This window comes from Mytilus edulis, chromosome 14, assembly GCF_963676685.1.
Source record: "Mytilus edulis chromosome 14, xbMytEdul2.2, whole genome shotgun sequence".
Lineage (NCBI taxonomy): Eukaryota > Metazoa > Mollusca > Bivalvia > Mytilida > Mytilidae > Mytilus > Mytilus edulis.
In genome coordinates, this window is record NC_092357.1 from 16,491,960 (window position 1) to 16,597,283 (window position 105,324).

At 32.3% G+C, this 105,324-nt stretch overlaps 2 protein-coding genes across 8 annotated transcripts; both read left to right on the forward strand.

The window, feature by feature from the left end:
• The first annotated feature begins 5,623 nt into the window (after nt 1-5,623).
• On the forward strand, nt 5,624-77,366 carry LOC139502865 (alpha-1,6-mannosylglycoprotein 6-beta-N-acetylglucosaminyltransferase A-like). 7 transcript variants are annotated; one of them, XM_071292498.1, is made up of 21 exons: nt 5,624-5,703; nt 27,889-28,066; nt 33,378-33,477; nt 36,897-37,067; nt 38,182-38,232; nt 40,902-40,984; nt 41,822-41,911; nt 46,085-46,162; nt 46,738-46,908; nt 47,146-47,212; nt 48,366-48,468; nt 56,565-56,699; nt 59,414-59,428; nt 62,711-62,844; nt 64,226-64,350; nt 65,749-65,766; nt 70,862-71,026; nt 72,576-72,722; nt 73,643-73,762; nt 74,815-74,998; nt 75,804-77,366. In XM_071292498.1, exons 2-21 carry the CDS (start codon nt 27,920-27,922, stop codon nt 76,061-76,063), a joined length of 2,364 nt encoding a protein of 787 aa, XP_071148599.1. In that variant the 5' UTR covers nt 5,624-5,703; nt 27,889-27,919; the 3' UTR covers nt 76,064-77,366. The 7 variants fall into 7 exon arrangements, with proteins under 7 accessions (XP_071148599.1, XP_071148601.1, XP_071148600.1 ...); XM_071292500.1 differs by lacking the exon at nt 65,749-65,766; XM_071292499.1 differs by lacking the exon at nt 59,414-59,428.
• A 15,044-nt stretch (nt 77,367-92,410) lies between these two features.
• On the forward strand, nt 92,411-97,595 carry LOC139502665 (integrase/recombinase xerD homolog). The gene is made up of 2 exons (XM_071292192.1): nt 92,411-92,699; nt 95,929-97,595. Exons 1-2 carry the CDS (start codon nt 92,651-92,653, stop codon nt 96,939-96,941), a joined length of 1,062 nt encoding a protein of 353 aa, XP_071148293.1. The 5' UTR covers nt 92,411-92,650; the 3' UTR covers nt 96,942-97,595.
• The last annotated feature ends 7,729 nt before the right edge of the window (nt 97,596-105,324 follow it).

Consider the following 105,324-nt stretch of genomic DNA (forward strand, 5'->3'; position numbering starts at 1 on the left):
TATCGTAACTATATCCCTTCTTAATAAGTCTATTTAAAGGTTTCGTTAGCTTCTGAGGTGAATACACTGACATTTTTGTGCTTTATAAAGACTATGTCCATAAGAAATTGGATGTGAAATACCTGAACGTATAAGAAGTCTGCATGTTGAGCTATATTTACGAATGATCTCCTTATACCGATGATAAAATTTAGTAAATATTTTGACTAGTTTGTGAAATCGAAAACCCTGATGTAATAATTTTTCAGTAATACATAAATTTCTCTCGTTAAAATCTAAAACATTGTTACATACACGAGTTAATCGTACAAGTTGAGATATATATAAACACACATAAGTACATTAAAAATCATGTATCTCAGCTCTTAAAAAACTGGAATCCTCATAACTGATACCACTGAAAAAAAATTAAAATCTTGAACGATCAATATCTATCAGTTTTTAAATAGAACCTAAAAAATGAAAATATATATATCGTATAAACCATACAAGATAAAGGACACAGCGAAAATCCATATATTTCACACCTAGCCATTTTTATATTTGGTAATACGAAAGTTCTAAAATAAAACATTCACAAAGCCATCGGCGAAATACACGAAAAATAACATACATGTGAAACTCAGCTACTTTCATTTATACAAATATTATCGGAAACCGACAATAATAACATTTAAACTGATTTGATTAATATGGATTATGCTAAGGCCAAATAATGACTTCTATATAAATGTTATTGGAAATCTTGGCAAACACTTATCTGAATACAAGCATTTTCTTTCAAACCGTAGATCTTGTCAGCATCCATGCACCGTCCGTCACATCCGGTTTTATACACGGTACTGTATTAGGCCATGTCTTGGTTTTGGTATTCATAAATGACCTGCCAGACAACTCGACCCATAGTAAGTTCATGCTATTAGCAGATGATAGCATAATATACAAATCGATCATATCCTAGAGTGGTTGTGTTAAACTCCAAGTATACATAGATCTAGACACAGGACTTAGTTCAAAGAGGTATTGCCTGAAGGCTTTCCACGGAGATAAATGTACTATGCTATCTGTCACCAAAAAGAAGCAACATATTCAGCACAGATACGTGTACATTTTAAATGGTCATACACGTACATCAGTAACATGAATTAAGTACCTTGGTATTACCATGGAAGTATTATATTGACGGTCAATATAATACTTCCATGGTATTACAATACAGTCAAACCTCAAATTGGACAAACATATAAATGACATAACATCCAAAAGTGACAAGTCAATCGGTTTCCTAAATCGAAATCTTACAACACACTTACATACAAAACCCCATTCATACAATTTAAAGCACTCGACTGACCTAAACTTGAATATCCTTGTTCTGTGTGATACCCTCACACAATCAAATCGGTATCCGTAATTAAGATGGGCTAACGAGGATCTGCTCGGTTTATCTACGACAGATATACGAAAACAAAAAGTTTTACAAATATGCTTACCACATTACTTTATCAGAATGTAGGCTACTTACAAGATAGGTAATATTGTAAAAGATATCATACCATCTTGTTTAAATTCCATCTCACAAACTTATGTTTACAAGCATACTCAAGAACCAGGGAAAAGAACAGGAAAAAAACTTATACTCATGCACATATAGGATATATATGTATATATCCTGTATAAATACATCTAAGGACTCATACCCACTATTTTTTTCCATACACACTCATTTTTCAATAGACACTCATATTTTCCATACACAATACTACAATGGATATACTTCCTGCGGTACTTGTTCATGCACCATTAGCAAATAATGTGCCAGGGTTAAGCATGTTTGAAAGTGTTCAATCCTCCCTTAAACCTGGGACAGCAGTGTAATTTGACGAATCTTGATAGCCATTTCCAAAAGCAGGGGGTTCCCAACCCTGAATAAAAGGGGATTATAACCATATGTCCCCATTTAAATGCAGTGATCGTTCAGTAGGGATGGAGTGGTGGTCCAACTCCCGGAATCCAACCCGTGGATCTGCTATCTGTGTTACAGCACCTGTATAATTCAGTTGCAATATGCAATTCACAACATCGGGAAGATGCACTAAAACAAAGGACACAAAGCACAAATCTGAAGAACGTCGCTGTTACTGAAACTGAGCAAGTGCAGTGCCAATTCCAACTAATAAATCATTTCCCCCACATTAAAGTATCAACCAGTACACATCTAACGAATTTAGTGAAAAGTCGTCATAAACCGTCCAACTTAGAAACACACGACCTAATGCAAAATATAAGTAAAAAGTATCTACCAGATTAGAATGATAAGTCACATGTGTCATGCACAAAGTTGACGGCAACTGTAAAATGCGCGTTTTAAAAAGTTTTATACAACCGTGTTTAAAATATTTCTGAATAAGAATAAGAATTTTTTTTATGAGAAAATGATGAATGCATGCCATTAAAATCCACATTACTAGTAAGGTAAATTAAAATTTAATCTATAAAGCAAAAATTACGGTGTAACTTGTAACATTAAATAAGCATAAATAAGAGTTTTTGACCTAAAACCTATACAAACTCAACATATTTTCCTGCATTTTCGTATAATAGAACTGTTCGTATTCGGACTCGGACATCACACTAAATTCATAGCAAAAAAAATCAAAAAGATCATGGTAGATAAGTCTCGAATGATCTTTGTTATGTGTAAGAAGTAGTAATTTGGAAGGACTAATAATCGAAATGGGAGAATCGGTAAGAAAAATATGTAATTGCAATCTTTTTATTTTCAAAATAACTTGGTATTCCAAATGTGCATAACCAGAGGTTTAAAATTATCTGCAAAATATGAATGATTCGATAGTCCAGACTGAACACCTGATTTTTTTAATGTCCAGCTATTATGTTACAATCTAAAGAAATGACGTTTTAACGCTATTTTCTGAAAGGGGTCCACGACATAGTCGCTAATCATTTCCATTTCTCTGCTCTGAGCACATATTTATCTATATTTCCAGAATGTGCATCAGCTGCACTTTTTTGTTCGAAAGAAAAAAGAAATATGTTGAACGTAAATATTTAAAGTTATGTGATAAACTAAGTGTCCAGTGTTTTTGTTACGCGCTTGTTTTCTGGGGGAAAACGCCGACGTCGTAAATGATTTTAGTACTTTGAAGACGTTACGTTTGTGGACTCAGCTTTGTGCACGCCGTCTAAGTATATGATACAATTTGATGACATGGAAACATCAAAGTCATTAATGTTCTTATTTTTCAAAACAAAAATGTTCATAGTCCTATAAAACCATTTTAAAAAGATTGAACTACTGTGTTAAATCTGAGACTACTATAACCTGTGACACATTTATAGTAGTCTCAGGTTAAGTTGATAACCTGACTTATAGAATAAGTTTATTCAAAGGATCAATTAGTATACATGGAATGGCACGGTCTAAATTTACGGGCTTTCTAAACATCTCGTTTGTGATAAAAATTCTACAGATGCCGGAGCATTCTTTCGGACCAAATCATTTATCATACTGTATATAAAAGAAATTGGTAAAGGTTTCAATTAATATGATTAACTAATGGTAAGAAGTAACTACAGACATAGCGGGCAAATCGTGAAATCACGATTTTACACAACTGTCAGAAGTGGCAAATGATCTGTTAACTTATGGTATCGTGGACATTTATACCACAACTTCATTTAATTTCAGCATATTGTTCATATTGTAAAGGTCTGTAAAGTAGGCGTATTTGTCAATTAAAGATTTTTTTAAAAGATTTTAATATATTATAAGAAAGCTATAGCTATATATGTAAAATGAGACTTTTTGATAAGTTTTCGTGATCTTAAAATTGAGCATAAAAGATAGATATAGTAAAAAAACAAATAGAAAGAACTCAGTGACTATGCCATGACTGTTTATCACATGGATTAAATTCTATTGAAGATGAGACCCATTTTACCATGTTTACAGTCCCGTTTATCTATATGTAGATGTAACGGTTTATTTCCTCCTTTGTGATATTTTATCCTGAGGATGATCTGTCCCAGTAATTTTTTTCCAGGCATGGTATTTCACAGGTTGATTTTTTTCCAGAGGAGTGAAAATCTATCTGTGTTATGCGGATAGTATGTACCGGTATATATTTGCCGTACTATATTTCACAGAACCGTGTGAAATACAGTCCCATTAACTACTATGTAAGTTATTCACAATCGATATATACCTGACTATAATTATAAAATGTTTCACAAAGGTAGACCAAATTTGCATAATTTATCAAAGGGAGGTAATTATGAGCAATTTATATTTTAAAGATATTAATATAATATATTTCTGAATCTATTTTATAGTGAAATTTTTCCTTGAATCTTATTTTTTATATATTCATTTATATAAAAAGATGACTTACAACTTGATTTGATAAGACAGATAACATTTCACAGGTAAAAACTATCCAGCTGTTAAACATGCTTTTGTTCCAATATATTGTTATGCTATGATTTATTTGATTTCCATATAATCAATAGCTACATCTCTGTCCCCAGACTATTTGCAGTGGCGGATCCAGAAATTTTCATAAGTGGGGGCCCACTGACTGACCTAAGAGGGGGCCCGCTCCAGTCACGCTTCAGTGATTCCCTATATAAGCAACCAATTTTTTTCCAAAAAGGGGGGGGGGGCCCGGTACCCCTGCCCCCCCCCCTAAATCCGCCTCTGATTTGAATAGTTAAATATATCATCATAATCAAATTCTTTTATTACTGTTAACAGTAGTAATGCAACTATATTTCTACCTTACTTTTAAATTTACATTTGTACTGAGATCTGAAAACAACTCACTCTTACATGTATTACACTAACCTTATTTAATCATGATATTATTTTCACAATTATGATCTTTGAAATTACTTCTGTTTTTCTTCCCTATGTTTCATGATCATTTTCTTTTTAAAAGGATGATATTGACTTGAATATTTCAGGAAATTTTTTCAAGGATAATTTGTAAATTTATTTACCATTATAATACATTTTTTTTAAATATAATTTCGCTTTTTTTCAAATACACTATTGTTATTTCATAGTATTTTAAGGGATAAGTTTTTTTCTAATAACTATAAGTTAACTACCCAGATAGAATTTCACGGCAAAGGAAAAAATATCCCAAGGAAATATTTTCCTCCGGATAAAAAAATAACAACAACTACTGTGACATTTTTTCCTCCGGATCAAATTTCACCCGGATATAATTTTGCTATTCCCCCCTTTTTTAATCAAATTTAGAATTAAAGGTATATAAAAACAACTGGGCAACTGAGTATAAAATCTTCGTTTGAAGAGGTTTTGGTAAAGAAACAAGAGACAAATTACAAGTTCTATGAAGAAACGAAACGAAAGCTATGGGCATTGCTTTTTTGTGCTTTACCAGAAAATTTAAACCGAATGGGATAAAATATTATCGATTCCGATTAGTTAATTCAAATGTACATTTTTACTCTAAAAATGGTATCTTTGATCCCATATTTATTAAAAACATTTGTGTATTTACTAGGAAATTGTATGCATATTATTAATTAAAAAATATCTACAAAAAAAAAAAAGGATTGTCGGAAATGAAATAATTTTAACCGGAAGTAAAATTATTCATGCTGAAAATTTTGACAACAGCAAATGGCAATGTTGACATACAGAAGCTTGTGGTAGGTATAATTTCTACATATAATGATTGCAGTAACAGGTTTAAAGATCTCAATATTTGAATCATTCGTACGTATAATAAACTTCCTTATTGATCAGCAAACGCTTATATGTAGGAAACCACATCAAAAACTTCGTCATGACGTCTAATGAAGGGTTATTTATTTTTTATTTTTTTCCTTTTTGAGTTTGTAAAACGTAAAAATAAAAACGTATACAAAAAAAGGCGTCATCCAAGAATAAAAATAGCACTCCAAGACCCAATTATGTGTACCAAGAAGTTGATATTCACTAATTTATTGGAGAGGAGAGAGTAAGTACTCTGTTTGATTTTAATTTAGATTTGTAACCAGGGCAGAGGGCCACCAGAGAGCATGATTCATCTTTGACAAACATCTTTGTCTCCACCGTGACCTGTGTTAACAGGCAGCATGTGTACTGACTGAGCTAAGGCCAAATAAAAAATATATGTCTGTTCCTGCTGCCAAGGCAAATAAATCCGGGTCGGTATGCATGGTAGTCCAAATAATTATGACGTCTGGCAAGGCTATTTTATTTTTTCTGGGACGCCTTCCTACGACGTCATAACACTGAAGCCATTTTTTACGTCTGGAGTTTGAGAGCAAATTTTGGGGGGGACTTTAACACCTAATTTTGACAAGAAAATAGCCTTGCCAGACGCCATAATTATTTGGACTATATGCATGGTATCATTGGTATGTCAGAATTTTTTTTTTTATTATTTTTGCACTCCCTGTCAGATTTGCAGTCAGTTAAATGTCATGTTTAATTAAGGGTCCTGTACCCCAAAATGATTTAATCTCTTTGATTGAATTATCCTTACAATGCCGACTTTTTTTAAACCTTAAAGTCATAAGAAGTGACCGGTTAAAAAAGTGTTCTTTCAATTCTTACACCAATACATCTGAAACTTAGTCTACTGTGCACGAATTTATCATTTTTTTCGTGTAAATTTCGTACAATCGTCAATTTTTTTTCAATAGGTCAGTGTTGTTATAAAGATATGGAAGGTAATTAAAGTTCGTGTTTTGAAGCCGAAGTTTAACGATTGTCACCTGTTTGTCATCAATCGACAAAAAATCAACAAAAAAGCATGGAAATTCAGCACGTGTTTAACATGTAAATTCAGATTTATAGTTCATTTTAAGGACATCCATGCGTATTGTACATGTGGTCACCTGATTTTTACGAGATGGGTCACACTGAGGTCACTTTGCATACGGAAAATATGTCGGGGGAATTGCTTCCTGGAATAAAAATAGCACTCCAAGACCTAATTATGTGTACCAAGAAGTTGGAAGGAAGCAATTCACATAAAGTAAACGTCTTCTAAATATGAATAAATTAAAGAATTTTCTTCAGAAAAAAGTATATGTACATAAGTTTTATAATGAAAACTATCCATTGAGTTATAAAAAAACATATGCATTATTTTTTTTGATTTAAGGTTTCTTATGACTTTAATTGTAGCACATTTGTGCTGGGAGCAGCCATTTTGAGTGTTGAGGCATAGTAAGATACGGATCTGGATCGGACCGGAAACGACTTTTTCTGAAATTGAATAAAAAGATTTAGGGTCGGGGGTTTTGAGTCTGGGTCAGTCAGGAACAGGATACAGACATATATTTTTTTTGGCCTAAAGAAGTACCTCATTAGCTCAATTGCTTGTGGCTGACTAAAGGGGTCTAATTTGGGGGGGTTCTGACCCCGGATCCCTCTTACTGTTTTGTCAGATTCCTGTATCCCACTTACACTATGTATGTAAGCAATTCTTATTTTAACATAATTTCTTGTGTCCCACTAGACTTCATTTTCCGTATTCACGGCACAATAATTTGTCGTGTCACGCTCAGACCCCAGTGAGACCCAGGACTAAGTGTCTACCATATTTACAAATTGAAAAGCTTATGTTTGTACTTGCTTTGCATATATACAATGTACCTACTCTAAATAAAGCTTTATATCTTATGTCTTAAGAATAGATGAATAGTAGAAGAAAATTATAAAAATATAGAGAAACCTACATGTACAATGATATATTGCAGCAACTAACTTGCTCTAATGTAACTGACTATTTCCATGAACAATTCATGTGATTTATTGGTGCTTATCTGGGTCATTAAAGTAAATTTGTATTTATAAAATAAAATGAGTTTACTAGTGTTTATGCTATGCAACAAATTTTGTCGTTTGATACACTAAATTGTAAAGAATAAATTCATAAGCATGTGGGGCCATATGATATGTCTAATTGTGATGGAAAAAGACCAAGAAAACAAAGAAAACTTTGAAATGAAGGTTTGAAAAATCCAAGAATGTAATTTCTATTCAAACCAACCTTGCTTTAAATCTTAGTCACCTGTCAGCAGACTCCACAAGGTACATGTACATGTATGTGTCATTCGTCAGATTATTAAAAAGAAAATTTTTTGCATATGAAGTAAATCATGAAGGCGGTACAGTGACCTATATATACAAATGTAACTGTTGATTTCTTTGTCTTTTGTTCTCTTGTGCAGAGTTGTCTCAATGGCAATTAAACCACATCTTCTTTATTATATGGTAAAAGAATAGTTATATACTTCTTCTTGCAGGATGCATAAAACAGGCATAATATTATATATATTCTGGCCAGCGAAAAGACAATTTAAGTCGCCAAAGAATTTTGAAAATCGTTAAAACTCTCTGGCCAACTGACTTCATAGCAAACTCAAATTGCTATTTAACAAATTGGTTTAAGCATGATAAAGAAGTCAAGTTCTAATTTACAAGTCACACAGGGAATAATTTAAACTATCTGACTAGGAAAACTGAGACTTTTCCAAAACGACTTTTTTCCATGTAAAACTGGTGACAATTAAAGATTTATAAGTAAAATACAGATACATAAAATATAAACAGGATTTTCTTTTTAATAAATTTACTTTTAAAAACTATCTTATGATGATAAACAAGATTATTTCCAAGTTTGGTATACGTAGAAATCAAGGATAGTTTAAGAAAGGTATTCAAATTTCAAAAACTTTAATCACAGAGTGAATATTTGTGGATGATGATGACGAAGGAATGTACATTGTAATGGCCAAGTTGTGAAATTTTGTCACATTTTCTCAGGAACTACAATTTTCATGAATTTTAAAGCTATCAGTAATTTGAATTCAATTTTCATATGTGCATGATGTGTGATCAATGTGTTTTTTCACATTGATCATGCATTAAACAATACTACCCACATTTTTTACTTACAATATTTATATAACAGGGTACATGTTCATGTAATAAGAATATTTAAAGGTGAAACCAGAGACTGTCAACAGTACTTAAGTCAGAAAATGAAATTTAATTGCTACATGTACATTACAGTATAGCTCAGGTGGATTTTGCAGTGGTCACCCAGTGCCGGTAGGCAAAATTTCTAGCTTGTCAACTCTGCCCACCCATAAGAGTGGACATGGCGTGATGCAATTTCTTGCTGAATCAAAAGACTTGCAGGTACAAATGTACAATCTATTGAACATGTTGAAAAAAGCAGATAAGCATTTGTAATAATATTTTTTACAAAAAAGAGATTATACATGTACATGTATACAACTGTAGCTAGAGTGGGCACGGGTTGGCTGTCCACTATTGGCAGTTAGGAAAAGCAAAATCCACTTGGGCTGTTGTGTACATTTTTGTACATGTGAACATATCATTTCAGTCCCCAAGACAAAATATGGAGCAAGGAAATAATATTTTAAAAGTTTTCATTATTTTAAACTTTTGTCACAAAAAGATGCTATTTGTGCATTTAGTTGATATAATATTTACAATTTTTATGCATCTTCAGAGTCTAGAAAGATTTTCTAGAGTCCTGGACTGATAGACTCGCCTTAATGAGAACCCTTGGGAGGGGGAGGGGTTTCATTATCATAGTTCAACCTGTTAATTTGCTGCTATCTCTTTTATTGTTAATTAACATGTACACTAAAGTAAATCAATGAGCAGACACTTTCAATCAATAATTGGTAGTTATTAAATACACTTTTGTAAAATGAAATATAAACATTTTCTTGAAAAATTTGTGGTATTGACTCTGAAAGGTATTTGGTTAAAATTTAAAGTTCTCATTTCAGTTTAAAAGACTTGATGAATATTTAAATAAACATAATGATTAAACTAAATATTGTTTTTACCATTAATTTATACGGTAAATCGTTATTAAATTGTTTCCTAAAATCAATAAATACCTCATCCATATTATTTAACGATATTCAAGTGGATATTATTTTTGGACACTATGTATAGATAATGTACAAAAACAATAATTGGTATTTATATATATATAACAATACTACATTTTTGTAATATATTAAAAGAAACAAGACACCGACCAGATTATAAAGTTGTATATGACATGTATGATAGGTTGCTTATTAAAACATTAAAAAATGTACACTTTCTGTTAGATTACTAGATTTCTAATTTCTATCAGTACATGTACAGGTATCTGTGTGACAACTATTTCCTGCACGTTAAAGACACCCTTGTAGATTTCAAAAAAGAGTAGGCTAATGCCGCTACAAGGCAGCACTCGCACCTGCAAAGTGGAAAGGGATTAATATAAGTTGCAAAACTTGTTTCCCAATCCACTATAAATAAATATGTTTAAACTAAACTATTTCCAGGTCATGCAGGCCTGTACCTAGGTCATGGTCTTGTGACTTTGAATTAATTAGCGATTTTCAATGTGAAGTTTTCCATGTTTTCTGCTTAAAATTAGTTTGATAGGAACTTCATGTGATATGGGATAGATCAATGATATTTTCTATAAAAGTGCTTCTCAGTCATGTCAGTTTGACAATCACTTTGACACCCTCACACTATATGATTTGATGCTGTCCATCAGATTGTCCTTTTCTGAAATTTCTGCTGACAGGCAAGGCATTTCTCTGTGTCAACAATTTATTTAAACAATGTTTACTCTTCTAGCAGTGTTGACAATTGTTGACTCAATCTATACATGTATGTGCATTTGTAAATACAAGGTAGTAGCACAGCATATATAGTTAGCACTAAAACGAGATCTAGCAATAAATTGACATTACTAAATTGGTTAGTCATGTTCATGATGTTAGTGAATTCCTTCTATGCATAGAAAAAAAACAAGACAATTTTTATGAGTAGACAAATATCACATACAATTCCATTACACCTAAAACAATGCAGATTTTTAAACAGATCTAGAGATATATAGAAGATGTATCATGATAATTGCCAATGAGACAACCCTTCACCAGAGAATCGGAGAACTAGACAAAATAGAAATAAAAACAACGTAGATTTAAACAGATCTCAAGATATATATAATTGCCAATAAACATGATAAAAGACTCGATCTTCACTAGAGAATCTATTTCATTTATTATTTAAGACTTTGACTTATTCATACTCTCAATACAGACACTTAATCAGGATATTACAATTGTATAATGTTATCTCAAATAAAATGATTTCTTCCAAAAATTCAATAATTGATGAAACCTTTTTCAATGTTTTTGTGAAAAAAGTTTAATCAGAACAAATATATCATAAAAAAAATGATTTCATTTCATCAAAAATTCAATAGTTCATGAAACCTTTTTTTGAATTTTTTTTTATTGGAACAAATATATCATAAACAATGATTTCATCAATAATTCAATAATTCATGAAACCTTTTTGTGAAAAACAGTTTAATTTGAACAAAAATAGAAATGCATTAACTGTCAGACACTGGAGATGACACTTTGTGTAGGTAGTTAGGCCAAATAAAATAGTATGTGTGGTTCCAGTTAAATGTACATCTGAAAAAAAGTAAGGCTAAGTATATTTTTAAGTAGGTGGGATTTTTTTTCATTTTATGTTTTTTTTTACATTGAGTCTATGGGCATAATAGGAGCAACATTCTGACTTTAACGGTGCTTAATGCAAAATGAAGACAAAATGTTAAGGACAGGCTATAATAATTACTAAGACTAAAAAGTAAGGTAGGTCTGGTAGGTAGGGTAACTAGGGTAACTAGAACTACACATGACATAATTTTTTTCGGCCTTAGTCTACCTGATATTTCTATGGATTTTCTAATTTGTAACTGTATCTCAATGATTTTGATGTTTTGTTAAGCAATGTTTTGTATAATAGCAGGTATATTTGTTCATTGATTTATATTGTTTCAAATAAGTGAAGTGTTATACAAATGTATTGGGAAGTGATTGTATATATATATCTTTGTATATGAAAATGAAATTGGATGATTAAATGATTAATTAACTTAAAGGAAGGGATTTAAAAAAACAATAGAAACCATTTTATTTTAAAAGATAACAATATCAATTTGAATTTGCCTTTGTGTTCATGTTTTTTTGCCCCTGTCATGGCGAAGAGGGACTAAAATTTTACCCTTGTCAGTCTGTACGGACATCCGTACGTATGTCCCAAAGTTAGTTTCCCATCACTACTTTAAGTTCAATGCCTCAACCAAATTTTATGAAACTAATACAAAATGCTTAAGTTACCACAATACACAAATCAAGTTTGTATTTCAGTTGCGTGACTATACATTTGTAACAGTTCTAGAGTTATGCCCCTTAAAAAATGAGAAAATTGTACCCTTAAGTAGTCCCTTTATGTTAATTATTTTAACCAATTGGACTACATGTAGAATTACAAAAAAGTTTAATTTCTATAAAAATACTGTACTTTAATATGTCACATCAATTTTACCTACATGTATAAACCTTATCCAAATGATCTTTGTATGAAAGAAAAAAAACTTATTTGTCCTTCATTTGCCTTTGAATCTTCATTATAGCTAAAACACTGTTTGTTAAAAATGTTTTAACTCCAGGGAACTGAAAGTACAATCAGACACATTTAATTACATTCTAATGCAATCTTTATGTAACATTACCTTTAGCTAAAACTGGCTGTCAAATCCACAATTTACATGCCTCAGGTCGCCATTTTGAATTACTGGAATTCACAAATGTTTGATTATTACAATATAATTGAGAATAACGCAAAATCTCAGTAACCTTAAAAATGTCATTTGAATAAGATTTCATCCAAATTTGACTTTATACAAGTAACAAAACAACCTTGAATTTGAATGTATTCATGTGCAAATGACATCATATGTATCCTGCCATGTTATTTTTCTGCCAAAATCATGAAGTTTCCCAGATTTTTTTTCACCATGGATCAATACAACTTTTCAAGCTCTTACATTTTATTAAAGGGGGTGGGGTTAGTACTAGAAGTGCTAATGTATTATGTACTGTATGTATGAAATTCAAAATGTACAACATTGTTTAAGACAAATTTAGATGCTATAAAAATAGTGTCGATGGCATGCATATATGATACATTTAGGTTTAAGGGGGCCCCGGTCTAAATCATTATTTTTTTATACGACCGCAAATTTTGAAAAAATTTTCGTCGTATATTGCTATCACGTTGGCGTCTGCGTCGTCGTCGTCGTCGTCGTCGTCGTCGTCGTCGTCGTCGTCGTCGTCGTCGTCGTCGTCCGGCGTCCAAATACTTTTAGTTTTCGCACTCTAACTTTAGTAAAAGTGAATGGAAATCTATGAAATTTTAACACAAGGTTTATGACAACAAAAGGAAGGTTGGTATTGATTTTGGGAGTTTTGGTCCCAACATTTTAGGAATTAGGGGCCAAAAAGGGCCCAAATAAGCATTTTCTTGGTTTTCGCACTATAACTTTAGTTTAAGTTAATAGAAATCTATGAAATTTTGACACAAGGTTTATGACCACAAAAGAACGGTTGGGATTGATTTTGGGAGTTTTGGTCTCAACAGTTTAGGAATTAGGGGCCAAAAAAGGGCCCAAATAAGCATTATTCTTGGTTTTCGCACAATAACATTAGTTTAAGTAAATAGAAATCAATGAAATTTAAACACAATGTTAATGACTACAAAAGGAAGGTTAGTATTGATTTTGGGAGTTTAGGTCCCAACAGTTTAGGAATTAGGGGCCAAAAAGGGACCCAAATAAGCATTTTTCTTGGTTTTCGCACCATAACGTTAGTATAAGTAAATAGAAATCTATGAAATTTAAACACAAGGTTTATGACCATAAAAGAAAGGTTGGGTTTGATTTTGGGAGTTTTGGTCCCAACATAATAAGGGGCCCAAAGGGTCCAAAATTAAACTTTTGTTTGATTTCATCAAAATTGAATAATTGGGGTTCTTTGATATGCTGAATCTAACTGTCATGACTGTGTATGTAGATTCTTAACTTTTGGTCCCGTTTTCAAATTGGTCTACATTAAGGTCCAAAGGGTCCAAAATTAAACTTAGTTTGATTTTGACAAAAAATGAATCAGTTAGGTTCTTTGATATGCTGAATCTAAAAATGTACTTAGATTCTTGATTATTGGCCCAGTTTTCAAGTTGGTCCAAATCGGGGTCCAAAATTAAACTTTGTTTGATTTCATCAAAAATTGAATAAATGGGGTTCTTTGATATTCCAAATCTAACTGTGTATGTAGATTCTTCATTTTTGGTCCTGTTTTCAAATTGGTCTACACTAAAGTCCAAAGGGTCCAAAATTAAACTTAGTCTGATTTTAACAAAAATTGAAATCTTGAAGTTCTTTGATATGCTGAATCCAAAAATGTACTTAGATTTTTTATTATGGGCCCAGTTTTCAAGTTGGTCCAAATCAGGATCTAAAATTATTATATTAAGTATTGTGTAATAGCAAGTCTTTTCAATTGCACAGTATTGCGCAATGGCAAGAAATATCTAATTGCACAATATTGTGAAATATCAAATTTTTTTTTAATTAGAGTTATCTTTCTTTGTCCAGAATAGTAAGCAAGAAATATCTAATTGCAAAATATTGTGCAATAGCAAGATTTTTTTTTAATTGGAGTTATCTTTCTTTGTCCAGAATCAACTTAAATCTTTGTTATATACAATATACAATGTATATTCACTTTTTACTACCAACTGATAAATTAAAATAATCTTTACCATTCAGTGATAACAAGCAGTTTTTTTACATCTTAATATTTTATGATGTATTTAAATGAGTAGTTATTGTTGCAAACTCCATTAGAAATTTTAATTGAGATTAGTTTTGGAATAAGGGAAAGGGGGATGTGATTAAAAAAATTGGGTTCAATTTTTCTCATTTGAAATTTCATAAATAAAAAAGAAAATTTCTTCAAACATTTTTTTGAGAGGATTAATATTCAACAGCATAGTGAATTGCTCTAAGAGAAACAAAAATTTTAAGTTCATTAGAACACATTCATTCTGTGTCAGAAACCTATGCTGTGTCAACTATTTAATCACAATCCAAATTTAGAGCTGAATCCAGCTTGAATGTTGTGTCCATACTTGCCCTAACCGTTCAGGGTTCAACCTCTGCGGTCGTATAAAGCTACGCCCTGCGGAGCATCTGGTTTAATATAGGATTTTGCTATGTTTTTCTATAAACTAACTTTATCTTATACTAGAAAAATGAAATAAAAAATGGGGTCACAGTTAATTTAAGCTCACAATCTGCCTCCGAAAGAAGCATACATTTATATTAATGTCCATTAATTTTTTCTGTTGAACTAATAGGAGAAATAGAGGTAATATTGAAATAAAAAAAATAACCTAATTACAGAAATGGACTAAATTTAACAATTATTATACGCCCCGTCAAAATTTTTGACGGGATGTATTATGGTATACAAATGTCCGGTGTCTGTCCGTCTGTCTGTCCAGCGTAAACATGTCGCACCATAACTTGAGAACGACTTATTCAAATTTCATGAAACTTAATATAGTTGTTTCTTATGAAGGTCAAATGATCTGTATACTTTTTGGTGAAAATAAGATTAAAACTTTTTGAGTTACGGCACTTTGTAATAAAAACAGGGGTGATTTTTTTTCACATGTCGCACTGTATCTCAAAAACGATTCTTGATTATGGCTTAATCTTTTAACACTTCTTAGTTATATTAATCTTAATATCTGTATACTTTTTGGTGATGATTCAAAATTTCATTTTTGAGTTATTGAGTATTTTGTAAAAAAAGGGGGGGGGGGTTTACATGTCGCGCCATATCTCAAAAACGATTTATGATTATTTCTTAAAACTTTACACATGTCTTTGTTATATTAATCTTAAGATCTGTATACTTTTCGGTGATGATTCAAAACTTCATTTTTGAGTTATTGAGTATTTTGTAAAATGGGGGGAGGGGTTTTTAACATGTTGTGCAGTATCTCAGAAAAAAATTCTGATTATTGCTTAAATCTTTACACACTTCTTTGTTATATTAATCTAAAGATCTGTATACTTTTTGGTGATGATTCAAATTTTATTTTTGAGTTATTGAGTATTTTGTAAAACAGGGGAGGTTTTTTTTACATGTCACACCCTATCTCAAAAATAATTTATGATTATTGCTTAAAACTTTACACACTTCTTTGTTGTATTAATCTTAAGATCTGTATACTTTTTAGTTTTGATTCAAAATTTTATTTTTATTGATATTTAGTTTTTTGTAAAAAAAAAACAGAGTGGGGGGTTTCACTTGTCCCACCGTGTCTCAAAAACAATATATGGTTATTGCTTAAAACTTTCTCAGAAACTATTTATGATTATTGCATAAAACTAACACACAAGACGCCAGGCGTATCATGCGCTCATGGCGCAGCTGTTTATTTAGTTTAAATGTACAGCTTATGGCTTATTTGAAAACATTAATAAAAAATATAGGTCACTGATGTGTTAAAGAAGATATTTTAATTTTAATGCAAAAAAATGGCATTTTTGCACCAAAGGGAGATAATTTGGAGCTTTTTCGATGATAAAAATATTTAACAAGAACTATCTTTAAAAAAGATATCCTACGTATTTAAATTTGAGTATATGTTTAAAACTATCATTTCGATAACCTTCAGAAGCACAAAGATACCATTTAAATAACGTTTTCCATGTTTGTGTTCAGTATTCTCGGTCCTTGTATCTTTCTGTTTACATTCACCAAAACCCAGCGAAAATCTCACATGGGTAGGTGCGTTCTAAAAGTCATGTACTTTCGTACAACAAAGTTTACATTAACAATTATATAATTGTCCCGAATAAACAGCTGTCATGGATGCAAAGAGCTTTTGGAGAAACAATTATTTTAATAAAAATATAAATCTTTGTAAGATCTAGTTCAAATATTTATAGTTTTTCACTTGCTTTCCATCACGATATATTAATTAACGAGACGTTTTTTCAAACACAACCAAATCACCCACCATGACAGCATTTTGTCCAATCACAGAAAGGATTTTCGAGCGTATACGTATTCTGTTGCCATAGTTAAAAATAAGCGTCCTTAAGTTCAAAGGGCACAAACAGAAACTATACCGACTACGTCGGAAAAAGTGATCTGGGGCCAAATCGAATCGATTTTGTTGGTTGATTTTTGTACCATGTCATAAAGTAATAACTAATACAAAATGTAATAGTGTAATAAATATAATTTGTAATGAAAAGACAAATGCTAAATATTTTGCTGAAATTTTTGTATCCGCGAGCTTCCTTAATTCACAAATACATAAAAAATTTACCTTTTTTTTTAAATTGTATACAATTTACAGTACTAATTTGGCATATATCTATAGAAATGCTTAAATGAAATTAATGAATCATTGGATACAGTAAGTAAAGTTCTTGAATAATATGATCAATTAGTATGAAGAGTTTAAATGTATAAATACACTAACACTAAATTATCAGTACAATTATGTTATCTTCTATAATTTATATTTATATAAGGAATAAATGTGTAACAGTGTTCCTTTGATTGTTGTGAAATTGGATTTATTTCTATACTCCAGATAGAAATAAACTTTCCTTCCCTGAGGTTTTACATTTATGACGTGTTATATTTATTTAATGTCTGGTTTTATACTTCTCTATTGATATATATATGTAAGTCATATATACATTTGTATTTGCTGTTTTCTGTTTCCTTAATTTGGCTTCAAATGTTTTTTTTCACAAGTATGGCTTTCTACTCAACTTTAAAAAAACATATGATAAAAAAATACCCTCTTTACATCTGTACCTACATACCCTTATAACTAGTTTTAATTGTAACTAGAACCACAAATACTACGATATTTGACCTTACATTAATTTGTACACATTTTTTCCCCAAAAGTACAATCATGTATGAGGCTAAAAATAATTGAGTTCCTGTCTCCATCATACATGTAGCTACATGTAAAATGTACCTACCCTTAATTTTTTTTGATCAACATGTTTTACTATTCACCTTTTAAGTCCAGTCATTTTGTTAGTACAATTCATGAAAGGCAACAACATTTCCTCATGTTATGTTTTTAAAATATGAAAATTATTTAAGGAAGAAATCATTTAATGATTTAACAGGGGCGGATCCAGCCATTTTAAAAAGGGGGGTTTCTAACCCAGGACAAAGGGGGGGTTCCAATTACATGTCCCCATTCAAATGCATTGATCGTCCAAAAAAAAGGGGGGTTCCAACCCATGGAACCCCCCCTCTGGATCCGCGCCTGTTTAACATCTTGTAACCTACCGTTACTTACATATTCCTACCCTGGGTTTTTTTTCTGTCTGGTTACAGGAAACAAATAAATACATGTATATATTTTTTTGGCCTTACATTAAAAAAAAGTTGATTCCAATGATATAGTGCATTTTGCTATTGTGAACAAATGTTGTAATCATTTATAATTAATACCTGGAATTAATTTGCACTTTGATGCTGATTGAGTTTATATTGATTTCTATGCATCAGTATCATTAAATATATAAAACTGTCTTCCTTGTAACATCGGTAGATTGATAAATTACATTGGACATTTCACAGGTAAAATTTTTTCCTATTTTCATGTTGTTATAAAATTGCTTTATTTAATAACAGTTTAAAATTATAAGGGTCTTGTTTTCAGAATTAGTATTAAATAGCAATTTTGTTTGAGGTGTTTTGATAAAGTAAAAGTCCTAAGACATGTTAGAGATAGTTATGTATTTGTCTTCTCTCAATATGTCCTAATTAGTGACTTTGATGCCACTACACATTATGCCACTTCAAGTTTTGCCACTGAACATTAGACAACAATACATTAACCTTATCTAGATCTGCATGATCTGGTACTTTCATCTGTCTGAGAAGTCATAATAATTTATATGAAAATAAGGAGAACTGGTTTGACTCCTACCGGTAATAAGACAACTATATATCCACAAAAGTTCAAGTGAAGGATGCAAGCAATGTACAGCCTTCTACAATGATGAAAACCTAACCCTTGCGAAAATAGTGCAGGATATCACAAGATTTCCCCAGGATATCTCAGGATAATCTTGAGAAAAATCACAGGGCAATCTTGAGATATCCTGATCCTGAGATCAGTCAGAGCTCAGACATAAACAAGTCGATTTTTGTTTTTGACTTAAAGAAGTCAAAACATGTATTTATCATAAAAATGTGTTTTCAATTTTAGACTTATCTAAGTCAGAAAATGACAGACTTGTTTAGGTCTATTTATGTTGATGAAAAAACTTAATTTCACTTGGTGGCCAAACTACACCACCTATGACAGCAAAAACCTGTCTGAGAGTTCACAAGGACTTGAGCTATCTATATTTAATTGTCTAATTGAACATCCTTCCTAAACACAGATGTTTTACCTCATTAAGTGTGGTTCCAGGTGGTTGCATTGTAAGGTTAATTAACATTATCTCCGATTTTTTAGACTCTCATTCATATTTTTCTTTAGAAGACAAAGCATTGACTTTCAATGTTGTCATTATTTGATTTAGATGCATGACCTCCTTATAAATATGCGTGGGTCTTGAAGTTAACCAATTTTGATCACTTATAGACTTGTAGGAGTTGATATTTGCAACTTTTTGATTCTGGTCAATTATTTCTTGCTTAACAATATTTGACTTATTAAAGTCGTATTTTGTCTTGCATTAAAGGGAGACAAATCATAAAACTTACAAATTTAGACCTCTATGAGTCAAAAGCAGATTCAGACTTATTTATGTCTGAGCTCTGACTGGAGATAGGGTCAAACATGGGACGGTATTGGAACAAGGATATTCCAGGGATCATCCAGGGACCATCCAGACCATAAATTTCCTAGTAGAAAATCCTGTGATAATCCTGTTCTCAGGATTCTCAGGTCCTGGTCTCAGGAAATTATCCTGATGTCAGGATTTACAGATTTGCTTGCATTGAGTTGGCCCTGGGATAATCCTGGTATATCCTGTAAATATCCTGAGAATGTCCTTAGTTCAGGACCAATAAATGTCTTACATTAATTCTATAAGAAATTACAAAATTTGAGTAAAGTCCTTTTTTTAATTTTTCTATTGCAAATATTTTCTTAAATTAGTTTAAATCCATATTCCTCATTCTAAGCAAGGGCGGATCCAGCCATTTCAAAAAGGGTGGTTCCCAACCCAGGATAAATGGGGGTCCAACTATATGTCCCTTTTCAAATGCAATGATTGTCCAAAAAAACAACAAGACCCCTCCCTTAAATACGCCACTGAATGACTGATAAGGTATGTTTGCCCTGGTACACAGGGGCTCGTTAGTGAGTCGCATGAGATCTTACTGTCAATCAGGCGGTATCTTATGTTTTTTTTTATGTAGGTTAGCGACCGCCATTGACTGTTTGAATTACATTACATGTAGTTAGGCAGCAACCACTTAATTTTTGTAGGGGGGGGTAATGGATTTTTTGGAAAATAAAGTTTGTTTCTTGTTTTTGGAGAAAAAAATAATTTGTTTTTGACCCTGAGAAAAAAATATGTTTGTTTCACCCTCAGCTGCAACTACATGTAATGCTAAAATTGAAAAAAATTGTTTTTTCGACCTGTTCGATACATTGTTTAAATGCAAAAAAAAGAAGGTTTTTCCGAAAAGCAGACTTGTTGGCCAATTTTATTAATGGCTGTTCATATTGTTAAATTACCAATAAAAATGGTACACTAGTGGCGTATCAAAGGGGGTTCACTTTTTTTAGAACATAAAGTATGAACCCCCCCCCTTTCAAAATGGCTGGATCCGCCCCTGTACCTACCCAATATTAAAAATTAAATTATGCGTCAGATATATAAAAGGATACATGTAAAGTTCTGCTTCTTTCTGTAATATGTTGCTGTCTGTTCTTCCAAGTAGTATTGCTGAATAAATAACTGAAATCTGCATGGAATCATTCAATCCCCTAAAAGTATCAAAAAATCCACAAAGAATCAATTGTTCTAAGACGTTTAAAAGCAGTACAATCAATAGAAATGTTGTTGCCTGTTTATACAGAACGTCGGAAGCTGTTAACCTAAGGAATCGAATTCATTTACAGCCCCCCCCCCCCCTTTTTTATCCCCTGAACTTTAAAAAGATAAAAAAAACTAGCTCAGGGTAGCCCACAGATTAATTATTTTTAGCCCACATACATAGTCCTATACAAAAAAAGTAGAAATTTAAGTAGCCCACACTAGATTTTAGGGGCCAATGGCCCGTGGACCACTGCTAATTTCATATTCTGCTAGCTACTTATTATTCACTAAAGAACCATTCACACAATTCAATATTTATAAAGTTTACGTATCTACCAGTTATACCCGTTATCATATGTGAAAACGATTATTCATTTTGTTTAATCACAGGAGGTTGAAATCCTATCAATGAGGGTCTATAAATATGTCAACTCGACTATCACAGTAGAGCTTCTCTCGTAGAGAGAAGAGAGAAGCTCTACTGTGATAGTCGAGTTGACATATTTATAGACCCTCATTGATAGGATTTCAACCTCCTGTGGTTTAATTTAGGTAAAAATTATTTTTCAAATATGCTTTCAGACTTTCTGATGTTGCTTTGCTCAAATAAAAACCAAAAAAGAATAATAGTTCTTCAATAAATTATATTTTATAATAATATACACATGTCTGTCATGTTAAATTAAATTTGTAATGCACTTATCTGAAATCTTTCTGTCTGGAAATGTCTTTTTCGGGTTTCCATCAGCGTAGTCTCCATTTTGGTGACGTATTAATCAAGAGTGCACTTACGCTCACATTGAGGTGACAATCTCGTCCCAAATTATATCGGCCAAAAGTTGATCCGTCACCGTACCGGTATTATGAAAATAAATCAAGGATGTCGCAAACAAATATTTTTTAATATGCAGTTTTTAATGAAGTATAATAAAAATAATCTTTAGTTTGAACGGAACATGGTACATGCGAATGAACAAGTGCCGAAGTGGAGTCACCATCTAGGACGGTATATTTAGGGCCGAACTGTTCAGACCTGTTCAGTACAATTACGAAAAACCGCGAGGTCCTACAATTTGTTTACATTTTGCATACGTTGAGAAATCTATCATTGCTGTTCATCTGATATTTTTTCTAAGTTATTTATATGCCGGACGACAATTAATAGAAAGGCACATATATAAACTTGGAGAAAATCAGAATTTACATCTGTAGGGAAAGCTAGGAAGAGTCAAAAGATACCAGTTACAAAAAAATGTACCACCGCCACCGGCACTGTAAGTTCAAAGTTCAAAGTTCTTTATTTTCCAATTAAGGGCCCCTCACGGGACATAATGAGGTTACAACTCTGATTCTAAACACACATATAATGAAGATAAAATTAAAATTTAGCTGTATGATAAATAAAACCAAACAACTCTGCATATCCGGCAATGACAAAATTATGTGTGTTTCGACACTTCCAAAATAGCTCGGAATGAACAGAACAGAACAGAACAGAACATATTTTATTTCCAATTAAGGGCCCACAAGGGGCATACAGAGCATACATGAATAAGGAAAAAGACTATTGATTTGCATAGATACATAGATACAAATGTGATTTATTATTGATGTCATTTAAATTATGATCTTAACCTGCTTAGGCTTAGTCCAAGATTACTCTGAAGTACAGACAACAGTGGCGGATCTAGAAATTTTCATAAGTGGGGGCCCACTGACTGCCTAAGAGGGGGCCCGCTTCGGTCATGCCTCAGTGATTCCCTAAATAATCAACCAAATTTTTCCCAGAAAAGGGGGTCCCTTGCCCCCTGGGCTCCCCCTTAATCCGCCTCTGGACAAGCTGGGGCATAGCCCCAACTTGTGGCCCGTCTTGCAAAACTGCCATTGGACATTAGAGTAATCCTCACTATGCCAGACAAGCTTTCTTGGACACCCTGCTGTTTTTATCACAAAAATCTCTGACTTTGAAATACTGTAAAACTGAAACTCGTAAGTCGTTATGCTTCCTGAACAGGGAGATCAGCAGTAACTGTGTAAATAAGTTAACTGTCAAAATATGTTTAATATTTTTAATTAACACCATAATTTGGGTATTTTAAAAATGTTTGACAAAATACTTTTTGTTTCTTCCCCCTATTCTATCACCCTTCACAAATCCTTGCCAAAAAAACTTATTTAATTAATAACAAACAACAGTTAATTTCAGTCCCAAAGATATTTTTTATTTGAATTTGTGATACAGATTATATTATTTCTTATTAAGTCCCAATACCAGGAATCATTAAGGACTTTATTTCAGTTTATTCATTCAGGAAGAAAGTGTAAAGTTTCTGAAAGTAGGATGAATGTTGAAGGAAAAGTCCTGACATATCCTGGTCTATATTATATTTATTTTTGAAAGTCTTGAGATATCCTGAGAATTCCCCTAGTTTACAGCTGCTTGATTTGAAAGTCCTGACATTTCCTGAAATTCTCCCATCAACTTTTTCCCTAAGAAAAGGGCTAAATGCTTTACAGGATATTTTCAGGATTTCCCAGGATAATCTTGAGATATCCTGGTTAAGAAAATTGTCAGGATTTATTTCTGCAAGGGATATGGTATACACTACTATAACAGGTCCCTGTCATAAAAAATATGAAACAATTCAATTGAGAAAACTAATGGCCTACACATAGGTTGTAACAAAACTATACCGAAAAACAAATATAACAGACATGAACCAACAACAATCACTGAAATACAGAGTCCTGACTTGGAACAGACACTTGAAGAATGTTTATATGTTGTTCATATACATGCAATGTGTATATATCCTCTTTCAGAAACAGCACATCAAGTGTGATGCCCATCATCCAACTTTTCTGTGGATTAATTTATAATCTGATTGAATATGCATGAAATATTTGCCACTGGATATTAAAAAAAATCAAAACCAATGACATATGATGATCAATAACTTAAAAATGGAAATTAGCATACACTCACTTAAATTTAGTACATGTACATGTACATATAGTTGATATTGCCTTTAGACATCATCCTGCACTCAGTTGCAGTGCTTTGCAATTTTAGATAAAGATCAGCAATTAAATTTTGTTCATAAATATTTAAGTTAATGACAAATGACATTGAATGACATTGTCAAAGCTTTTTGACCATATTGGATAACACATAAAGTTATAACCAACCATATTGTTTGAGTAACAAGCACCAGTTATATTTGTAAAATATCATTTTACATTTAATTGGAATGGCTACCGGTAAGTAAGTAATCAATTCTTCATTCAATTACGATCTATAATTTTATATAAATATACATGTTATATTTTTAACTATTATTGAAGGTAGGCTTAGCTTATTTAAGTATAATAATTTAACCTGTCCGTGTATACACATACATGTATATGTTTTAGCTAGGATTTAAGGACAGAGGGACACAGTGTAAAGATAGTTTTACACTAGTCATTTTTGGGGCCCTTTTATTTAAAGCTTGCTGTTTGGTGTGAGCCAAGTTTTCGTGTTAAAGACAATACTTTAACCTATAATGGTTTCCTTTTAAAAATTATGACTTGGATGGAGAGTTGTCTCATTGGCACTCATACCACCTGTTGTTATCATGGTTATATCTAGTGAAATCATCTTGATTTATTGAATTGAATTAATTTAATCCATTTTTGCTGGATTTATTGTTTTTTCAAGATGTATAAAGTTTTTTCAGTTGTTAACAATGGTTAAAATTAATTATTTTTTGCATAGAAAAGTATTTGTTTTCTTTCAATTAACTGCATACTGATCGATTGGGTCTAGAAAAAGTTTTAAAAAATGAGAGTGAGGCCTGTGGTTACAAAAAGTTAATCATGTAATTGCATTTTTGGGTTATTCCTTTTATCCCTTTCTACATCATATATGTAGATGTTCTTTGTATATTTTTTTTAGAAGCTATGTAATTTTAAATCACAGGTCTTCCTCATTTACAAAAAGATATGACATTACATTCAATGCTGTATATTACAAATTTACATTGTAGTGTTATAATTCAAACAAAAAAGCTTTAAAAAATTGATTTAAAGTTCATGGTGACATATAATGTGTTTATATAACTTTAAATAAAACAAAGTAAACAATTTGGTGGTTTGTACAAATATACAGAAGTCAGGAAATGGTTTTCTGAAAATAATGTGAAAATTTACACAGTATAAAGAATAGTTATTGTTAGTTAATTTACTTCCTTATAAGGAAGGTAAATGCATGTGTTGGTAATTGAAATTATTCGTGAAAATGATGCAAGGAAAACCCACATAACATGTAAGTATTAGCTAGGTCTGGATGGGATGTCCTTCAATACTTCTGTATACTTAAATTTTTGTATCCATTTCTCTCTATTCTTTAATTATATTTCATGATTAGCACCCAACTATTCTCTAGATCCATGAGATCTGTTCTCTATATTTTAGCACCCAACTATTCTCTAGATCCATGAGATTTGTTCTCTATATTTTAGCACCCAACTATTCTCTAGATCCATGAGATCTGTTCTCTATATTTTAGCACCCAACTATTCTCTAGATCCATGAGATCTGTTCTCTATATTTTAGCACCCAACTATTCTCTAGATCCATGAGATCTGTTCTCTATATTTTAGCACCCAACTATTCTCTAGATCCATGAGATCTGTTCTCTATATTTTAGCACCCAACTATTCTCTAGATCCATGAGATCTGTTCTCTATATTTTAGCACCCAACTATTCTCTAGATCCATGAGATCTGTTCTCTATATTTTAGCACCCAACTATTCTCTAGATCCATGAGATCTGTTCTCTATATTTTAGCACCCAATTATTCTCTAGATCCATGAGATCTGTTCTCTATATTTTAGCACCCAGCTATTCTCTAGATCCATGAGATCTGTTCTCTATATTTTAGCACCCAATTATTCTCTAGATCCATGAGATCTGTTCTCTATATTTTAGCACCCAACTATTCTCTAGATCCATGAGATCTGTTCTCTATATTTTAGCACCCAACTATTCTCTAGATCCATGAGATCTGTTCTCTATATTTTAGCACCCAACTATTCTCTAGATCCATGAGATCTGTTCTCTATATTTTAGCACCCAACTATTCTCTAGATCCATGAGATCTGTTCTCTATATTTTAGCACCCAATTATTCTCTAGATCCATGAGATCTGTTCTCTATATTTTAGCACCCAACTATTCTCTAGATCCATGAGATCTGTTCTCTATATTTTAGCACCCAACTATTCTCTAGATCCATGAGATCTGTTCTCTATATTTTAGCACCCAACTATTCTCTAGATCCATGAGATCTGTTCTCTATATTTTAGCACCCAACTATTCTCTAGATCCATGAGATCTGTTCTCTATATTTTAGCACCCAACTATTCTCTAGATCCATGAGATCTGTTCTCTATATTTTAGCACCCAATTATTCTCTAGATCCATGAGATCTGTTCTCTATATTTTAGCACCCAACTATTCTCTAGATCCATGAGATCTGTTCTCTATATTTTAGCACCCAACTATTCTCTAGATCCATGAGATCTGTTCTCTATATTTTAGCACCCAACTATTCTCTAGATCCATGAGATCTGTTCTCTATATTTTAGCACCCAACTATTCTCTAGATCCATGAGATCTGTTCTCTATATTTTAGCACCCAACTATTCTCTAGATCCATGAGATCTGTTCTCTATATTTTAGCACCCAATTATTCTCTAGATCCATGAGATCTGTTCTCTATATTTTAGCACCCAACTATTCTCTAGATCCATGAGATCTGTTCTCTATATTTTAGCACCCAACTATTCTCTAGATCCATGAGATCTGTTCTCTATATTTTAGCACCCAACTATTCTCTAGATCCATGAGATCTGTTCTCTATATTTTAGCACCCAACTATTCTCTAGATCCATGAGATCTGTTCTCTATATTTTAGCACCCAATTATTCTCTAGATCCATGAGATCTGTTCTCTATATTTTAGCACCCAACTATTCTCTAGATCCATGAGATCTGTTCTCTATATTTTAGCACCCAACTATTCTCTAGATCCATGAGATCTGTTCTCTATATTTTAGCACCCAACTATTCTCTAGATCCATGAGATCTGTTCTCTATATTTTAGCACCCAACTATTCTCTAGATCCATGAGATCTGTTCTCTATATTTTAGCACCCAACTATTCTCTAGATCCATGAGATCTGTTCTCTATATTTTAGCACCCAACTATTCTCTAGATCCATGAGATCTGTTCTCTATATTTTAGCACCCAACTATTCTCTAGATCCATGAGATCTGTTCTCTATATTTTAGCACCCAACTTTTCTCTAGGTCCATGAGATCTGTTCTCTATATTTTAGCACCCAACTATTCTCTAGATCCATGAGATCTGTTCTCTATATTTTAGCACCCAACTATTCTCTAGATCCATGAGATCTGTTCTCTATATTTTAGCACCCAACTTTTCTCTAGGTCCATGAGATCTGTTCTCTATATTTTAGCACCCAACTATTCTCTAGATCCATGAGATCTGTTCTCTATATTTTAGCACCCAACTATTCTCTAGATCCATGAGATCTGTTCTCTATATTTTAGCACCCAACTTTTCTCTAGGTCCATGAGATCTGTTCTCTATATTTTAGCACCCAACTATTCTCTAGATCCATGAGATCTGTTCTCTATATTTTAGCACCCAATTATTCTCCATTAAGTTTTTTGCTCTTTACTCTATTCTTTTTTTTTAATTCTTTTATAAGAGTATGGTTAAAACTGTTATGGACTTTGTTATAAAAATATTTTTTCGAATGATGTTTCTTTTCTATTTGCAGAAATCATGGTACGAAAGTTGGTAAAAGAATTATGGCTATAACGATATGGAGACTTTGTGGCCGAGCTCCAAATAGTCGCCAGCTGTTAGTAACAGCCTGTTTCCTGTTCTTATTCTGGTGTTTATCCCTATACAGAGTTACAACTATCAACCAGTCTAGAGAAAGTGATTTACTTAAGGTAACACGATACCGAATGACGTTACGCCACGAGTTATCGTTCCTGACGTTATCGAATAACGTTCACACATACAAGCCAATGCAGCAGGTTCTGCAATCACAAAGTGATTACATAATAAAGAAAAAATATTTTTGATAATCATAACTATGTGACATTTTTAACAGTTACTTTCTCTAGATGCAGAGTGCCGAGAGTTTTGATGCAATACGTAACGGTTAACTTTTCGACATAGATTGTTTTATCGTTTTCCGGCAATTCTTCTTCTCATTGTTAACCTTTAAAAATGTATTACTTTAAATTACTTTTACTTTTAATTCATATTCTGTTTCTTTAATATTTAAGCATCTGCACGATTTATCTATATATGTTTTTATGCAAAATAGACTGAGTTTTATCACTTTATTTTACTTTTAGTTTATTTTTGCAATAAAAACTTTTTCATGATGCACGCCGTATCCCAATGGAATTTTGTTTTGAAAATAGAAATCTTGTCTATAGAAACTTAGGATGATGTGTAAAAAAACGGGGAACTGTACAACTATTAATTGGTGTTAAAATGGTCGTCAAAAACACCGCTCGGGCAAAATAGAAAAAGGAAATTTATCTGGATGAGAATACGGATAGAATAAGGCAAAAAAGCACAATACAAACATACTTTGAAACTCATACAGAAAATAGTTTGTTAGTCTGGAATGTAGAAAAGTGGTTTAACTTGGTTATTTTGCCGAATAACATTTCCTGTGTTCCAAGTGTAAACATTCTCAATTGCTGTACAGAGTAAATCTGATATAGTTTCGGAAACATTTTAAAAATAAAGTGCTAGCTTAGTAATATTATAGACCAAGTCTACACAGGACAGACAGCAACATCAGAATGAGGCCTGAGAAAGTTACCGTAGGCTGAGAAATACATGGGAACTTGATTCGGCAAAAATTAAAAAAAAATAAAACCAGGTCCCGTTAGAGTCTGATTAAAGCCAGTCCCAAGTATCCACTTGCATCTATAAATATTTTTGTGTGATTTGAGTTGGAAATGATGTACATGTACAAGTTCGGAGACAAAATGACTGATAGATAATTAACATAGTTGCCTTTTTAGGTCATGGGTGGCATATTGCTCACATGATATACCCTCATTTTCCAGTGTCAGTCCAAATTTTCTCAACCATCTTCCCGGATCGCCTCTATTACAAAACCTATCTATTATTGTATTAAAGTTAACTTGTTCTTGTCCTGAACATGCATGACATATTTGCCACTGGACGTTTAAGCAACCAACAATCAATCCTACAATTTACACCCGTCACTTGAAACTTCAGTTGTTAAAATCTAAATCATTGCCTCTATTTTTTTCAAAGAAATCGACAAAGTTTACGAATATTTACGCAAAAAGAAATATCTACGTTTCCGCTTGCTAAGTATGGAAGTGGGGTAACATGAAACTTTATTTGTAAAAGTACAAGTACAAATAAAACAAAAAAATATATGGAACATGTCATTTGTACAAAGAATGATAAATAGAGACATGGGATTTGCAATTTATGAGATAGCAACATCTGGACATTTAACGACATCAAAACCAAAGACACCAAGCAAATTTTGACTAATGGTAATTGGACGAGCATCTTTTTATTTCTAATTTGTAAATTTAGTAAACGTTGGCCCCCTAAATTGGAAAGTATAATTATCACAGTAACATTTCAGTCTCCTAGTACATATGTGTTTTAGTCCTAAAACTTTTGTTCTTCTGGAGAAAATGTACTCGGAATTATTATAGAATGCTTTTTTTCTCCGCGTCCGTTCTACCGTCAATCCCGCACTTGGTGTATATAGGGTTTACAGTCTTTTTGCTTCAGGTTTAAATTATGTACCTGGTGTTACTACACATATTAAAAGTGCGCATATCGTCTGGATTTTCTTTATTTTTTGTTCATGACAGGTTGCTGGATTAGGCGTTTTGATAAAATATAAAAGGCACGCAGACTCCGGCTTACATCTCCTACATGTGGAATTTCAAGCTGAAAATTTTATATTTCGCATTTGTAGTTTGTCTCACTTATAAAGAATGCATATATGATCTCAAGATTTGTTTGTAAATAATTTTCCACAAATGACACTGTGAAATTTTGCATACAGTTTGCAAGGTTTGTCCGACTTGTTGAGCAGTCAACTCACACATTTACACCACGCTAAACCAATGTGTGTAGCAAGTCAAGAATATGACGGCTGTTTATCTATCATTCTTTTAATGTATTTGAGCTTATGATTTCGTCATTTGATAAGGGACTTTTAAGTTTTGAATTTTTTCTTGAGTTTTGTTATTTTATTTTTAGAATGTGCATTTTATCAGGATCATTATTTCCCCTCATAATATTCACAACTAACAGAATTTTAAACCTTTTTTGACTGGTGCATCAAATGTGTCTTTTATTAACAACTGTTTTCAAAATTGTATTGTATCGTCCCGAACATGCATGAACTATTTGCCACTGAACGTTAAAGAACCATCAAAAACCGATCAATTATAAAACTATAAAAACCGATCAATTATAAAACTGTTAACTGAATCAAATTTTTAAAGTACTCTATTTCTGCATGGATGAAGCAACGACACCACCATTGTCTTTTAAAAATGATGGAGTTAAAAACTCAGTAATTCAAATGAATCCCACGTGAAATTTTTCATGTTATTTTCACGTGAACTTTACAAAAATATGAAGGTATTTTTCATGATTTTAATTAAATTTTTTAATAATCTTATTTTGAAAATTTACGTGAATTCAACGTGTACCTGATTTATGCATGATTCACGTGGAACCAACCAGTTCAAGCAAGTTTCAAGTATATGCTCGTTATGAAAATCAGACGAGATTAATGTTAATTCATGTGAGTGAAATTTCCAGGTGCAGAACGAAATAAATTATATCAGCAGAATTGTGTATTTCATTACTAGGAAATTAACGAAACCCGACAGCGGAAATAAAAATGAAAATAAACACCATTCAGATCCCGACACATATTTTGTTTTCAATATCTCTGAGTAGTAATACCGTAACGTTACATTCTGTATTCAATAACGTCACACGTTTTCGGTCCAATTCTAATGGTATCAATCAACTTTGAAGCCATTTATCTCAAATACAAGGATGGTGACATATGAGTTTCTATACGTGTATGGATTCAGTATGCAATTCTGGATATTATGTTAGTTTTTTGTTTTTCTCCGTATATAAGAATATAGCCATCCATTGGAAAATCTAAAAAGTTAAGCCGAAAAAAAGGCATTTCCCCTATATACCTAGGTAAATTTGTCGCCAAAATTGACGTTTTCCTATGAAAATACCAAGAAAACAAAAATGGTGACCCCCATTTTTTATTACATATTCCGATGTAACTCAATTCAAAGAACACGTGTGCCAAAAAGTTTGGAAATCGGGAGATATGCCATTCGGTATCGTGTTACCTTAAGGTATGTGATTTATAATGTCTTAATGACCAACCCAAGCTTAGGATTTGATGTAAGGAGGTGGGGGAGCTCCTGGGAATTAAAATTAGTAAACTCTATTTTGACACAAAGTTGTCTGTGATTTTAGTATTACTAAATATATTATATTTAGGAAGGAAATGCATATGGTGTGCCTTCGAAATCTGCATCTGAAGACCACCTGCCCTCTATCGGCTCTAAGTTACAGTTTCTTTTCTTCTAAATGGTATCGATACACATGCATTTGTAAACCATTTTAATAAAAAGCTTTAAATTGATAAGGATGGCAAGTATTCCTGTCAGAGGTTGGTGCTTCTCTCTCAGGCCTCTATCTTATTTCATCAATAAAATTGAAAGCTGTGATATAGCTAAAAGTGCTGTCAGAAAGTTGAGATGGACAGATTGATTCTTATAGTGTTTTAATATCACTTTCATCAAGACTTTTGGCTATATATATGTATACCATGGTGGTCAGTGAATTAACCATGAGTGTCCTTTGGCAGGAAAACTAACCATCTTAGTGAATTGAGATAGGATGTAAAGCCCCAAGGTTCTAACTCACAACCTCAGGGTTGAAAGACTAGACAAATTAGCCACTGATTCCCATCTGAAAGTGGTGTTAAACATCAACATTCAGTTGTTATAAAAATTATCAGCTGATTAAATTGATGCAAAATGAAACAAGTTGGTTTACCAAGTTAAAATGATTTTGGTTTATTGAACCTATTACACTGAACCAATGATTTAGACCTAAAGATTAAAATAAGAATAAAAGATGTGGTATAATTCCCAATGAGATAACTCTCAATGGAGACCAAATTACTTTTACGGTAGATAAGAAGTTTTGAATGTATTTAATTGCTGATTTATAAATTTTAAATGATACCCTATACAGCTCTCAATCCTAAACAGCTAAGTCGAATGTGAAAATGAAGCATACCAACAACATGCTATAAAAGAAGACAATCAGACCAAAACTTGTTCACAATTTGGAATATTTAAGTGAATTATTTATTAATATATCTTATGATGGTTTATGGATAAATACAATATATTCATGTATTAACAAATATCTGCTATGAACAGTTTAAAGCTATATAGCACTCTAATGAATCTGTTATAAAATTCCTACCATCTGTTACGGTATTGCAGTAAAATATTTATCTTGTTTATTGGGATCAAATACACACAGGATAATTAACTCGGAGTACAAACATGTTTATACAGTTTAAAATTGCTTATGTTAGGGAATTTTTATATTGAAAGCTGTTTATGTAGATTGATTGACACCGAGTTATATGTCCTTATATATTACACATATATAGGTTACATGATACAGGCTTGCTATTTAGAGTGATATCACATCCAATAATTGTCCTTTGAAAAGCATGAAATATTTGCCACTATAAACAATAATCCAATAATGGTTTTGATCTCTTAAAGTAATTGTTTACTCTTTAAACATGTTAAAAGAGAGGCGAAAGATATTACTGGGATATCTCATAATTCAAAAAAACAACTGACAATGCCATGGCAAATAACCAAAAAAAAATAATGAAAAGATAAACAGAAGGACAGAAACCTAAATATAGAATACAAAAGGCAACACAAACCCCAACACAACAGGGGTTGATATCAGGTGATCCCGAAGGCAGATCCAGCTCCACATTTGGTACCTGTCATGTTTCTCATGTTATTTTATACCCTGTAGTCTTTAACCAAAACCAAATTTTCTTTACAATATTTGTGTATATCTCTACATCATGTTCATTGCAAAAGTTGAGAAAAGTTAGCAGTATACTGAATAGTTATTGTTGTTTACTTTTAGGCTGAAATCATTCGACTAAGTGAGAATTATGTGCGAGCACTCGCCAGGGAGAACTCTGACATTGTAGATGGTCCGTATGCTGGCAGATTTACAGCTTATGGTTTGTTAACTTATGCTTTGAAAATTAATAGATGAGGTTTGATTTCCAATATATGACAAATACTGTCATTTTTTTAGCTCACCTGGCCTAAAAGGCCAAGTGAGCTTTTCTCATCACTTGGCGTCCGGCGTCGGCGTCCGTCGTCGGCGTTAACTTTTACAAAAATCTTCTCCTCTGAAACTACTGGGCCAAATTAAACCAAACTTGGCCACAATCATCATTTGGGTATCTAGTTTAAAAAATGTGTCCGGTGACCCGGCCAACCATCCAAGATGGCCGCCATGGCTAAAAATAGAACATAGGGGTAAAATGCAGTTTTTGGCCTATAACTCAAAAACCAAAGCATTTAGAGCAAATCTGACATGGAGTAGAATTGTTAAACAGGTGAAGATCTATCTGCCCTGAAATTTTCAGATGAATTGGATAACCCGTTGTTGGGTTGCTGCCCCTGAATTAGTAATTTTAAGGAAATTTTGCTGTTTTTGGTTATTATCTTGAATATTATTATAGATAGAGATAAACAGTAAACAGCAATAATGTTCAGCAAAGTAAAATTTACAAATAAGTCAACATGACTGAAATGGTCAGTTGACCCCTTTAGGAGTTATTGCCCTTTATAGTCAATTTTTAACCATTTTTCGTAAATCTTAGTAATATTTTACAAAAATCTTCTCCTCTGAAACTTACTACTGGGCCAAATTAATCCAAACTTGGCCACAATCATTTTTTGGGTTAGTAGTTTGAAAAATGTGTCCGGTGACCCGGCCATCCAACCAAGATGGCTGCCATGGCTAAAAATAGAACATGGGGTAAAATCAGTTTTTGGCTTATAACTCAAAACCCAAAGCATTTAGAGCAAATCTGACATGGGGTAAAATTGTTTATCAGGTCAACATTTATCTGCTCTGAAATTTTTAGATGAATTGGACAACCCGTTGTTGGGTTGCTGACCCTGAATTGTTAGTTTTAAGGAAATTTTGCTGTTTTTGGTCATTATCTTGAATATTATTATTGAAAGAGATAAACTGTAAACAACAATAATGTTCAGCAAAGTAAGATTTACAAATAAGTCAACATGACAGAAATGGTCAATTGACCCCCTTAGGAGTTATTGTTCTTTATAGTAAATTTTTAACAATTTTCATAAAATTTGTAAATTTTTACTAACATTTTCCACTGAAACTAATGGTCCAAGTTCATTATAGATAGAGATAATTTTAAGCAGCAAGAATGTTCAGTAAAGTAGATGTACAAACACATCACCATCACCAAAACACAATTTTGTCATGAATCCATCTGCTTCCTTTAATATTCACATAGACCAAGGTGAGCGACACAGGCTCTTTAGAGCCTCTAGTTTAAATTTCTGGCATTTTCTGTGAAACCAATTTCCATGGATTTGGTGGATAATCTTGGGCCAAGAATTTAAATGTTCAACAAAGAAAAAGAAAAAATGCAGACTCCAACAAAACTACAAAAATACAAATTTCCTGCAATCCATGAAAGTTGGTATCCACTAGAATAAATGAATCCACACTATCCACTGAAGACCAAAGGATGAGGATGTTAAAAAGCGAAAGGTCATTGTACTGCCTTCAGCAATGAGTAAAACCTTAACTAGAATCATAGAGAAATGTATTGTGATTGCCAATGAGACAACTATTCAACAATTAGCAAAGAAAAATAGAATACTGTGGATTCATTTATTTTTGTGGGTATCAATTTTCGTGGATTGCTTAAAAAACTTGCATATTCATGAATACTTGATTTCGTGGTTTAGCCAATATCCGTATACAAAGCCTATTGAAAATATGACATTCGTTGAACATTTGAATTTGTGGTTCATCTGTACCCATGAAACCTAGGAAAATTGATATACAACGAATAATAATGAATCCATAGTACAGTTAAGGTTGTACCTTACACTACAGGGAGATAACTCTGTTAAGTCAGCTAAACGTTTTAATTACGTTGTGTTGTAAAGGGAATATTAAGCTTCTTGGTGATCTAAATAAATTGGTGTTTGTCAAACTGCTATATACCCAGTGTAATTTTTTCTGATAAAATGGTTGGTTCAAAATTTTTGAAAATTTTTACATTTTTGTTTAAGGGTCAAAGTCAATACTTTGTCAATTTTTTTTGAAAATTTAACGAGCCAAATTAATTTTAGTGAAAGTGTTGGGTACCACCTTAAGCAACTTAGTTATCTGAATATCACCAAATATTAGATTGAAGCTTATGGCATTATTTAAAACAATTATGATAGACAATAATCATAAACAACCACTAGCAATAAGGTTATGTTGTATGATTGCCAATGAAACATATGAATAACTATAAACCATAACAAAATGTAGAATAAATGAAAAAAGAACATCAGACTTCCAAATCTGTTAAAGATTTAGTCAACTCAAATTGATTATAGAAAAATTTAGAAGTTCTTAATAAAATCATGAAAATATAAGCATACTTAAATGATAAGTTCAAATCTAAACATGATCAGTTTTATTTTATGTGAATGTTTAAAGTTCATTATGTAGATGTTTTGTATGGCTAACAACAAATGTAATTCTATCAGCGTATAGTTAATAACCTTTTTTATTTACAAGATTTCTGTATAGTAGTTTTGAATTCGGTTTAGTAGTGAAAATATTTTAAATGAACAATTTTGATTATATACTTGACTGAATAACTTTAAAAAGTTCTCATGGTTTCTGGTTTTTAACAAGATTTTACTGTTATTGGAGTTTGTGTCTAAAGATGTTATTGAAAATATTGAATATAGATATTATGGGAAAACATATCCTGTTTATATTTACCCCTGGTAATAATCTGAATATTATGGTTGTTAAATAAGAAATAAACTGGTGTGTGAACTGAATGAAGAAAATTATACACTTGTTCTACATGTTCTATCTAAAATACATTTTAATCAAGTATTTTCTCGTAAGCAATCTTTGACACCACACTAACTTGCATTTCTGCATTGAGATTTAGAATTAGAGATTGACTTAATCCTCTTCGTTTCTTGTGGAACATAGAGCTGCTACAGTCGCTTTCCATCTTAAACTCTATTTTGGGCTATCCTTTTTGCTTCGCTCCAGGTATATCCAATTTCCTCCAGCTCCTTGTGTCTTGATCTTCTTCAGCTGTGAAATTAATGGTCTTCCCGGTCTCCGATGTCCTTGGGGGTTCCATTCTAATGCCTGTCTAGAGATGGTACCTACAGGTTTCCTCAAAGTGTGCCCACAAATAGAAAAATTGAACTTTACAGAAGCAGATTTTAATGATATATATATATGTAATTTTACAGGTCTGAAGAAAATTTTAATGATACATAATTTTGAAGATCTGTAGAAGTTTACTGAGAAACATACAACACAAATACAAATACAAAAGTTGATGTATTAATTTTACAGATCTGAAGAAGACTATAGCTGTATTACTGGAAAGCATGTTGGACAGAATAGATCATCTAGAAGCTAAAGTTAACATCACCAAATTGGGGGGATTGTTTGCCTTGTCATCTAATTCATCACAACATCTAAATAATAATGTCAATCCAGCTAAAGGCATCATTAATGCAGAAGGTAATTACAAGGTTTTAGTATGAAGGAAATATAAAGTTTAGGTTCTGCACTGCTAGTGGTTGCCACATTAAAATTATTACCTAATATATATATTATAATAAGGCAAAAACAAAAGAATACATGTGTTTCCGCTAGCGTGCTAAACAAAATGGTGTTTGTAGGTATGTGTGCAATATAATTTTATTATTTAGGTCATGATTACTACTAGGGAATCAGTCTGACTTTAACAATGCTTGTTTCAAAATTGCATTCAATGTGTTTGGGTAGGCAGTAATAACATTTACAAATGTAATGTGTAATTCAATGCATTTCTTTGCAAAAGTAATTGTAGTTTAATGCATTACTTTGATAAATGCTTGTAATTGTAATTTAATGCATTGGTTTTGTCAAAGTAATTGTAATATAATGCATTACATTGCAATGTAATTCGCCCTATGCCTATTAGGCACTAAACATTAAGGTAGGTAGGGTTAGTGGAAACACATTTCCAGTGTAACTTGTCTAATCTGACATACTGGGGGACCAGAAAAAAATGTTGGATTAAACAGGGTGTCGGAAAACTCAGGTTTGTTCTGAAAGGATAGGTATAATTTAGTACCATAAAAATTTGTTGGTTAAAGCAGAATGTTGGAATACTCAGGTGTCGGATAAGGCAGATTACACTGTATTATTTTTTTGGCCTAAGGATTGTGATACTTGCTGTGGTGCATATATATATATATAAATCTATATTTAATTTTCTAGGTTCCCAAATATTTGTATACAAGCCTATAAAAAATTAATATTTAGTGGAACAATTAAATTTTTTATTTCCTTAAAGCAGGCTAAACACACAAAATCATTAAAAATTGGTACATGTATCCCCTGAATAACTATGAATCCACAGTACCTTCATTTCATCTTCTTTTGGAATTTTGATCACATGTTCCCTCATAACTATTTTATGTGTGATATAGCATGTACATGTATAGTGCACTGTTAATCCTGTTCTTTTATTTTATTTGCTAAAGTATTCTTTGTGTGCATTTAAAAAGTATATGCATGAGTTGAAAAAAAACTTGAATAGAAAGTAGCATATAAATATATATAAATGATTGTGAATTGATGTTTTCAGAGGGAATAGGTAGCTGGCTTTTTGGCAGAATTAGGCTTGCCTTAGGATTTGGTAATGCTCACTTGTTACATATTTTGGACTTTGCTTTCTTTACTATAGAGACAATTTACAAAGTTTTTTGTTATGTTTTATGTTGGTTTTAAATCAATTTCAATCTTCATAACACTTAAGAGAAACAAGGTTACTAACAATAGCCTATTTTGAATGAATGGAGAACATACACATATGATTTTAATTCACGCTTGCTGGTGTATGGTTAATTAACATGAATGTGAGATGAGACTGATGACTGCTTAACAGTTTGTGGCAAGCTCTAAATTTATGTTAAGGCTGAGATTATGTTAATGTGATATGAATATGAACCCTGCTTTGTACTAATTCACTCAGAGAAAGATTTTGGACTAGTTATAATCCTGCTGCTCTCAAAATGTGTTCCATGATCATAAATTACCTCATAAATAAATCAATTAAATTCTTTGATGTTGCCTACCTACCGACTTAACAAGCAGTTGTCATGAAAAGTTTTATGGCACAAATTGTTTAGAATTTTTCTGACATTGTCTGACATCAATGCATATTCAGAATAAAGGCTTATATAGGTGAAGGCTTGAAGACTTTATTTACTGTGATGTTTTTTAATTAAAGTAATAAGGGGTACTTGTAAGATTTTAGCCAAAATAATTGTTACATTTTGTCTTATTGAAACAGAGCATGAATGTTACTCAACACTTTTATTTTCCAAGCTTGTGCTTTATATTATTTCTTTGCAACGGAACATAAATGCATCAAACTCAAAATTTTGTGTTATTTCATCATTACTATCATAAATGCTTTTGTTTTATGGCTTTATAATTATCAATGTGAATATTGTCCCAATGCTTGAGGAACCTTAAGCTTTAACTGAAATTAACTCAGTGGTTGTTTTTCTGTATCATGTTGGTTGTTATGTAAAAAATCCAGCGTTTGTTTTTATACGACCACAAAAATTGAAATTTTTTTGGTCGTATATTGTTCTCGTTTGAATTGTTTAACATTTTGTTATGTTGGTGCTTTTTAAAGCTTGCATTGTGTTATCTTTTTGCTCATTGTTGAAGGCCACTTGGCAACCTAGAGTTACTAATATCTACATCATTTTGTCCCATTTTGGCCTGTGGATCATACAACATTCTTGTTTATATTTATAGGATAGGAGCATTTCATTCACAATATAAACTATATTGTTTGTTTGTGATATTATAAATTGAAAGAGGCATCAAAACAATTTTAAACATCATAATTTTACTGAATTCTATTATGAAACATTCCTGCCCTGTTTAAAAATTGTTAAAAGATATACATGTATGCACTTTTTTATAACAGTTAAGGAAAGGCTGATTATATATGCTTTCAATTTCGAAGTTTAAATAATAGTATTGCAATATGCCTTTTGCAAAATGTATGTTGCTATAACTAACACTTTGTGCATATGTATGTTTTAAGCTTTTCCTATATATTGGTGTAATGTATTTTCATTTCAATTAAATGTACCACCATAGATATGGGTTGCTGGTCTTGTGCTTAATTTGCATATAATACATTATCACAAATCAAATTTTTTTATTTTTCTGTATGTTTGCTTTGTGTGATTAATGTTTTTTGATGTGAATTTTAAATTGAACTGAACGTTGATAAAATTTGACAGGTCCTGTGACTATCTGTCCACCTACCTTGTATTCATACCTAATAAAACTCCTGAAACATGTAAAAGCAATTACCTCATATGACACAACAGCCCATGTGGATTTTGCTTTTTCCATCGGCCCACTGTGGATAGCCAACCCGTCCCTACTCTTGCTATATAAATCTATTATTTTTTTTAAAAAAGATTGATTACAAATGCTTATCTGCTTTTTTCAATTGATTGTACTTGCAAGTCTTTTTATTAAACAAAAGAAATTGAACAAGCTAGAAATTTTGCCCACCTTGTGCCTACTTCCACTGTGGACGACGGGTGGACAAAGCAAAATCCACCTGAGCTGTAGTGTGATATTGAAACCTTACCTATTTTAATCAACAGTTGTTATTGCATGCTGTTATTGATCACAGTGGGTACATGCTAAGCTTAAAATGACATTATCACTATTTTACGAAATTTTCCTTTGATCTTCAACTGACTGATAATATCGTTTCTCAGGGGAGTCAAGTGATAGGAAAAGTTATCGCTATAAACTAAAGGGGCACGTGCGTTGTCACTGAAATTAACAACGTCTTCATAGGTAAAATAGCGATAAACAGATTATCATTGGTACCGGCTCAAGCGAGAATTTTTAATCAATCTTGTTGAGATGACCAACTATAAATATAAGTATAGTCTTACAATACACCCCTTTATGAGTTCATGTCATCTCAATATACATTTTTCTAAAGTCAAAACCTGATGGGATTCAGTTAAAACTGGTCAGTGCGAAAAAATTGTTATTTCCATGTTTTTTGGTTGGGTTGTTGTTTCTTTGACTTATTCCCCATTTCCATCCTCTATTTATTTAAAATACCTAAATATATGATATCAATGTATGGAGAACCTCATAAACAAAACAACTTTTACAGTAAAGAATTTGATTGTGTCCATACAGTGTTAACTTATGTTGCACATTTGAAAGATTGATTTAAAAGAACTTTCAAAACTTCTGAACATGCTGAATAAGTGGTATAAATGTAATAATGTTATATGTATTTTTCAGATGTAATTAATGGTGTCACAGAAGAATGTGCCTTAACCGCCGAAGATAAACAGCTCTTTCCTAACTGTGAGGGAAAAGTCATGGTATGACATTATTTATGTTAAAGTGTCTAATCCAATGGTGGCAAACAAAGTATCTTTTAGTCAGATCTTTTAAAAAACTTATAGGTTATTACACTAGTCATTTTTGGTACCCTTTATAGCTTGCTGTTCGGTGTAAGCCAATGCTTTTTGTTGAAGATCATACTTTGACCTATAATGGTTTACTTTTACAAATTGTGACTTGGATGGAGATTTGTCTCATTTGCACCATACCACATCTTCTTATATCCATTGACAAAAGGTCAAAATCAGAAATCAAAACTGCACCATATCAGGACCATAAGTTCAAATCACTTACTGTGGATTCAATTGTTTTCTATGTTACCAATTTTCAAGTATTGAGGAAAGATTGTAATTTCATGGGAAATTGATTTTGTGGTTTTGTTTAAATTTGCAAACAAGCCTTTAAACAGTTTTTATTTTGTTGAAACAATTTAAATTCTGGGTTCACTTTTACCCTTGAAATCCACCAAAATTAATTTCTCATGAATAATAATGTTTCATCAGTACTGTTGATGACATGGAGTGTATTCATATTTGAGATGAGACTTCCAGAAGAAAGACATGATAGTCATATTTTTCTTATGTATTTTACCTTTTAGCATACATACAATTGCAATATTATAATGTCACTGGAACTTATTCAAAATGGATGATCTCCCTTTTTACAGAAAAATCTCTGCTGAAAGATAATCAGCCTGATTAAAATCAAACCACTCAGCAGTTTTTTGTTAAAAAAAAATTCAAATTTTGAGAACAGTCTTTTGGTGCTAAAATTTCAACTAAAACTTCTATGTAAAATTATTTCTTCTGTTACAGTGGATGCGACAGATGTGGAAGTCAGATCCATGTTACGGGGCCTATGGCGTGGATGGCTCAGAATGCTCATTTGTCATGTACCTCAGTGAAGTAAGTTGACGGTAATAGTTGGTTAAATGAATTACCATAAATTCAGAAATTATTGTAATGATTTTATTATTGTGAAAAATGTGACAGGGTAATAATCGCAATAATTCAAACCTTTGAACCTGTATTCGTGCAACTTTTTATTATACCCCCGCTTTAAAAAAGGGGGGGTATACTGTTTTACCTCTGTCTGTCAGTCCGTCCGTCAGTCCGTCCGTCAGTCCGTCCGTCAGTCCGTTCGTCAGTCAGTCAGTCCGTCCCATGAAACTTTCGTCACATTTTTCTCAGGAACTACACATCCACCCTTTCTGTAATTTGGTATCAACATTTATATATGTCAGCCATACCGTGTGATGCGTTTTCAGATTCATCACTTGACAACTTCCTGTTAACCGAACACTTGTCTGATTTTACACATGATAGCCAAGTTGAAAATTTTCGTCACATTTTTCTCAGGAACTACAATACAAGGATTTCTGAAATTTGGTTTCAGGATTTATATAAGTCAGCTATACCGTGTGATGCGTTTTCAGATTCATCACTCGACAACTTCCTGTTTACCGAACACTTGTATGATTTTACACATGATAGCCAAGTTGAAAATTTTCGTCACATTTTTCTCAGGAACTACAATACAAGGATTTCTGAAATTTGGTTTCAGGATTTATATAAGTCAGCTATACCGTGTGATGCGTTTTCAGATTCATCACTCGACTACTTCCTGTTTACCGAACACTTGTATGATTTTACACATGATAACCAAGTTAAAAATTTTCGTCACATTTTTCTCAGGAACTACAATACAAGGATTTCTGATATTTGGTTTCAGGATTTTTAAAGCAATTGCTTTTATGTCGTCGCGTATGGCCATCTTTGTGACCCAGATCAGAGACTCCGCCCAGATCAAGCCATAGTATTTTGTTAAACAGGCTCCTGGTCAGTCATTCTTTAACACCTATGTATGTTTTCTAATGCAATACATAGCTTGAAACTTTAAAAAAAAGTTAGTGGATTTAAGAAGTTTCAGAATATGTTCTTGTAGATGTATTTTTGTATTTAAAGGGTCAACCGTTTGACTATCAAATAACATAGAAGTCCGAGTGAAAAAAAGTACATTTTTATAAATGCGATTCCGTTTTCCGCCGTTCGTACGATGTTTCAACAAAATATGGATTCATTTCAGTTGTTGATTTAGTATTGAAAATTATACTGAATTATCTCCTAATAAATACGGTTTTATATGTTTAATTTGTGTTTCTTTAAGAGGTCAGGTGCTCTTGTTCATTCATAAAATTATCGTTCATTCATACATTTATCGTAAAATCAAAATCACTACACAGGTTAATGCGTAGTGTCAAATTATTACCTGTAATCTAAAAATAGACAAACTTTATTTGCGCAAATAATTTAGCGGAACGAAACCCTTGTTGAAAACACATAACAATAAGTTCGTTTTCCTTTTCTGTCAAAACTCCGTAATATTTATCGATCACCTTACTAATGAAATGGACCCGTCCAAACGTAGTAGATGCCAAGTCGGTCCAGATGAAGAGATATTTACAATTTGGAATTTTCTAGTTTATTAATACATAGATTGAAAAAAGTACGTCTTTTTAAATATCATGATCAAAACTGGGTTTGCATAACAAATGTCAGATGAAACCATTATCCTCGTCTTTTCAGTGAACAAGTCTACTACGTTTGTTGACACTCGACGGTCCACCGTGTTAGCAATTTTATTTCGAATGTAGGACAGAAAGTCACAGGACAAAAAGTCACAGACAAAAAGTCACGGACAAAAAGTCACAGGACAAAAAGTCACAATTCATTTTTTCTGATAATTTTCTTTGAATAAAAGCCACTAATTTCTACAAAAGTATTATTGTATTTTTCTTGAACTATTGTATATAAACCAACTTTGTAAACAAAATTTATAAAAAAAAAGTCAAAGTGTTCAAGTATTTGTTAAAAAAACAAAATGTCAAAGTGGATTGGCACTTAAATGGCTTCATGGTGCCAAGAAATATATCTTTTGCATGATTAAAATTAAATAAATCTTGATTTTTCAAGTATAATGACACATTTCCTAAACTTTAATATGAATATATGTATTAAAAAGTAAATTTTTCAAGATATTTCTCTTATATATTTAAATAATTGTCAACAAATTATTTGTGACTTTTTGTCCTGTGACTTTTTGTCCTACCAAATTTGTGACTTTATGTCCTGTGACTTTTTGTCCTGTGACTTTCTGTCCGTTTACCTTTATTTCACATGTTTTCGAAATATTGAAGATCATTTTTCGCAATGTTTCCTGAAAATTGATAAATATCAAAGCAACGTAGAGCTGTTTGTTCTTGTTCGTATAATAAAATTGAGAATGGAAATGGGGAATGTGTCAAAGAGACAACAACCCGACCATAGAAAAACATACAACAGCAGAATTAATGTCACCAACAGGTCTTCAATGCAGCGAAAAATTCCCGCACCCGGAGGCGTCCTTCAGCTGGCCCCTATACAATATATATACTAGTTTAGTGATAACGATTTAATGTCATGTTTGTCTGTGATGACCCCCCCTTTTCGGGATTGCATGAGAATTGTAGTTATCTCGTACCCACATGCACTTGTTTCTATCCATAGGAAGGTCGACTATCCATATAAAACTGTGCTCGTACCGCATCAGAAGGACACATATCAACTGAGCAATAATGTTTGGAACTTAGTTTTAAAAATGATGACAAAGTAACATTATGAAAATATTTTTATTAAGCTGAAATATACATTTATTCTTTACATGTTTATGTCTTGTAAGATATTTTATTTCTTTCCCGTTTTTTAACATTTGCGTCTGGAAAGTTGAAATGTTTTAACTTAATCATTTGTGTTAATGGTTAAATATAAATTAATAATGAAAATTGTTAAAATTAAATCAATAAAGGAAATTATTGCCCAGTTACAAACACTACCAGGGGATAATCCATGATTTCTTTTTGAGTTATATGTTTCAGCACATGTATATTTGACCCAAACCTTAGCCTGGTAAACGTGGTGTCTCCTTGTGAAATATAAAATATATTAAAAATGACTTTCTGCTAAAGTCTTTTATTTATATAAAGTTAAAACCTTCTTACTTCTAACTAGACAACACTCATGTCAGGTTTAATTCTTGTATATATGTGGATGAAAAATAAAAGTCCCCAAACATTAACATGACAGCAATTGCTTTTACAGCCTTTAAGGCTTTGATTATAAGTCAGCTATACCGTGTGATGCGTTTTCAGATTCATCACTCGACAACTTTCTGTTTACCGAACACTTGCATATTTTTACACTATTAATATTATCCACTTGCGGCGGGGGTATCATCAGTGAGCAGTAGCTCGCAGTTTCACTTGTTTTACCTCGAGTATATAGTACAAAATAAGAATTTAAAATTTTTTCTGATATTTTATCTTTATGACCTTTACTTTGCAAATTTTGAAATTTTTTATATAAATCAAACAAGATATTTCTCAATATCGCTTTTATAAAAATTGCAATTTAGTCCAAAATGACAAAATCGCAATAATAAATGCATGCAACAACTTCTGAATTTAACCCTGGCTTTCCATAATGAAAATTGGAGAGGATTAAGCACAAACATTACCATAGTCTGGCAAACTACCAAGCCCTGTGGCATCTGTATATGGAATAAACAAAGAAGTTGTAATGACTTGGCTTCGTGTTTACCAAGAAAGAATGTACACAAGATTTGCCTAGTAAAGGTCATAAAGATAAAATATTAGAAATTTGAAATTCTAATTTTGTACTATATACTCAAGATAAAAAAAAGTTGCATGAATACAGGTTCAAATGAGGTTGAATTATTAACTTGCCAGTCAATAATGTATTAGTCATATGTTCTAGCTTATTTTTTCGGAGATTAACCTATCATAGGGGGATGGTGGTGTGAAAAAAGTTAGGATGTGGGATATATCGGGTTAAAATAGAAAAAAAGTATGAAGAAAATATTAAAAAAGTGGAGTTTGGGGAAAACTTTAATAATAGGATTACTCAAGGATACCAATTATTTGGTTGTCATAATAAAAAAGAAACCTTACTAATAAATATTACATGTGATAAGAGAGACAAGTATGTAACTGTAATTTTATAAATGTTTTTATATTTTGACAGGTTGAAGGATGGTGTCCCAAGAAAGCATGGAGAGGAAAAGTACAGATAATTCCAGAAGATACAAAATTGATTAGATATGTAAGAAAAATAATTTTGTTTTGACATTAAATGAGCATTGTGAAGGGGATTAGGAATGTGATTTTAGAAATAACTAGAGGCTCTGAAGAGCCTGTTTCATTCACTTAGGAAGGTTTTCCCTTGGATTAATTTTCTTTTATGCCACCTCTTTCGCCAAAACAGTATATTTTTTCGGCATTATTTGGAAGTGAGTTATGAGTGTGATAGCTGAAATAAATAATGAATTTCTATCCATCCTGAAACATTCTAAAGTAGTGAAATTGAATTAGACAGGATCACAGGTGGGTTTTATAACAGTCAATTAATGTAATTGATCAAATTACAATTACTTGGTCAATTGTACGATTACATATTGAATGTATGATTACATCTGATTACAATAAATTTTAGAATAAACCATTTGAATGATGGAATTTAAATGAATAAAGGTTTTATATAACTTGCACTATTTCAGGATGGATTTTATTTGATATACTATAGAATGATAATATTAAATTTGTGACTGGATAAAGACTGTTTGTAGCCTCTAGTTTTATGTACGACTGCAAGAAAAATCTACCCATTATCTTTTTTAGGCAAATATAAGTACAGATATAGAAGAATTAATGAAAGTATTAGTAGATCCTAATGAAAGACAGGGATACGCTTGGATTAGGATGAGAATAAGAAGAATGTGGCCTAGGTTTAGTAAAGCCATGAAAAGTCTCCAATTAAAACAAGATATGAATGGCAGAAGGAAGAAAAAGGTAACATACAATTAGATTTTTATAAATATCTTTATTGTACATCTGGTAAAAGGAAGAGTTCTATTGATTTTAAGGCCAATCATACCAGAAAAAATTAGGACAACTACAAATGTATATATGATTTGATCCCTATTGATTTTAAAGTCACTTTTTATAATATCAAGGTCATAACCTCTTTATATCAAGGCGTGTGGTCATGTGAGCAAGTGATTAAGATTCTTTAATGTATTATTGTAGATCTTGGTACATTTAGGACTTTTATCCAAACAGTCAGGATGGAAATTTGCTGAAAGCCAGTTTAAAGGTAAATATAAAATACCAATACCATGTTTATTTATCTGACAGATAAAATTGGGAATGGAAATGGGGAATGTGTCAAAGAGACAACAACTGGATCAATGAGAAGAAAACAGCCAAAGACCACCAAAAGGTCTTCCACAAAGCTAGCAAAGAAATCCCACACTGGAGGTGGTCCTCAGCTGGCCCCTAAACAAAAATGTGTACTAGTCTAGTGAAAATAGAATTCATACTAAATTCTGAAACATATTAATGAACTAAAATTTAAAAAAACATATAAGACAAACAAAAGCTCCTGACTTGGGACAGGCGCAAACATGCTTCAGTGTTTTGACATACTAAGGGCTGTCCCATTCAAACATACATGATACCCAAGGAGGCACATTGAAACTGGGGTATCATTCTATAGAGGCAATTTAAGAATTTCACTTATACTTTATTTGTACAAAAATAACCAACCATAGATGAGATTATGAAGTGCCATTCATGTTTTAATGGATCAACCCTTATGTTAAAGAAATAAGTATATTTTGTATTTTATAATGATTGCACAACTACCTAGGTCAAAGGTCAAGGTCGAAAAACTATGGTTTCAGTTGAAAAAAAAGAAGTAAAATCACAAAAATACTGAACTCTGAGGTAAATTCAAAAAGGAAAGTCCTTTACCAAATGGCAAAATCAACAGCTCAAAATCCATCAAATGAATGAAGAACAACTGTCATATTCCTGACTTGGTTCAGGCAATTTCTCATGTAGAAAATGGTGGATTAAACCTGGTTTTAAAGCTAGCTAAACCTCTTGCTTCTATGACAGTTGCATCAAATTCCTTTATATTGACAATAATGTGTGAACAAAACAAACAGACATAATAGGTAAAAATGTCAAAATTAGGGGTACAGCAGTCAACATTGTTTAATAATCTTAATCATTAAAAAAAAAAAAAAATTGTAACAAAGAAGCACAAAATGGTATATAGACCCAGCATATTAGCAAAAATTATAGACAGGAATACACAATCATACAATTACACAAATGACAGGATGTACAGTACAGGGCCACATATATATATGTATTAAAGAAATACAGTCCCGGCCCATGTCCTAAGATACAACTTTTTTCAATCACATCTAATTAATCTTATTTTTAATGTAAATTTGTAGGTGGACCTTTAGGAGAACTTGTACAGTGGAGTGATCTTGTAGCAACATTGTTTTTGTTGGGGCATCAATTAACGATAACCAGTGAAGCAGAACAATTAGCAGGGTAAGATAGGAGAATCTGAATGATGAAGACGTATAATGATAATATCTCGTCAGCACATCATTTTGATATTTGGAATAAAGAGGGAATAATAATTGCCTAATAGTTAGTGTAAGCTTTGTGGAATTTTCTAGAATTTTTAATGGGTTTTAGGGTTAGTTTTACCGGATTCATTGTTTAAAATTTCAATTTCACTTTCTCATGTAGGTACTGTAATTGGTTGTGTATAATCCACACTTTTTTACCCAAAGCATATACTTGCTCGCTTACTTCTTCAAGAGGGTTAATGAACCGTTAATTGTAACTTAGAGTTTTGTTCACTAGTTTAAAAAGCGCACAAACCCTCTTCAAAATCTTTTTTTCATTTTCATCAAATCCATTTTTTCAGAGATTATTGGTAAAAAAGTAAGCTCGTATCTCATAATCAATCATTGACCAACCTGTATCTAAAAATATTTTTTTTTACTTTTTTTATATGCACAGTTTACTGTTTAATATTTGTATTATTTCACAACATCTGGTATGTTCCAAGTAGTGGTTTATTTATTTGCAAGTTTTGAATAATAGAGTGTAAGTGAAGGGCTAAAATGAACTGAAGATTGACCTAGGCCATGTAAAATGTACAGCTTATTTTGATTCTAATAGGACAAATGTTAAAATTTATAGGATGAAGCCATTCTTTTCAGTCAGTTGTTGATTATGATAGGTTTTGATATAATGCGAGCTTGTAGAATGAATTTGTTTTATAGACTATTAATGAATGAAAGGTATAAGTACATATGCACTCTATATATAATCCTTACCTACAACATAGTGACTTTTTTATATGAAAAGGGGACAATGATACTTCTTATAGGATTCCTAAGATATATAGAATAATAGCATTTTTGTTACTGACTACCATGTCTTTGCTCATTGTTGAAGCTGTAAAGTGCATATTGTTGTTAATTTCTGTGTCATTTGTTCTCTTGTGGAGAGTGGTCTCATTGGCAATCATACCACATCCTCTTTTTTTATATCAGCAAGAATATCAAGTATCCCAGCTAAGGGGAACTTTTATTTGAGCTGATGAAGTCAGTATCAAAAAATAAAATGCTTTCATTCTTTTTATTGGCAATTTGTTTTAACTGTACGTTTTTTGTTTGTTTGATATTATGAAGTAAAATGAAATAATAAGTGAAACAACTTTTATGCTTACTAACATTTCGATAGTTGTTTGGCTGTATGAATGAAGTCACATGCATTTCATTGATAAATTGACGCAGATGGGCTTGAGCATGTTAGAATGGCTGATAATATCAGATTATTACATGGCATTTTTCATATCGCATGTATTATCAGCCCTAGGTTCAATATCAGCCCAAGAGCCGCATGGCTCGAGGGCTGATATTGACCGAGGGCTGATAATACATGCGATATGAAAAATGACATGTTATGATCTTTTTATCATATGCTTCAACAATGGAGGAAAATAACAGATCATATATTGATCCTTTTACGTGGTTCCCAAATAGAAGTTCAAAGATTGAAAAGTTCACGGACGTCGGACCCAAATTTAGTACATTCGATATCAAATCTTTCTACCATATGCCTCAACAGAGGAGAAAACATTTTAAATATGGACGACTCGACAAACCCCTCAAAAAAAGAACAATATACATAGTGAACACTGTTTTGAAAAGTCAACCTTTTCAAAGTAACTTTCTAAATTATGTTTAAAACTTATGAAGAATGCATTTATTAAATAATTAGTTTGTTTGTTTTTTATGCCCTACCTACGATAGAAGAGGGGCATTATGTTTTCTGGTCTGTGCGTCCGTTCGTCCGTCCGTTCGTCCGTCTGTCTGTCCGTCTGTTCGTTCGTCCGTCTGTCCCGCTTCAGGTTAAAGTTTTTGGTCAAGGTAGTTTTTGATGAAGTTGAAGTCCAATCAACTTGAAACTTAGTATAAATGTGCCCTATGATATGTTCTTTCTAATTTAAATGCCAAATTAGAGTTTTGACCCCAATTTTACGGTTCACTGAACATAGAAAATGATAGTGCAAATTTCAGGTTAAAGTTTTTGGTCAAGGTAGTTTTGATAAAATAGAAGTCCAATCAACTTGAAACTTAGTATACATGTTTCCTTTGATAAGATCATTCTAATTTTAATGCCAAATTAGAGAATTTATTCTAATTTCACGGTCCACTAAACATAGAAAATGATAGTGCGAGTGGGGCATCCGTGTACTGTGGACACATTCTTGTTTTATCTTTATTTTTATGCAGTTAAGCTGCATTATGCGAGCACCCTAGATTTGTGTTCTACCCAATAAATGCTGAAATACTTGCCATTGTTATTATCTAGCTTGCTACTATGTTATATATGACTAATTGAACACTTTTTAAATACTTTTTATTCTGGATTACAAAAAATATGACCAGAAAAACCTTAAATGATCGTCGATTTATCCAAAAGTTTTGAAATTACACATAGGAAGTAGTGCTTATTAAGAATCCTTGTGTAGTTCATTATGACTTGTGCTTTTGGCCAAGATGTCAAAGAACAATTGTATGAAATATTTAATCGCCGAAAATCTCTTAAGACAAGTAGTTTAGATTTCCCAAATGGCAAAAGTCGTAGGAATATTGTTTGTCATCAATACGTAGTACAACTACGTCAGAAGTCTATTATATAATAAGTTCAACTGTACATGCTGTTGGAGGCCATTTCAAATTAGAAAAAGAAATGTTCGTATCTTTTCAATTTGGAGGCAGGTGTGCAAATTAGCGGTGGTCCGAGGTCCGCGACCTTCCAATTTTGCAAGCGGAATTTCGACTAGGATAGTTGGTTTCTAGCTACGCCCGACGTAGTCACCTTCCACTTGAAAGAAAATAAGAATTAACTTTGCAAACCTTTTCACCGTGTTCAACAAAGTCTCCAATTGAACGAGCTAAAAACTTATTTTATCATTATTATTCATGACAGCGATGTTCATTTTGTTCAACCGCTAGCTTTATACAGAAAATCGCCGACAAATATTGTATAAATTCGAGTAAAATCATATCTGATTGACAAAAACAACATTGTAAACACATAACAATGGCGGCCGTGAAGACAAAATTTTACAATATCGGATCCGATTCCGGAAGCGGATAAGGGTAATTCCGGGTTTGGCGATCAATTACAAAATTAATCCAAACAGGTGAAAAAATACATCTATGCATGGTAAATGAATATAAATACTATAATTGTAAACCAAAAGATATATGTAAAGGAAAGAAAAAGCAGAAAAATATTTTATACAGAAACTCAAAATTCTTTTTGACAAATTTTAATTTAAAAATCCAATACAACGTGACAGCTGGGAATAGTGTATATCTAAGAATATACATGTTCATGGTCACAGTCTAAATTTTCTTTATCAGTGATAAATATAGATTCCACCACTGCATCGAGTGTAATACGATATTTATCCACTCGAGACAGTTAAATTTTCAATTTTAAAGTCCGAGCCGCCTCGGCGAGTACTTTAAAATTGATAATTTAACTGTCGAGAGTGGATAAATATCGTATTACACGAGATTTGGTGGTGGAATCTGTTTCTCTAATGATTTTCTAACATTATGCAGGCAAACTTATTCCTTCTTTTCGAATGATCTGCAAAAAGATGTGTTCTTTCTATGTGACGTCGTCAGGCATGGTCGCCTTTTTTCATGTCGTCACAATAGGAAATTCAGAGGACAGCAAGAAAATTCGACGTCACAATCGGATTTTAACCAATGAAGTACTGAGATCAAACGAACCACACGTTGATTAAATTTTTTTATACAATGGGTGCAGAAAGGGATAAATTGACGAAGAATTAGAGAAATGATGATAATGCATGTGAGATGCTTTGAAAGTGTAAACATATTACTGCAATTTCGAAGGGTTATTTTTTTATCTCAATTTTGAAGGGTCAATTAAAGTAGCTGAAAGTTTCTTTCTTTATTTACTATATTATATATACCTGAATGTAAGTAAATAATAAGATATATAGGTGGCATCCTTTGGGCCACTCTACCCCCTCCTGTTTAATAACTTGGAAACGGTAGAGCTCCCCACCCTTAAACCATATGAGGGGCAGATCCAGGATTTTAGGTTAGGAGGGGCGCAAACTTAAATTTTCTCTGAGCAGAGTGAGGCTAATAAAAATATGAGGTAAAATATTCTTTATTAAGAATATTCTTTAGAATAAATGAGAACAACTCATGCTTTGCAAATTTAAGGGGGGTGCACGCCCGCCCCCCCCCCCCCCCCCCCCCTTTCCGCCTGAATCAGCCCCTGCATATATTCAAGTATAGGACAATATAATAAATAAAATGAAATATAGGGGGAGTCCCTGGATTTACCCCACCCCCTCCTGTTTGAGAACTTGAAAACGGTCGAGATCCACACCCCTTAACCATATATATTCATGTTTGTGACAATATGAAAAATCAATGAAATATAGGAAGAGTCGCTGGGGGTCACCCCTACCCTCCTGTTTTGGAATTTAGATTTGGTCGAGATCCCCACCCCTAAACCATATATATTCATGTATGGGACAATATAACAAATCAGATGAAAAATAGGGGGAGTCCCTTGGGTCACCCCACTCCTTCCTGTTTGAGAATTTGAAACCCGTTGAGATCCCCACCCCTTTACCATATATATGCATGTACGGGACAATATAATAATTCAAATGAAAGATAGGGGAGTCCCTTGGGTCACTGTACATCCTAGGGCTCCTGTTTGAGAACTTGGAAATGATCAAGATCCTCTAAACCATATATACTCATGTATGGGACAGTATAACAAATCAAAAATGAAATATACGGGAAGTCCCTGTGGTCACCCCAACCCTCCTGTTTGAGAACTTGGAAACGGTCGAGATCCTCACACCAAAACAATATACATTCATATATGGGCCAATATAACTAATTAAATGAAATATAGGGGGAGTCCCTGGGATCACCCTAACCCTCCTGTTTGAGAACTTGGAAACCAATGAGATCCCCACCCTTAAACCATATATATGAATTTTATGTATGGGACAATATAACAAATAAAATGAAATTTAGGGGAAGTCCCTAGGGTCACCCTACCCCCAGTGGGGGATCCAGAAACTTTCATAAGTGGGGGCCCACTGACTTACCTAAGAGGGGGCCAGCTCCAGATATGCTTCAGTGATTCCCTATATAAGCAACCAATTTTTTTTCCAAAAAAAAGGGGCCCCCCCCCCTAAATCCTCTGCCTACCCTACCTGTTTGAGAACTTGAAAACCGTTGAGATCACCACCCCTAAATTATATATACATTCATATGTATGGGACAAAATAACAAATCATTTACATTTACTATGGGCAAGTCAGTCAGACCTCACCTTTGATCCCTGTTGTAGTGAACATTTGTCTGATTTGTGTCTTATAACTTTTGTACTATAGAACACAAATTCAGTTTTCTTTCCAGGGAAACCAGTCCATTCATACTATTACATGTTCATACTAAGTCAACTTGAACTTCTAGCATTCAAATAAAACCAAGGTTAACTACCAAGTAGAACAACTGCAATCATTGGGAACTTGTACCACTGCAGACTCACCATAAAAAATATACATTGCTATATGCATTGCTTTTGAAACCTTGATAACATATAAATTATTTGTCTTAATAAATAAATCATTAGATAAACATAAATGTACTATATATGAATGTTTAATGTTGGGGCAACTTTGCCACAGTTTTCATAATAACGGTTGCCTTGGTTTTTGGTTAACTGCCTTCAGCGCTTACAGCGCTTTGATTTTTTTTGCTATTATTTTACACAATATACTTTTCAGTATCTAAATAATTGTTTTGTACACTATTTCGTACTGTTTTTCACTGAAAACGTAACATTGAGGTGTATTTTCCGGAATTTGCCCAGTATCACCGGAATGCCATGTGATAACGTTACGGAAAGGCATGTGATAACAATCGAAGCATGTGATAAACTTTTCATATCAGCCCGCTAAGCACCAATTCGAAAAATATGGAATTTACGTTATTTAATGCTATTATCATACAGTAAAAATCATATGTTATTTAGTCTAAGTATATGATAACTTATTTTACTGTTTACCTCTTAACACCTGTAGTTAATCTATTAATTCTGACAGTCAGTATATTTTTAAAAGGGGATTTCGTATGTAGTTTCCATTATTTTATATCATTTAAGGTTTATGATATACTCATTGCAGCTTTATACTAACATAAATGATCACATTTACAATCACCCTATTTTATATCTCAAGACATGGTACAGTTTGAGGCTTATATGACATATTTTTGCAGTTACATTTTTAAAGTTTGACTCATTATAGTTTTTGTAAGATTTTAAGCGAAGATAGGCAAATTGTGAGAAAATTGCCTAATATACCATAACATCCTTATAGCAAATATAGGCAAATTGTTAGAAAATTGCTTTCATTTATTTAAGATCCTTATAGCCTTTGTTTACTGCTTTGAAAAACCTCACTCAGTTATTTTGTTATAACAAAGTCTACAACTACTTTGGTAAAAAACAAAAGTGAAATCAGTAAGTTTTTGTCAGAATAAATCTATTTAGTAACTATTTGATTTTACTACATAGCTGATGTTTTTAAAGGTGAGTTCAGAAGAGGGACACTTTTCATATTCATTACATTATATATATATGTATTATTTTAACATGTACATTGAACAGGTATTATTTGTTTGTTAGATAATTTCTATGCAATATTGCAGAAAAAAAGGAGATACATATATCAAGACAAAATATTTAAAAATATATTTACCTGGTCAATAACATTAAATGAATCAAATATATATATTACAATAGATATCATCATGAAATCGAACGTTTAAATAGGGAATCAGTTACTGTGGATCATTTATTTTCTTAGATTCATATGTTTCTTTGGAGCTAATATTCTTCAATTGAGGAAAATCGCATGTTCGTGTATATTTTATTTCATGGGTTCTCCAAAGTCTGCATATAAGTCTAAAGAAAATTCGCATTTCCTGAACCGTTTAAATTCGTTGTTTACCTATACCCATAAAATCACCAAAATTGATATCCCAAGAATAATAATGAATCCACAGTACTCTAAATTAATGTGTGTATTCATTGTTGTATTAATTGAACAATGGACAAAAATGCAAGAATATTTAATTATTTGACATCAAGAATTGTAGCATGCGAATAATGCTGTCAAATTATAATCAGAGTTCATATTTTTCAGTAGCCTATCATTTTTACGAAGTTTGCAATAATATGAAAACATTAAAGAAAAATCCTGTATTTAATTACCAATAGTCATATTTAGGTCATTACTTTATCATTGACATTGCTTCTTCATGGAATGGGGATTGAGACTCCCAATATTTTATAAAAAATTTAACACCCCTTGCTTGCATTATCACCCCTGAAGTTAATTACCTGCCTCTCCTTGTGGAAGTAAAAACAACCCTATACTGAAGGTGACATATATATATTGGTTGTCATCCTAAATTTTTTTTTATATTTCCTGATTTCATGCACTTTTACCATAATTTGATTCAGGCAAATCTTGATTATATGTGATTGTCATAACTTGTGCATGTATGATATATTTGGTAGTAATTTTAAACCATTTTGTATTGATCTTGCCTTTTTTGTTACTAATTGAAATTATTTTTGCAAATTTATTCCTTAAAACAATTTACTAGGGAACGAGCCAAAGAGACAACAACCTGACCAAAGAGCAAAAAACAGCCCAAGCCCTTGAATGAGTCTTCAACACAGGGAGAAAACCATGCACCTAGAGATTGACTTCAGCTGGCCACTAAACAATAATGTATACTAGCGAAGTGGACGCCACACAGAACTCACAAACATACAAATGAACCAAATTTAAAAAAAAAAAAACATAACTAACAAAGACTAGAGTTTCTTGACTTAGGACAGGCCATATAATGCGGCGGTTGGCTTGTACTACAATGCGACCGGGTTAAACAAGTTATGTGAGATCTCAACTCCCTTGTAAACCTCTATCGCATATATAGAGTATATATGATATATTTTTTTTGGTATTTCAGGATTTTAAACAAACTTCCAGCTGCCAATTCTCCTTGCCAGAGTAGAAAAGAGTTACCTGTTGATATTATATATACCGATATTGTTGGTCTGCGACAGTTTAAAAAGCATGTCAAAGGTGGCTATGGTAAATTTAGGTAAGAAGTTGTTTTTTTGAAAGTTTGAGTAATTGCCTTTGCATCAGAATATATCTTCATGTTATTTTTTTGCGGGGTTTATATTTATTTTGTGTATTTATGACTGCATGTTCAAGGTTAATTGTTTTTATACGACCGCAAAAATTAAAAATTTTTTGGTCATATATTGGTATCACGTTGGCGTCGTCGTCTTCGTCCTTTTCTGAATACTTTTAGTTTTCGCACTCTAACTTTAGTAGAAGTGAATAGAAATCTATGAAATTTTAACACAAGGTTTATGACCACAAAAGGAAGGTTGGGATTGATTTTGGGAGTTTTGGTCCCAACATTTTAGGAATTAGGGGCAAAAAAGAGCCCAAATAAACATTTTCTTGGTTTTCGCACTATAACTTTAGTTTAAGTAAATAGAAATCTATGAAATTTTGACACAAGGTTTATGACCACAAAAGGAAGGTTGGGATTGATTTTGGGAGTTGAGGTTCCAACAGTTTAGGAATTATGGGCCAAAAAGGGGCCCAAATAAGCATTATTCTTGGTTTTCACACCATTTCTTTAGTATAAGTAAATAGAAATCTATGAAATTTAAACACTAGGTTTATGACCATAAAAGGAAGGTTGGGTTTGATTTTGGGAGTTTTGGTCCCAACAGTTTAGGAATAAGGGGCCCAAAGGGTCCAAAATTGAACTTTGTTTGATTTGATCAAAAAATTTTCTCATTTCAGATTTCATAAATAAAAAGAAAATTTCTTCAAACATTTTTTGAGAGGATTAATATTCAACAGCATAGTGAATTGCTCAAAGGCAAAAAAAATATTTCATTAGACCACATTCATTCTGTGTCAGAAACCTATGCAGTGTCAACTATTTAATCACAAGCCAAATTTAGAGCTGAATCCAGCTTGAATGTTGTGTCCATACTTGCCCCAACTGTTCAGGGTTCAACCTCTGCGGTTGTATAAAGCTGCGCCTTGCGGAGCATCTGGTTGAATTTAAAATTACTATGAATTGTATTCTGCTAGAATTACAGAATATTTAGAATGTTTTTGGTCTCATTCCCACAGAGTTTTTGTCAGTTAGTTTGCTATCACTTGTTTTTGCCATTTTTTAATCATTCCCAAACTGATGAAAGTATTTCTGATCAATTTTGCTAAATTAATTTGTAAGTAAAAAAAAGGTGATTTAACTCTCAAAATAATAAAAAAAAAAAAAATAGAAACCTGTCTTTTTCCTTTTTGTTTAAGTGTTGGGTTGGATAAAGGTTTAATGAAATTTCCTTTTGCTTCTGCATGAAAATAGCAAAAATAATATTGGGGCTTCTTATTGCTAACTATACGGTATGGGTTTGTATCATTGTTGAAGGGTATATGTATACTTACTTACATCCACAATATTTGAACCCTTAGGGATTATATTCCCATTGGCTGTCCTTATTATTCCCCTACCAATGAAGTCTAAGTGGACTTTAGGTTTGCACTCCTTCTGTCTGTCTGTCTGTTCATCTGTTAGTCCAGTAATTCAGATTTTCACACATTTTATCTACATGCTTGATGATATTGGTTTGATATTAGATGTATTGTTTTATCATGACAAGTTACAGATCAAGTTTGAATTTTGTTCCAGTCTGATGATTTTGTGAAGAGTTATGGTCCTTGGACTCAGTAAAATCACTTAAATAATCAGTTTTTTACACTTTTTTCGTCATGCTTGAAAATATTTTCTCAAAACTTGTTATATAGTTTACCCTGTGAAAAGTTAAAATCAATTTAGAATTTTGTTCCATTACAATGAAACAATGAATTTTTAACAAGTAGGGGACTTGTATTGCCATCCAATACTCACAAAATACTTGTTTTTCATAAAGTTTGGAAAGTATTGTCAAAAGTTGTTTACCTAGGGAAATAAAATGGTTAAGGTAAACAATGAGAAGGTCAACATATCATTTGAACAAATTAGATTCTCAGTACATTAAAGAAAGGGAAACAATTTATACCAAATGGAAATAAAAGGAACACACGTAGGAAAAAAGATTAAAAAAATGATAAAAACACAAATAGTAGTCTACAACATGCAAAACACGCAGAAGTATTTAAAAGGTTGAGCAACACAAACCCAACAAAATATATTCAAGTTCAGTCATTTGGTGAATATTTTTTATAAAGTGACAATTTTGGTAAATATAAGTATACATAATGATATTCAAACAGAAAATTTATGCGGGAGAATGGGTAAGTATCAAGCTTAGGATCTGGAATTTGTTGTTTTGTCCATCATAAAGGGTACACAGGGTTAAGTTTGAGTAGGGTTATGTTACCAGTAAGTAGGTCCTATACAATACTTGGATCAATCTGACAGACAGGACTCAGTATAAACATGTTTCTGTTTAAAACAGAGTTCAGTGTAACATGAAAATTGGTTTCTGTTAACACTTTAACACAGGGTTCAATTAAGACCAGGCCCTGTTAACACTAGGTTGAATTCAGAAGACTTCCATTTACAACAAGGTTACTTTAAGACAGGTTTCAATGTACAACAATGATCCTGTGATCTGATTACATATACAACTACTTTTCATGAGCATGTCTATTTTCGCTAATCAATGAATTCTTCTATTTGCCTTATCCAAAAATCAGTGGCAAAAAATAAACCAAAAAAAGTGTAAACAACTTTTCGTTATATTGTAAGCTGTTCAAAAACAATTAAAATTCAATTTGTAGTAAGATACAGAACAGGTAAGAGGTCACATGATCATGTGCATGACTACATCACATGGTACTCATCATGTGCATGGCTGGTCACATGATATTTCTTGCTGATATAAATGTACACATCTGTTTCTATATCAACCTGAGTCTGGCTGTGGTTTCTTTATGACTTTTAAATGTATATATACCTTTTATATTGATATTCTTGGTATTCTTGATACCTCAAATATAAACATTTCAAGTCTGGTCAGAAAATCAGTATTTCTTTATAATGATCATGAAGGTCTTTTGTTGTTAAACAATCTTGCAGTCAGTTTATCATGTTTATAAATGTATGCACATCAGTGAATGATTTCTTTTGCACTTATGGATGTGATTTTCGTTCTCAGAATAGACATTTGTCCTTAGATTGAGTATCTTTTACAGTAGAAGGGGAGGTAACTCTCATACATGCCTACCTCAAATGCTCCAATTATTCAAGTAATATTACAATTACCTTGGCTTTGTTGTCAATTAAGCATGACACATAAAAATTGCGACCAGTATATTGGTCCTTTGGAAAACTTGGGACCAGTCAGTCAGTCTAAAATAATTGAAATCACCAAAATCAACTTGACTGGACAATTATGTATTCCATGTATATATCATTATGTTAGAGCTAGCTATAATCCTTGATATTTGATGCTTTGCTAAAATGCATGTGCAGAATTTAGGAATTTAAAGTCAGTAGAATGGCTAGAATGCTTATATGAATGCAGAACACCTAAAATTTTGATGGGTATGATATATTTTCATGGCTGAAACGATTTTATTTTGAATTCATAAATTGCTGTAGACAAATGCAAAATATTACCACAAATATACAAACTCTATTAACACTCAGAAAAAAGATGACTTTAAATCTTCCAAAGTTTATTTAACATGTTTAAGTAAAATAAATTTAAACAGAAACAAAAAAAATAAATTTGCCATAAACACTCAATTATATATATATCAAAAAAATCCTCACAAACATACAGCAACTTAGTTGCTTTGGATCCCATATATGATGTATACCAGTACAACTTAGTTGCTTTGGATCCCATATATGATGTATACCAGTACAACTTAGTTGCTTTGGATCCCATATATGATGTATACCAGTACAACTTAGTTGCTTTGGATCCCATATATGATGTATACCAGTACAACTTAGTTGCTTTGGATCCCATATATGATGTATACCAGTACAACTTAGTTGCTTTGGATCCCATATATGATGTATACCAGTACAACTTAGTTGCTTTGGATCCCATATATGATGTATACCAGATAAAAGTTGATTATTTAGTACCACATGAGGACCTCTAGATGTTTAGATGGGTTTTTTTCTGTGTGACAGTTTAGATTGATTTATTGATTGTTGGCGTTTAAACATCACTTTCAATTGCCACTTTTGGGCTATTTTGTGTCAGCCAGTTTTTATTGGTAGAGTAAACCGGAGTGACCTTGAAAACCATGCACTTACCTTCAATAGGAAAACTGACAATCCTAGTCAATTAAGATTGGAGTTGAGTGTACCCATACAAGCCGCCGGAGCAGGGTTCAAACTCACAACCTTAGTGTTGACTGGCTAGTGATTTCTACTTAGACTACTTAACCATCAAGGCCCCTATGACAGTTTAGAGGATTTGTTATTCAATTTAATTTTAAAATAGTAAATTTCTGAAATACTTACCTGATACAAATAATTTAGGGAATCAACATTTATGAACTTGTAATGCTTCAATATAGCTATAATATAAGCAATGTCTATCCTTCTGTCATTAGGTAACACACCAGGTACATGTATTTGGAATTTTAAGTTGTGCTTGTAGATAATAAGCTGATTTAAGTTTACAATTGGAGGATTTTGACGACTATTAAAGTAACTATGTTGATTCAGATGCCCTATTTTATTAAGAGTTATAGTACTTGGAATTAGGCAGCAGACTGTGACAGTTTTGTTGTCCCTACACATATAGCTGCCTTTGAATTACAATCATAATACCGTCATTCTGATTATTCTCTGAGTAAAGTAATGATGGATATCAATTAACCCCCTACATATCTAATTTCTTTGGATTATAAGCCATCTTTCTGGTGATTCTCTGGATAAAGTGAAGACTAATAACTACTAGTATACTATACAGCTATTCACCTACTACACATGTAGTATACTATACCGCTATTCACCATTGAATCAATTCTTCAGTCTTCGTGGTAGTTTAGTAACTTCTAATTTTTTTTTACACCTTTTCTTGTTATTTTTTGATAAATGTTTTGTATTGTTTAAATATATAAGGAATATGGAGTAGATTTTGTTAATTTTTAATGATAGAAAACATAATGCACATGTATTTATTATTTCCTAAACATTATGTTAAGTCTTTGTGAATCAAATTGTGCTAGTAAGAGTTACTTCCCTTTTCACATATTTTGTCAAAGTACAAAAAAGGAGGATGCTGTACTCCTATATTTTTAATTACAACGAGTTAGCTCCTGATTGAACGAAGGCTAAAACAATTAATTAGAAATGTGTTTCACTTGCTTTATAAAAAATCTGTGCGTACATTTATTGTAAAATGAATAAAAATGTGAGATTTTATAATCAGGATTTCAGGAAATACTGCAGACATAATGTAATTCTTCATTATACAGTGAAACCTGGCTAAACCAAATCCTGCATAAACCAAACAGGTTCTTTAGCACTGTAAAATTGTATGCCTTGTGAAACTGATAAAACCGAACATCGGCCAAAACAGAACAAAATCTTTAGTCCTGAAGAGGTTCGGTTTAAACAGGTTTCATTGTAATATGCTGGACATTGATATATTTAAACATGAACATTCAGAGTACTGTAAACTCGGAAATTATTGTGAAGCTTTTATTAATGTGAATAAGAATGTGATAATACAACTTAGTGAGTATTGTAATAACAAGAAATTCCCATTCAGACATCTGATACATAAATATTTGCAGATTTTTTTGAAATCGCAATAATTTATCTAGCTTTTTGCCCCTTCTTTAAAACATTTGTAAAATTTGCAATGATCATGATAAATGCACACAATGATTTTTTTATAATTTCTGATTTAACAGTATAAATGCTTTGTTGAGACATAGTATTAACAGTTCTCTTGACATAATATACTAGATTATGGATTGTTTGTCCGTTTCCATTCTCAATTTTAATCTTGACATTGAGCTTAAGCTTAAGCTTGTACCAATACATCAATTTTAGCATGATACTTTTTTGATAAATTAACGTTGTCTGCATTTCTTTTTCAGTTGTTTACTAAGAATAGTGGACTCTTTTGGAACAGAGCCAGCATATAACTTGAGGTCGTGGGCGAAGGCACATAAGATTCTTACAACATGGGGAGGACAAGATCTTCAGCCTCAGCAATTTTTTACTATGTTTCGTAAGTCTTTATTAAAGGAAAATATCGAAAAGATATTAAATCATAAATAAAATCTGATAATGAAAAATATTCTTTATTACTGTGGATTCATTAGGGGGTCTCATTGGGGGGTTCCGATCCCGGATCCCGCTTACTGTTTTGTCAGATTCCCGTATCCTGCTTACACTATGTACGTAAGCAATTCTCATTTTTTTGTCATTACCCGGGTCCCGCTAGACCTCATTTCCCGTTTTCACAACACAATAATTTGACTTTCCCGTGTCAAGCTTTCAAAAAATCGGCAATTCCGTGTCACGCTTAGACCCCAATGAGACCCACTCATTAATATTCGTTGCATACCAATTTTCATGGATTTCATAGGTACAGGGGAACCACAAATATAAATGTTTAATGAAATACTTCTCTAAAGGAAGGTATGCTAACTTTTCGAAAACCACAAATTTAAATATCCATCAACATGCAAGTATTCCTCAATCCACAAAAATTGATACCCTTGAAAATAAGTGAATCCATAGTATGTGTGCCAGAGAAAAAATTTTAAACATGAAAACTAACAGCCTGATTAATTTGAAAAACAATGAACCAAATTAAATTCAAATATGATATACAGCAACAAAGAACAACCACTGAGTTACAGGCACATACTTGGGACAGGCACGTTCAGAATGTGCCAGGTTTAATTATGTTAGCAGGCACCCAACCTAGAACAGCAGTGTAACACTAGAACAAATATAAGATCAGATATTTTTATTCCAATTAAAGGGCCTATGAAAACCAAAGTAATATATTACAATGATTTTGATAATTGACATATGAGCATATGAACCAACTGTAAAAATCATTTAAAAAAGTAAAGTGGCAGCATATCTATACATGCCTACAACAAAAAGACAATTAGTACAGATCTGATATCTAGAGTACTCGCAGTTACCGACATCTAGTTCAAAGCCAATAAATATTATAGCTGACTGTGCGGTGTGGGCTTTGCTCATTGTTGAAGGCTGTACGGTGACTTATAGTTGTTGATGTCTGTGTCATTTTGGTCTTTTGTGGATAGTTGTCTCATTGGCAATCATACCACATCTTCTTTTTTATATAACTAATAAAAAAACCATGTACTGTAAATTCAGAAATTATTTTGAGGTTTTTATTAACGCGAACAATGCGACTGAGTGAGTATCGCAATAATAAGAACTCGGATTCATATATCTCATACATATAACTGTATGCAGATTTTCTTGACATCGCAATAATTAATCTCATACATTTGTCCATTTTACAAAAATCGCAATAATAAATGCACACAATAATTTCTGAATTTACAGTATCTAAGACTATATAATACATATATTTAATCAGTCGATTCTTTATTTACTTTCAGCTCATAGTCCAGATAATTCCTTCATGGGATTTGTAGTGGAACAACATTTGAATGATACCAATGTTGTTAAGATTGAACGGAGAAACCAAGCGTTAGTTTATGGGAAAAATGAATATATGTGGGAGGTGAGTGGTATAAAATTATCAAAACATTTCTTACCAGTCATTTTTATGCCCCACCTACGATAGTAGAGGGGCATTATGTTTTTTGGTCTATGCATCCGTCCGTTTGTTCGTTCGTCTGTCCAGTTTCAGGTTAAAGTTTTTGGTCGAGGTAGTTTTTGATGAAGTTGAAGTCCAATCAACCTGAAACTTAGTATATATGTTCCTTATGATATGATCTTTCTAATTTTAATGTCAAATTAGAGTTCTGACCCCAATTTCACGGTCCACTGAACATAAAAAATGATAGTGCAAGTGGGGCATCTGTGTACTGGGGACACATTCTTGGTTTGTGCTCAAACTAAAAAAATCAACCAATCAAAATGTTGGATTTCCTGTTTTGAGCATGATTTTGTGCTTCGAGCACTGAGCAAAGTTTTATGACTTCAACCCCAGAACTGCACCACATTGAGAAGATGTACTGTATTGTGTATGGAATCTTTTGTGGGGATACCAATTTTCATGGATTTCATGGGTAAAATTATGAATTTAAATGTTAAAAGAAGTACTCATTTTCAATAGGCACGCATACTACATAGATTTTGGTAAAAATCACAATTCCATGAAAAATTGAATAATTCCACAAAAATTAATGAATCCACCCTTCTTAATCTTGTGTTACAAACTTAATATGACTTGGATGCATTCAAAATGTAAAGTTCCTATTTACATTGCTTATATGGCACGAGAATTTTTAGGCACACTTTGCATATTAATTTCAAGAAATTTATTTATAAATACAGCTGTATAGACATTTTACTTATAAAAATTATTAGAAATTACCTGTCTTGCATTAAATTATTTTGGGGTGCATGAACCATTTTCTGACATGGTCAGTTTACATTGTATAAGCCTCCTTTCTAAGGTGCACCACCATGATATACAGTGTACAGAAGAACATTTAACACTTTGATCAACTTTATTTTTATCTGGCACTTTTTTTTTTTTTTTACTAAATATGCTCTTACATTTATTGGAACATGAATAACAACATAAGAAACAATATCTTTAAATTTTTATTTTACATATTGTGAAATTTTCTGTTAGGCTATGATATATAAATGTGCCAAGCATGACCCATAACACATTGCTCTAAACATAGCATGAAATATTGCACCCATGAACATTGAATAGTGTATAAGTCCTTTGCATGCTATGAATATAAGATAATAAATTAATGCACATTAAAGCATGAATGTTTTGATTGTGACTGTTATTTTGTTTTCAGACGATTTGAAACAATATAAAATGATACAAATGAGATTTGTATTGCCTTAACTTGGTATCTATGTTGCAAATAAGTATGTATGACCCGACCCCAAAAATATTTACCTTTGACCTTTTAACATTCATATCTTCCAGGACAATGAATTAGTTCAGGTAAGGTCATGGTTTTGGAGTTGTCCTATAGCATAAACCATTTCATTGTTTATAACCAATTTTCTTGCAAGTGGTTAGTTATTTTTAGAAACTTAATATGTAAGTTTAAAATAAAAAAGGTGAACAGAGAAATTCTTGTAGGGCAACCATAGATGAACTTAATTTCTAAGTTAATTTTTCAAAAACTTATTGTCCTTGAAAATTCCTATAATAATGTAAATAAACTCATCATAATAATGTAAATGATTGGACCACATGCAAGAAATTTGTGAACAAAAATATAAATGGGTTTTGCTGTTAATGAAAATTATGTATTAAAAATGTTTTATTACGACACTTATTTTTTTATAGATGTACACTTGCTTTAAATTGTTGCAGAGTGATTTTATTGTTTTAATTAACAAAAAAATCCCTCCTTTTGAGGGAGCACTATCCAGAGTGGTGTTAATGGGATTTTTTCCACTAGAAATTTTCTGTTATTATAGAGATCCTTAAAGTTTTACTTTTATTTCCCTAGTATATGCTGATTTTTTTTTTTTAAATACAGGTGTTTAAATATGACAGAAATGAATGATGCATTCAAAACAGAGGGTTTAGAGGGATATTTATATAATTACTGTTGATTTATATTTGTTGATATCATTTTTATACGACCGCAAAATTTGAAAAAATTTTCGTCGTATATTGCTATCACGTTGGCGTCGGCGTCGTCGTCGTCGTCGTCGTCGTCCTGCGTCCGAATACTTTTAGTTTTCGCACTCTAACTTAAGTAAAAGTGAATGGAAATCTATGAAATTTTAACACAAGGTTTATGACCACAAAAGGAAGATTGGTATTGATTTTGGGAGTTTTGGTCCCAACATTTTAGGAATTAGGGGCCAAAAAGGGCCCAAATAAGCATTTTCTTGGTTTTCGCACTATAACTTTAGTTTAAGTTAATAGAAATCTATGAAATTTTGACACAAGGTTTATGACCACAAAAGAACGGTTGGGATTGATTTTGGGAGTTTTGGTTTCAACAGTTTAGGAATTAGGGGCCAAAAAAGGGCCCAAATTAGCATTATTCTTGGTTTTCGCACAATAACTTTAGTTTAAGTAAATAGAAATCAATGAAATTTAAACACAATGTTAATGACTACAAAAGGAAGGTTGGTATTGATTTTGGGAGTTTAGGTCCCAACAGTTTAGGAATAAGGGGCCCAAAGGGTCCAAAATTGAACTTTGTGTGATTTCATCAAAAATTGAATAATTGGGGTTCTTTGATATGCCGAATCTACCTATGTATGTAGATTCTTAATTTTTGGTCCCGTTTTCAAATTGGTCTACATTAAGGTCCAAAGGGTCCAAAATTAAACTTAGTTTGATTTTAACAAAAATTGAATCCTTGGGGTTCTTTGATATGCTGAATTTAAAAATGTACTTAGATTTTTAATTATTGGCCTAGTTTTCAAGTTGGTCCAAATGGGGGTCCAAAATTAAACTTTGTTTGATTTCATCAAAAATTGAATAAATGGGTTCTTTGATATGCCAAATCTAACTGTGTATGTAGATTCTTAATTTTTGGTCCAGTTTTCAAATTGGTCTACATTAAGGTCCAAAGGGTCCAAAATTAAACTAAGTTTGATTTTAACAAAAATTAAATTCTTGGGCTTATTTGATATGCTTTATCTAAATATGTACTTTGATTTTTGATTATGGGCCCAGTTTTCAAGTTGGTCCAAATCAGGATTCCATATCAAGTATTGTGCAATAGCAAGAAATTTTCAATTGCACAGTATTGCACAATAGCAAGAAATATCTAATTGCACAATATTGTGCAATAGCAATTAATTTTCAATTGGAGTTATCTTTCTTTGTATAGAATAGTAGTTGATAATATATGTTGGAAATTTGCCAGACATGACTATGATGCCATTTTATATTTTCATTTGCCAATAACTTTATGTAAATAACTTCATTGGAAATTTGCCAATATAAAATGTTGCTGATGAAGCTTTTTTTCCTTATCTTATCTAAAATGTTTTTAGATAATGTATGTTGGACATTTGCCAGACATGACTATGATGTCATTTTCTATTTTTATTTGCCAATAACTGTATGTAAATAACTTCATTGGAAATTTGCCAATATAAAATGTTGCTGATGAAGTTTTTTTTATTGTTTTATACAATAAACAATGTATATTCACTTTTACTACCAACCAATCTTTACCATTCAGTGATAACAAGCACTTTATTTTACATTTTAATATTTTATGATGTATTTAAAAGAGTAGTTATTGTTGCAAACTCCATTAGAAATTTGAATTGATATCAGTTTTGGAAAAAGGGAAACGGGGATGTGAAAAAAAGGAGGGGGGGTTTAATTTTTGTCATTTCAGATTTCATAAATAAAAAGAAAATTTCTTCAAACATTTTTTTGAGAGGATTAATATTCAACAGCATAGTGAATTGCTCAAAGGCAAAAAAAACTTTTAAGTTCATTAAACCACATTCATTCTGTGTCAGAAACCTATGCTGTGTCAACTATTTAATTTTAGATTTAAAAAGTTTGAAGAAGAAATTTTTAATTGATTTGTAAAATCTTGACATTTGTTTTGTGTAAAAAAAACCCATGTAATGTCAAAAATTTGATCACAATCCAAATTCAGAGCTGTATCACGCTTGAATGTTTTGTCCATACTTGCCCCAACTGTTCAGGGTTCGACCTCTGCGGTCGTATAAAGCTGCGCCTGGGAGCACCTGGTTGTAATTGGAGAAATAGAATTTCATGGTTTCATCATTTGCTTCTATCAAAGTAATCTTTCTATTTTTGTTACATTTTTTAATTTCAATTTTCCCTTGAACTAAAAATTCATGAAAATTGTTAGAAAGAAAAGATAGTGTTTGAAAGTGAAACCAATAAAACTAATATTATCTGAATCATATACCAGTTTCTATTACAAGTATTAGGCCAAGAAAATTTTCCACATTTGCATACAAGATATAACTAGACTATGAGTAATTGAGAAACCATGTTGTGTTTTATTTTATATTTTGAAATGACTTGCCGATTTATGCAGGTATTAAATATTACATTGTCAATTATTGTTATAACGTCAGATACTTTTAAAGTGTTATGTTATGGACTAAGTTCAGAAATTAAAAAAATCCATGCTTGGAATCCTAAATAGAATTAAAGTTTTCAGTTCAAAGTCTAAATTTCATTACAAAGTTGGTTTCAAATTCCATGCACCATCGTATTTATTTTAAAAGAGGTGAAATTTTGGTTGAAAGTGTAATTAAAAAAGATTGCAATAAAGAATTGTGAATATCAGTCCAGATGTTATCCTTAGAGTCCATATCAGACCTTTGGCTTTACACTCAGGTTGATATGCGAGTTTTTAGATGATGTGGAAAATGATGTTTTACTGTTATATTTAAATTTAATTGGAATTGAGGTAAACAGTAGTAATGGTATTGCATGGCTGATAGTACATAGCTGGAACCAGAGAGCTTATATCGGGATGATGATTTCTCTTGTAGATAGCCAACAGGAAGACTTATATACAGGACATAATGTCCTATATAAAATTAAATGTCAAGTAAATCCAGCCATTCTTAAAAGGGGGTTCCAAACCAGGATACATATATTCCCATTCAAATGCTTTGTTCCGTTGATTGTCCAAAAAAAAATAATGTGGTGGGAAGGGGGGGGGGGGTCAACCCCTGTAAACCCCCCCCCCCCCCCCCTTGTGGATCAGCCACTATGATATGATTTCTAATGCGACATCTATCGACCAGAGTTCAAACTAGGTGGATGTAACTAGTAACCATAACTCACTATTTAACAAAGGGCAAAATCCATACGACACAGTCAATCTCTGAAGGCATTTAGTTTTTCCTTTTTAAAGTGTACCCTGTTATTAAATAGCTAGTAGGCTTTTTCATTGATGCTTTTTTTTTTTTTTTTTTTTTTTTTAATTTTCCCTTCCCATCCACTTTTGTGAATGAAATTGATGTTGTTTTGAGCTTTATTGATGAATTAATTTGTCACTTGCCCTTGTTCATAATAAGAGCAGGTTACCAGGTGAACTATTGAACTTATCAGTGTATTGAACAAGTAATACAAATGTTTGTCTGCATACTATTATTATTAATAAAACAATAAGTGTAATATAGTTTAATTGTTTTTTTTTTTAAATGAATTAAATTGGATTTAGCAACAAGCCAAGTCAATGTAAGCCCTCTTCAAATGTGCAATATACATCACCTGGACAGCAACCAAACAATGTAATTAAACATGAAGAGACCTGTAGAGGACTTCTGAGGTGTAAAGACAATAAAATGGCTCCCTCCAGTCTAAACGATATTATGTGTGTTTTTAAATTAGTGAAATGCTTAGATAAAATTTAACACTAAACACAGTTCTGTTGTGACAAATTTATAATATGAGACTCCAATTTTTTTTATATTTTTTTTATTACTATTATCATGAACATGTGTAAGAAATTTTTAAGTGATATATATCATGTTGGTTTGTTTGTATTCATACAATGAGGTTCATGGAACAACTGAGGGTCAATTATAAGTCATCGTTTATAAACAAAGTCAATGGTTTTAGAGTTACAACTTTCATATTTTAAAAGCCTTTCAGATAGTGAGATTTCAGATAGGTTTTTCTTGGCTATAAAAGGGTTATACATGTACTATCTAGACAGCTTTGCAAAATTAACATCCTAATCAAATCTATACGTTATATTATCTTTTTGAATTAGAATCATAGATTTTAGTACTGTAAATTCAATTTGGCTTGTATGGTTTTTTTTATGTTTTTTTTTATATTGAAAATTGTGATGAAAATGTTAAAAAAATAATGATTGGCATTTGAAATGTTTGATAACATTATTTGTAGGCACCATTTACTAAAACCTGAATAATAAAAATCTTGCTTTATGTTTTTTGTTCCATAACCACAATAATAGTTAATGCACTCACAAATTAATGATTTTCCAGTGATTATATATATAGCTGTGTAAGTCATTTTAAAGGAGAGAATGCTGATGAAAGTTGAAAATAATAAAATTTAAACATTGTTCATTACTTTATATTTACAGGGAAAAGCAGCATACTTGGAGGTCATTAAATCATTGGTAGAAATACATGGGACAGTATATATAGATACCGAAGCAAAAAATAAAACTCATACCATTCCATCTTATGTAAATAATCATGGTTTATTAAACGGAGAAGATCTACACACATTACTACGCCAATCAAAAGTAAGTTCATAATAAATATGGCAAATTCAGAAATTAGTGTGAATATTGAAGCAGGATAGGTTTGGATATCCTGATTTTGCAATAATTAATTCCACATTTTCATTGTTTAACACAAAGGCCCATTTAAAGACTTCATTTCAACAAGACATGGCTGCATATTGATAATTCTTATATCAATATGAGGTGCTTCTTTCCCTTTGTGAACAAACCCATGCTCTAAATCCAATAAAATTTGTTTGCACATGCATACATTGAATACTGCAGAATAATGAATTTTATCAATTGGCATGCATTTAATATATTTTATTAACTTAAAACACTTCCAAACTCTTAAATGATGCACATGTTGTTACTAATTCATTTATTATGACAATAACGTGTTGCATTCGGAATTGACATATTTGACCTAGATAAAACAACCATTCATGCTGGCTGTTTAAAATTCCTCCCTCTGAAAAATCACAGTGCCAGCTGTTTGCTTCTTTACAAACATAAAAGGGAGGACCATGGAAGAGCCTACACAAATACTCTACACTTATACACATCGGACATAGAAATTACCTTAATTGTCCTAATTTTTGTCCTCACTATTGCTCGGGCAAAAATAATCATGAATATAATGCCTACCCATGTTAAAACTACAATAAACTATAGCTTGCATCAATTATTTCTTTAATCACACACTTCCAAATGAATGCCCGTAGAAAAAAAGAACAATTACTATACCCTTAGTTATATATCATCAGTATTTTTATACGACCACAACTGCAAAGAAATTTTGCGGTCATATATTGGTATGACGTTGGCGTCATCGTCGTCCAAAGACACATGGGTTTTCGCACTATAACTTTAGTTTAAGTAAATAGAAATCTATGAAATTTAAACACAAGGTTTATGAACACAAAAGGAAGGTTGGGATTGATTTTTTGAGTTTTGGTCCCAATAGTTTAGGAGTTAGGGGCCCAAAGGGTCTAAATTAAACTTTGTTTGATTTCATCAAAAATTGAATTCTTGGGTGTTTTTGATATGCTGAATCTAACCATGTATTTAGATTTTGGATATTGGACCATAATAGGTAAATGTCCAATTTAAAATTTTTAAGTTTTTAAGTTTAAGTTCTTCGACCACATTCATTCTGTGTCAGAAACCTATGTCTTTTCAACTTTTTAATCACAATCCAAATTCAGAGCTGTATCAAGCTTGAATGTTGTGTCCCAACTGTTCAGGATTCAAACTCTGTGGTCGTATAAAGCTGCGCCCTGCGGAGCATCTGGTTTTTAAATGCCCTTTGAAAGTAACAGTCCAGGCAGCAATGGAAGTTGTGCTAATGCAATGAGGAATCATTGATGGTTAAACTTTGGCTCTTCTTGAGCAGTTTGATAAAGTTTTTTTTAATATTAGTGCAGTTTTATTTGATGTAATAAGTGGTAATTTGTTCAGATTTTTTTTTCGAAATACAATTTATAAAGTGAAGTTAAAAAAATTGCAATTATTGAAGAATACTTTCATTGAAATGTAATTAATGTTAGTTATACATTTTTAATTACAGATATTTATAGGACTGGGATTTCCCTATGAAGGACCAGCCCCTCTAGAAGCCATAGCAAATGGTGCTGTATTTATAAATCCTAAATTTAACCCACCTCATAGCAGTAAAAATACCAAATTTTTTAAAGGGAAACCCACAGAAAGGAAGGTATGTATTGTGTATTTATTAATAATTGTTATACTCCACTCTAGAATTAAGGGCTATATTGCAGTCATCATGTACTTTGTTGTTTGTTGTTTTTTGTTTTTTTTCGTGAAATGATTTTTTTTCTCACTTTTATCAGGAACTACTGAATTTGAAAGGAGCTTGACAATAATATGTTTTAACATATTATTTTTTTTGGCAAATTATAAAATCTTAAAGCTCTTTATACTGAACCAGACTTCCAGCCTCTGTGACAGCTTTTCAAAATGAATGTAATATCTATTGGAACACTAAGAGTAAAATATAAAAAGCTAGGTCAAGGAGACCTTGTTATCTTGTTTCATGCCATGTTTACATCCCTCAAGTACACAAGTGACATGAGAGAAAAATCAATTGCAATCATGTGTACTAAAAAGCTGATAAATTTCAAGAGTGATACCTGAAAACTTGAACTTAATACCATTTGAGAAATGTTAAAAAATTTCTGCCTTTGCAGCGTTGGTTAAAACAAACCTTTGTCAATCTTTTTGTGGTATTAATTGACAACTGTCATATGAAAATTTAACTGAAATGGACTAGGGGACCTCAGTGGAAGGTGGCTGAGTGGTATTTGTAGTTACTACTGCTATCACTAGCTAGTCAACACTGAGGTTGTGAGTTCCAGAGTGCACTCGAATCCAATCTTAATTGACTAGGATTGTCAGTTTTCCTATCCAAGTCAATGGCTTTCTCTGGGCAATCTGACTTCCTCCACCAATAAAAACTGGATGCCACGAAATAGCCCAAAAGCGGTGTTAAAAAGTGGCGCTAAAACACAAAAAAATCAAATTTAAAATGGACCAATGCAAACATTAGTTATATGATGTGTGTAAATGATTTTCATTTTATTGTTGGATATTAAATTTTTTTTGTTTTTTTTGTAGTTGACAAGTCAACATCCTTATGCAGAACAATTTCTAGGTGAACCATATGTATATACTATAGATATCAAAAATATACAGCAAGTTAAAGATACAGTGGCAAGAATATTGCATAGAAATGAGGTTAGTTTTTAGCATACATCAAACAGACGAATTAATGGGCAAGAAACAACTTATATGCTGTGGATTCATTCATTTTTCGTGGATTGAGGAAAAGATGCATTTTCATGGACACTTCATAGTGGTTTTGCCAAAGACATATATGGAAAATTTATTATTTGTGGAAAATTTTAATTATGGTGTACAAAATTCATTTGCAAATTGTTATCTAATAAATAATAATGAATCCAAATTACATAGAAGGTTCATTTCAGGGCTTTTAGGGCGTATAAGCTTTTAAAATTCAACAACTGAAATCATCATTCAAATTGAAACATCTAAATTTTAATAACAGAAGACTTGGGGTATATTTCAATTGTGACAGCTACGAATTAACACATAAACAAACAAAAGTCATCATCATACCTGCTAACTTTTCAAAATCCCCATAGGGGTTCAAGTGCAAGATAGTCCCTATAGTTCTACAAAACCATCAAGGGGCCCTTCAAATATATTTTAGTGTTGTTTTTTGGCTTCTTCATATTATTACAAGCCTATAGCCATTGTAAAATTTTGGACAAAATTGCTCTTTCAAAATTTCCATTTGGGAGCCTCCATGGGGGAAATCCCCTGCAAATAGTGACAATGATGATCATCGAAGGATTATCCTATCAAGAGGACAAGATACAATATGTAAAGCTCTATGTTATCTGGAGTCTAAAAACCATTCTCTGTATTATAATCTAATGTGATCTGAGTATTATTTTCAAAAGCATACACCAATGTTGTGATAGGTTTAAAATGTACTATACAATGGATATTCAATCAATGATGTAACGTTATTTTCATTTTGGTGTACGAACAGTAAAATTACCAAAAAGGCTTTTAGATCCAGAAAAGCTGAATTATAAATGGAGTTTTCTCTAGATAATGTTTAATTCTACAGAGATGTGTCATCAATACCTAATGCAATAATGGAAAAAAAACTAAGGTCTTGAGTTGATAAAGAGTATTCCACCCAATAAGAACATAAAACAATATTGCATTAAATTTGTTTATATTCAATTTATTTTTAGTTCAATCCTTATATGCCTTACGAGTATACTGAGGAAGGCATGTTACAGAGAATGAATGCTTATATAGAACATCAAAACTTCTGTCAGTTTCAAAAACAACCTGCCAAATGGCCACCAAATAGTGCTGTAAAGTTTATCCTTGGTGGAAAAGGAGTGTCATGTAAAGATGCCTGCTGGGCTAAAAGTAAGTTTATGTAAAGATGACTAGCCTGCTGGGCTTTAAGTTAGTCATATGTAAAGATGCATGTTGGTCTTAAAGAAAGTATCATGTCTAGATGCTAAAGTTCAGCTAAAAATAAAGGGGCTTACTGGACTGAAAGTAAGTCATATGTTAAGTTGCCTGTTGGGTAAAAGTAAGTTTCATGTACCCGTAATGATGCCTGCTGGGCTAAAATTAAGTTTCATGTATTATAAGATGCCTGTTGGGCTAAAAGTTAGTTCATGTAATAATGTCTGCTAGGCTATAGGTAAGTATCTTGTTTTGTGGAACACCAATGTCTCTTCATCTTAAGGAACCCATGCAACACATATGCTGTTGTTGATCTGTTACAAGTAAAGGCAAAAGATACCTAATGGAGAATCCAAGTTGAAGAGATCAATAAAAGTACATGGCGAAAAAAAGAAAAAATAATCAACAGTCTTCATACATAAAATATTAAAAGAATGAACAATACTAACAAAACCATTGGCAATCTCTGGTGCCCTGGTCTTGTTCAACAGATGGCACCTTGTTAAGTGTCATTCTGTGAGGAATGGGGAAGAAAGGGTAACATTTCAGCACCTTTATTTTGAATATTGAAAATAATAACTTATATAAAGTTGATTGTGGGGTTATATCAGTTCAAACGTTTTATACCTTTCAAAGAAAAAACAAGTGATTTTAGATAACTTTTGTTTTGCTACTGGAACCATTTTGTTTAATTTTGTTGCAAATTCTTGCCATTAGAATTAGAAAAAAAATATGTATGAATTTATTGTTTTCTTTTCAGATTTAATCTGTGATCCTAGTCACTTCAGAGATATAAACTCAAAAGAATCGTTGCTTGAAAACGGAGCAACATGTGCTCAAAGTAAAGAAATTACCGGTATTCTTTATCCATCTTTTAATACAGTGACTAACGAGTGTGAAATTCAGAAGGAAGAATTCTTATTTAGTTGTGTCGGGGAACACTTAGAATTACAGAGACTATGTCCTTGTCGGAACTATATCAAAGTTCAAACAGCATTGTGTCAAGGTTGTGAAGTATGATGTTGCCATGGATACAGTTAGAATGACATTTTGTGATATTGTACTTAATGTTTCATAGTTCGGGTCTGAAACTTTTTTTTTCATTTAGAAATTTTGATTTTTTATTTTCTCCATGAGATTTAGAAATGTAGTGTTCAGAAAATCAAATCATTACATTTGTAGTGAGGTGTGTAATATCAATTTCGGTAAAAAATTAGATCATGGTAGAATTATTGTAGTTAGTTTTAGAATTATTCCATTAGATAAGATGTGGTTGGGTAGGAAAGGACTTCAAAAATCACCTCTCAATCAACATAATTTCTTCAGATAATTTTACTTACAACATGTATATCATTTGGACTTGCAACCATAAATGACCCATGACCCTTGCCAAAAACTCCTTTTCTACCCTCACATTATAATTTGTAGTTTGTCTAGCAGATATATAATCTGTTTTTAAGGATAATAGTAGTAACACTTAGACATATGCATATAAAAATACCATTTCATATTACTGACTTTCGACTTTTGGAATTTATATTTTTTCTACAAGTTACCTTTGCAGTAGGCCAAGTTTGGATGGAACTCAAGTTCTGACTCGAGTTCCATATAAACGGTAAATAATTTTGAAGAGTAAGGTCTCTACATTACCTGAAGTACAAGGCCCCTACTCTGAATATGTTTACATTCATTATATATTCCGGAATCAAAAGTTAGTGATTAATATGGTCAATTGTACGGTATCAGAAATGTTGAATAAGGTGCTAATGTTTAAAATGTCTGTTTGAATTGAAGTATCTATTAATTTGTGAAAAAAATCAAAATTTAAAGTTCATCTTTTGAACATGTTGAATATATATATCTACCTTAATTTTAAAGGGGAAATATGCAGATATTTGGGGAAAATATTGGGAAAAATACCCCAAAACATTTTTTATTTGCAACAAAATAAAGCATTTATTTTTTATAAGCTCTTTAAAGTAAATGCTATATAAAATATATATGATTATCTAAATATTTCTGTTGCCATGTATGGCAATCATGAAGTAATTATTGCTGTAATATTTAATATTTTTAAAATATGTCAAAAAATATTTATTAAAAAATCATTAATTTTATGAAAGTGTATTATAAATGCATAATTAGTTTTTGTGTAGATCTCATTTATTTTTAACCAAATTGAAACTTTGAGAAAAATTGGCAATGTTACTTACATTGCATATATATATTTATGTGATTATTCAATTTAATTAATGTATTTCTTGATATAACACATTTTCTTTAAGATATTAGCTTCGTCAAATAGAAATCCATCTGAAGCAAATGAAATCAAAACTTATCTTGAGTTGATAAAATCTCTATGCAAAATCTGTAACTTTTAAAATTGATTTGATATAAGAACCATACAAAACCTTGGCTCAAATTCGTATTTGATTTTGTATTTGAAAGTTCAAAAATCAATCAAAGTTTTATACATGTACATGTATATGTGTACTTTGCATAGCCATAAGGTTAATTTCTATCTGATGCAGCTCGTATAGCAATCAATTTAAGATTTTAGCAATATGTATGTTACTTTAATTAATTATAGAGATGCCAATTTAAAAAAAACTACACATAGTCAGCTGTCCTAGCCTTGAGCTTGAAAAAAGGGTTAGCAGATTGATAGTATTTGAGATGTTTATTTCTGTCAAGGTTGTAAATCATATGCATAGGGAAACGGTTAAAATGAAAGTGTATTCAAATAATATTTTTCAAATTTAATATTTTTCTTCATAATTGTACATTTCAAAGTTTCACACTTACAGTTTACGATCATCAGTGGCGGATTCAGAAATTTTCATAAGTGGGGGCCCACTGACTGCCTAAGAGGGAGCCCGCTTCAGTCGTGCTTCAGTGATACCCTATATAATCAACTATTTTTTCCCAGAAAAGGGGGGGCTGGCCCCTGAAAACCCCTCTAAATCATATTAGAAGAAAAGGTTAAAAACATGCATTTAAATTTGTCGTCAATTCATTTTCATTTCATGAATCATGTGGTCTCCATTGAATAATAGATGTACTTAGTTAAAACTAGAAATGACTACCTCTCTGCAAACCCAGTAGCCAGTGTCCTTTTAATTTCATGTTTTAACTTTTAAAACTAGTTTGATTTTTGAACTGTCTTTGGAACTATCAGGAAAAGAATCAGATATCGAAAGTATTTGAGGCTAAGGTATTTTTCATAAAGTGTTTTGGGTTGAAATTTTCATAGAAAATTAAAAAAACAATTGCATTTCAATTTTTTGACATAATTTTATTTTCATTAAACTGTAGACTTAAAAAATGAGTAAATATGTGAAAACGATATAGCTTTTTGAATGTGTGTTGTTCCCGGTAATTGTAAATTTAATGTATTGAAAAATATTCCAAATGTCAAATAATTCATTTTGTAATATTTTATATCTATGGTTTCATTTAAAACATGTATCTGTCAGTTTGTTGAATCCTTCCATTAGTTAATCAAAAACATTTACATGATGAATGAACCTAAATGTTATATTGCAATTTTAGATTTTTTCGTGATTTAATATAAATTAACATGATTCATTTTTTAGTGAATATAGAGAAAAGTATATGTCTTTTCGACAGAAATTTTTAACAGGGAGGGGGGCATTTTATGGGTCCTAATTGCCTTTCAGAAATATGACTACCTTGCTAACAAACAAAGCAAGCAGCTTTCAAATTTCCACCGACCTATCTTTAACGGCGCCTCTTTAACAATCAGCCATTATGAATTTTTGAATGTATTGATATGTAATTTCTTTAATAGTAAATTGTGAAGTTTTATTTTATTCTGAAATCAGACGTTTTATTTTACCTCTTTCAGCCAAAGCTTTACTTAGATATTTTTGCTTTAATAAAAAAAATTGTAACAATTTTTAAATACAAAGGTTTGGTTGAGTTTTCAGTGAATTAGAAAGTTCATTAATTGTTCAACCAGACATTAAATAAAATTTGTTCTTTGTTTAGCTTTGTTAAATAACTTCACTTAATAAATTGGCTTTAATTGTTTTAAGGCATTGAAAATTTTCTGCCTTACTAATTCATTAATGTTAACCCTAGTCATGTGACACAGGCAGCACCACATGTATTGTGCATTCATTTATTATCATTTGGTACAATATTTATAGGCTAGAGAAAATGCTTTATAGAGATTACCTTTTTACCTGCTTTAAATCCTGAAGTTTGGTGTTCTCTACTACCTCCAACAATAAAGTATGGCTGCCATGATATAACTAGGAGCGCTGATAATGGCTTTACACATGCACAGCTTAATTTTAGCTTCACATATATACCTTCAAAATTTATGTTAATGAGTACTGAAAGAATCTTAATAAATCCACAGTATTTCTATTACGATAAAATTGGGTCATATTTACCTCACTTATTTAAGTGTTCCATTGTATATAGTATTTGTTGCAGTCAAGCGTGTATTTAATAAAGTTGTCTAAATCATGTGGTGTATGGTGGGTTTTTTCTATCATATAATTTTTATTTAGGAGAAATTGGTCCTAAATCTTTGATATGTTATAGTTTAAGAGTTGATCTTTTGAACTTCTTCAGTTGTTGTTGACTGGTGAAACAGGAAACTCTATCTGATTTTCCCATTCATTTATATCTAGGAGTATGTATAAAATTTTAACAAAGCTCCTAAACATTTCTTCAACAGATCTTTGATTATAAACCAAATGTATATATTTCTTTTCCATTAGTATTCTGTATATATATGATAGAACATTTTAGGTCTGTAAATTCAGAAATTTGTGATAATTTTATAATGGGAAAAATCTTGACCCTATAGGTTTCATGAAATTCTGGCTGAACTTTGATAGAATTATTTTTATGCAACATTTCCTGAAACTGTACTAATTAACATAACATCCATGATTTTTTCTTAAATCATAATAATAAATGCTAGCAAAATTTGTGAATTTGCAGTAGGTTGTTTCAGCAATGGGAAAGACAGTTTTAAAGTTTTCATTTTTTAACTAGAAATAAAGGTCATAATTTACAGTTTTGTTGATAACTGCATTTTTATATAGAGAAAACTAGCATGCTTAATATTTGTATTTTTGCAATAAAATATTGTTATTTTTCATATAAGTTGGACAGATAATTCACATTTCAAAAACTTCTTTCACTTTGTACAATTACTTTGTGAAATATGTGTTTAACAAAATAATTATCCCTACTCATTCAATTATAAGCTTATGTATAGTTGGTTTATCTTTTGATGTAGGCTAAAAATAACAGGGGGAGGGATTAGATCTTATAAAACATGTTTTACCCACCTTTTGTCTGAATGTGTCTGTTCAAAGTCAGTAAATGTTTTATGTGGTATAATGGTTTTTGTTATTTTGAGAATTGGAAGGGCCCTCAGACTTTAAACTTAACTCAGTGCTCTGAGTTCAAGAATCTGTGCTGGAAACACCAATTCAAGTATTTTGATTGGTTGAATTCTGAGTCTGAGTACAATGATAGCCTCAGTTCTATTTTTAGAATTTATCTAGTATAGACCCCAGATAACTTGAAGAATGACAGTTTGTATAGAAACCTGTTTATTGTTGGAGACAGTATGTTGCAGCCTAGATGATATTTTTTGTCTTTGGGTAACTGTTTAAAATTGATGTATACCCCTTATACTGCAGATTCTTTATTTTTTCGCTGGATACCAATTTTAGATGATTTCATTCTGGTGAGGTTGAACAACAAATTTAAATGTAATATGAATAACAGATTTTCTGTAGGCCTGTGTGGCAAACCCATGTAATCAAATATCCACGAAAATGTAAGTTTTACTTAATTTAAAGAAATTTGTACCCACAAAAATAAATGGATCCATAGTATTCATATTTGAATAGATACTACTCTTGATTCATCAAGACTACGCAATGTTTTGAATTATTGGCAGAATAAATGGTGCTTTATTCAGATAAACTGATATGTCAGAAAATCAAATTCTTTTTATACGACCGCAAAATTTGAAAAAATTTTCGTCGTATATTGCTATCACGTTGGCGTCGTCGTCGTCGTCATCGTCGTCGTCCGGCGTCCGAATACTTTTAGTTTTCGCACTCTAACTTTAGTAAAAGTGAATGGAAATCTATGAAATTTTAACACAAGGTTTATGACCACAAAAGGAAGGTTGGTATTGATTTTGGGAGTTTTGGTCCCAACATTTTAGGAATTTGGGGCCAAAAAGGGCCCAAATAAGCATTTTCTTGGTTTTCGCACTATAACTTTATTTTAAGTTAATAGAAATCTATGAAATTTTGACACAAGGTTTATGACCACAAAAGGACGGTTGGGATTGATTTTGGGAGTTTAGGTTTCAACAGTTTAGGAATTAGGGGCCAAAAAAGGGCCCAAATAAGCATTATTCTTGGTTTTCGCACAATAACTTTAGTTTAAGTAAATAGAAATCAATGAAATTTAAACACAATGTTAATGACTACAAAAGGAAGGTTGGTATTGATTTTGGGAGTTTAGGTCCCAACAGTTTAGGAATTAGGGTCCAAAAAGGGACCCAAATAAGCATTTTTCTTGGTTTTCGCACCATAACGTTAGTATAAGTAAATAGAAATCTATGAAATTTAAACACAAGGTTTATGACCATAAAAGGAAGGTTGGTATTGATTTTGGGAGTTTTGGTCCCAACAGAATAAGGGGCCCAAAGGGTCCAAAATTAAACTTTGTTTGATTTCATCAAAATTGAATAATTGGGGTTCTTTGATATGCCGAATCTAACTGTCATGACTGTGTATGTAGATTCTTGATTTTTGGTCCTGTTTTCAAATTGGTCTACACTAAAGTCCAAAGGGTCCAAAATTAAACTTAGTCTGATTTCAACAAAAATTGAAATCTTGGGGTTCTTTGATATGCTGAATCCAAAAATGTACTTAGATTTTTTATTATGGGCCCAGTTTTCAAGTGGTCCAAATCAGGATCTAAAATTATTATATTAAGTGTTGTGCAATAGCAAGTCTTTTCAATTGCACAGTATTGCGCAATGGCAAGAAATATCTAATTGCACAATATTGTGAAATAGCAAATTTTTTTTTAATTAGAGTTATCTTTCTTTGTCCAGAATAGTAAGCAAGAAATATCTAATTGCAAAATATTGTGCAATAGCAAGATTTTTTTTTAATTGGAGTTATCTTTCTTTGTCCAGAATCAACTTAAATCTTTGTTATATACAATATACAATGTATATTCACTTTTTACTACCAACTGATAAATTATAATAAATAACATTCAGTGATAACAAGCAGTTTTTTTTACATCTTAATATTTTATGATGTATTTAAATGAGTAGTTAATGTTACAAACTCCATTAGAAATTTTAATTGAGATTAGTTTTGGAATAAGGGAAAGGGGGATGTGATTAAAAAAATTGGGTTCAATTTTTCTCATTTGAAATTTCATAAATGAAAAAAGAAAATTTCTTCAAACATTTTTATGCCCCACCTACGATAGTAGAGGGGCATTATGTTTTCTGGTCTGTGCGTCGGTCTGTCCGTCCGTCCGTCCGTCTGTCCGTTCGTTCGTCCGTCTGTCTGTCCCGCTTCAGGTTAAAGTTTTTGGTCAAGGTAGTTTTTGATGAAGTTTAAGTCCAATCGACTTCAAACTTAGTACACATGTCCCCTATGATATGATCTTTCTAATTTTAATGCCAAATTAGAGTTTTTACCCCAATTTCACGGTCCACTGAACATGGAAAATGATAGTGCGAGTGGGGCATTCGTGTACTGAGGACACATTCTTGTTTTGAGAGGATTAATATTCAACAGCATAGTGAATTGCTCTAAGAGAAAACAAAAATTTTAAGTTCATTAGAACACATTCATTCTGTGTCAGAAACCTATGCTGTGTCAACTATTTAATCACAATCCAAATTTAGAGCTGAATCCAGCTTGAATGTTGTGTCCATACTTGCCCCAACCGTTCAGGGTTCAACCTCTGCGGTCGTATAAAGCTACGCCCTGCGGAGCATCTGGTTAAAATTGTACTTATTTTAGTGTTTTTAGGGGATAGCATGTTTAGATATTTTTAGCATTTATTTGTCATACATTGCATTTTAATTCTATTTTAATCATTTAAAATGTGCAATTCCTTAAAATATTTCCTGTATTGGTAATTAGGGTAAAAGTTTGTATAAATACTGAGACAATCCAAATTTCTGTAAAAGTACGCAATATGATCAGTGCCTTTTGTTTCAAGAATTAATTAAAAACATCTTTAATCAAACATTGTTCAATGCCATTTAAACTTTGAAATTTTATAACCAAGAAATAGTTTTTCTTTTAATGATATTTTCAAATGCCATAAAGATGCTTTGCCATCCAAGACTGAATATTTTCAAAGATTTTTGTTAATAAATTGGATATCTTCTCATAAGGGATTTACATTTTACACTGAAAATACATATATACCACACTCTAAAACATATGATTGATAAAATCTAAAATAAAGATTTTTCTTTATATCTATTGCAGACTAAAAGTAAATTTAAAGGAAACTATAAAAAAAATATCCCTGCAATGACTTCAGTGGTGTCGAAAATTTGGGTGAATTTTGAATGAAGTGTGTACATTGTAGCTTAGACATCAAGAGCTCTGTATATTTGAAAAATGTTGGAAGTACCTTTACAAGAGAAATAACTCTACTAAACAGGTTTTACCAAATTAAAAAAAAAATCAAGCTAACAGACAAAGTTAGCTATTAAGTGCTTTGTGTGAATAATTAAACCCTCTTAATTTATGTTGTGAATTATGTCCTTTTTGTCTCATTGTTACTATAAATAGAAATGATGAAATTGTTATGAAAATATGTGATATAATGTCTATGTTTACATGAAATATACAAATAAATGATTTTAACCTTTTTTTAGCTGTTTATATTTCTTATAAAAGATTAAATGAAGGCAGCCAAATGATTGAATTTATGTAACAAATGATACAAAAAACTTATCTAGGCATGGTAAGGTAACCCATCCACATAAATAATTGAACCTGCTCCAGGTCAGAAGCCTGTCATTCTGTGGTTATTAATTATTGCCCACCATGTTTCGATAATTGTTTTGTTATAAGTTTGGTCACCATTTTCTCTTGTTTAATTTACATGTATTTCATGTTTTGCCCTTAAATTTGTTTATAGAAATCCCTACAATATGGGTTTGGTTCATTGTTGAAAGTGTACAGTGACCTTCATGTCATTTGGACTATGATTTATAGTTAAAAATGTCTCATTGGACATCATACCACTTCTTTTTTTTTGTCTCGCCTTAATGGTGTAAAAAAAGCAAGACATAGGCTGATGTCGGCATTGTTGTCAACAATGTATTAGTTTGTGATTAGGTCTAGTTTATGGTGAACCACAAGTGGTAGATCAATGATATTCTGAATGCTTATGTTAAAGCATTGTACATCTCATTACCATGGAGATAATTTGGCCCTGCTCCCTCAGTCATGGTCTATTGACTTTGAAATGTTTGCTTAGTTTCCATGTATTAGTTTGTGATTAGGTCAGTTCAAGAGGAACCATTAGTGTTAGGTCATTGTTAATTGGTATTCAATTGTATAAGCATTGGCACATTTCATTTCCTTTGAGAATATTTTGCCTCGCCCCTGCAGTCATGATCTATTGACTTTGAAAAATTTGCTAAGTCTATATGTATTAGTTTGTGATTAGATCGATTCAAGGTAAACTGCTCATGTTTAGTCAATGATATTTGGTATGCAAATTTATTTGCATTTGCAAATCATATTTACATGGAGATTATAAAGGCACAACCTTCATCATGGTTCATTAACTTTGTAACTTTTACATCTTTTACAAGTTAATTTTTGTGTTTAGGTTTGTTTGAAGGGAACGACTTAGGATATGTCAATGGTATTTAGTTTGCAGCTGTATTAATATTGGCACATCTCTTTTTCATGCAGATTGTTTAGCCATGTATTTTCAGTCATTGCATATTGAATACTTGCATAGCTTAATTACATGTTAAAGTATTGCTATTTTATTTCAAAATTTGCTCTATCAAAATTACAAAAAAGGCGAGACATATCTTTGGGAAAGCATAATGACAAAGTATCATTATATTAAAAAACATTTTAGGAGAGTTGTCAAACCATTTTATTGTCTCTTTTTTATGAGACATAGGGAGGCTAAACTGGTGACAGGGACATACAACTATTTGTATTAAGCTTTATATTTAAAAGGGTAAAACATGTGGGCACTTCATATCTTATTCACAGTAAAAAGGTTTCTATTTTATATTAATTCATAATACTTACATAATTGGAAATTACATTAGGATTATCTCCTTCTAATTAGTATTCACACCGCCGATCGCGCTTTAAAATATCAATAAAGCGCTCAGGTATATCGACTCCCACCACGCATGCGTGAATCCCCAGTCTTCTTCTACGGCGAAAAGTGTTCACACGCTTTATTTTTTTCCTCTCGGAAAATGTAATTTTTTTGATTTATATATCGTGTATTTTCATTGTTTAATATTAAGTTTTTGAGATAGACAATTTTCATTGTCAACATGCATATGGCAGAAGCTTTCATTACGGCCATAAATTCGGCAAGTGAAGAAGCTAATTCTCCTAAAGCTACCCCGTCTTGCTCTGATAATAAAAAAGAGAAATCTTCAGGTAAACAGACCGGAAGACGTAAAAAGACGACAAGTAAGTCTCGTAAATCTGCTAGCAGCACGTGTGATAAAGAAGTATTAGAGGAACCGGAGACAATGTCAACAACAGGTATGTGTGCAATAGACATCACAACACCAGCAGTGTGTCTGAGATGCTAGATACCATGAAATGGCAAACATTACAAGAACGCCGACTACGAACAAGGCTTATAATGTTCCACAAAATTGTAAATGAAAAGATAGCCATTCCATCGCAAAATGTATTACAACAGAGTCAGTCTACTACAAGATCCACCAATAAAGAATCCTACAGACAAATTCATTGCAATAAAGACAGCTATAAATTTTCTTTCTTCTGTCAAACCATCAAAGACTGGAACAAACTAACCCCTGAAATTACCAAAAACAGTACTACAGAAAACTTCAAGGATGCACTCACACACGAAGTGCTCCTTGATACTTACCCTCATCTGAAATAAACAGATACTCTTGTTTTTATCTTATACCAAAAAAATAAAAATAAAAAATGTAATATTTAAAAACTAAATAAAAAATTGTATAAATTAAAAACAAAGAAAAATTGTAAAAATTGAAAATACGAAAATATATGACCAAAAACAACTTTGAATAAGAAATATTTTGTTAATTTATATTTTGACAAAAATTATCAACATAAATTTATTAAAAAACATTTACCAGGCATGCGCCGGAAAGTAAACATCAGTACGTTGATGGTTTTCTGTAACAAAAGAAGAAAAAAAAAAAAGAAGAAGTCTGTAAATATAGAAAATGAATTGAGAGCAGAAATTTCTGGTGTCAAAGTGACCGTTAATTCGGTGAATTCTCGAATGGACATTTTTCTACCTCTTTTCGAAAAGTTCGTTTCTCAAACTGTCACTTCAGGTGGATATATAGAAACAGACAGAGAAAATGCCACTTCAGGTGGGCAGAATATTTCTCAGACTCTAGAGATATTGCCACGTCTGGTGGGCAGAATTCTCTCAAACATGCTAGTGTTGCAAATCATGACAATGACATTGATGATGCAATTTCTCTTCAACCGGATAGAGACGAAAGAAGGGGTCTTGATTAAGATATAGATTCTGACAATGAATCCTAACAATCTTCTGTGAAAAACATTACAAATAACCGTTTTCAGAGATATTCGGTAGTTGATAAGGACTCTCTTGATACTGAAAATGTCAGTAGAGATATCCTTGGTGATATTTTTGGTGAAGATGCCATAACTAAACCAGACAAATCTGAAGCTGGTATTGTTCTGGATCAAAGTCAGATTTATATTTTGAATCAATCATGGCACTGTGATAATCCTTTATTATTGTCAACATATAAAGAGGAATATAGGGCTAGTTTTCCAGTGAGTGATAAATCAGCTGATATTCTAAACTTACCAAAACTAGATGACATTACTCAAACTTTACTGTGTAAACGACATGGTCCTAATGCTGGTAAAGCTCATAATAAACTTTTTTCTAAACCTGAGAAAATTTTTGAAAATATGGCTTTCAAAGGTCAGTCAGCAGCTAGAATGGGTTTGATTATAACTGCACACATGCAACAAGCCTTGGGTTCTTTAATGGAAAAACTGAATGATTCTGAACCAAATATTGATTTACTTGAACAAATGGTCAAAGACATGTTTGCCATGTCAGTGAAATTTATGGATCAAACAGCTAGAACAGGTGCGTTTCATCATCTGATTCGTAGGAAAACTACTTTGTTAGATACAGGTCTAGAGGACATAACTGAGCTTAATGATAAATTTTTATCCCTTAAATTGTCAAGTGATGGTGTTCTTGGGAAAGATTTTGAAGAGAAACTGAAAAATCGTTCAGAGACAAACAAACAAATTAAAGATTTACTACCAGAATTAACACGTAAATCAGCTACTTCAACTTCAAGTTTTAAGTACAGCTCTTTATAAGAACCAGGCAGAGTGCCATATATATGTGATATATGGGGGGTTCCAGATTTTATCTATAATTGGACTAATAGAAGCAATAAATGAATAAAGCTCAAAAAATAATTTTGAGTGTGAAAATATGAGTGGTTGCCATGGTAACGGACACACTATTTTTGGGTTGTTAAGCATTGTAAAATCATTAAAAAAATCAGCTAAATCACCTCATTTTAGAGCCTGATTATGAATAGAATCATGCATTTTTCATTAATGTTCATATGTAACATTTATACAACTTGGTTTAAGCTTCATTTTAGTGAAGATTGCATGTCAACCAAGTTTGTATATTTTTTGAAAAATTTTGCGAAAAAATGCATATTTTCAACATTTCTGAAATTGGGATTTTTTCGAAATTATCAAATTTCCTCAGGTGTTTTTAAAAAAAGTGCAAATGTGTAAAGAATAGTTAGCACTGACTGTAGTAATGAAGTTTGGATACTACTTTACCAAATTAAATAGAAAAATGCGTGGGATTTTTTTTAGTTTTATTACCATAGCAACCGATTTTTTCCTTGGAAACAGAGTTTTTATTTGCAGAATATTGCAGTTTTAGAGCTTAAATGTCCTGAATTGTTTTAAAACCAATAAGAAAATACATAAAAGCCAACTCAAACTTTAAATTACTATCGTCAAGTATTGTTGACTTCAATTGTTACCACGGAAACACATAGTATCCATAGCAACATCCACTTAAAAACTGCAAAAATAGAAATTTATGTAAAAAAATACATAAATAGAGGATGTTTATTTTCAAATTGGACTATGGCTTCATTCTTTGCTTCACTCACAGTCTTGTCTGGTTTTTTTTTCCTTCAGATTGTTCAATAAATGTAATATATAATGTAACATTGGGGTTGGAAAGGGGGGGGGGGGTAGGGGGTATGTTGATTTTTTAAAATGTTGCATACAAGTAGATACTTAAAAAGATAATTGCATTTGGTCGGACTTTGTTCCGAGTTCATCATCTGATTATCAATTTTTGGAAGTTAGCAGATGATGAACTTCATGGGTTTACAATAACTGGGCCAACCTGGCTTATGGCAAGGCAAGATAGATATGGCCCTAACAATTGTAAGAAAATTTTTAATTTCTTATGGCACACACCCGTCTAAGATGTTATTCCAGCATAAATCACAAAATTGACCTGTAACATAATATTAACAAACCAATAATAGAATCATTTGGTCAAAGCATTTCTAAACTGAAACTTAAGTGTGATGGACGGACGGATAGACGGACAGGCAAATTGAACACATTTTAAGTTGGTGGTGACTTAAAAAAAATAATAATAGTCAATTGTTGATCGCTTATATCAGAAGTCCAGTATAATGGAATCCTCTTTAAATATACATGTAGCTATTAACATATCATTAATAACTCCTTTGTTGTACTACTATCCCGCAATTAAAATTCAGGATCTCCGAGATAGACAAATAGAATACATCTGCTAAGTTGGAATTGTGCTAATCCCGGTAAAATAATAATGCTATTACCGGCAAGATTATCATATCAAAATTATCAAGCAAAATAATTGTATCAATTATGAATTATTCCTTACTATGCGTCTTTCTACATACATCTCATAAGTTCAAGATTCCGATAACATTATATCTTGTTTTGTGTGTGTGTGTGTGTGTGTGTGTCAAAAGGAAGGTTGGGATTGATTTTTGGAGTGTTGGTCACAACAGTTTAGGAATTAGGGGCCAAAAAAGGCCCAAATAAGCATTTTCTTGGTTTTCGCACTATAACTTTAGTTTAAGTAAATAGAAATCTATAAAATTTTCACATAAGGTTTGTGACCACAAAAGGAAGGTTGTGATTGATTTAGGGAGTTTGGATTTTGATGTAAAGCAATTGCAAGTCTAGTAATACTAGCATCATGTGATCAATATTTTGTAATATAATTACAATAAAATACTTATAGTATGTATACGGAGTCTCCCGAATAAGATTTTTTGCTATCGTAATTCGGATTGATGTTGGAATACGTGGATGTTAGGTGTCACTTTTATACTAGGTTCCAACAGTTTAGGAATTAGGGGCCAAACAAGGGCCCAAATAAGCATTATTCTTGGTTTTCGCATAATAATATTAGTATAAGTGAAAAGAAATCAATAAAACTTAAACAAGGTTTATGACCACAAAAGGAAGGTTGGGATAGTTTTTGGGAGTTGAGGTCCCAACAGTTTAGGAATAAGGGGCCAAAGAGGGGCCCAAATACGCATTTTTCTTGGTTTTCGCACCCTAACTTCAGTATAAGTAAATAGAAATCTATGAAATTTAAACACAAGGTTTATGACCATAAAATGAAGGTTGGGATTGATTTTGGGAGTTTTGGTCCAAAACGGGTTAGGAATAAGGGGCCCAACAGGTCCAAAATTAAATTTTGTTTGATTTCATCAAAAATTGAATAATTGGGGTTCTTTGATATGCGGAATTTAACCATGTATTTTGATTTTGGATATTGGACCATAATAGGTAATGTCCAATTTAAAATTTAACTGAAGCTTTTAAGTTTAAGTTCTGAGACCACATTCATTATGTGTCAGAAACCTTTGTTGTGTCAACTATTTAATCACAATCCAAATTCAGAGCTGTATCAAGCTTGAATGTTGTGTCCATACTTGCCCCAATGTTCAGGGTTCGAACTCTGTGGTCGTATAAAGCTGATCCCTGCGGAGCATCTTGTTTTAGGTTCAAATTTCAAAAAAAATATTTTGCTATTCTCAACGTTTTGTTAACCTTTACATGAATTACGCCCCTATTTTCTGTATCTGTCTCTGTAACCTTTATAAAAGACTGCATTAATCCCGAGATTTAGAATGAAACCACTAAGCTGAGAATATTTGCATAAATACAAGATTAATAACAGTAATAATTGGAAGACAAATTCCACACATGGTCAATTTAATTAAATGCAACACTAGAAACAGCGCAGTACATACCAATGCTATTTTTCTTTGTAATTATCAATGTTTTCTAGTCCCAACAAGTTGTAATCATTCATGAATACAAGACTTTAGTGTGTCATGTGTAAAAAAAGAATAAATTTCCGATATCCCACGCGTTGTGCACACACTTGATCGATTCAAGGTACAACGGCAAAAACTAAAATAAACACGTTTATGGCCGTGCCGCAATTTGGGAGGGGGAGGGGGCGTTGTAGTAGGTTTAATCCATGTCCGTCAGTACATTAGTCGTCACAAAGTTGGTTTCTATTTTGCAAGTTATAGTTTGCCTCAATCAAATCTCATGAAACATGTATACACAATGCTTATTACCACAAAACAGAGATCAAGTTTGAATGTTGTTGGTTAACTATAAAGAAATTTCTAAAAGTGACCATTTGATCTTAAGATGTGGTATAATTGTTAATAAGACAACTCTCTACAAGATACCAATGATCATAAGATAGTATCCAGAAGTAAATTTTGTAAAAATAAAATTCTATTTTTTTCCGTATTTTACTTATAAATGTTTCTGTGGGGAAACATTACATTTACTCTGTGGTTAAAGTTTTTAGAATTTTATTAACTTTCTCAAACTATCCTGGGCATGCTGGGTTTGTACCAAAATTGGACAGAAGCTTATTTATGATCATAAGATAGTATCAAGAAGTAAATTTTGTAAAAAGATAAATCCATTTTTTCCGTATTTTACTTTTAAACGGACTTAGATTTTCTTCCAGTTAACATGACATACAGTCTACAGAAAAAGTTTTTAAAACATTTATTAGATTCATAAACGATCCTGGATTTTTCCAAACTTGAACAGAAGCTTCTTACAATCAAAAGATAGTATCAAGAGGAATATTTTTACCGATTTTTTTCCTCATTTCTGTTGAGCCTGCAATTTACAGCAAAAATAGGCAAGACACTGGGTTCCGCAGAACCCTTACAAGTTTATTCTTAAGGCATTCAAATGAATAAAACTTGAGGTTTCCTAAAATCTGACAAAAATCCCAAAACATGACAACTACAATGTACCTTAACTTAGCTCTGAAGCTAAAATCAAGTTATATCGATGTTATATAAGAAATTTCTGAGAGAAAAAAAATTATTCTATTTATAATCAGGCTCGCCGACCAAACGTTATCTTTTCAAAAATCTTCTTGTATGATAAAATTGAGAATGGAAATGGGGAATGTGTCAAAGAGACAACAACCTGCCCAAATAAAAAACAACAGCAGAGGGTCACCAACAGGTCTTCAATGTAGCGAGAAATTCCCGCACCCGGAGGCGTCCTTCAGCTGGCCCCTAAACAAATATATACTAGTCCAGTGATAATGAACGCCATACTAATTTCCAAATTGTACACAAGAAACTAAAATTAAAATAATACAAGACTAACAAAGGCCAGAGGCTCCTGACTTGGGACAGGCGCAAAAATGCGGCGGGGTTAAACATGTTTGTGAGATCTCAACCCTCCCCCTATACCTCTAACCAATGTAGTAAAGTAAACGCATAACAATACGCACATTAAAATTCAGTTCAAGAGAAATCCGAGTCTGATGTCAGAAGATGTAACCAAAGAAAATAAACAAAATGACAATAATACATAAATAACAACAGACTACTAGCAGTTAACTGACATGCCAGCTCCAGACTTCAACTAAACTGACTGAAAGATTATGATTTCATCATATGAACATCAGGCACAATCCTTCCCGTATGTATTTATTAACTATCGATAGCACATGGCATTGTTGTTATGTTGGGAACATGTGTTTATGTTTACAATAATATTTAAATTATTTTAGCATAACAATAAGTCACCTTAACTAAGTTAAGAGTTTAAAGTTCTTTGTATGATAGCACGGACTGGTCAGTCGCGGTAAAAGTTAACATTGAAAATACATTTTCATAGCTTGACCATTCGAAGCTCAGTCTTAGTGCAGTGAAGTTGGCTTAATTGTATTTAAGCTATGTCGGATATTGATACGGACCACGCCGCAACTAATGCACAACCTAGAGGTGAGTCACAGCCCCCTGCACCACATCCTGATATAGCAGATGCTTTTCACTTGTTCCGTGATTACTTAGATTATAAACTTGTTGATTTAAAAGCAGATTTGGCTTCCGAGCAAGACAATTTGTCACGTAAATTTAAAGAAGAAGTCGGTATTAAATTCAAGAAAGAAGGGAACAGTATTCAATATCATTTCAATGATGAAATTCTGACCGGGCTCCTTAAAATTCAAAAGAAGGGCTCCTCTTTAGATTTTCCTACTAACAGTATTGTATCTGAGCTTATTACTAAAGTTAAAGCTAGGAATAAGTCGATAAGGATCGCCGACAGCTCTGCAGGGGGCTGGACTACAGTGCGCGAATATGAGTCTAATACCATCGCTGATAACTCTGACGATGAAAAGAAGATTAGACAAGCTGAAAGTCGTGCAGTTAAGTCAATCAAAGAGAGAACCAAACCCCGCCCTTCTCCTTACAACAGTAACAACAGAGCAAACCAAAATGCTAGACCAGCTGAAACTGTGCCAAATCCTGATTATTCTCAGTCTTACAGTCGTTATTCTCAACCTCCGCAGCCCTTTCGTGCAGGCTACGGTCGGCGTGAGCCGACCCAGTATGACATGTGTCACCAGTGTAAACAGTTTGGACATTGGCGCAAGAACTGCCCACTTAACAGGGCCCAGACATTTCAAAACAACGCCCAAGGACAAGGCGCCCAACGATCTTAAACCGGTATTTAATGATAAGTATTTAAATTGTGAATCGCATTTTTCTAAATGGGATAATGAAAACTATGTTAATGATTATTCTGTTTTTCTTGAACAAGTAAAGTTTTTTGAAAATGCAGAACATAATAGCACTTTTCACGGTGTAAAGGGGAGTTTGAATAAACATATCGAATTTTGGAAAACTATTGGCGCTAGTGATTTTGTCATAAACACTATATCAGGCGGTTACATTATACCTTTTTTAGAATCGCCTAAACAGATGCACAGTAAGAACAACAAATCTGCATTTATGAATGAGAAATTTGTTGATGAAGCTATTTCTGAATTAGTAGATACTGGGTGCGCCAAGTTGGTCCCTTTTAAGCCCTTCGTCGTGAATCCTTTGAGTGTAGCACTTAATTCATCTTCAAAGCCTAGGTTAATATTAGATCTTAGTATTTTGAATCAAAGTGTCAGGAAAGACAAGTTCAAGTTTGAAGACTGGAAAGTTGCAATACAATATTTTGCGAATGATTACTCACTTTTTAAGTTTGATTTAAAATCGGGGTATCATCATTTTGATATTTGTCCCCAACAGCACACCTTTTTAGGGTTTTCGTGGAAACAGCAGTTTTTCTGCTTTACAGTCTTACCATTTGGCTTATCAACAGCTCCTTTTATTTTTTCAAAATGTCTACGTGAAATGGTGAAATACTGGAGAAGAAATTCTATAAAGATAGTTTTATATCTAGACGATGGGTTTGGCATGGCTCCTACTTCTGAAGAATGTAATAAAGATGCTATTTTTGTTAGAAAAAGCCTTTTGTCAGCCGGGTTTTTGATTAACGAGAAAAAATCTATTTTTACACCTGTTCAGGAGCTAGAATGGCTCGGAATCATTTGGAATTCAATTGAATTTTGTGTTACTATACCTGATAGGCGTATTAATGACTTGAAACGTTCCTTGTCAGATGCTTTGACTAATTTTAACACATTGTCAGCTAGACGATTAGCCCAGGTAGTGGGAAAAATTATATCTATGTCCCCTGTAATTGGCAATATTTCTAGACTTAAAACTAGATATAGTTATATGTGTATTGAAAGCAGGGTATCTTGGGATACGGTATTGAATATGGAAATACCAGTCCAAGTTAAAGACGAATTACTGTTTTGGTTTGATAACATTAAGAGAGTTAATGTAAAAAAGCTAGATTTTTATAGCAAATCTACGGTAATGGTGTATTCAGATGCAAGTAATGTTGCTTGTGGTGCTTATACAGTTGAGGTAAATAGTAAGATTTTCCATCAAATGTGGAATCGTTCAGAAATGCAACTGAGCTCTACGTGGAGAGAAATGAAGGCAATTGAGCAGTCCCTGATTTCGTTTAAAAATGTTTTCATAGGAAGAACATTGAAATGGTTCACAGACAACCAAAATTGTGTAAGAATTATTAGATCTGGAAGCATGAAATTTGAGCTACAAAATTTGGCAAATTCTATATTTTCTGTGTGTTCTCAACAAGGCATATCAATACATGTACAATGGATTCCACGTTCTGAAAACACGTTGGCTGATTACGTTAGTAAAATGGTCGATCATGAAGATTGGGGTGTCACCTCCGAATTTTTCAAATTTATAGATGAAATGTGGGGTCCACATACGATCGATCGCTTTGCTAGTCATTTAAATGCTAAGTTACCTCGTTACAATTCCTTGTTTTGGAATGCAACTGCCGAAGCTATTGACGCGTTTACACAAGATTGGTCTCAAGAGAGCAATTGGCTTGTTCCTCCAATTTATTTGGTTCTAAGAGTTATCAAACATGTTATAGCTTGCAAGGCTAGTGGTACATTGATTGTCCCTAAATGGACGTCTGCAGCGTTTTGGCCATATATTTTTAAGAAAGATATGATATATCAGGATTATGTCGTTGATGTTTTAGAATTTCAAAAAAACAGAAGGCATTTTTATGCAAGGTTCGAATGAAAAGTCTATTTTCGGTTCGGAACGTTTTAGTTCGTCAGTGTTGGCAATTAGAATAAAAGCCTGATGCTAAACTGTATACAACAGATTTTTGTTATAATGAACATTTTGTTGATAAGTGTGTATCAATTGTATATTCTGACATGATGGGTTGCTGCCATGGTCAGGGAAAAGCATGGTCCTACAGAAGTATAGTTGACATGGCTTGAATATTGTTATGGTCTCAGAAGAGCATGGTCCTATAACATTATAGTTGACAAGGCTTTTAGATTGATTAAAAATTATATGTGTATTCACTGTTGATTCTGACATGAACGGTTACTGTCATCGTCAGGGAAAAGCATGGTCCTACAGAAGTATAGTTGACATGGCTTAAATATTGTTATTTGTTTTTATGTGTTTTTAACTAAGCTGACATAGTCACTTGTTGGTATGATTAAGGAAAGCATGGTCCTATATAAATTATAGTAGACAGGGCTTATTGATTAGCATCATACATAAATATTCTTATTTTAATATGTATTACAATGTATACGTTTTTCAGCTATTTTTCATACTGGTAGATGGGAAGCATTACCAAAGAATTCTTTCAACAGTCACCTTTCACAGTTGTCAACTAAGTTGCCACAGTTTTGCCTTTCTTCTAGATCAGAGAATACAACAAAAAACTACAAATATGCTTTTGAAGCTTGGACTAAATGGTGTGTATTTAATGGAATTTGCTATTTACCGGGTTCTGACACTAATGTTTCATTGTATTTAATAGATTTAACCGAATCTGCTAAGTCACATAGCAAGATTAACGAAATGTTTTACGCTATTAGTTGGGCTCATCGGCTCGCCGGGTTACCTGACCCATGTAAATCAGATTTAGTCTTATCTGTCAAAGAAGGTGCTTTGAGATTGATAGGTCACACTGTAAACAAAAAAGAGCCAATTACACCGGAAATTTTGAAACATATTGTATTGTTATATGGCAATGAAAAGTCATCTTTAAAAGATTTGAGAATAGCATGTATGTGCTTATTGTGTTTTTCTGGTTTTTTACGTTTTTCAGAATTGTCAAATCTGAAAAGAAACAACATAACTTTTTACGATTCATATGTGAAACTTTTTCTTGAAAAGAGTAAAACAGATGTATACAGAGAGGGTAACGATGTTCTCATTTCTAAGACTTATAACATTACATGTCCAGTCAATATGTTACACAGGTATTTAAGTCTGGCAAATATTTCTCACAGTAGTACGGAATATATATTCCGAGGTTTAAGCTATTGTAAAAGTAACAACAGTTATGTACTTCGTAAGTCAGGAAAAATATCATATTCCTCTGCTAGAGACATTTTATTGTCCGCTCTTCATAAGTTAGGTTTAGACAGGACAAAATTTGGTCTTCATAGTTTGAGATCTGGCGGAGCTACGGCAGCTGCCGCATCAAAAATTGAAGATAGAATTTTCAAAAAACATGGTAGATGGAAAAGTGATCGTGCTAAAGATGGCTATGTTAAAGAAAATTTAGAAGAAAGGTTGTCAGTTACAAAAAATCTTGGTGTTTAATATATTTTCAATCCCTCCTTTTTTGGCCCATCCTTTGTTTTGTTCGAAACTTTGCTGCACTCGTCTAGGCGAGCTGTTTCCCATAGATATGTGTTTGAGTTTTTGTTCATAAATACTTTATTTGCGTTTGAGGGCACGAATAAGAAAATAAATGTATTTATTAACTATCGATAGCACATGGCATTGTTGTTATGTTGGGAACATGTGTTTATGTTTACAATAATATTTAAATTATTTTAGCATAACAATAAGTCACCTTAACTAAGTTAAGAGTTTAAAGTTCTTTGTATGATAGCACGGACTGGTCAGTCGCGGTAAAAGTTAACATTGAAAATACATTTTCATAGCTTGACCATTCGAAGCTCAGTCTTAGTGCAGTGAAGTTTCCCCCACCCCCCTCCCCCTGTTTACATGTTTTTGTATAAGCTTATAATATTGTAAATGCATTATGCTTTTCTGCAGATGTTAAAAGAACATTATGAAATTATGTTTTTGTGATATGAAAGATTCTATTTCATTATTTCTCATTGTAGATATGTTTGTAAGACATGTATGCTGCAGCGGTCTTAGTGTGCTGGCAAAGTCATTTGAGGACAGTTGAATTATATGATAATAAAACTTTGCTGCACTCGTCTAGGCGAGCTGTTTCCCATAGATATGTGTTTGAGTTTTTGTTCATAAATACTTTATTTGCGTTTGAGGGCACGAATAAGAAAATAATAGGGGTTTAGTATCATACCATCATAACATATATGAGAAGAACATAACCCGTGTCATGCCAACAACTGTTTTTAGAATAAATGTGTTTAGTTCCGATGCAAAGACCTTATCAATGACTCAATATTAACGCCAAAATATGCAATCTTTAATGACTTGACAACAGTATCGTAATTATATCCCTTCTTAATAAGTCTATTCAAAGGTTTTGTAAGTTTCTGAGGTGAATACTGACACCTTTGTGCTTTATAAAGAATATTACCATAAAAAATTGGATGTGAAATACCTGAACGTATTAAAAGTCTGCATGTTGAGCTATATTTACGAATAATGTCTTTATACCGATGATAAAATTTAGTAAATGTTTTGACTAGTTTGTGATATCGAAAACCCTGGTGTAATAATTTTTCAGTAATACATAAATTTCTCTCGTTAAAATCTAAAACATTGTTACATACACGAGCGAATCGTACAAGTTGAGATATATAAACACCGTAAGATGGTGACAAGTTCTTACAAAAGTGTGTTCTGTAGTGGCAGCTCATTTACGAGCCCAATGGTTTTTTGTCGAGCCTGCAACTTTTGTTGCAGAAAGCTCGACATAGGGATAGTGATCCGGCGGCAGCTACGGCGGCTACGGCGGTGTTAGCTAACTTCTAAAAAGCTTAGTATTTTAAAAGGTAGAAGACCTGGATGCTTCATACTTTGTATATAGATGCCTCATGTTACGAACTTTCCGTCAGTCACATGTCCAATGTCCTTGACCTCATTTTCATGGTTCAGTGACTACTTGAAAAAAAAGTTAAGATTTTTTGTAATGTTAAATTCTCTCTTATTATAAGTAATTGGATAACTATATTTGGTATGTGCGTACCTTGCAAGGTCCTCTTGCCCGTCAGACAGTTTTCACTTGACCTCGACCTCATTTCATGGACCAGTGAACAAGGTTAAGTTTTGGTGGTTAAGTCCATATCTCAGATACTATAAGCAATAGGTCTAGTATATTCGGTGTATGATAGGACTGTAAGGTGTACATGACCAACTGGCAGATTTCATCTGACCTTGACCTCATTTTCATGGTTCAGTGGTTATAGTTAAGTTTTTGTGTTTTGGTCTGTTTTTCTTATACTATATGCAATAGGTCTACTATATTTGGTGTATGGAATGATTGTAAGGTGTACATGTCTAGATGACAGGTGTCATCTGACCTTGACCTCATTTTCATGGTTCAGTGGTCAAAGTTAAGTTTTTGAGTTTTGGTCTATTTTTCTAATACTTTATGCATTAGTCAACTATATTTGGTGTATGGAAATATTTTATGATCTATATGTCTGTTATGCAGGTTTTATTTGCCCTTGACCTGATTTTCACGGTCCATTGCTAAGTGTTAAGTGTTCGTGTTTTGGTCTGTTTTTCTTAATTTATAAGCAATAAGTCAACTATATTTGTTGTATTGAAGAATTGTTAGCTGTACATGTCTGCCAGCAGGCATGGTTCATCTGACCTTGACCTCATTTATATGGTTCATTGATCAATGTTTCGTTTTCTTTGGTTAATGTTGAGTTTATGTGACAGTTGTAATAAAGCTTTATATTTAGGTCTATCAACATAATATCAATGATTAGTAAAGAAGGCGAGACATTTCAGCGTGTGCACTCTTGTGTTAAATCAGACCAAAAAAATGCTGATTTCAGATCGAGAGAAAACGCTAAAACTCCTAACAAATTTAGGATTTGTAGTAAATCTAGAAAAGTCAAGCCTAATTCCAACACAATCAATAACATACATAGATTGTGTTTTCTCTAAAAGAAGGAATAGTTCGTCCTACATCAGAAAGGGTGTCAAAACTCCTTTCTGCAGTAGAACTTATCTTAAACAAGCAAAATCAAGCAACAGCAAGAGATTTTCTACAATTATTAGGTATTATGGCTTCATGCATAGAATTAATTCCAAATGAAAGACTCTTTATGAGACCAATTCAGTTACACCTCCTTTATCATTGGAAACCAGTTTGTCAAAATCTAGGAATAAAAATTCCTTTTTCAAAATATCTAAAAGATTACCTCAGATGGTGGTTAAAAATAGAAAATTTGGTTATAGGCAGATCAATAACACCTTGGGAAAAGTCAATAACAGTAACAACAGACGCATCAAATTCAGGGTACGGAGGTCACATCAACAACAGTCTCATAGTTCAGGGTACATAGTCAGTAGAAGAAAAACTTCTCCACATAAATTCTTTAGAAATGGAGGCAGTTGTTCTAACTGTAAAACATTTTCTCCCAAAATTGATAAACAAAAATGTTCTTATTCGTTCAGACAATGCAACGGTTGTTCGTTACATAAACAAACAAGGAGGCACTCGTTCTCCCCAGCTGTGTATGAGAACTTGGCCGTACTTTAACCTATAATGATTTTTTTTTTGATTGTTATTTGGATGGAGAGTTGTCTCATTGGCACTCACACCACATCTGCCTTTATCTATTGGAAACTTTGGCAATTAGCACTAGAAAATCTAATTTTTCTGAAAGCTGCACACATTGCAGAAAAAAAGAAAATTCTAGCAGAGGTAATCAGGGTAAAAATTCAACCAACGGAATGGTCATTAAACAAAGAGATAACACATGCAATGTTTCAGATTTGGGAGACACCTCACATAGATCTTTTCGCTTCTGCAAAAAATCGACAAACACAGGTCTATTGCCTCTGGAACCCAGACCCTCAGGCTTATGCAATAGATGCTCTAACAATTCCTTGGAACAACATGTATGCATATGCTTACCCTCCAATTTGTCTTATACCAAAAATACTACAACACATGACAAGGTACAATTGTCAGTTAATTCTGATAGCCCCACTTTGGCCACGCAGACATTATTACAAACATCTTCTGAAGTACATAATAGATTATCCAAGGAGTCTGCCAGTCAGGGAGGATCTATTACACCAGCCAAAAACAAACATAATTCATACAAATCCAGCAGTATTTAATCTGACTGCATGTTTTTTTTTATCAACAAACAGTTTAATGAGAAGGTTTTTCTAAAGAAACTAGAAAATTACTCAGAGCCTCATGGCGCTCTGGGACTCAGAAAGATTACTCTGTCAAATTTCGAAAATTCAATAGCTGGTGTAGTAGACCGGAAATTGATCCCTATAATGCCTCTTTGACGGAGGCGGCTGAGTTTTTGACATATTTATACTCAGAAGGTCTTCAGTATAGAACCATAGCTGGTTATAGATCTATGTTATCCTCATTTCTAGCTAAAATTGGGAAAATTCCAGTAGGACAACATCCTTATATAACTCGTCTTATAAAGGGCATTTTTAACTCAAGACCTCCAAAAGTAGTGCTTTTACCTGAATGGGATTTACCCTTAGTTTAAAAAAAAATTAAAACAAGCACCTTTTGAACCAATGAAACATGCTCATTTAAAATTTATTTCTTGGAAAACTGCATTTTTAATTGCAATTACTTCTTTTAGGAGATGCAGTGACTTACAATCTTTGTGTATTGGAGAAGAGTCGATTGTTGTGCATAAGAAAGGGGTGACTTTTGTTAGTCATGGACTATCAAAACAGGATAGACCAAAACATTTTGGCAGCAAGATTTTTATTCCGTCTTATCAATCAGATAAATTATTAGATCGGAAGCGGTCTATTTATTATTATTTGAAGAAAACTGCACCTTTTAGAAACTCTGACAGTGAGTTTGAGAACAAGTTGTTTTTATCTTTTATTGAACCGCATAAACCGGTTACATCACAGACTATTTCGTCTTGGATTGTTAATGCAATTAAATGTGCTTACAATGAAAAAGACAAAAAATTTCATGCTCATTCTACAAGAGCCTTGGGCCCATCTTGGGCACTTTTTAACGGCGCATCTGTGAAGTCTATTATGGACACAGCAAATTGGACAAAGGAATCAACCTTGGGGAAAGACGGCTTCAAGCCGTCAATCCCCTATGGGGTTGACCAGAGTGACATTCCCTCACATCATTCATTTTGTTTTTATAATGTGGAAAACCCCCCAACAAATCTTACTTAGATGGAAGAGAAGGAAACCCAGAAATTAATAGTTTGACTTTAAACACTTTTTGACCCATTTCCCTTCTGTTTCTCACGAAATTATCGTATCTTGAGCCCTCCTTTACATTATTGACGTTTCTTTTACAATCCGGAAAAATCAGTATGACGAGATATTCTAAATATATCCAACCTATATTGTATTTTATAGTGACGTCATTCTTGGAATGCCACACTACGCAGAAGCAGGGATATCCTTCACTGGTTATTTAAATCATTCTCAGAGATCGTGCACTAATTACACATTGGTATTTGTTCAATTTAAACATAATATTGTTTGCTGTAGATGATTCAAACATCAACATGCAATACTTTAATGTGTAGGTCAACTGTTGAACAACTTTCAAAGTAAACAAAGATCGTGGGGTTACATGAGATAGGGGAGAGAAACGATTTTATTAATTTTTTCTGTAAAAATTCTGTTTTGAGAATCTTCCTCCAAATCAGGAGCACCTCAATTGATGAGTAATTATCCACTAAAATAAAAGTTAATGTATTTTAACACTTAAAATGTGACATTTCATTGGATTAGTAGTCTTTCATTAAAACTAAATTTTTGTGTACCAATTTGCAACATAATCATTGTAATGGTAAAAAAAAATAAAAAAAAATAAAAATGTTGCATTTTGTAGTTTTAACCTATTTATTCATGAAATTTACAAATATTTCAAATTTTAGATTTGGAAACAAGCTTCACATAGTTTACATCAATTATATTGGTTTTTTTTTATTAGTACCTGTTTCCCTGTTATGAGAGTTGTAACTGGGAAGTTTATCAATGGAAATTTAAAACTGAATAGATTTTTCAGTCCACACTTTCTTAAGAAAAAACTTTAAAATCCAAGAATACTGTCACAAAAAATGGAAAATGGCCCTAGCCTGCAGTTAAGTGGTACACAATTAAGATTTCAAAAAAATATTGTAGTTGTTGTGAAATGACATAATTCAGTTGAATTTTAGATAATTAACTATCAACTTTAATCGAATTTTTAGATTTAGAAGATGCAGATCTCTTCCATTGGTCCAAATTGAATCCTAAACTAAGGAAATGAAATTACAAAAAACAACAATTGATTTTAATATTGTTAACCTTTCTACATGTTCTAGCTGTTCTCTTTTTCATTCTTTATATGAAGACTATCATAATATCCCCCCCCCCCCTTTCCAAAAAAAATCAATTAAATAGAAACAAGGGCCGTCTTTCCCCTCAGAGCTATTCAGCTCTTTGATTATTTACATCACATAGACGTTGAAGTTTTAAATTCTGTGTTAATAAGAATTTTGTATATATGGAAGAAAATTCTGAAAAAAGACAAAAAAAAGTAGAAAAATTTATAGAAAATGGAAGAAATTTTTTTAACTGTATAGTGTTGTGGTATTTATATCTGAACTGATGTGAAGAAAATATACAGTTTACAAAGTACAGAAAGATTCTTCGGCTGTGGATAGCTTAGAAAGCTCCTAATGTAATTTCCAATTACGTAAGTATTATGAATTAATATAAAATTTGGAAATTTGTTCTCAAATTTTAATTTTATGATAGAATAATACTTACTTAATTGGCTCCCACCCACCTCCCCTTTTGAATCTTTTTTGGTGAACACTTTTCGCCGAGAAAGACTGGGGAATCACGCATGCGTGGTGGGAGTCGATATACCTGAGCGCTTTATTGATATTTTAAAGCGCTATCGGCGGTGTGAATACTTATTAGGGGGAGATAATCCTAATGTTATTTCCAATTACGTAAGTATTATTCTATCATAAAATTAAAATTTGAGAACAAATTTCCCAATTTTGCATATGTCCTATTTATGCCAGGTGAATTTTTTTAAAACCCTTGAAAACATTTTTGTTAATTTTCTTAATGACCATTCATAGAAGTATATCTCACTGTGTTCACAGAAGGAATTCTCTACATAAATTAGAAATACAGTTTTTTGAAATCAAGGTTGGTCAGGGCTGAGTCAACATTGGTCATGGCAATTATTTTCCCCTTTGCCTACAAAGAGGTAATTTCTTCACGATATTATACAGAATTTAGCAGTTTAGCAATCAGAAAACTGGTAAGGTCATTTTTTAACAGTTACAATTTTTATAAGAATCCTATATCAGTTTAACAATTGGTCAAATCTAGATATGAGAAAAAATGTAATTAATCCTTCCAAAAATAATTTCTACTGATTATAACCTAATAGTACGGACATAAGTTTTACTTATCATCATGGACTACCTTTGTACTTTTGATCAACACGAGTCGACCTTTGTTTAAAGAAAAATCAGAATTTAACAAGCTGGCAATTAAATATCAGAAGGTACTTACATTTTAGCTGAATTTTAAACTTAGATCTGAAATTTGTGTTATTTAAGATGGAACTAATTTCCCTGAGACTACTTTTAATATTTGTCTGGCAATGTGCTTAAGTTAGTATGTCTCTCAAAATGTCATAATAATTTGCTATTTTTGTTGTAAGCATTTTCCAAGGATTTAGAATCAAGTTTTGCTATGTTGAAATTCTGATTTATATTTTTGATTATATGTAAATGCAGGTGTCCATCAATTTATATTGAATATTATTAGCTACATAGTGTGTTAGTGACCTAATATGATATATACAGGGTCAATAAATTCCATATGGGGTGAGAGCGAAACCAAGGAGTAAACAAAGACTCGCAAAACCAAAGGACATTTACATCAACAGTTATAAATAATAATTAAGAAACAACACGAACTCCACAAAAAACCGGGAGTGAAATCAGGTGCTCCGGAAGGGTAAGCATTTCCTGCACCGTATACGGCACAACTTCTGACAGATACTAAGGGGGATCAAGGGGACGATCATTTGATATTCTGGGGAGGGGGGCTGGAGGATTTTGAAAATAAATAACTCAGCCTTGATAATCAAAAAAATAAATGGTTTGTTCTGTGATAGTTTGAAAATAAATTACCTGACTTGCAATGTATTGAAAATAAATAACTCAGCAGGTCTAATCTAAAGTATGAGATGGCACCAGATTCTTCATAAATTCATTTTCCCTCCCAAAAAAAATCGGGAAACACTTCCCAAATCTTTTAATAAGAAAAGTATAGTATAAATATTATTTAAATATACTTGAAATGTCTGAAAATTGGTTTCATTTAACTTGAGGTATATTGTCTCAGAAACACTTACCTCACTTTTATTACAGGGCCGTAACTACATTGAGGCAAATGCCTTATGTCGGAAATTTGAAAACCAAACGCTTGTCTCCATATCAAATTGTGTTCATTTTAGATGCCTTGCAAGAAGCAAGTTCTGATCTCCCTCAGACGTAGCCCTTGATTTTTCGGGATCAATGTTTCTTATTTATTTGTCTTTTGTTCATTCATCGCCCTTCTGTATTCTGTTAGTGTTGCATTCATTTTGTAATTTAGTTAAATTTTTATTAACTTGATCATGAGTTTTAAAAAAAACAGCAGCCACAGACTTAACTATATGAATTACATGTTTGCTTTATCATGTATATTGGTCTTTTGATGTTGCCCCTAGTAACTTATGTCTTACACTGAATCTATACATTTTGCTTTGAGACCAAAATAT

What these genes read in the sequence shown, in the direction of transcription:
- LOC139502865 (XM_071292498.1), top strand. Translation starts at nt 27,920, where the DNA reads ATGGCTATAACGATATGGAGACTTTGTGGCCGAGCTCCAAATAGTCGC. An exon ending in GCAATTTTTTACTATGTTTC is followed by an intron (nt 62,845 to 64,225) that starts GTAAGTCTTTAT and finishes ATTTACTTTCAG; the next exon opens with CTCATAGTCCAGATAATTCC. An exon ending in AGATGCCTGCTGGGCTAAAA is followed by an intron (nt 74,999 to 75,803) that starts GTAAGTTTATGT and finishes TTTTCTTTTCAG; the next exon opens with ATTTAATCTGTGATCCTAGT.
- LOC139502665 (XM_071292192.1), top strand. Translation starts at nt 92,651, where the DNA reads ATGTCGGATATTGATACGGACCACGCCGCAACTAATGCACAACCTAGA. An exon ending in AACTAATGCACAACCTAGAG is followed by an intron (nt 92,700 to 95,928) that starts GTGAGTCACAGC and finishes TACGTTTTTCAG; the next exon opens with CTATTTTTCATACTGGTAGA.